The 144,179-nt window shown below is 35.1% G+C and overlaps 3 protein-coding genes and 1 pseudogene across 6 annotated transcripts; all 4 read left to right on the plus strand.

The window, feature by feature from the left end:
* The first annotated feature begins 3,332 nt into the window (after nucleotides 1–3,332).
* On the plus strand, nucleotides 3,333–73,529 carry LOC150096346 (EF-hand calcium-binding domain-containing protein 4B-like). 2 transcript variants are annotated; one of them, XM_090408991.1, is made up of 20 exons: nucleotides 3,333–3,488; nucleotides 4,741–4,790; nucleotides 5,384–5,988; nucleotides 6,969–7,149; nucleotides 9,396–9,542; nucleotides 12,675–12,765; nucleotides 20,361–20,456; nucleotides 32,324–32,395; nucleotides 32,794–32,909; nucleotides 36,719–36,790; nucleotides 36,947–37,010; nucleotides 37,427–37,530; nucleotides 38,608–38,838; nucleotides 40,503–40,602; nucleotides 42,893–43,019; nucleotides 46,717–46,798; nucleotides 53,166–53,280; nucleotides 56,654–56,764; nucleotides 70,413–70,489; nucleotides 73,341–73,529. In XM_090408991.1, exons 3-20 carry the CDS (start codon nucleotides 5,727–5,729, stop codon nucleotides 73,423–73,425), a joined length of 2,133 nt encoding a protein of 710 aa, XP_090265117.1. In that variant the 5' UTR covers nucleotides 3,333–3,488; nucleotides 4,741–4,790; nucleotides 5,384–5,726; the 3' UTR covers nucleotides 73,426–73,529. The 2 variants fall into 2 exon arrangements, with proteins under 2 accessions (XP_090265117.1, XP_090265119.1); XM_090408993.1 differs by having other exon boundaries at nucleotides 5,702–5,988.
* Nucleotides 73,530–89,234: 15,705 nt separating this feature from the next.
* LOC150096347 (cytochrome P450 3A31-like) lies at nucleotides 89,235–91,933 on the plus strand. Its single transcript, XM_090409667.1, has 2 exons — nucleotides 89,235–89,331; nucleotides 89,816–91,933. Exon 2 carries the CDS (start codon nucleotides 89,831–89,833, stop codon nucleotides 91,373–91,375), a length of 1,545 nt encoding a protein of 514 aa, XP_090265793.1. The 5' UTR covers nucleotides 89,235–89,331; nucleotides 89,816–89,830; the 3' UTR covers nucleotides 91,376–91,933.
* Nucleotides 91,934–112,319: 20,386 nt separating this feature from the next.
* LOC150096348 (cytochrome P450 3A28-like) lies at nucleotides 112,320–113,867 on the plus strand. Its single transcript, XM_090409037.1, has one exon. It carries the CDS (start codon nucleotides 112,320–112,322, stop codon nucleotides 113,865–113,867), a length of 1,548 nt encoding a protein of 515 aa, XP_090265163.1.
* A 15,205-nt stretch (nucleotides 113,868–129,072) lies between these two features.
* Nucleotides 129,073–139,250, plus strand: LOC150096349 (cytochrome P450 3A24 pseudogene; annotated as a pseudogene). Of its 2 annotated transcripts, none has more exons than XR_016549887.1 (2): nucleotides 129,073–129,387; nucleotides 136,081–139,250. The product of XR_016549887.1 is annotated as a cytochrome P450 3A24 pseudogene, transcript variant X1 (transcript). The 2 variants fall into 2 exon arrangements; XR_016549888.1 differs by having other exon boundaries at nucleotides 136,114–139,250.
* The last annotated feature ends 4,929 nt before the right edge of the window (nucleotides 139,251–144,179 follow it).

Below are 144,179 nucleotides of genomic sequence, written 5' to 3' on the forward strand. Positions count from 1 at the left end.
AAAATATAAATCCGTCTCTGGTAAGGAAGGCTAAAAAGTTTATGTTTCATATCATCATGATATTCAAAATAAAGAAAAAAACAAAACGTAAAGGGTGGGGGGGGGCACTGAACCACCCCTAGAGTAGAGTTTCCAGCAGTTCCGAAGCGTTGTATTCGCGAGCGGTGCCTTCGCTGTGTCCTAAGAGAGTCGTGGAGCAAATTTTTTATATTAGTATTAAATACCAATTATAATAACTGTAATAAAAAAATAAATAAATAAAAATCAACTAAGTTAACCTGTTGGACTCTGGCAACTACAGATCTCACTTCACACACCTATGTAAACCTTCAACGACCTAACAAAATTCGCACCATGTACTAAACAACACTTTGAGACCAACGATATTTGCTAAAAAAAAGCTAAGAATGTGTAATATTTTAGGAAAACATTATTGTTTATGGAAGTGAAGCATGAATAATGAGCAAGGTCATAATATCATTACAGAAATGTACTGAGATTTCAAATAAGGGCGTTCAGAGCTTGTACTGTATGTCGCATTCTTCCACCCCCTTTTGCACAATCTCAGCAGCTGTTAATTTACTTCACGATTTCTATAAAGAATTTTGTCAGTTGTATGTTGTATTTTGAGTAAAATTGAGCAGAGGCAACAAAATGTCACGTGATGTAAACATACACTAAACCACTCATTGTCAGTGCTACGCAATCGTCACTGTTCTGATCCGACAATAATATTATATTATTCTTTTTTTATTTATTCGTATGGGTTTCTTCCCCCCCACTTCCTTGGGACTGCTTGAGTCCTCCTACTGAGGGATTAAGTACTTATTTTATGACTATAAATCCATGTGTGTTCATAGGCCAGTTTGTTTGTTCTGAGGGACGAAAAACCCGAGTTTCCGGGTGAAAAACCCTCTACCTCTGTATGAGACCGGCTAATTCACTTTTAGTCGAAAGAGACCAGATAAAGGTTCCTCACATCATAGACGGGAATCGAACCTAGGTCTTTACGACCAATTCAGTATACGCTTCGTGTATACTGACTCAGCTAATGATCATAATGAAAATTATCATTAAGCGATGCTTTGGGCCGAAATGATATCTTCCAACTGAAACAGACTAGATTTGTTACGCCAATAAGCTGAATAGCAAGAAGTTAGGATTAAATTATAATATACTCTATATGCGTAGTACATAAGTTCCTGATAATTGATCCTAGCAATCCGAGCCAAAGGGAAATTGTAGTAGCCACACAGTACTACAGTTCACGGTACTATATTAATGACATGCATAAATCTCAACAGACTTCTGCTGATTTGAAAATATTTAGTTCTTCGCCTCACCCCACCCATTTTCCGAAATCACTTTTTAACCAATAGTGAGATAGCCGTTCTAATAACAACGGGGTAGAGTAGCAGGGTTTTGCCACGAGGCTCGGATTTTTCATTTCTCCAAACAGGCAAGCCAGCCAGAGAATATACAGTTAACAGATGTAAACTGGCCTCATAGCGTTAGTCAGTGGTGAGCTATGGAAATTTTAACAAAGGGCTCGCATCGTCGAGCAAAAAAAAAAAAAAAAAAAAAGTAACTTAACCCTTATATTGCGACTTTGTAGAGCTTCTGGCAGATATCATAATTCCTGCAGGATATCAATCATTAATGTTAGATCTTTTAAAAATTTCAAATTAAGATGTCGGTTTAAAAAGCCCTTATATTTATAATTCGATGCTAAATGCTTGCATGAAGCTTCTAAACACACGCCCGATCTTTAAAATTTCGATACCAAGGTCTTTTGCAATCGTATTTAATTCTCGTTGATTTTTTGGTGATTGATGCATATAATTTATCCATAAATATTTCAAAATGATTTATTTCTTTAATGTTTTTTTTTATCGAATCGTCTAATGCTAATTGTAAACGATGAGCAACGCAATGCTGGGAATCACAATGTTGGGAAATTTTTGTAGAAGTTTGATTACAACACCTGATTTATCTCCTAACATTACACTAGCTCCATCAGAACAAAATACAACGAGATGATTTTTTAAATAGTTACCAGAAAATCCATATGAATTTAAAGTAGCAATTATAGTATTCCACGGTGGTATTTTCTAGTTCTACAAGGCTATTAAACAAGAAGAACAAGGGGCTCGCAAATTTGAGAAATATTTAACAAAGGGCTCGCGCGAGCCCCTTAGAGCTCACCACTGGACTTAGTTATATTATGTGACACCTTCAAGGTATTCAAGGACTCATCGCGGATAGGCACTCTACTCTACTTCATTCTAAACCTGGCCGAGGTGGCTAATACGAAGCCAAGATTCCAGTCAGTTAAATTTTTGACAATACTGAAGAAATTACTCGATTTCACCAAGCTCTTCTTCGTCATCATCAAGCCCACCCCAAATGATTGCCACATGAAAATTTTTCTTACGCAAGAATATAAAATATGGAGCCTCCGTAGTTCAGTCAGTATAGGCGAAACTCTTTGATCGGAAAGATCTGGGTTCGATTCCCGTGACGCGAGGAACCTTTCTTTGATCTCTTTCGACGTTTTTGAGTTAGGCGGGCTCATGCAGGGGTAGGGTTTTTCACCTGGAAACAGGTTTTTCGTCCCCTCGTGAACACACTCATCTACAGACATAGGACACACCGGGAGGCATCCTCAAGACGGTCGCGAAGTCCAGAGCTAAGAACCTTAAGGATTCGAGAAAGCTTGAGACAAGATAAGAATATAAAAAATAACAACAGTAAATTAATCAAATTAATTTAATATAATAATAAATAATTTAATAATAATGACACCTGCTGCCGAGATTAACCTGCGTATCCTCATTTTCAGAAAGGCGGTGGCCTGCTGAAAACAAAAAGAAAAAAAAAAGAGCATAACCTCGAAACCAAATAAATAGTGGATAAGTGAACTCGAGTATTCTCATCAGTAATAGTATTTACGGATAAGAATGGTTATCTACTAGCTCAGTTTGCTTCAGTTAAGTTAGTAGTCGATTTTCATCGTAAAAGGCGCCTATTCAAGTATCCTTGTAAAAATGATATCACTCTCCCTCCCAGAATCTTCTTTTAGTTTTCAGGTCGCCTCCTCTTTTGTCCTACAAATCTAATAACCTAGTGAAAAAATAAAATTATAAAGTATACCTGTTAATGTAGTGAACAAAACGATGTCGTCAGGGACAACAGATGTTGCACACCCATGATACAGCTACTTCATCCCCCCTCCCCCCATCTCCTCCACGTGATCGTCCTTGTCCATAGACACTACAACACTTGCAGCAGGTGTCAGTATGAATCATGCGACAAGATTTGCGTTCCGTTTGGTAGGTACGTGCATATGTTAGCACGCTACGAAGTCCTATTTCCGTGTCAGAGGTTTGTGGGTGCCTCTCCCAGGAAATGAGAAGACGCAAAAGTTGATAACTATATCAGCTTGCTAAGAAGATTACTTGATGTATCGCAATACGGGAAAAAAATAGGTGAGTTATTTGAAAAATAATTTTTTTTTTATTCACAGTATGAACAGTTAGTTCAAGTTTCGGAAATTAGAATTTATGAAACTTTTGTAAATTTCATTCCAAGATGTATTCCAATACCACTAAGCGCGGCTACGTGTCCATGCGATCATTCTCAATTGTGCTGAGGCACACAAAAACATCACCTACCGCTAGAGATGTAAATCTGCACACGATCATCCAGTACGGCACAAAAATAGCATGACACAGCCATTCTGGATGTTCATAGTCTGATTATATATATATATACAGCTTATTTAGCCAAAAGTTTCGCTAGTCCATCTTCTAAACATATGGTAATTCACAACAGCAGCTCCTTAACAACCATATGGTAGCATACGGTTGTTCACGAAACAAAATGTCTTAATTTACACTTTTATAGGGTATGAAAAATTTGCGAATCTAAGCAATATGTCCCAATAACCTCTAAACTTTGATAAACTGATGGGACGTCATACTATTTAATTTATAGTTAAAGATCTTGGCATTATCCTCTAGAAAGGATCTATTATCTACTTTAAATTCTGGTTTTTATATATTTATGATAATTATTATCATAAAAACTATTTTATTATCGACGGTTCCAGCGGTCAAAAGTAGTTCACCATACATCTCTTAATATTGTTGTTAAAAAAAATAACCGATTCGCAGAACACGTCCATATAGAGAGGAAGAGAGATGAAGGTGATATGACGTCACCAGATATGTACAAACAAATGCTTCAATGAATGTACTTTCCTAGAAATATTCGTGTGATGTTATTTGCGAAAGATCCTCACCTGCTTTCCTATACGGTATTCTCATTACGACAATGTAGAAGTAGGTGATATGTTAATATACAATTTTCAGATGAGTGCACTTCATTTTTTGACGTAGCACAAATATTCAAAGGACTGATTCAAATATATTTGTCCGTTAGTAAACATTATGACTCAATAATAATGAAATACGTAACGAAATTGAAATCAAGCAATCGCCATTATGATTTTGATTATGTTTTAGACTAAATTGAAATGTAAAGTAAAAATTTACATTTCAATTTAGATCGCTTCTTGCAAAAATAAATAAACGAATAAAGATGGTATACGAGAATGTGGGCAGTGTTTCTTAGAATACTTAATTGTTTAATTTTATTTATGAGGACTTTTTATTTATTTATTTTATATTACAATTTTCACTGAATATATGATAATGAATTTCATTTCTATTACTCTAGATGGCAGCAATGTCAAGAACCAGAAGTAAAGAATCGGAGTTGATATTTAGGTAATAAACTTTTCCTTTACTATGTAAACTAAATAATTAAATTGAAAATATGTTCCAGGATAATAATCACATTTTAAAACTTATTTTTGACATAATATAATGAAATAAATTTAACTTTATTCGTAATGAAAAAGTATATTTAAGGAAACTATATATTCCATTTATATTAACAGTGGCAAATCCAAAACATTTCGCTGTGAGTGGAAAACAAAATAAATCATCATATTCCCTTGGACATGCTGCTGTATTGATATAATCGCAGGGCTGGTCAAAAAATATCCAGGACTGATTTTTTTTTAGGAAAATTCAAGCATATATGCTCGATTTATTTCCTTCAAAATTTCATTTTGAAGGAAATTTCGATTTCTCAATGCAAAGGACGAAAAAAATATGCTCTCTAGGGAGCACATTTTCCGGTAGATGACGCCAGAAGGTGTTACCAATATCCTTTACGATGTTTCGATATTGTTGGTGGTTTTCCCACTTTCTGTCCCGGAAATTTTCGATCAGCTCGTGTATTCAAAGTATATATTGCAAGTTAAATTTGGATCATTTACAAATAAAAATAAAATCTTTTATTCCGGTAATTTTAGGAACGCAACATGGAAGAGGATATCGAAATACGTTTATATAAACTGAAAAGGATTACTTCGTAGTTGTTTGTGTGTGTGTGTGTGTGTGTGTGCGCGCGCGCGCACCCGCGCACTTTAAATCATTTTCATGGATATCGATCAAGTCTAAAGGATCACTTTTCATTCTTTTATTCAGTGTTATTAAGATGTGCTTTCGAACCAAGTTATTATGGAGAAAAACTGGTATTGAAAAGTGAATTAGCAGACTCTTTAAACATGAAAAATGTAAATATTTATATTTTTAAAGCCGAAAACAAATAAGATTAATAACTTCCGCAGAGATCGTAATTGAAACAAGTCGACAATGGAGAGCAACATGAGGTCGTCATCATTGGAGGCTTTGCAAAGTGTTCCACAAAAAGAACTTCGACAGATCTTATTGCAGAAAGCAAAGACGTTGTTTGCAATGTGTGACAAGGAGGATAAAGGAGTGATAGTGAAATCTGACATGCATCGCTTGACTGGTGAACTTTCCTTAACATCAGAGCAATTGGAAGAAGTTTTTGATACTTTAGATGTCGATGGAAATGGATGTCTTACATTTGAAGAATTTACAGACGGATTCGGTAAGAATTCACTTTTTTTAAAATCTTTTTCTTCATTACAATTTCTTGACAATATTTTTCGTACTAAATTGTCCATAAGTACTTTACCTCAGATAAGTTTCCATTAACCCGCTCAAAAAAAAAGTTTTTTCTGACCCGTGCAATCCGATCTCATGTGATCAGAATGTCAAGATAGCATTTTAATCACAAAAAGACAAATACTACTAATGGAAAGGCAATTCATATGGAAAGATCATCACTTAATAATAAAGCACACCGAAGTGCTTTATTATTAAGTGATGATCCTTCCATATGAATCGCCTTCCCATTAGTAGTATTCGTCTGTAAAATTGCGTGTGTGTTCTATGGCTGATATGCCTGTATGAGGGATGAAAAACAAGAGTTTTTCTAGATAAAACAAATTCGCAGAATTGAAAAATTTGCATAAAAACAGACGAATCTATCAAACTAATCACTTCATGAAAAAAGTATGAAATAATAGTGTAAACCACTAAAAACCTGGCAAAGGCAAGAAACGTAAACCAATAAATTTCTAATGAAATCTTTGAGCCACTGTGTGAGTTAGTCTTGATAATAGTTCTAACCTTAAACCGCACGATTTTGTTTTTTCTCCTTTGAAGTTCACAGAATTTATCCCCACCAAACTATCTTTCACGATACTCCTTGTTATATCTTCCCTCCTTATAGGAGGGAATATATAGCAATACAGTATATTTTTCGCATTCTTTTGTGGAAGCCATTACCATTCTTAACTATACATTTTTTTCTTTCTTTTCCCTTACACCATTTTTTCTGTAATGTCACACATGAGATAAACCAAACAAAACACAAGCAATTACCAGTCACGATTTACAATTATCTTAACTATTCTTGCACGATCTAAACAAACCCATCATTTTCGTACTATCACATCTCACTCAATTTATTATGCATCAACCCTAGCAATGTTTCTTAGTACAAATGTTGATTGATTTTTCTAGGAATGTTTCTTGGAATTCAGACCAATTTTCGAGGCAGAGGACTCTCCATAGCTGCAGATGACACGCCATCGCACAGTGAAAGTAATGAATACCATTCTGATGATTCGGAATCAGAAAACGAAGAGGATGATGAATTTCACAACCTTTTAGAAAACTTGGGGGCCCAGAAAATGTTCAAGGAGTAAGTAAAAGCAAAAATACAAATCCTTAAAAGTCATACTTCGCTTAATAATCGAGTACTTGCCTAATGTTCTTCTTTTATCGAAGGCAATTCATAAACTTGTACTCTTTAAAATTATCGTCAAAACGAATTTGAATCCGACAGTATCTCAATTCAATTCAGTGACCTGAGCTACAGGTAATCCTAATAACAGATACATGATTAAAAACCTACAGACTTCATGTAATCGAATGATATGAAGCCGAACTTAATACGTTTTGTTGTAACTGTGTCTTAAACACAAAACAAAAAAAAAAAAAATACGAGACATTATCAGGCTGCATTATGATGTAAATAAAAAAAAAGAAATTCTGGCTAACTTTCGACAAATGAACGAAACTATTTATTCCAGGCTTGGCCATTGAGTCATTAATAAACTAGTAAGGAAGCCAGTGTTAAATTGACACTGTTTTTGTGAAAAATAATTGATTACTCTTGTAGTTCATATCCTAAATATTCAATTGCAGCAGACTTGGCTCATTGCTGTTAATGTCAAAAGAGAGCGTGGAAACTGGAAAAGTTTCAAGAAAAGTGAAACCTACAACAAATATCTGAATTGTGTGGATCTGTTACGCACTTCGTTTTTTTTTTTTTTTAATTTCTAATCAACGAAACAAACGATGAAGTACTTAATTCATCTTTCTAGCAATGAGATTTAAGAGATAAAAGAGCACAAGCTACACAAACACGGTTGCTCTACATGACAAAAATAGCACATCAGGAGAAGTTAAAAAGGAAATGTACTGTGATTACTTTAATACTCACCCTAGTCAAGAAGGGATGCTATTTATTATCACAATGTCGCTGAAAGAGGCTGTAGAAATTGCGTGGTTATTTTTCATCCCTTCTTAATGCATATGTCAGTGGTATTATCAGACAGCTGTCGAGCTAGTGCAACCTAATTTCAGCACTAGTAAAAAAGGCAAACATACGGGCTCCTGGGCAGAGTTCGTGTCTTTTAAGTAGTGCCGATGATAAAGGTGGAATTCTCATAAGCTCTAGTAAATTTCGAAACTTTTTTTTTTATATATTTGTCAATAAAATATCGATGTATCCATGACATCTTATATTTTAATGTCTTACTTATGTCATATTGAAGATTTTCGATGAATATCGTTGCTTTAGTTTTTTTTTTTTTTTTTTTCAGATGGAGGTTAAAATCATTTTTAAAACGATCTTCAACTGACCAGAAAAAAGGAAGGCTTTTTCTGATTGATCCAGTAAAACATAATACGCAACACATTTTGCGGGCGTGTCCTTCACCAACCTACAGATTGTGCATTTCATTCTCACACTAGCTTGGATGTTTGTGAATGTCTTCAGATAAGAGTCACCCCTTGTTTATTAAGAGACCTAAAGGGCTTGAAAAAAAAAAAGAAGTGCTTCTCTAGATGTTCTCATCTTTAGTGCACCCATGGTGCTAATATATGCTATAAGTTTCCAACTAGTCATGGTTGAGATTCACATTTAAAAAAAAAATCGAGAGCTTACTGATGGGATGTTGATGTTTCTGTTGCGTTTATTGTTCAGAGAGGAAGCCAATGATGATTCCTTCCTCAGGCGCAAGATATTCAAAGATTACTGTTGTCTATATGAAAGATAATTTTGTCTCAGTGTCTGGTGGCATTAACTTAAGGTCAATTGCTATAAGAATGGCGCATGTCTACTGATAACGCACTTTTATCTCCGAGACGATACTATTTTAGAAGAAAACCCTTTTGTACTATGCTTATTCTCAATCTGTCACATCTAATATATTAGCTGTATTTGAAAAGGCTAAGGATGTCTTAGAAAATTTCTAACTTCATTATCAGTGTGCTGCTTTATAAGACAGTTTCAAAGATAACACTTCAGCTTGTCCTCGATTTAAAGTTTGGCCATTTTAGTGTTTTATCACTCGAGGGCAGGCTTTGTCCTTACGAAACGAAGTCTTAGTGAGTGCAACGATTTTGCCCTGATTCAGAAATTCCTAATTTCTATCACAATACCAGACAACGACTGGTATTAATTAAGATATTTAATTAGTATAATGTAAAAAATAATAAAATAAAAACAGCTCGCGTACGGTATTAATATACAATAGAATTACAACCGTTCTCGGGTGGAAGTCCCATAAAAATACTATTTAGATTATATAAAATATTTTTCCATGTAAGAAATCTATTAAGCAAATCATGTGTTCTACTTTCCTTTATTGCCTTCTTTAGTGAAGACTACATCCATAAAGTGTGGCATCACTTAAAGAAAGATGACCCAGAGATGTTGGCAGGATTCGAAAAATTTCTTAGCAAGATAACTAATGATCTCAAGCAGTCAGAAACGGAGTATTGCAATATGGAGACGACACTGAAAACGTAAGTTGCCCAAGTATTATTTTATACGTGAGAGAAAGTGGGAATGATATTCGACTAGGGATAAGAAAATATGGAGCTATTCATTTGATCTCATATTATGCTGACACAGTTTTTATTTTCATTTGTATAAGTTGAAAATGAAAAGGTGTATAAGCATGAAAAATCTGTGGATATGTTTTTTATAATAAGTGAATGTAATCTAAAAGTCAAAGAAGCACTTTGTAGCGCCACTACTCGAATTTAATTATTTTTTTTTTTTTTTTAATTTGTGGTTCTGTAACTGTTGAATTCAATCTGCTGAAATCTTATGTAACCTGAGTAGATGGAGCCACCGTTTCTCTCAGGAATTTATTAACCAATCAAGATCAGCAGAACACATGCACGTACTTGCTTCTTTCAAATCGAGGATGTCGATCTGAATAAATGTTGATTGTGATCTAGCATAAAATAAGAGTCTTAAGACATTTATAACTCAAAAATGCTATATTGTTCTGTGGTTATTTTAATATAATCAATGACGTACAGAACGTTTCTTTATAACCTGAATTATAAGGTAAGCAACGCCTATTATTAATGAAACACTCATGTAAACACGATAATGCCTTGAATGAATGATGGGTCTTCATTCTTAGAGTGAAATTACTTCGCATACCAAATATGCATTGTCCTTGCATATTCTTGTATCCTCCCTTTAAATAAAGACATTATTTTAAGACGAATGTGTTTATTAGAACTGATATAATACAGTTTGAATTTCAGAGTTGAGTATTCAGTTGATATTTTCGTTCATTTTTGAAGACCAAAATGATGTCTGGACAAATTTCACGATATTCGTTTGAATAAAAATTGATTAGTGTGACAAATGTTATAACGCTGTTGATAAAACACATTGACCCATTTTTAGGCGCGTTTCGCAAGATGCGTATGCACCTGCGGGTTGCCATTCTGTCCCTGAGATTGTAAATTACAGCTGGATTTAGCCGTACACACAGGAAGAAATGTTCTCTCTGCTTTGTATATTAATAAATCATAATTATTACTAATATTATCAAGTGACATCTCCAAGGACTCATCGAGGGAGGGCGTTCTCATGTCCACAATTTAATCCACCAATTCGAAAGAAATGGATTCATTTCATAGACATAAAATAGGCCCCACAATTATCATTTCTATTTAAAAAAAACCCACAAAAATTAGTTTGATTATTATAAATACAATTAATGGAATCAAATGTAACTGCCATGTTTATTGAAAGCTTGTTACAAATTGCAACATAACATTGCAAAAGCACGCGAAATGCTGAAGTTTATATAGGGAGGAGGGTAGGCTAATTTCACTGTAATAGTCTTCATGTGGGTGTTCGGATTCTTCATAGCCTCTTGAAGTCACCTGTCAAAAATTCTCGCTTAATCGAAAAATAAAAACAACGTCGGAGTTTCCGAAGGTGTGATCGTGTGGTCTATTGCCTAAGAAGTTCAAGCTTATTTTAAAATTCCCTCTTTAAAAAAGAATAATAAAAATGATTAGTTTAGTTTGGCTTATGTGAGCCATTGATCTGAAATTCTATGTAAAGAATATATTCAAGTTGTTCTAATATGCAAAAGATGATAATCACAATTTTAATTCCAGCTTATCTTTCGAAGAACCATTCATTATTAGGACATCTCCGTTAAGTCGAATACACTCATCTGACGTTCTTACTGGGATTAGGATACCTATATCCTAATCCCGGTAAGTGTAAATGATTAAAATACATTTTATGTTGTAATTATTCAAATTTATTATTCATTATATTGTTTTAAAAATGTTTTAAACTTCAAAATATGTTGTTTTGAAAATAAAACTTTGAATATAGAAATCATTCACGGTAGGAGAAGATTAATTACAAAATAAATCACATGGATTCCACCCCAAATGGTGTAGTAACCTAATTGTCCCATTTTTTGCCCAATCTGGATAGTAAAATGTTGTTAGATAGCTGAAATGCAGAGTATTGGTTGCTGATTGATTGTGGAACCTTCTTCTTTAATTATTGGAGTGTAACTGAATAATATTCATTAGGCAAATAACAAAATGCTTCCGTGAGAAATCTAAACCAGTGTATTATTTAAAGGTGGTTCACTAACGTAGCTGAAGAATACATACCACTTGGTTGAAAAGAAAACGGAGTTGAGTCCCCCCCACCTCCTCTCGCTAGGAACTTTTTCTAGATACTGTGAACGGACAGTTGATTTGCTGGTGTTTGACAGTAGCTGTAGGAGACCAGCAAATCATTTTGCTGGTCTTCGATGCAATGCAATCCACAATGTAAATTAGTGAACTGGACATCAAAGCCTCAAGCACCTTAGCCGCTAAAAAGCTTGGTATTCTTGGAAAAGTTCTAAACATTACTTCTCTTCCTTTCAATTCCTAATACATTATAAGTCTTAGATCCGACCAACTTTGGAGTACTGTTCCAACATTTGGGATGGAGCACTCAAAACCTCTCTAAGAATTCTTGATGTTATTCAGAAGAGGACAATCCGCTTAATAGATGACCCTTCATTCACAGAACTCCCTTCAGCGCTGTGCCTATTCTAGAGGTACTTTCAAGGCATTGCTCCTCTGAATTAGCTGCTACCATTTCTTCACTTTCTTCTATGTAAGAACTACAGCAGTCACTGGCCAACACCATACAGTATCGAGCTTCGAACACACCGAACTAACTTCTCATCAGCTTCCTTCATTCCATCCACCTCTATTTTTTGGAAGGATTTCCCCAGTACTGTTTTACCCAATGAGCAAAGCCCCCCCCCCCACTCTTTAAGAAACGTATCAGCAGGCTACATTTCTCCTTAATCAATTGCCCACACATGGTACTGTAGTCTTAAAAGTTTTGTGACCTTTAATGTGTGGAGTCATCATAAAAATAAAATAAAAACACGAGTGCTTCCTTTATTCTCGTGTAATTTAAAAGAATGTTCAAACAACCATGTATAAATAATAATACTTTTAGATTTTTTATATACATCAGTATACCTTGAATTCTGTTCTTTATAACTATTAACGCAGTATAGTTTTCTGTAGAAAAAGCATTTATAAAGTAAAAAGCAATGAGAAGGCTGTTAGTTATAATCTTCTTTTATTCTACAGCCGTGCTACTGAGCACGACGCTCAGGTCAAAGAACTGTACGAAGAAATGGAGGAGCAGCTGAAGACCGAAAAAGAACAGCTACTTGCTGAGGTGAGACTGAATACTTTGTACCTAGTGGTTTTCTTCCCCCCCCCTCACATGACACAACGGAAAGTAATACAAGGATTTAGAATAAGTTCCTGTAAATACGTTTGGTACAGTTTCCTTAATTCGTGTGTTCGCAAACCCTTTAAATATCTTTATTTATGCAAGAATTAAAGAAGAATTTAAAAGAAACTCAAATGTACTCAGCTGGCTTTATTATAAATTCAAAAAAATATAAAAACAATACTTTTTTTTATTATCCCATGATATTATTACACCAGATCATAGAGGTCAAATTCGTGTATTTTATACAGCAGCTTTCTGGGTGTTATAAAGTTCACATTTGGAAATATTCATAAAATTTAGTAAATGTATTAGCGATGCTTCTTCGATGTTACAGATTTTGCAGATGGGGAAGACTTTTATGCCATTTTAAACTTGATTGGTCTTGTGTGACCGGTCTTGAGACGAGAGATCATGGTAGTGGCACAGCCATTAAACTTGGAGTTGATGGTAGCTCCTGGATTTTCTGCTGAATACCAGTGATGAGTCATGTCCTGGAGAATCGTTCTTTTTATTTAAGTTGAGGGATATTACATTCCATATTGTTTCTTAGCCGAATAAGAAACTCAAAGAGTTTCATGCCGATAGAAACTATATAAAGTTCGGCGATTCCAAGCGTAAGCAAATACCTGGATAGTGCAACACCTGACCCATTTGGTAGTGCAACACTGGGGCAACTCATAGTAAGGATGGAGCAAGCTCCGATCACTATTCTTGGTATTTACCCATAATGTGAACTTAGCTCCTAGGAGCTGTATTACTGTTCTACATTATGAGAGAAGGTCACTACCCAGACCGGTTTCAACCTTTATTGAGGTCTCATCAGTGAGTAGGTAGACCTAGTTAATACCAAGTTTATAGCGAACAGAACTTACATCCCTTCTATGAGAATTGCCAGGAAGGTGTCCTAATAAATTACTAATTTATGTGGCAACTCTCATAGAAGGGATGTAAGTTCTGTTCGTTACAAACTTGGTATTAACTAGGTCTACCTACTCACTGATGAGATCTCAATAAAGGTTGAAACCGGTCTGGGTAGTGACTTTCTCTCATAATGTAGAACAGTAATACAGCTCCTAGGAGCTAAGGTCACATTATGGGGAAATACCAAGAATAGTGATCGGAGCTTGCTCAACTCTTACTATGAGTTTCCCCAGTGTTGCACTACCAAATGGGTCAGGTGTTGCACTATCCAGGTATTTGATTACGCTTGGAATCGCCGAACTTTATATAGTTTCTATATTCGGCTATGAAACAATATGGGATGTAATATCCCTTAACTTAAATAAGTTCATGTCGCCGAATTGAAGCCTTTGGCTCTTCATATAATTAATTCTTTTTATGTTTCTTTTTGAGTGGTTTTAAAAAGATCGAAATCTGTGGTCTCACTTGATGGTGCAGCTAATTTTAATACTTCATCTGCAGTTCATTTCCCTTTAATCCCACATGGGATGGAATCCATTGGAAAATTATTTCGGAATCCTTATGTAGTTTGTTTATGTTTTTTGCTATGTCTCTAAGTATTTCTTGATGGCTAGTGTAGCAGTTCTTAATAGCTTGAATGGCTGCTAAGGAATCCGTGAAAAATATAAATTTCTTTGGGTTTTGTTTATCCAAATGTTGCAGTGCTTTGTTAGTGGCTATTTATTCTGCATGGTATGAGTTGCATCCAACACTGTTAATTGTTTTTAGTTCTATATTTTGAGAGCCATAGATGAGTACGACACTCCCAGAATTATCATTTGGATTTTTGGAACCATCTGTGTAGATCCTTATTGAGTCAGGTCCGTATTCCATTATTTTTGAAAGGGCTAAATGATCTCAAGATTTCAGGGTTTTCTAGGCTTTTTTCCCCCCATGTTTCCCTATTTCCAAATTAATAACTATTTTTTTCCTCTCTTGATTTGGAGGAAATTCCGGGTAGTTAGTTGTCTATTTTATTTGGACAATCCAAGGGAATTTTAATTTCCATGATTTCATGCATTGTTGATTTTTTTTCTTTATTCTATTTGCCAATTTTTAAAAAGTTCACTTGTTCTTTGATGTGCAAGGCTGGCTCTTTTTTCTACAAATTTAGTAAGATTTTCTTTCTTCCTAATTTTTAAAGGAACAAGGTTGGATTTGAATTCTGTTATTTTTCCAGGAGTTGTATTCCTTAGTCACATATGATTCTAGCTGCATTTTTCTGAATGTTTATAAGCTTGTTTAAACTGGTTTGTGATGTTTGCATCCAGATAGGCCAAGCATATTCCATGATGGGTCGGATAATAGAGGTGCATGTGACTTTAAGGTTTTAGCATGGGCTCCCACTCTCTACCAGAGATACTTTTCATGATATTTAGTCTTGTTTTTGCTATGACTGCAACAGTGTTGATATGTTTTTTGAAGCATAGTGATGGATCCAGAGTAACTCCAAGATATTTGGGGTTTTCATTAAATGCAATTAGTTGACCGTTTAGCTTAATATTTGGTCTCCACTTTCTGAGGTGGTTATTAATGGCAAATACACAAATTTTTGATTTAATAGGGTTAATTTTGATTTTTTTGGTTTTCCCAGTATGTAGTAGATAAACTTTCAATGGCTTTGTTTATGTGATCTTCTGCTGTTTCTAGGTTGTTGTGAGCTGAGAATAGGACCAAATCTTCAGCAAACATAGCTTTCTTTGTTTCTTTATTTATATTTTTATCTAAGTCGTTTAAGTAGATGAAAAAAAAGGAGTGAGCTCAAAATGCTGCTTTGAGGGAGTCCCTATCTTATTTTCACTTTCTTGGAAAATGTATTATTTATTCTAACTCGAATTGTTTTATTTCTTAGAATGTCATGAATCCAGTTTAGAACTTTCCCTTCTATTCCAATATGACAAACTTTGGAAAACAGTGTTTGCCTCCACACCTTGTCAAAGGCATTGCTAAAATCTATAAAAGCTTCAATGGTGGATTCGGTAAATTTGGTCTGGAAGTTTTCTTGAATTGTCTGGGTTAAGTAGAAAAGTTGTCTAAAGGCAGCCTGAAAATGTGGTAGTATACTATTTTGTTTAGATAGTAATTCAAACGTTGGAGTATAATTTTTCCCATCAACTTGCTTGGAATTTAAGCCAGTGAAATTGATCTATAACTTCCTGGTTGGTCTTGAGGTTTGGTAGGCTTTAAGACTGGTATGATTGTGGTTGTCCTCCAGTCTTTTTGAGCTTTTTCTTGTTTTAGGCTATTGTTGTATAGGCGAAGTAGCCAATATAGGGCTAGGGAAGGAAGATGTTTGATCATAATTCCTTGTATATTATCTAGTCCACATGATTTATTTATATTTAGTCTCTCTAAGGCATCTCTCAATACAGAGATTGTAAATGGATCCCAGAATAATTGGTTTTTATATTTTGGGGAATTTGCAGCGTTTTTCTGCTGTCAAGTCTGTTTTGATATTTGATGGTCTTTCCTGGTATTCATCTCTAGTTTGCTTATATTTTGAAAATGAAAGGCCAAGGTATTTGAGATCTCCCTATCTCCAATTTTGATATTTCCATCTGGATCTTTTAGCGTGTTAGTCTCACTTGCCTTTGGTAGGTCTCTGTAAACTAGCAGTCAGTTTCCAAAGTTTGGTATCTGAAGTGTTGGATTAAAGTTGTGGCAAAATTCTTGCCACCTAGTTCTTTGTAATATATTATATTTTTATTTAATTTAAGCATTTATCTTGTTGTACTCGATCCTGGTTTCTGGAGAGCTTCCAATTTTTAAGATGTTAAATAATTCATTTCCTTTAGTTATTTTACTGGAAAGTTCCTGGTGAACCTTTGTGTAGTTTGAAATAACTTTTCTCCTGTAGCCTTTTGGGATACTTTTCTTTGCTGCATTTAGGACAGTATTCTTTCAAGTTATATAGTCTTTGTCTAAGTCATCATGGTATGTGTGATCTTTCAGCATTTTACTTACTTCATCCTTGTATTTCTCCCAATTTTCTGGAAGTTCCAATGATTTTTTCTTTTTCGGGTGGGGCCAGTCAGTTTTGGGTTCAGATTGATTAATATTGGAGTATGGTCGCTTCCTACTGGTTCCAAAACAGACCAAAGAGCTTTGTCGTGAAGATCTGGAAACACCGCAGTAATATCTAGGGACCATAAGAATGAGACAGATAAGTGGTTTCTCCACTGTTGAGAGTTATTATTCATCTAAGAAATTACTCAGGTTTTCTCCTCTTGGGTTTATTTCCTCAGAACCCCATAACAGGTGTTTGCTATTCATATCTCCTAAAATAATGGAGTTTTCTTCATTGAGATGGGATAGGCTGGGAAGATTTGGTCCAGGTTTGTCATGAGGATAATAACAATTGAATATGTTTAATGGCTTTTTACTTGGTTCCAGTATTTGGAATCATTGTATTTAAGTTCCTTCTGCTACTATGTCTAGCTTAACAACTTTATATGAAGTTTCGGATTAGTGTCAGAAGCCCTCCTCCATTTTGGCCAGTAGACCTATCTTGTCGTATGATATCATGGTTTTTAATGTTTAGTATGCTGGTTTGTCGAAGTTTGGTTTCCTGGATGCAGATAATATCAGCATCATGTTTATCAGCTAGTAGTAATAGTTCATTTAGTTTTTCTTTGCTTGTTGGAGTAACGATACCATTTAAATTACATTGGATGATATAATATTTCTTGTAATGGGTGGAATGATTTGCTCATTTCTCAACTCTGACATCATTTTCAAATCAAGAGTCGCGTCGGCTGCCCCGTACGCGGTAGCATAAGTATAATCACTGAAATTTGTCTCCATGGCGAAAAAAAAGAAATGCTGCTGTCGTTAGATCATCCAGAGGGCACCACGAGGAGGTGACAGTCAGACTTTGCCCTCCGCAATACTAAATAATGAAAATAAGTTAATACTAGTTTACTTTTTTATATTAAGATTAATAACTGACCACATTATGATCTAGATTAACATAATCCTCATACCTGTCAAGTTAGAAACTATGCAATTTCATTGTAATCACATCGAAACGACTTTTGGTTTCCTTGGAATTGTCCAGATTTTATCTTCTGGATTTCTGGGATTCAAAAAAATCCAAACAGGAAACTTTTCTAGTCCTTAAAACAGATAAATCATCTTAAGAATGATACAACTGATAGACATTGAACCCCGCTAATGTTTATACAAAAACCGTCTTTTGAAAAAACTGCTTTTTGAATTTTTACAAAAAATATATATAATTAAAACAGTTAAAAAATTATACTTATTCAAATTAAGTGGATATTGATTCCAACATTATTTCAAAGCCGAATAGAGAAACTACAAGAGTTTCGTGCCAAATATAGGAACTAAAATATTTCGGCGGATCCAAGCGTAAGCAAACCTTTCATGATAGGGGCAACTCGTAGTAAAGGTGGAGTAAGCTCTGATCGTTATCCTTAGTATTTCCCATAATGTAAAACACATTTCCTAGTGGACATATATGATGTTATACATTATGGGGGGGGTCACTACCCAGACCGGTTTCGACCTTTGTTGAGGTCTGAGACCTCAACAAAGGTCGAAAGTGAGTAGGCAGACTCGAAAAGCAAATACTCAGGTTGTAGTGATACAGAGGTTATACTTTACAAAGAGGTGTCACATCATAAAAGGCACCAAGAATTACTGAAATAGAGAACCAAAAGGCTTCACTTCGGCGATGCAAAATTATTCAAATTAAGTTTAATTAATTTTGATTTGAATAAATTTGATGCAAAATTATTCAAATTAATTAAACTTAATTTGAATAATTTTGCATCGCTGAAGTGAAGCCTTTGGGCTCTCTATTTCAGTATTTATACTTATTTAAAATTTTTTCAGTTTATTTAATATTTATGGAACTACAAAAATATAACAAAAGAAAATATACTCCATACAAAACCAAATAAAAAAATAACTAAAATCTGTACAAAATATAAATTATAAATTTCTATATCATTTAGTATGTTTCTTCAGGAAATATGATTTCAAAAACCATAAAATGTTCATTGAACGATTACTTAATCTTGTTCTTATTCTAGATACAAAATTGCCTGAAATGGAAAATACTCTCTCGCTGGCGACTGAACTTGGTTTTATCATTTTCAGGGCATCAAATAATAAATCTAAATTCTTTGTTGTTTTATTGGTTGCTTCAAATACTGAAAATTCGGCCTTCAGTTTCTTCGGATTTGATATTATTTCTTCAAAAACCTATGAATTGATTTTCCATGGCTTATTTTAGAGCAAAGCATGGCGACTAGAGGAAATTTTTCTAAGCCTTTTTTCGACCGGTTCCCGAGTTAGTCGATCTCTGGCACGGGCAAGCAGGTTTTTCCTCCCGGAAACTCGGGTTTTTCGTCCTGTAAACTCAAGAAAATCGACCGTAGAACCCACATTATTTCAGACATTAAATATATTGTGTTAGGGTTAGGGACCACGAGATGGCGGCACATTTTTGAGCCGTCTCTCTTCACTGAGTACCGCTTAATTAGTGATAGCCTTGGGTCATCTATCTCTGATTGGTACCAGTGGAGATTGAACTGCCCACTCAGTCTCCAAAAGGTTAGATAGGGCTAAATGGCCTCGCCTACTCCCGTATACGGGAATAAAAAGGCGTTAGCTGATTTTTTTTTATTTTTTTTATTTTAGAGCAATGCCCTGATTAATAGTTTCTCCCTCTCCGATAGATTCATCATCGGAATCTATTTTCGTACAAGAATTTGGATATGTTCTGGACAACAACGTTCTAGTGGAAATACACTAGATTACTTTGTGAAATGTTTTGTGGATTTTAAAATATAGCAAAAGGGTTACCGATCCAACTTGTCTTCTTTCTTGAATTCGTACTTCTAAAGTATTTAATAATTCGGAACTAATTTCAGTCTTTAAATTTTTTAGTTCATTTAACAGAAATTCAAATATGCCTTCCCTAGACGCACTGGTCCCAGCTTTAAGAAGCTCCGTGATTTTAAGATATTGAGCTTCATTCCACATATGAGAAGCCCCAATATCATTCAAAGCTAAAACAACACATTCTTTTAATGTTAAAAATCTTTCAATCTTGGTCTCTAAACAATTCCATCTCTTTCAAGAATCAGACTTAATTCCTTTTTCTTCTTTTTACATAATTCTGAAGGATGCTGTCTCTTACGGGAGATTTTCTAAAAAAAATGTAGAAAGTTTTCTGATTCGGAAAATTGATTGTTTGTAATTGTCAGACAATAAAGGGAATCCATAGTCATTATCTAGATCAAGAGAATTTAAAAAAATCCTTGCCGTAGCCATCTTCCTATTCCTCACTTGTAACATATACATCGGTTTCAAGTCAAAATGTTAACGTTTTTAATTAAATAATTAATTAATTTTTACATATTAATTCTAATATCTAAAACCGGTTTTTTAAATTTAAAAACCTGTTTTTAAATTTTACACATTTATCCAAAAAACCGGTTTTTAAAAACGAGAAATCCTACTTCCCGCCATCTTGATTACGTTTGCATTAATTAAAACCAATCACAATTCCTTTCATTCATAATTTGTTTACTTGTTTCTTGCAGGAAAAAATCAGAGAAAGGAGAGCGCGTGAAGAATTAGAAGAAGAATTGTGTGCAAAGGATAAGCATCTGCAAGCCTGTGTCTTACAGCATTCACGGGTAAGTAATCTTGGGAAGAATATATCGGTTTTGTATTGCGTTAGCAGCGACAGTATTCCAAGTTAAGGATGATTAGCTTGGAATAACGACACAAGTAACTGAGTGTGCTATGGCATGTGTTCTTGTGGACAGTTTCTCTGTTCCTTTGCCACTTCCATACTTCTAACCTCCCCGTCATTTAAAAAGATCGTAATAAAGGTTTGTCCCCCTAAATGGGATTTGAATGCAGATCTTTCCTATGGTATCCAAAGTATTGTAGTTTAAAACAACTAAAACAAGGGATGGTCTTTGAAAGTTTGAATTTTTTTTTCTTTAAGATGCTCTGAATTCCGCATGTGCAAAAAATATATCCCTGCCCAAAGTGGCATGCATGTGTACAAAGTATTATTATTATGTAATGCAAAGCACTTTAGAATTTTCCGTCATTTCACTCGATCTCGTGGGAGTGTGATGTGGCGCCATCTATTGGATAAATAACGAAGTAGGCTAATTATTCTTTTTTAACTAACCTATTATTGTTCAACATACAAATATAATTTTATTAATTTTGTATCATAAAAGGAGTAACATGAGGAATCTTCCCAGAAATAATACCTATACAAATATAAAAATTTAAGCGCTATCTATGAGTCATCTGCTAAACATTCATATATTCTTGTATGGGTAAAATGATCGCAGGCAGATCAATAGGTTACACAACCATGCATGCAACTTCGCTGCTTTTATTCGTGTACAAAACTAAATAAATAAATTAAAGTTGTGGGAGCGAAGGTATAAATGTCAACGGAATAATAAATGCAATTAAAAAAAAAGAGGAAAAGCAGTACAGAAGGAAATAATTGAAAGTTAATGATAAACCGAAGCATCAGCGATAGAAATTCCCAATTTCTTTTGCCCACGTGTAACTATGATTCTTAATTATATCGCTTGTTTATTGAACTTGTTTATATGTTTACAAAAAAATATTCAGCGCCCAAAAAAAAAAAAAAAAAAAAACTCTTCCAATGCATGAAATATCGATTCTCCTTTAGTGTCAGTTAGAAAATGTTTAGCAAATAATGAGTCTTCAACATCCTGGGCCATTTCATTAATTGTTCGTTGCACTGTAATTACTCAAAGGAATTTTCTTGATAATATCAGAGGCTGACTTGTGCAATACAGTGCGTATGATCTCACTAACAGTTGGTAGGATTAGTTCTACCGCGCAACCCATCATCATCATCTAGATTGGATGCTGCTGATAACATATCTGCCAATGTTGGTTGTTTCAAACAATTTTCTTCACGTGCTTGAAAATACCTTTAAATCCTTATCTTTTTTTTTTTTTTTATCAGCATGAACTTTTGTCAAATGTTCTTCTAATTTTGAAGGCTTCATAGATTCATTTGAAAAAACCTTTTTGGCAAATCAGCCATATTGATAATTTTGTTTGTAGGCGACTAAATAAATTGGTTGGAACAACAATAATTTGCTGTGCGTGTAATCTGTGTAAGTTATCGAATATGCACTAAATCAAATTGCTAACTGCTTGTCATACAATTCAGAAACAATCAAAACCTGATTTCATACGTCTCACGTATTTATAGTAAACAAGTATACAGTGAACAAGTCATAACATGCACATGTTTCTGCGATGCGTACTGGACCTGTAAAATCCCATTCACTTGAAAGTGCGCTCCCACAAACACCTTGTTTGTTAAGACCTGTCGTCGGACTTCAACGCTGATCGGCTGTAACGTTCATTTTGTACCTTTCCTTGGAAAATAAAGCAACCATTACGACCTTTACTTACGTTACATAAGAGTTATACCATCATCAAATATCAACAGTTATACAGTATATCATACGCTCTTGTTAAAATGATTACTAGTGTAGAATTAAAGTATTAATTGTTGAAATTATCTTCTTCTCTTCTTCCATCATCTATGCGGATGATGATGAGGCCGAATGACCTCTTTCCACTGCTGTCTGTCCAGCGAGAGTCCGAACAATTCTGTCCAGTTTGGTGTCGCTTGTTGTGATTTGGTTTTCAGGTCCTCTTTTATTTTGTCTGTCCATCTAATTCTGAGCCATCCTTTGGATCTTTTACCTTCCATCGTTGTATTCAGGGGGGCTTTAGATGGTAGTCTTTCTGTTCCCATTCTGGTCACATGGCCAAACCATCGCAGTCTTCTTTCTTGGATTTTGTCTATTATTGTTATTTCTTGTTTTAGTCGTTTCCTTATTTCTTCGTTTCTTAGTCGATCCAGCAGAGATTCTCCAAGTAATCTTCTTAGCCAACCCATTTCAGTAACTAATAATTTTTTCTCTTCAGCCTTTTTGAGATTCAAGCATTCATTTCCATAGAGGAGTATTGGGAGGACCATTGTTTCATAGATTCTTACTTTTCTTGTTTGATGTCTCTTGATTTCCATATTTTATTAAGTCGTCCAAAAGTTTGGGATGCTTGACTGATTCCTCTGTTTATATCTTTTATAATTTCAGCATTGTACTCAATAACTCCTCCAAGGTAGGTGAAATTTTCTGCCTGCTCTAGATTCTTACTGTCAATTTCAATTTTCAGATTGGTGCTTCTTTTTCCTATTTGCATAATATTTGTTTTGTCTATATTTATGCTTAATCCAGATTTTATACACTCCTCCTTTATTTTATCAGAAATTATAAAAGATATAAACAGAGGAATCAGACGACATTGCATTACTTGCAAGCACATGTTTTTTCTGTGCTTGCAAGTAATGCAATGTCGTCTGCAAATTTTAAATTTGTCAGATTTATCCCATATATTTTGATTCCGTAGTCTTCATTCTTTAATATCTTACTGGTGTAAGATTAAACAGGTCTGGTGACAGATTGCACCTCTGTCTTACTCCGCTCTCTGTGTGGAACCAGTTGGTTAATGTGTCCTCCATTCGTACTGCACTTTCAGATTTCTCATATAGATTCTTTATTATTCTTATGGTTTTGTTGGGAATTCTAAATTCTTCCATAGTTTTCCATAGTTCTCTTCTGCGGATTGAATCAAATGCCTGACGAAAGTCTATGAAATTTGTGTAGTAACTTTGATTATACTCTAGTGTATTTTCTATTAGCTGTCTTCAGGTAAATAGTTGATCGTTTGTGCTTCGCCCTGGTCTGAAACCGGCTTGTTCTTCTTCTAGTGCCAGTCCTATATATGGCTTAATTTGTTTTTGGAGTACTTTCGTAAAATCCTTACTGGGAATACCAAGGCGGCTAATGCCTCTGTAATTATTGCATTCTGTTTTATCTCCTTTTTTTTGTATATAGGAGTTATGACTGATTTGGTCCAATCAGTAGGCACTGCTTCGTTTTTGTAGATCCTTTCAAATAATGTTTTTAATGGTTAAAAAAGTTGTTCCTTTCCTGCTTTTAAAAATTCTGCATGTATTTGAGCAATGCTAGGTGCTTTCTTAGTTTTGAGTTTTTCTATGCTGTGTGCTATTATTTCTTTGGTAAAGATATTTGTTTCCTCTTCCATTTTAGTGGCTGAAATCATAATATCCTGGGAGCTGTTTTTATTATATAAATCTTTGAAGTATTCTTCCTATCTGGCCATTCTTTTTGTTTTACTTTCAATTAGTTGTCCCACTTTGTTTTTGATCATTATAATTTTTGTTGTCTGTGTCTTACTAATTTGATCTATTTGTTTACATAATCCATGAAGGTTATTTTCTTTTGATAGCTTTTCTGCCATTTTGCATTTTTCTTCTAACCCGTTATTCTTGTCTCTTTTAGCTAGTTTTCTTATTTCTCTGGTTAATCTATTATATTGTTTTCTGTTATAGTTCTGTTTTAGTTTCATGCCTTTCCTTTGATCGCTTAACCCTTTTACTTAATTCGAGATCCAGTCCTTTTTATTTTCTTTTTCTGCCGAATTTAATATTATTTCCTTTAATTTGCACCAATGTTCTTCGAAGTTTATATTCTGTTTTGGTAGTTCCTTCAGGTTTTTATCTAGTTCTAGTTGATATTTTCTTAGAATATTGTTGTCTTGTAGTTTTTTTACATTAAGTCTCCTCTTGACTCTAAAAGTGCTTCCAGATTTTAACTTTATTCTTAGGTTTGCTAATACTAGCTTATGGTCTGATCCACAATCTGCAGAGAAGGATCTGCAGTTTAGGATACTTGATTTCCATCTTTGGTTTACAATAATATAATCTACCATATTCTTGGTTTGTCTGTCTGGTGATATCCATGTACATTTTCGTTGGGGTTTTGGATGTTTAAAGAGAGTGGTGATTATTGTTAGTCTATTATTTGACCAGACGTTTAGCAGTCTTTCGCCACGTTCATTGCTTTCTCCATACCATAACTCTTCAATTACTCTTGGCCCGGTATCCTAGTCTTTGCCTACTTTTGCGTTTAAGTCCCCCATTACAATTAGGAGATCTTGACTTGAGGGCTTCTGTACTGCAAATCTGCAAATTTTTGCAAATCTATATAGAACTCCTCAATGTCTTCTGATGATGTCGAAGTTAGTGAGTATACTTGAATAATAGTTAGTGATCCGATTGTTGTTTTTAAACATCAATCGGATCACTAACTATTATTCAAGTATTCTGCAAAACCAGATGGACTGATTTTGCAGAGTCCAATCACTTCCCATCGGTAGTTGTCTAATTCATGCAGTAGTATGAATTAGACAACTAGAATTAGTGGTATGAATGTGAGAACTCCTTCCTGGTGATGAGATCTTACATTCCATTCCATGTTCCTATGCTTGTTATGTTTTTCCTGTCTATTAGGTGATGTTTTGTTCCAATAGCATATTTTTGCCTTCACTATCTTGGTTCACTAATAGTGGGCGCGACCTTTGTTTGACCGGGCGACGGTCGAGCCGGCATGTATCTTTAGGTTGGTTAGAGTTCATTCGGTTTCAATGGTTAAGTTTTTGTCAAGTGTCAACCACCACTCCCTGACCTGAATTCAGTTGCTTTTTAGTAGATGGTGGAAACTACAGTTTGAGAGGAAAGAGTCGCCCTCAAGTTGCTCTAATAGAACTGGGGGGGGGGGAGTAAGAAGTAAGAGAGAGTAGAGGAAAGAAGAGTAGAAGACCAGTCTCCAGATATGATATACGAAGTGTATATTGTAGGAAGTAAGATCAGGTCTAGCTCGAGTTTGTCATGCCCATACTCACCAATGTGAGCCACTGAGAACAATTAAATTATTCAATAAACTAATGATGCAATAAATTAAAAAAAACCCAGCTAACGCCTTTTTATTCCCGTATATGGGGAGTAGGCGAGGCCATTTAGCCCTATCTAACTTTTGGAGACTGAGTGGGCAGTTCAATCTCCACTGGTACCCAATCAGAGATAGCTGGTCCAAGGCTATTACCAATTAAGTGGCACGCAGTGAAGAGAGACGGCTCAAATGTGCCGCCATCTCGTGGTCCCTAACCCTAACACAATATATTTAATATCTGAAATAATGTGGGTTCTACGGTCGATTTTCTTGAGTTTACGGAATGAAAAACCCGAGTTTCCAGGAGGAAAAATCCACTTGGGAACCGGTCGAAAAACGGCTTGGAAAAATTTCCTCCAGTCGCCGACTAGACTCGAAACCAAATCTTCCTTCGTGCGGCCAAGCGCCGTGGTGTTCAAACGCCACATCCACTGAGCCACACAGGCTCCACAATAAATTATATAAATAAATTAAAAAATTAATATAAATAAATAATTAATATATATATATATATATATATATATATATATATATATATATATATATATATATATATATATATATATATATATATATATATATATATATATATATATATATATATATTTAATATATATTATATATATTTAATATATATTATATATATTTAATATATATATTAATTATATTAATTATATTAATTATATATATTATATATATAATATATATTATATAATATATCAAAAAATCACCTAACGCCTTTTATTCCCTAATAGGGAATAGGTGAGGCCTTTATACCCTATCTAGCTTTTGGAGACTGAGTGGGCTGTTCAATCTCCACTGGTAGCCAATCAGAGATAGCTGGCCCATGTCTATCACTAATTATAGCAGCCACCGATGAAGAGGCTGGCAAACAAGTGCTGCCATCTCTAGGTACCTAACCCTAACAAGATATGTCACTGTCTGAAATAATGTGAGTACTACGGTCGATTTTCTTGAGTTTCTGAGAGGAAAAACCCGCTTGTCTGTGCCAGAGATCGACTAATTCGGGAATATATATATATATATATATATATATATATAGTTGTAATTAGGATTGACTCGGGATGTATACATTTATAAGAATAAAATTTAACTGACTAGAACCAGAGAAAGTATAACAAAAACCTTTCATAAATCACGACTAGTTTCATCCGTATTCCGACTTCTTCAGGTGAGTAAGAAATAACATAAGACTTATAAAAATAACAAGGTAAAAAACATGGACTTTCCAGCTTAATAAAAAGAAGCAGAATAGTAACAGTCATATCTGAATAGGTGACCGCGTGCTACTGTTGGCATGAATAGAATGTGTGTGACAGCTAATTTTAGAGCGCCAGTACTCGATTACTGCGGAAAGGGTAGCTCAGATTGTTGTTCAAGTGTGAAGGGTCCAGAACTATTTCTTTTGATTCTATAATTCGTCTTTCAAATTCATCCTTGCATATATATAAATTTGTTGTGCGGTCCCAATCAACTTTGTGCGGCCGTTCTTCGAGGTTAGAGTTTGCGGAGAAGAGCATATGAACACCTTATTAAATAATGGATATTCTTCTCGTAACATCACTAAACGTTTGAGACCACGCCAACAACTTCGACAGGAAGATGAATCCAACTCTATCACTCATATACAGTTACCATTTATCAGCTCTCTTACCCCAAAACTATCTAGGATTATGAAGAAATTCAACATAAAGACCGACTATACTACTCAGCCAAAACTTCGTTCTTTGCTGAGTCCACCAAAACCAAAACACAACCAACAGCATTTTCCTGGTGTTTATAAAGTTATGTGCGACTGTGATCGACCTTATTTTGGCCAGACAGATAAATCTGTTTCACTTCGTCTTGAGGAACATAGGCGGGACATCTCCTACAATAGAACACGAGCGAGCGTCCTTTCCAGTCATGTGCTTTAACCTCGATGAACGGCTACACCAAGTTGATTGGGACCGCACAACAAATTTATATATATGCAAGGATGAATTTGAAAGACGAATTATAGAATCAAAAGAAATAGTTCTGGACCCTTCACACTTGAACAACAATCTGAGCTACAATTTGTCTGATTTCTATAGCGCAGTAATCCAGTACTGGCGCTCTAAAGTTAGCTGTCACACACATTCTACTCATGCCAACAGTAGCACGCGGTCACCTATTCAAATATGACTGTTATTATTCTGCTTCTTTTTATTAAGCTGGAAAGTCCATGTTTTTAACCTTGTTATTTTTATGTCTTGTGTTATTTCTTACTCACCTGAAGAAGTCAGAATACGGATGAAACTAGTCGTGATTTATTAAAGATTTTTGTTATACTTTCTAGGGTTCTAGTCAGTTAAATTTTATTCTTATAAATGTATACATCCCGAGTCAATCCTAATTACAACTATATATGTCTACCTTCTGACGAGGTTAATGTACATCAGCGCTTCCCAAACTGTGGGCCGCGACTCCCTTGGGGGCCGTAGGTTTTGTTGAGGGGTGCCGTGAAATAATGAAAACAAATTTAAAATGCTTTCAGAATAAGTAGATTATTAGTAAATATTGCTTATTCATATGTTTCATTTCAAAGCAGTGGTTAATTGTATTTACTCCGAAAGCTCCAGGGAAGCTCCAAATCTTCCTGTCCCTTTCATCACGTGTTCTAATCAGGGACTGTTGATATTGACTTTATATACATATTAAAACTTGTTTTATATTATCACTGTCATCCGAGCTAGTTTTCTGTTACCAATAAAAGTTTCGCATATACTTCACACATGAAAAAAACCTTAAACAAGTTCATGTGGGGAGATAGTAACTCGCTTGCAGTGGTAAACAACAACACCCCTCCCTAACAACGACTATACTGCAGAGGCAATAAAAACAAGTACTTTTATAGTTCGCCCACCGTGAGGTCCCTCGACACTTCTACGCATCTCAGAAAAAGAAGAATCCATTCCGATAATAGGGTAATCAGTCCGTATAGTGGGATGAGTTGTTTATTATTACCGGTCGGAAAATTAACTTCTCTTTTATGATTATTGTAGTTAACTATGTTGCTTGTATAACAATTGGAAAATTTTACCTATAAAGCAGTGATTTCGCGTGTTGGCGACCAATTCGGACGTCCTTCATTTTTTTCTCCTCTTCAGCATGAATCGACTATGCTTGGAAAGACGCGAAGCAGGGACCTGGAAACGGTGGGCAAACTATATTATGCCAGTGAATAAGGTATAAGGAGTCTGTGTAATATATTTCTCAGCAAATAGTGCAATTAGAGACAACTGGGATAAAAACACACTAATTAATGAATCACATGTCCCCTCATACAGAAACTATGCTTTGTAGACTGAAACAAAACCATATGTGGCATGGGCAAACACAGTATCTAACTAAAAACTATTGTTATTAATTAGATGAGTGTGAGTTCGATTTCCCAAGGCAGCAATAAAATTCAACCGAACGTGTTAAAATTCGTAAAAAGTGTTAAAACTAAGTAATATATATATATATAATGAATGTTATGGCAGTTTCACATATGGAATTCGGTTGAAGAGAGTTAGCATTTCAACTCAATTGTCAGCTATGCTTTTATCTTTCGGTTGCGCGATCTTTTGTTAATATCGCACCAATCATATGCATGCTTTAATAACTTGCCTTTGCTGTCTGTTTCGCGTTAGCCTTAATTACCGTAAAGAGAGAAAAGTCACAAAAGAGCAAAATGTTCCTGGTCTGGGAATTCCCTTATTCAGGTAATATTCACTAATTTCATGTTGTCAGTCTGTGGTGTGCCAGTATCGGTAAGTGGTGATATTATTTGATCTATTTTACGTTAAAAAATTTAATCCTAGGATGGATAAGTGGCTGATAAAAAATAAAAAAAATCCTGCGAACAATCAGAAGAAGCAGAAACAGACTAAAAAAAAGGACAGTATTTCATATTTTACCAGAACAGTCCGCATCGTCTTCAGAACCAAACGGTAAGAGGCAAAAAATATAATATATGCATTTGATTTTTGCAATATTCGTTGTGTATGGTTTGTATTGAATATAAATACAATAAATATTATAATAATATATCTCTCTATTACGATTTTTGTTTGAGGGGGCCGTGAAATATTTTAATTTTGCAAAGGGGGCCCTGACATCCAAAAGTTTGGGAAGCACTGATGTAGATCATGTCAAGGATTATGAAAAAACTCTGGTAAAAATTGGACTTTTTATTAATAGTTTAGTTTTTCTGAAAAGATGCAAATTTCACTCTGTCATCCCAAAGTTTTTAGAGTTTAAAGAATCGATTCGCACTAAACGTGCTTATAATATCTACCGCAAGGCTAAACTTGATTTATTAAATGAAAGAATCGCAGATACCAAATCCATGTTAGCTTCTTTGTTCTGTAAAAGAGATTCTTTTGAAAATATCTTAAGTTCATTTTAGATAACAGTTCCTGGATTGATATTAAAAGCATGAGCTCTCTCCTTGCTTCTTGATCGCAACTCTCCAACAAATTAATTCTTATCAGAAAATTCAATCAACTCAAACAGGAACAAACTCGCCAACCTCATATCAATTCACAAATTTTAAAAATGTTGTGATTAACAAATCCTCTCACACACTGTCTCGTGCAGAACTTAGTGTGCTCTCAAAAGGTTTTAACTTCGTTCCTTCTCCGACCTCAATTCCTAAAGAACTCTTTCTTACAAAAGTTGAAAAGGCAGCCGTGCAGTTACTAAAACAAACTGCAAATCTACTTAGGATCGATGCCATCTTTACCATAAACAACAGTCGTCATCCTACAGATAATCTATCTCCGACAGAAAGAAAAGCAATCCAGCAGCTTCGTAACAACAATGGCATTGTTATCTTACCTGCTGATAAAGGGAATGCAACTCTAATCTTAGACAAATCTGACTATCGTTCAAAGATTAACAACTTATTAAGTTCTGATATCTATTCTATTCTAGAAAGTGATCCCACAAGAGAACTTCATAACCGTACAAACAATCTTCTAAAATCTACTTCTGAACTTCCTAGACACACACAAGACTACCTCTCCGCTCTCTCCAGATCCACAAGGCTGACACTCCTCTGAGACCTATTGTGGAAGGTATTGACTCACCCACGTACAATCTGTCTAAATATCTTGCAGCTTCTTTAAAACATTTAGTTGTCAATTCCTCCTCCTTCATCAAAAATTCTGAAGATTTCATCGCAAAAATTAAAAATTTAAATCTCGTAGACTCTGACAGAATGGTGAGTTTTGACATCGTGTCTCGTTTTACGAATGTACCTACAGATGAAGTTCTAACTGTTCTTAAGGACAAGGTTTCTAAGAAAATATTTGCTCTTCTAACTCACTGCATCAATTCCGGCTATTTCTGCTATGAGGATAAAATATATAAACAAACTAGCGGGTTAGCTATGGGCAGCCCTCTATCCCCAGTCTTAGCTAACATTTGTTTAGAAGATATTGAAGAGAGAGCTATTTCTATAGCTACTTTAAAACCTAAACTGTGGTTATGCTACATTGATGATGTCTTCCTTATCTGGGAACATGGTTTAGAGGAACTTGAAACCTAAACCATTTAAATAATCAACATCAGAACATTAAATTCACTTCAGAACTAGAGATCAACGGTGTTCTTCCCTTCTTGGATCTAAAGATCCGTAAATCACCTGACTGTCTCAAATTTTCGGAAAACCACCCACACTGATAGATATTTGCATTGCTCTTCTCATCACTTCCCTCCTCAGAAACTGGGAATCATCTCCGCCCTTGCCCATCGAACAAGATGTCTCACGTCCACAGAAAAGACCTTCAAACAGAGCGTAACTTCTTGAAAAACACCTTAAATAATGGATATTCTTCTCATAACATCACTAAACGTTTGAGACCACGCCAACGACTTCGACAAGACAAGAAGATGAATCCAACACTATCGCTCATATACAGTTACCATTTATCAGCTCTCTTACCCCAAAACTATCTAGGATTATGAAGAAATTCAACATAAAGACCGACTATACTACTCTGCCAAAACTTCTTTCTTTGCTGAGTCCACCAAAACACAACCAACTGCATTTTCCTGATGTTTATAAAGTTATGTGCGACTGTGTTTGACCTTATTTTGGCCAGACAGATAAATCTGTTTCACTTCGTCTTGAGGAACATAGACGTAACATCTCCTACAGACACGAGCGAGCGCCCTTTCCAGTCATGTTCTCTTCTCCGCAAACTCTAACCTCGAAGAACGGCCACACCAAGTTGATTGGGACCGCACAACAAATTTATATATATGCAAGGATGAATTTGAAAGACGAATTATAGAATCAAAAGAAATAGTTCTGACCCTTCCCACTTGAACAACAATCTAAGCTACAATTTGCCTGATTCCCATAGCACAGTAATCGAGTACTGGCGCTCTAAAATTAGCTGTCACACATTCTATTCATGCCAACAGTAGCACGCGGTCACCTATTCAAATATGACTGTTACTATTCTTCTTCTTTTTATTAAGCTGGAAAGTCCATGTTTTTTACCTGTTTTTTACTATATATATATATATATATATATATATATAACATAAAAACAAATATAAATAAATTAAATTATGCAATAAACTAATTAATAATCTACTGTTTTTTTTTTTTTTTTCTGTTTTAGATGGAGAATGAGTTAGCAAAATTAAACAGTGTAGAAGCAGCGACGAAACACCAAAACATAAAACTCCAGAAGGTAAGAAAATCTAACAGTGAGAAATAGAAGAGCAGAAAATTCATGAAATTGTCATTCATAGCGAAATATTCCATCATTTATAATAATTTTCGACTATGAACCGGTTTCAAAAAACAAGATAATGAGTACCCGTATATGAAAGACTATTTTAACATTATATATATGGAGCGTAAATTGACTTTGCTATTATAACGTACGTATACGGGAATAAAATGACGTTAGCTGATTCTTTTTTTTTTTTTTTTTGCTTAATGGAATATGCGCACTAGACACATTTAAATAACTTTTACGGCTTACACATGTAACAACGATTGTATATTATTTATATTCTATAACGTGAATTCATATAACAGAAATGATCAGAATGCTTCTTTTTTTTTTTTTTTTTTTTTTTTCAGGAACGAGATAGTTTGGAGCGCCAACTGGCAGAATCGGAAAGAATGATGAGTGAGATGAAGGCTCACATAGAAAATCTCAAGAAGCAGAGTTTGGAAGAAAAAAGGCGGCGTGCTAAGTACGAATTAGAATAATAAAACAGCGACAAAATTAACGATTATAAATGGCAACCTTTCTTAAAGACATGTCGATATTATTATTATTATTATTATTATTATTATTATTATTATTATTATTATTATTATTATTATTATTATTATTTTTATTATTATTATTATTATTATTAAATGACCTTACTCCAAGCAGACTTAAATACCTGTCATATCATTCCTCGAATGCATTCACAGAAAATCCCAATCGTAACCCATTTCACACTCTCATTATTCACCAGAAACGAATCCGAACTCATGCCATCTATTCACAACCATAGCTAGTTTTCAGGGATGTTCTCGAAGTCTGCCTGTACCAACCAAAAGTAGCAGACATACATTACTATGCGTTAGCCTCACTAAGTTGTATGTTTCTATCATTCGTCTATTTCTCAAACTTTGAAGACGAGATTCCCTCAATTATGTGTAATTCCATATGCCGGTTATGATCATGGTCAACCGCCTCTGGATCTTTTAAACTATTTACCCATCTGCTCGGAATCCAGGTGTTCATATTTGGCACATTAAACCAGATGTGGTCTTATCAAAGCCTTATGAAGTGAGAGAATAAACTACCTTTTTTCCCTCTACTACTTAAGGTGCTCTTCAACAGTGTGCAGTTATCCGATGCATTTGTTACCTTATTTGTCTGTGCAATATGGTCCCTAAACTTTAACACTTTCATTGCCAAGCTGAATATTGGAATTTCGTGTGGTGGCCAAATTTTTTTCATTTTTTTATTTAGTTAGCGACGTCAACGCGATAACGCGTGATCGGCCGTTTGGTGAGAACTCGCACCGCGCGATATCGCGTGATTGGCAATGAACGTGTTAACACACTATCCTCTATAACCTCTAAGTGTCTAGCTTAATTAATTACAGAATCTCCGTCAAACATTAACCTGATTCACACACGCATTAGTACTTCACCACAGAATTAGTCTGTTCAAGTAAGCCTACAAGGGCAGTCTACAGGGCTTCTGTATAAGATATTTCCATTATCGCTGCTACAACTTAGCATCATCAACAAATAGCTGGATAGTCCCCATCTAGTCCTTCCTCAATACCATTAATATATATGTTAAATAACAATCACCCATGCAGGGAACCCGCAATAGACCACTGGAGTCAGCTTCATTCTCTTAGATTCAATAGCCTCACAACCCTTTATGAATACCTGTCAGCCAACTACTCTTCTGTTCATGTTACAAGCTTATTTGCGTACACATCTCTTTGAGTTTGTATAACGACCTCACATGTGGAATTCTGTCAAATGTCTTAGCAGGAGAAGTATTACAGCATATCTTCCCTAAAGTAACTTTACTGTCTACTCACCCTCTTCTAAACCTTGATGCTAACAACAGAAATACTGATTGATCTGTAATTCGTTACATTACCTGTAGATCCACTCTTGTATAATGGTTTAAAACCTCTTCTACCACTATTTTCCTTCTACTTTCCCTTTGACAAACAAACAGCTAATGGATCTGCTCGGAATGTAGTGAACACTTAAGAAATCAGTTATCAGTGGATCTGTTACTTTCCTTCCATCTGCATTCAGGATGTACTTCCATGATCATTATTGCGATTATCTGCTACACGGCGATAAAATTCTCTTGGCCTTCTTTTGACTTATTTAACTAACTTTTATAACTTGTGGCCTTTCTCTCTTTCTCATCATGGCTGTCACTTTATCCTGACTTGCTCTCTGTAATGGTCCCAATCTTTAGTGCGGCTCTTGTTTTAAATTATTATTCATCCATTTAACATCCATGTGATTCATTTTTCTAACTCTGAGAATACAATAAAATACATCTTCTTTCAAACATCCCTTTTAACGACTTCCCATGCTCTCCTGATTTCTCTACCATGCAATTTATCATGTCGAGGTTGCTTGAAGCGGTCTTCGCAGTTTATTGTGATCATCTGTTTCATAATTCCATACACGCCTTTTTTGATTTTGGGTAAAGAGCAAAGATTGTGAGCATCAATATACTCACAATCTTGACTTTTTCTACTAACACAATCGCATCATTCACTTGTTCTGCTTGCTTACATATTCTTCATCACATTGCAAATCTTTGCGCCCTCAAGTAATCAACAGTAAGATCGTTTATGCATAACGATTCGTCTGTAGTCTTCCAGTGTCATCAGTTTTCTTCGTGATTATTAAAGATGCGGATAAGTACATTACAAACAGCCTGCTACTAAACAGGATAAGGTAGCATCCTCCACAGTCGATTATGTTTCTTGTGTGTTCATGGAAGTTTTGCTCATTTTTTGGGAGAAAAACGAGAATTATTTGGAGAAAGAACTTGGTCGTCCATGCTTCTAAGGCACTTGTAACTTAATCAATCCACCTAGACCCTGGTCATCTTCTGGCGCTCTTTCCTGCCATCTTGGCATCAAACACCTGTTTTGCCAACCTTTCCTAACCCATTCTATTTAAGTGGCCTAATCACCTTAAATTAGCTCTGCTGACATTCCTTTCTAATATCTTCATTTTTAATATGATTCTGAAATTAATGCCGTTGATTTAGTCTTTGATCAAGTGCTTTATATCTAACTGAAATCTCAGATCCACAACCTTAAAACTGGTTTTAACACCGTCTTGTATACTGCTAGTATAGTGTATTGACTAATTTCTCTCTTATTCCATATAAATGTATTCAGTTGACTTCTTACCATACCAACTTTGCTTATTCTGTTGTATATTTCCAGATTTAATTTTCCATTTTCACTAAAAACTGTGACTAAATAACTGAAATATTGTACTCGTTCTATAGGTTCTTCATTCAGAATTCAGCTAAAGTTCTGTGTTCTTGTCTAGTTTCATAGTTTGACATAGTCTTTTCATTGATGATTTTCATGTCCAATTCGTTACAGCTGTTATTCAATTTAGTCAGAAAATCCCGGAGACTCGCACTAGATGTGTTTAAGAGCACAACATCATCTGCATAAAGCAAAGAGCTAAGGTTGACAATTCTATATATCAGGGGTAATGCCACTTTCTTTCATAACGTGATCCACATAGATGATGATTAAGAGTGTTGATAATGTGCATTGATGTCTTACCCCTGATTTTGCATCAATGACCTTTCTGTGTTCACTTCAGTTCTAACTGCTGAACTGGCAGATTAAATATAGACTATGTATTGCTCTGTATAATGTCCCATTCATCCCATATAATTGTAGTGTTTGGAAAAGCTTTTCTCTGGGCAAATTATCGTATGCTTTTTCCAGATCTGCAAAACTTAAGTACAGATCCTTGTCACATTCCCACGATTGCTAAACTATTTGTCTTCCATTATTTGTGCAAGTATACTTTTCAAGTATACTTGCACAAATAAAGTTTTTCATATTATAGAAATCCATTTATAGAAGAAAATTGATCGCTTTTCAAGTGATATGGCAAAACCACTTAGCTATGCTAACGTCGTGCTCTTTCCGATCTCTATAGAACAACGAAGTCCTTTATATCACCTGATTTTGAATAATTCCCAATGTTATTTAACTTCAAGAGTCAAAATGACATATTGAATAACAATATGTTATTCCGATTACAAACATGAACAGCCACGAAATTAAACTGAAACTAAATCACACGAAGCAACGAGAGAATCCGATGGGCACACATCCTTTTCTTATTGTTGTAGATTAAAACAAATCTTGTTGTTGTGCGCTATTAAAACAATCGTGATACGTGCATGTTCATGTGATAATTTCTTCTTCCTTTTTTTTTTTTGTTTTTTAATTTATTTTCCGTTTCTTTTAATTAGGGCTGCACTTCAGGTCTCTGAAGGAATTGCCTTAGAACGTGAAGGCCTAGTAAAACAACTGGACTTATTAAGGTAAGTTCGAATATCTGTTCTAAATTAAGTTCTTCCAGATATTGTCATGTCTTCATTTTATTATTTTATATTCCGTTTACTTAAAAAAATACACATTGCAATGACGCTTTATTTCTTAGATAATGTTTTCTAAAGTATGGAATTATTTTTTTACAGGACTGTCAACCGCAAACTGCTGGACGAAAAAGATGAAAGAACAGCAGTGCTATCGAATTCGCTAGTGAGTATATTATTTATATTTGTTTTTTTTCCGTATTATAATTTTTTTTTATAAGTATAGTTTCCCTAACGAAAAATGCTATGTTAATTATCTTAATTAGGTGCACAGATGCTTTTGAACGTTTTAGGTGCTAATTGATTTTCACCGCCCAATGCGACTTTACTCGAGGCCTGAAGAGGCTTCAAAAATTCAGCAGGGTTTTACAATCTTTAATAATAATCTTCAGCAGGGTTTGACAATCTTTAATAATAATCTTTCGTGACCAAGAATGTTATTAAACAACTCTACTAATATTTTCCAATAATGTTTGTCTCCATGTAGCGAATTCTTTTTTAGCTTCTGAAAAAATAATGTGCGAGCATAGATACGAACATATAATGCTTTACATTATTATTATTTATTTCTTTCTTTCTTAGAATCCTTCCATTATCGAAGAGCCACTGGTAAAGAATAACATTGAAGTCTTGGAAAGGCTTACTCCTGTTGAAAGACTTATTCCTATCGAAACGGACTTTACCAGGTAGGAGAAAGAATTTATTTTACTCTGCGTGTACTATTCAAATACCTTAAAGTACTTAACTTGCTATTTGATAAGCGAACAGGATTCTCATAGCATCATTTAATATGTATGATTTATATAAAGAATTGAATAAGTGCAGTTATCGTTAAAAAACCGAAGTTAATTGTCCTAATTCCCACTAGAAGAAGAACTGAATAATGTATTTTTAATAAGTGATCGTACAGTGGAGATTATAAACCTGTTTCACTGATCTGCCATTATATTCCTATAAAATGTGGCTATAAAATTTGGTGTTTTTAATTAATAATAAATGTCGAATATTTCAAAATCTGCTTTCTCCTTAAATATCAAAAATGTCAGTTTGGGGAAGTCTTCAAATACATTCAACATAATAGTTGAATGAATTTAAGTTGGCCTGATTGTAGGGGAGCCCTAATATTCCAAGTTCTGATCATTAAATAGTTGCTGAGTCTGAATCTGGATCCAGTTTTTCCATTATTTTTTTTGTCAGTGATAGTGGTGATTGTAGTGCCAGTCGCTAACTTCTCATTGCCACCCCTGGAGCTGCTACCAAATGGCAACGCGGACCTTGTTGAACCGGGCGACGTCCGAGTCGGCATGGTGTGCTGTGTAAAACCCTTTGCCATGAATGTCTAATGGGCAGTAAATTAAGGCAGATGGTGCCAATCTCCTCTTCTGTCTTCGCCTGCTAGCATTTAGATGGGCATAGTGGGATGGACTTCACGCCTTGGGAGGCCCTTTTGAAAAGTATATTTTTTAAGTATACTTGCCCAAATAAAGTTTTTCACATTATAGAAATCCATTTATAGAAGAAAATTAAACTTGATCGCTTTTCCCGATCCACAGAAGTTTAGTATTCTGATTTTCTACAAATAATTGAGCTATCTTATTATTATTATTATTATTATTATTGTTATTTTTTTTCAATCGATTCATTTGCTGGGAAAGAGGGAACCAAATAAACTAATACATTGTTTATAAATTAATTTTCTTATTTGATTAGCCTTTAGGGGAAGTTCTGTGATAATTATGTGCTGTGTTCTCTTATGCTCACAGTAAAATAGTTGAGCCAACGTCCAACCTGTGGATCGAAGAAGACTGTGAAGTGGATGATAGGTATTTTCTAACAACAAATGTTTCACCTACATTCCTGGAACACAAAAATGACCTCAGTTTGCACCACAAGAAAAAAGTAAACGTTGACAAGATATCCCAGGGTTTTCTTGAAGATGAATCTATCACTTTCGTAAATAATAATAATTATCGGCATTACCATCCCAATGGAAAGTAAGTACGATTGATTCGAACATTCTTACTATTTCTTTTTACATTCATAATTCCATTTATTTCAGTGGTAACATTTCTGGTTCCATAATGCTAAACCGGTAGAAGAAAGAATAGGTTCGATTCCAGTCGCCACCAAAGTTGTTTTTATTTTCTTTTATCGGTTCTCCAGTTATTCGATCTCTGGGAGATTTTCCTCTCAGAAACCAGATTTTAATTCCACAACGCTGTCTGATGGCCGAAAGTCGATAGCAATGAGCTCACTGTCAGTGATGGCTACCCCCTGATTTCCATAATCAGTTAGGATTAAGAGTTCAGTTAAAATGTTTTCCAAAAGTAGTATAAAAGTCTGAAGATTTCTTTTATTTACATTATTTACACTGTTTTAATTACAGCATTAGGTAGGGCAAAACTTTGTCTATAGTAAAGTTCTTGTACTATATTGGAAATATTCGTAAATTGTCCAAATTATTTAAGTACACCATTTATGGAAATAATGGTACGAAATAATATACAGACAGTATTGGAATCAGAAAAACTACTGAATGTGACACTTCAAACACTTACAGTTCGCTTCTAAGTGTGCTGATTATTATTTTAACTGAAAATAATAATGGCTTTCCAGTTTCATGAATTTACTCGCTTCGTAATATCCCATATAAATCTGTATTTAACACGGTACCCGATAATATCACCACTTCACAGTCTCATTGGTTTGTATATCTTGTTTTGATTTACCTCCCTTCGAAGATTTTTTATTTCTTAATGATAATCATCTTTCCTGTATTTAATATAATAATAAAGCTTTGATTCATCGAAGTAATTATCCTGTGTCGCTCACTGGAAGATTCGTTTACGTCCTGTGCGCTAGGCTGTACGAAGAAAGATCTACGTTCTAATCTACTCGCCGACTAAAAAAATGTTTTTCTAAGTCTTTCCTCGACCAGTTCCCGAGTTAGTCGATCTCGATGGGTCAGCGAGCTTTGGTCCCGGAAACTCGGATTTTTCGTCCGTAAACGCAAGGAAATCGACCGAAGAACTCACACTTTTCAGGAAGTAACACGGTAGGATTGATACCACGAGATGGCGACACTCGTGGAATGCCGCTTATAATTAGTGACTGCCTTGAGCTAGTTATTTGTGATTGGCTACCGGTGGAGATTGAACTACTCACTCAGCCTCCAAAAGTAAGATAAGGAAATAAAAGATATGAGAATAAAAAGACGTTAGCTGATTTTTTTTCTATCGAATTATTAGAAATACTTCGATAAATGAAGACCGGTCGAGGAGCGATGAGTTAACTAGAGAAGAAAAAAAAATCTAACAAGCATAATATCTATGATTGCTTAAATTACGACATTATAACAGAGAAGTAAAAATACTATTATAATACAATCATAGAAATAACAGAGTTTATTCATTTTTGTTCTGTTTGGAAAGGCTGTATTGAAGTGAAAGAAAAAAGACCTGAGGCATTTAAACAGTCTATTATGATTAATCTTTGAATTAATCTAAGTGAACTTTCCAATTGGGTCTTATAATATTGTTCCTTCTTAACACATACAATCAGATTCAAGAACAATGTTCGAAATTATTATGTAGAACTGCTTAATATTATCTTAATGTAAAGTTCTTAGAAGCAATAACCCCCTTTTTTTCTAATGCAGAAGTTCTTCCGAAACTAATCAGCTTCACACAAAGTTAGAGGACAACCATCAAACCATACATCCAGGTTCTCACGAAAAAAGAGAAGGATTATCCAAAAGGGTAAGTATCACGTAAGCATTGGTTTACAGTCTTTACAGTCCTCGAGTTCCTTAGATATACTTTTCTTAGATATTGACCCATTGTTTCTAAATAAATCTAGAAAATAAGTTGCAAGGTCATCGTTGGAATTATTTGTCCATAGCAAAATAAGTAACGGTGGTAACTCTACGACCCTAGGATCAATACTTGCAAGAAAATTCGCCATGGACTGTTATAATATCGTTCAACGATATTGTTCAACAATAAAACATGACGTTTCACTCTGATTACATACGATTTCTTCAGTGTAAACACGACTATTAGACAAACATCAAAGACTAACAAAGGTGATAAGCATGTAGTTATACATGAGTCTAGCGTTTGTGCGTTGCATTGTTGATCACGTTGTGCGTATTTAACATTCGCATACACGCGATTAGTTAATGATGGATGTATTCCTCCAAGCTGATACTTGGGTTTATATTAGATGTTTAGGATCTGATGCTATTTCCACTGATTCCCAATTTTTTATTTATATATTTTTTCTCAGCTATGTCATGGCAACAGAGTAATAGTTCTGATTTATCCAACACTTGATGTCTCATTGCCGAAGCGTCTTTTGGGCCAGCTGAAGAGAGTACATGATAAAGCTAAGACCTCACTTCTTTGGTTTCCAATATCTCATATGTGTTTCTTCAATGCGTTGGTCGATAGTTTTTTTCTGTCTGTCCAGATGATTTGCATTCACACTATAGCCGGTAGACACCTGGATATTAAAGTGTGTCATGTCGAGATTTTCTGGATCGGAGTAGTGATCTCATCTTGATAAAGCGAGTCTGGAGACAATGAGTTCGTTAGCTGGGTCTATATATAAAACATACAATGTATTCATTGTCGTGATATCGTACTACTTAAAAGACATGATCTCCCATAGATTTATTATCATATTCCACTCATTCAACATGCTCCTTGCAAAAAAATCCACGTTTCACTTTCTTACTCTCATTACCTTTGTAGAGTTTCCAGGAGTGACTTTTCCTACTACTTATTGTCGTATGCGATAATTCCTCAATCACATCACCTTCTTTTCTCCTATTCACTAAGCTCTGCCCAGCACATTTCTTAAAATAAGGAACCTACGATACTAGTAATAATTAATGTACTACATGTTTACTATCTTTTGTGGGCGCGATCTGCATTATATATACAGTTGACCCTTAAACAACGCGAAGGTAAGGGGCCGACTCCCCAGCGTTGTTTGAAAATTCGCGTAAAACTTTGGACTCCCCAAAAACTTAACTACTAATAGCCTACTGTTGACCGGAAGTCTTACCGGTAACATAAATAGTCGATTAACACATATTTTGTATGATGTGTATGTATTATATACTATATTCTTACAATAAAGTAAACTAGAGAAAATATTATTAAGAAAATCATAAGGTAGTGAAAATACATTTACAGTACTATACTGTATTTATGGATACCGTACGTTTACTTCGTCTGTTTACAAGATGAATCGTATGTCTGTCCGTACCTATATCAGTATTGTATTCATAGATACAAAACACTGTAGATGTTATATGTGTTATTAATATTAGACATCCAAAATGAAAAGTAGTGAGAAAAAGAAATTATTCATATTTATTTACAGGTATAACGATTCATGCATTGATAACGAAAAAGCAACACTTTTGCTTTATGGTAGGCTAGTACAATCGATACTATTGTTTCGTGGTAGCCTAGCCTATACAATAATGAATGAATGGTTATAAAATTTTTATTTTATGTTAATTATAACTGATTAATAATAGTTAATTTTATGTAGTTATGATTAAAAACTTCATCTACGATGAAGTTTTTAATCATAAAAATCACGTCCAAGAAATATAGTAAACCTGCAGTGCGTTAGACCGAGCATTTTATGCGTATTGATAATAATAGAACAGTTAATAAGTTGCTATATGCCAGATCAGAAAGTAAAGGAAAATTAGAAGACCTAAAATGAGATGGGGAAGATGGGGTGATCTAATATATTAAGTCTTTAGGAGTGAAAAACTGCAGGGAATTTAGCAATTAAGGCTGGCAGAAGTTTCTGAAAGAAGGAAATGGTGTACTCTATTGGGAGCACATTATCCAAGTGCTGAGGGCGGGGGAAATAGGAAAATAATCAAAAGATGGTAAGGTTTTCATCATGGATCTACCAAGAATACTGTATACTTGTATTTCTTTCTAATATAAATAATCGCTTTATTATCTTAAATCTTATTCTGATTTTTTTTTTTTAATTTTAATTTTTTTTTTTTTTAAGCTGTCAATTGCAACTCCGGAGAGATTGTTTAAAGTCGTCTTTCTTGGAGACTCGGGAGTGGGCAAAAGCAGTTTTATCCATCGATTTTGTCATAATCAATTCCGTTCCAATTTCAGTGCCACTATTGGTAAGCTTACATTTCTTTTTTGCTTTATTTTTTAGCAAATTAAAAAAAAAAAAAGAATTAATTAGCGAACTATATTCTGGCGCCATCTATCTGTAATTTTCTATACTAATAAATTATTTATCATTGAAATTTATAAGGAGGGTTTTAGATAGATGAGCATTTAGAAGTATATGCGACTCCACATATCTGCGCGAAATTAAACATGCTTCTAAAAATTGTAACAGTTCCATGGCTGTGGCCATACCAATAGAAATTATCATCCTCTACCAATCTAAAAAAATTGCTTTCCACTGGATTTTTATTTTATTTACCAAAAACGGTTCTAGTGGTTCTAGAACCTTTTTGGGTTTTTTTTTTTTTTTTTTGTTTTGTTTTGTCTGGCTCCCTCTTTCAACTATTTGTATGGCCTGGCGCCCCCTGCTCAATTTCACTCTACGTTAATGACTCGATAAGATAATTATAATATATTATTAGACAAACTTAAATTACCATCAACATATTTGAAGTGATATTTAATTAAAAATTAATGACTTTGATGCAAATTAATTTTTACTCGAAAAAGACGTAAACTTACTTTATTTAACAAGCCGATCATTAGTGGCTACTCCGAGCCCTGATGAGATCCTAGTTTTTCAATACTAGGTTCATATATTCGACAAACGAAGTCTCAAGTCTCCTCTCTGACTTATTTGCAATCTATTTCGCTGCTTAGCTAACAATTGCAACATGACGCTGAATCCTTTCTCGACCAAATATGAAGAAGAAAAAGCAATGAGCAGTAATTACCGTATATTTCTTGCTAAAGCTGAACGGTACTTGCATTGTATGTTTGGCTAGAATCTTTCATACCCACGCTGTTGAAATTATACTTGAGCTTCAAAATCATTTTTAAGTCAATAAATTCTTCACACAAATTTGGATGAATAGAAGTACCATCAGAAAGAAATGGATTTTTCACCCAATCCAGTATTTTAAGGCTCATCAAAGTCTTTGAATCTGATCATCAAGTCGTCTTTCAGCATCAGAAGATGGGAACGATAACAATCCGAATCTGTATCTAATATTAAATCATCATCTATTATTTGTAGACTTGGAACTTCAGAAACTCCCGTCTTGCAATGCTCTGCTTGTAGAATTTAATTTGCCGATAAAAGCATTTATAATTCCCTTTGTTTTAATAAGATTCATGTTACTTCCATGCAATTTGATGTTAATCTCATTTCAGCGATAATATCGGAAAGATATGCGATGTCAACCTTTTCCTTTTTTTAGAACATTACACAAGTTCTCATCACGTGAATTAAGAATATCCAAAACAGTATTGTAGAGATCTTTAAGGCATCGTAGACAGTTTCCATTTGAGAGCCATCTGTCTTCAGTGTGAAGCAAAAGACGCTCAAATTCTTCATTTTCATGGCAAAGTTCTCGAAAAATACGGGTATTCAATGACTGGGCTTTTATTTTTTTTCAATTCTTTAATAAATTTATCCAAAGTCTTATATAGTCTACCGCTAAGATGTTTTGCAGCTAAGTGCTGTCTATGAAGAATGCAGTGAATTGTAAAAATATTTGGAACGGCTTCTTTTAAATGTGCGAATAAATCCACGGTGACGACCACTCATAGTTGGTGCTCCATCAGTTTCACACGCAATAATTTTTGTGAGAGAAATGTTTTTAGCATTAAAAGAAGTCTTTAACAACCTTAAAAATCGTAGACCCTTTTGGGTCAATTTTCAATTGTTCAGCAAATAGAAACTCTTCAATAATTTCTTCATAAGTATTGATATAACGCACGCAGGTCGTTAACAAAGCTTCGTTGTCACGTAAAGTGGTCTCATCGAGTTGAAAAGGAACATCTATGGTTTTTAAATCACCAGAAAGTTTTTTTGTTTCCAATGTCCTTTGCCATTTCGTCAATTCTTGTTGATACCGAACTATTGTTGAGAGGAAATTGACGACGTCATGTTACTTTTACCCGGGCCAATGATCTAATCTAAAACTTCATTTATAGCCGGTAAGACATTTTTCGCCAATAGTATGTGGCTTTCCACATTTGACAATTAATTTTGAAAGTTTGTAAGACACAAGTCTCTTCTCTTGTTGGTTAACTTTGTTTTGCAATCAACCCTTTAAGTCGAAAACGATTTTTAAATTTAGTCTTGAATTCGCTAATGTACTCACATTCTTTTTTACTTTATTTGGATGCTTTGTTCTTGAAGGCTTCGTTTGAGAAAGTTTTTCACATACTAAGCACATTTTAAATATTCACTTGCATATTGACGACACTTTCTTTTTTCACTCATTTTAATGGGTTACGGTGCCACATAATATTGACGAAGTGCGCCATACGATAGCACGGGCTACGCTAGATGTATTTATTTTCAATGTACAAAATTCCGACCAAAAAGTAGCCCAATTATTTACCTTTCAACGTAAAAATTTTTTAAAATATTTAAATGAGTTCAGCGTGTTTTAAAATCAAAAGTGCTCTTTCTTAGAGGTCAGTAGTCGATGCGTCTTAGTTGGAAAGAATTGAGTTCGAATACTGAGGAAGCGATGAAAAGATTTTCATCTGAAGAGAATTTAGTTAGTTTCGTACGAAAGTGGCGGTGTTTCTATTCTGGAAACTAAGATTTTTATTCCTACAAAAGCACATAAATATGCCTGTGAATACAGACGTTTACCAAACATGATCCACTCCTCTCATTGGTTCTCATTGCCTACTGGAATTCCAACAGTTCTTTTAAACTACCGTCATCTATGAGCTATCTTATATGTGGAACATAAAATATTTTTTGTATCACTGATAAGGTCGAAGATATCTCATAACATCAAAAACGTGAGCAAGGTATAGCAGAAAACTCCCGTCATTCCATGTCACTAATCTTAAATAGTATTGCGTGAAACTGTTATGTAATATGTGCTAGGGTTTTCTGAGTCATGAGATTCAAAAACTCGTTTCAGGGGTCAGGGAGAAAGAATTTAATGCCAAGATAACAGCCATTATAATGGCATTACCTGTTCTAAACAAAGACATAATAATTGACATAAGCTAATAATAATAATTTCTCAGCTTAGTTTCCGCAAATGTGATCCTTGATACTTGTGCGTATAATGTAACATCTATTAAGTTCAAATGCAAAATGAAATGGTTCTAGCAGACTTCAATGTTGAAATGAATCTTAAGAAAATAACATTGTCATAAGTGTAATTCCTATGACTTGTTTGTGTTTTAGTCCTTTCTACATCAGAGATTTCGATTTTGCAAGCGCGCTTTAACATTACTAATGTTATTGTACAGTATTTGGTATCCTTTCTTGCAATAATGTTGAATTAAAAACAATGACAGCATACGTTTTTGGGTGAATTTATTCTAGAGGTGATTGGACAGCTGATTTGGGTATTTGGGTGGTACATAGCCTCCTTCGAGGACTTCTTGACTCTCTGGAAGTTTCTGATGATGATAATGATAGTAATAATAATAATAACAATACTTTAACAATAAAAACAAATTTTTATTTCGTCCCACAGGGACTGTCACTTTGATTTCTTAGCACAGTTAGACGAGAGCCAAATTAAAAATGATAAACAAAGAACTAAACGATCAAGTTTCTATTAGTAAGTGATATTTATACAATTTATGTAATGCGCTTGATTATATATGAATATATGTGTTTAATTCAGTTTAATTTTACAGGAGTTGATTTTCAAGTCAAATCAGTGAATGTCGATGGACGAATGATAGTGCTACAATTGTGGGACACAGCAGGACAGGAAAGGTTAGATGGTTTAAACATTCATTCATATATTTGGTTCTTTAGGCAGTACTTATTTTGAATATATTTTGAAAAGCAGTCGATATTCACGTGAAAGGGGAAGTGCGATTAAGGGTTTTTGATTCCGGCAGCAAGTTAAAATTGAAACGGTTCCTAAAAAAAACTAAAAATCAACAAACAAAATGTATACCAGTAGTCTCAACTCTTTCATATAAGTCACTATACGTTGCTTGTTACACATTGTTCCATTCGGGGATGAAATTAGTGTTTGGGCACGTGTTTGTTCCTCGTACACGGAGCTAGTCCCTTATATTTAAATATGTGTAGCGAGTACTATACTTCTAAATATTTACAACAAAAATTTATGATTTCACTGATTTATTTTCACTTTCTAATAAGACATTATCCTTGCAAATGTAGCGATTTCATAATGGTTTGATAATATTTATCTCCAGTACTTATCGCAGCCAATAAAATTGACTCATTTGATATAACAGTTTTATGGTTTGGTGCAACGCATTTAGGCTTAGACGATAACAAAGAACCAAATGATCAAGTGAAATATCAAAGTTTCAGCAATTCGTTGCTAAGAAAGCGAATTGTTTAGGGTAGGGACTAACCACAGCTACATTTATACTTTTTGAGATCCTACGCGCAACATCATAATGAAACCCCAAAAGAACAAGTCTTTTTTTTTTTTTTTTTTTTAGTTTACTGAAAATAAAAGTCGATATTTCCATAATAACGCATTTCAATGAACTAAAAATAACACAACATTGGTATACATGTATTTGCATTTAAAAAAATATACATATAAAAATAAATCAGTTCAAATTTAAATAAAAAAATTAATAACTAAAAGTAAATATATCTAAACTGATATCATAATTAATCGAGTCTATTACATCTGATTCAATGGATAATAAGGACAGCTCACTTGTTTTATTTTGGTGCAAGTTGTTTCTTAAATAGTTTTTTATTCGTTTCAACATTGAAAATGAGCGTTCAGCACTTGCATTTGAAATAGGCATCCTCAAAAATATTTTTAAAATTGTTTCTACGTTCGGAAAAGTAAACCTTAACCCATCGTTTATAAATTTGTACATATTTTAATTGAAAAATTTTCTTCCTTTATCATTATTAAAATTTGCTTAACTTCTCCAATAATTTTTTTTGAATCAATATCAGCCCCATAGGTTTGTAAAATTTTGTTAATACTAGTCTTGTACTTGTCTTGATCTATATCTTCCTTCAAAAAAAATGTCAAACGTATCTCTTTAAAGATATGTTTGGCATATATAAAATAGCATTTTGCTCTTTCATTAATTTCCAAAATTAGTTTATCGCAAAGACATTAAAAGTATTAACAATGAAATTTTCTTTCCCATGTAATATACGAGTAATCTCATCGTCAGATCGTGAAATTTCGTGAGACATTTTTTTTTGTTTGTTTTTTCACTCTTTCCTTCTCATCTTTAAATTTTGTCTGATCTGCTAATAAATTCGCTTCTTCATTTACAGCAGCAAAACTATTTCTTATCACTAAAATAAAACCAGCTAAAGAGTGTAACAAATTATTAGCTAAAACAAATCCATATCGGGAGCTTGTAGAGTAGAGTTATGGATAATTCAAGTAATGTCTCTTTAATTTCTTTATATCCACGGTTTCAAAGTAATACTCTTGGGGACCACCTCGTTTCACTTAATCTTTTAACTGTTAAAGATTGTTTTTTTTTTTTTTTCTAAATGTTTAAGGAGTGTACTCCATCTTCTTGTTGAAGATGAAAAGTAATTATATACGTTTTGAATAAAACAAAAATACTGCACTGCTTCCGGACAAGATTCCGCGGCATAGTTGCCAATCCAATTTTAATGGATCAAAATTTCACCCCCATTCTATTTTTAATCATGCAATTACCCCCTTCGCTGTTAATCCCTAAACGGCGATTGTAGAGCCGTTAACCGATTAACTGTGGTGATACAACCTTTGACTTTACGTGTACTGTGTTACTTGGAATTTCCTTTTACGGTCCTACGATATTTGATTCCCCCCCCCCGCCACCCTTTGCACAATTATTGTGTCTCTTACCAAAAATAAATGAATTTCAGAGGTGCTAAAATAATCCTAATCCGAAATGACCAGAGATCAGACTTTGCAATGAATCCATTTAGTAATAGTAAATTTGCTGCCCTTTTATTCTTCAAATCTGTGTCACGGAACAAGACAACTTTATGTTCTTTCACTTTACTGACAATATAGAAGACTTTTTTTTTGCGCGAATTTTCAAATATTTGTTTCATTTAAAATATCGTGTCAAATATTTAGATTTTTTAAATAACATTTATTGAAATAAATATGACATTTTGCTTTCTTTCCTTGCAAAATACCGTTATAAAAAAAAATCAGCTAACGCCTTTTTATTCCCGTATACGGGGAGTAGGCGAGGCCATTTAGCCCTATCTAACTTTTTGGAGACTGAGTGGGCAGTTCAATCTCCACTTGTACCAATCAGAGATAGATGGCCCAAGGCTATCACTAATTAAGCGGTACTCGGTGAAGAGAGACGGCTCAAATGTGCAGCCATCTCGTGGTCCCTAACCCTAACACAATATATTTAATGTCTGAAATAATGTGGGTTCTACGGTCGATTTTCTTGAGTTTACAGGACGAAAAACCCCGAGTTTCCGAGAGGAAAAACCTGCTTTCCCGTGCCAGAGATCGACTAACTCGGGAACCGGTCGAAAAAGGCTTAGAAAAATTTCCTCTAGTCGCCGACTAGACTCGAAACCAAGTCTTCCGTCGTGCGGCCAAGCGCCGTGGTTGGCAAACGCCACATCCACTGAGCTACACAGGCTCTTATACCGTTATATGGATTGTAACATTTCAATTTTAGGAACGATTTGTTTTTATTTTATTTTATTATTATTATTTTTTTTTTTTTTTGTGAACAACAAATGATGTTAAATTGCATTACTCTGGGTTTCTGATTGTAAGTATTTCTAATATCAAAAATTTATATCCAATGGTATTTTATCAGCGACTCTTCGCCTTTGTCTTTTGCTTAAAACTGCAACATATTTATTATTATTATTATTTTTTTTTTTAAGGATCCGCATTACTATAATATCCAGTGTAACCACTGTGGATATGCTGAAAGTATAACATGAAGGATATCCTATACGAACTAATTCAAAATGTGTCATTTTGAAGATTTTCTACTGCACCTACCTCCCTTCTCCTCTCCTGGAACTCAATTACATAACTGCTTTAAATTTCTACTACTTTGAAAGCTTTCAGACAGTATTCAAATTCTGTTACTTCGGTTTTTCGTTTTGATAAAAAAATAAAATAAAGCAATAATATTGTTCTGCCGTCGAAGCTTCTAATTCTGTACTATTTCTTTGCAATCTGAAATTTCAGCGGTCTGCTGAAATTGTAAGGAAAATATCGCTACTTCAAAACTGCTGCATAATATCAAAATTAGCCGAAAATATGTACACAACAATTGACTTCATAACTGCCGTTTATTTCGATTTGTAGGGATTTTGATTGTCGGAAACCAAGAAAGATGAAATGCAAAAACCTACAGATTAAGTTTATAAAAATTATGCGTTACATGAGATGATTCTCTACAAAACAAAATTTAAAAGTGCGAATCTTCGCGCAATCTGTGAACTAACCTTCGAACTAAGATTATGAATAAAAAAGAAAAGTTAATTTGGAACAGATGGAGGCTGTATTCAAACGTTAACGTGAACGTTAACGGGGTGCGAGCCGTTTCGATCGACTGACCAACCTTAAAATAAACCTAAATGCCCTAAAATATATATATAATTTTTTGAGTAAAAATAGCCAATATATTTAAAATAAGGGACACTCCTAAACAAAAACAGGCTAAAATAGCCATAATAATAATAATAGAGTTTAAGAGGAGTAGCATGGGAATTTTCCCAGAAACAATACCTATAGTCAAGTGTTATTTTCAACGTGAAAGATTATTGCCCCTTCTAATAAACATGATAGTTAAACTGCGCTTCTTATCCATGTTCCTTCAACAGGTGGGCAGAGTATTATCCAGGTTTGCTAGACATGTATAGACGTCCAGCAGAGAAATGGTACGCTTACATACATGAATTGTATGGAATGTAGGAGTTCCTGTTAGTTTTATATTCTAAAGAAAGAATAATGTATTTCAAATGGAAGCGGGAGGCCTTACAAATTTTTCAGCGGCCTCTAGTTTTTATATTATGAATTTAATATTTAAAAATAAGTATTTTATTTTGCAACTATAACTGTGCTTTATTTTATTGTTCTTTGCGAGGAGTAAGGTTTTAAAATGTGGCCCCCTCATAGAAGGTGAGGCCCTCAGCTTGCGACTAATGGTAAATGCGGCCCCCTCATAGAAGGTGAGGCCCTCAGCTTGCGACTAATGGTAAATGCGGCCCTGGGACTAACGTAGGATGTAGTGGAGAGGATGATCATTACTAGACGAACGAGATGAGCATGACCACCTATACGACTCTTCAGACAACCTTTAGAACTTTTATTAGTTATATATGAATATATGTGTGCTAAATACTACGTGTACTAAATGATAATCAAAGGTATCAAAAATCAAAGTTTTGGATTAAATTAGGCAAACGTCTCTCAGAAACTTGTGAAATTTAAAGCAAGCATTGACGATAATCCTCCCTCACACCAAATCTTTGCTTTGTCACTTAACCATATTTGTCATATTCGCTAGCTTTAGATACTATGAAGGCTTACTAATAAACGCGAGGAGCGACACCACACGTCTTTCTTAATAATCATTTTTCTGTTCCCACTGTTTGAAGAAGAAGCTGGCTTTAGAAGAACATGTCAACAATTGATCATATCAATACCCTTCATAGTCTGGTTGAAACTGCATGGGACAAGGGAACCTTTATTGCTGTTTTGGGGGATTTTAAACAAGCATTTGATTCTGTCAGCAGAGGAAAATTTATTCAAATATTAACAAAGAAAAACATTGACTATGAAATACTAAGATTTGCTTCAAGCTACTATCAGCATACAAGTACAGTAGTTCAATATAAGAATATCACAAAAAAACCCGAAATCAAACGAGGAGTTATGCAAGGATGATCACTGTTCCCATGCCATTTTAACATTTCCATCCAGATCGTATTCTTCAACAAAAGGAGTCAAAGTCAATGGAAAACCAATCGTACATATCACATGCGCAGATGATGTAGTAATTATAACAGATAATAAATCAAATCTCTAATACCAGCTTGTCCAGAAATACCAGAAAGTCTTTAGAATTGCATTGGACTTTCAAAGCTGTTGGCATATAAAAGAGCTTTGGACAGAGAAAGGTGGCTCTTATCCGTGTGGGACTCAACCCGTCTTGTGGACGGAAGGGAATAATAATAAGAAGAAAGCATAATAAAATGTATGGTGTCAGCTTTCCTCATAAGGAAAACCCAATTCCCCCCCCCCCTCCTCCCAACTATTGCACAGCATCAATATTATTATTATTATTATTATTATTATTATTATTATTAATACTTCCAGGGAGTCCAATGACTCATGGTGGGAGGGCACACTACTCTACTTCGCTAAATACATCTCATCCTCTCCACTACTACTTAATTCTCCAACTACATCAACGCCATCTATCGCTCATCATCACCAACAACAGTATATTTTTGTCTGTAAATTGTGTTTGTTCTGAAGGCCGATTTGTCTGCACGCGGGATGAAAAACCCGAATTTCCGGGAGATAAAACCCTGCTGCCACCGTATGAGATCGGTTAATTCACCTTGAACTGAAAAAGCCCATATAAGGATTCCCCTCGTCCAGGGCGTTGTACTTTTGACATTACGATATCTCACAAAAAAGCCGTAAACCTTCCAAACAACAATAATCTAATATTAAACCCATTGACTTGAAAGGATTGAAGTTAACCATGCGATCTTGTATTATTGAGAGGTTTTTGGGTTAGGTTACATAATACTGCAGATAATTTATTAACTGTTGCATTTGTTTTTGAACCATTTTGCAGCCGAAAATAAGAAATCTAATAGATACTTAAGCATTTGTTGAACTGGATTTGACAAAGTCACACATCTCTCGTTTAACTGTTTCGTATATTTCTCATGAGTGAAATATGTGTAGTGGGTTAATTATATTTCAATATTGAGGTTTAACAGCATAAGAATGATGTATGAACTCTTGAGTTTAATAATATGGTTTCGAGCTCTGGCGAGCACGTGTATGTGTGATAGTTTTTATTAGCTTGAGTTCAGTTCGCAAATATAGTAAATATTTCAGTTGTAGTATATCAACCGGGAGTTTTGAAGTCTACATTTTTTTTATTTTGTTCAGGTTCCGAAGTATTACCAAACAGTATTTTAGAAAAGCAGACGGGATAGTTATTGTATATGATGTGACTTCAGAAATCTCCTTCAAAAATGTACGAAATTGGATCTCCCATGTTAAGGTAAGCGTATCAGTTAAACATTACTTGGAAAATGTATAAGAACGAAAGATGATTATTTCCTGAATAATATCAAGTTCACTACAATACATGATTTGCACTTGTATCGATCTTGTAATGTTAATTCCAAACTATTGCAACTTACTTCTGTCCTTTTGTGTGGCGCCTTGTCAGTGCATTCGCGACATATGTCGTTCGGAATTCGATTCCCGTCTAGAACACAGGATATTCTTTTCAGTTGAAGTTGCATTTCCAGTCTTCTGCGGAGGAAGAAGTATCTTCTCTACCGGCAAACTTCGGTTTTTCATTCCGCAAAACAGGCGAAGAGTGGGAGAATATGAATACATGTTGTGAACAGACATTGTACATTTTCTTCGTAGTATTCTTGTTTCGGGTGCAATTCCATCCAACCCAACCTTTGCATAGGATTATCTCTACGACAATTTCTTGCTTTTGAATTTTCTCATCCTCATTACAATCAAAACTGAGAAACATTTACCATTAACTAAAGCACCTAACCTTCCGTGAAAATAAAAAAAAGCCCTTCATGTGTGACAAATAATTTGAATATGATGAAACATTCCTGATTTAGTAACACAATCACTCCTGGTGAAAATCCAGCATAAACTCAATACAGTCCAATTACTGGACACACGCACAACCTCGTTGTGTTTCCAGAGTGTAAAATATTAAAATTTTTTCACCATACAAAAAATTCAGATATTATTAACTTTTTAACTCTTCATCTACAGGCTTTGAAGAGATTATTCTTTCCAAATTCATTAAAGTCAATGCCGATATTCTGTCTCACGTACTAAGCTGTTATCTGTTTCTCCTTCCTCTTTGTAGATTAGCTTGAAAAGCTGTTAAAATTTTGTGAGCTAATCTACAACAGAAATATCATTTACCAAACATCGCACAATATGCTAAATTATAAAAAAAAAAACATATTTTATAGCCAGTTAATGTTGTAGTCGTTGATATTTCATATAATAAATTACACTACTGTGGATTCAGAGTAGTGTAATTAAAAAAATCGACTCTTAATTTTTTTTTTAACAGGACTACGTGAGAACAATTTGAAACGCTATAAAATTATATGTGTATGTGCAGTTTACTTTTGAGTTTGTTATTTCTAGGCAAAGAAGCTAAAACAAGAAGACAGATACGACACCCTATGATTAGGTATTATGATTATTCTCATTCAGACAATCTGAATCAGTATCATATTGCACAACGATTAGGTTTTTTAGGGAAGTTTCATGAAAACGTCATGTTACAGTTACCATAGGAGGGTATCACTAGAATGGTGTTTTTAGTTTTCCTCTTAGCAACTGGTCCTTATCTTTATATTATTTAACCATTACAACATGGGCACTGTACATGTGCTGTCATCAAAGGGAAACTTAAATTACACATTTAAAAACCAAAAGACTATTTCTGTTTTCCAGCTGTTACGCAAATAAAATATGCATTTTGGAAACTATGGGGTATTGAATGTGACCGACTTAAAACCTGCATCAGGGGCGAATTCTCCATGATTGCTATGCTTGCTGCGCAAGCTCATTAATTGAGAAAGAAGTACTATTTATTTGTTAATAAATGCACGCATTTATAAGCATTCCATTTAGGTTTTTATTTTTGTAGACAGAAGACGTCTCAAGCTTAAGCGGCAATAATTGAGCTTTGCGTTGTGTATCGAAGGCCGATGCTTGCTCGTCTAGTCAAAGACGATGCTTGCTCGTCTAGTCAAAGCTGCGCATGAAATCACAGCACTGTGATTTCATGCGCACGCATAGCCATTTCACGTCGTCTCACTCTGTTGCTTGAACACAGGCCATACGCAGTCAACGTTGCTCTAGCCAGTGAGCTTCATCCAGCCTTTACAAGTGTGCGTGTTGCTTAGGAAAATTAAGTTACAACCAACTTTTTATGACGATGTTATTGACCAGTTCATAAAGAAGAACAATAGGGTAGAATTTGTATTCAACTAGCTAAATTGGAAAAGACAGAATATCATTTGTAAAATAAATGTTGTATTTGTTTGATTAAATGTACATAAATTTCTAAATGTATAGTTTTAAATGGTCAGTAATTCATTATTCAACTAATTAGACTTTAATCACACCTCTCACTCCCTGAATAATAATAGCAAAAGAGCAAGCGTGAATTTCAAGACCAGCAGTCGCCCCTGCTATCCATAGTTTAGTTGGTATAGATGAGCCCTTTGGATGGAAATATCCTGATTTGAACCCGTCTTTTCAATCAAATAGTGAGTTAATTGGTCTTATACGGAGGTAAAAGTTTTTCTGTTCCCTTAGAACAGGCAAATCGGTCCCTTGAACACGCAGATCTAACTTATCTTTTTGGGGAAAACCAGCAGAGCGTAAAATATTTTCAGCCAGCCTAATTAAAAGGCAGAAATTTATGATTCTTCAAAAACGTGTAGGCATTCTAAGTTTCATTTATTTCACGTCACATAAATATACAATTTTGTTCTCTGTTTTTGTCTGTATTTCCTCTTTTCCCCCCCTATTGGCTCTGTAAGTACATCTTTCTTTTCTGATAATATCTAATCTCCAGATTAAAAACTCTTAAAGACTCCCTTGCAGTTTTTATCTCAGATCGATAGTATCTTTATGAGTAACCTAACTGTTGAGCAAGCCAAACAGATATTACAATTTTATTGTTTTAAACAGAATAACAAAAAGGACGAAAACAAAACTTCTGACTCTTCGGGATAGTGTCTTTTAAATCGGTCAAGTTCAAAACTCATGTTCATAATTCTTCATAACTATCCTTTTCAAAAACATGGTCTTCTTAGCGCAAACGTTATTCACCTGATTGGTAGGAAATATCATGTTCATTTCCCTCTTGTACTTTTATCTTCTTTTTTTGTAGTGTGATTCTGTATATTGACTTCTGTTGCTTGGTTTAGTAAGCAAGTTAGTTTATTATTCTTTCAATCCATGTCTGAAATATTGCCTGTTTTAACTACAATGATAATTTGCTACGCAGGATCCTGTGACTATTAGATTGTAGTGGATGTTATTACTTCCAGCATACATGTTATATTATTATTTACACGTGATGAAGCCATAAAATTGAAAGGGCTTTATTTCAGGCAAAATAATTATAGTGCAGATTTAGATTCTAATATGTGATATTTAACATTTTAATATTCCCCAATAATCACAGCATGTTCTTCGTTTTCTGACATGAAAGATTCCAGTGAAATAATTAAAACTTGAACACAAATGAAGCAACATTTTTGCTTGATTTGTTTCTTATGATTATCAATTTTGTTTATGAAACCCGTAAAATATGCAAATATGGTTTGCTGCAATATAATGTATTATTCTTATTTTCTCTGAAGGAAGGAACCGATGACTCTGTAGTGTTGGTGCTGATCGGAAACAAAACGGACCTCTGCAAAAGTGATGAGGACAGGGTGGTGAAAAAGAAAGACGGAAGTTGGTTAGCGGATGTAAGTATGCATTTTCTATTGTTTTGACGAAATTCTTAATTCGCTGTTTTTTTTTTTTTTTAAATCGATCGGAATAGAACGATGACAACTGGGAAAAGAACTTGCCATCTTGTTTATGGTGTGTCATTCATTTATTGTTTAAATAATATCCAGTGAAAGTTTTCCCATCAAAATTGCTGTCAATCATTCTAAAGTACTCGTGTACTTGAAGCACAACACGCAACTTTTATCAGCGAAGCCGCCAGCAGAAGGTGAAAAAAAAAAACGATCAAGGTACCAGAGATGTGTGTTAATCGTGATAAGAGAACGAGGACACCTGTCCGCAGTCATGAGATAATTTGGTGTCATCAACACGTCGAGATAGTGTGCGTTTAGGAACGCAATTGTAAACCAAAAAATCCCAGCTTTTGGTGTCCTCATGGAATGATGTGCACAGTTAGTAAACTTGAAAGTTTAATAAAAAGAAAGGCTAATAATAATTGAAAAGTAGAATTTTCTTTCCTTTCTAGCGGGAGAACATTCGTTCAAACCATTATATTGTTCAAAACATTTCTTCAAAACATTGTTCAGAACATTTGTTCAAACGATTGAGAGCAAACATATGTTTGCTCTCAATCGTAATGAATTCTAGAAAATTACTTTTCTGTTATTTTAGTGTGATTTGTTCACTAAACCGCTTATAGTAGCCTTCAACACGTTTTTGAGTGGAATAGTTGTATAAAACCATTCAAGTATTTTACGTATATTATTCTTTCTTAATATACCATCCTCAATTTATTCTGTGTTTAATAATCTTTCAACAAGCAAGTTAAATGAGTGTCTTTCACCCCTACCGGCCATGGTGGATAAATAGTGACACCAAATTCCACTTCTCATCCATGTTATTCAATAGGCGTTTCAGAATCGTATCCAGATTTAGCTGGGGAGTTGAAATGCACTAAGTACTTAAATGATTTAACTTGTTCTAGATTGTTTCCTTCCGTTTCCAACTTAATTTCTTCTTTGTATTATTGCCATTGTTTCATTCCTAAAATTCAATCTATAACAAATTTACGTTTTCATCGGAAATGATGTGGGAAAAAATCTTCATGGCTGCTTTATAGAATTTAAGCGGTATTTACCTCAATAAGCAGAAATAAACTATTTAAAATATATATATGTATAGTATATGTATAATATATGTATAGACGAAGCCGTTTGGTCGGAAAGACCTGGGTTCGATTCCCGTCTATCACGTGAGGAACCTTTATCTGGTCTCTCTGGAATAAATGTGAGTTAACCGGTCTCATACGGAAGTAGAGGTTTTTTTTCTCCCGGAAATTCGGGTTTTTTCTTCCCTCAGAACAGGCAAACCGGCCCTTGAACACACAAGGATCTACAGTAAAAAAAATAATAAAAAAAACATACTTAAAATTTGTTATTGGAGGGCAAAACCTCAACTGCTCCTAAGGGGGGACGGATGAGGAAAATTGGGGGAACTCCACACGCAATCAAACATATTATACATCCGGTACTATACAAATACCACTGAAAATAATGAAATTTTGAGCATAAACTTATGAAATAGCAGTTGAGACCTCAAGTCATGGAAGATTTGTTTATCCCATGCCTGGAGAAAATTGTGACTCCATGGAGATGCCGGTATTATTATAATAATAATAATAACTAGTAAAACAGTCCGTCTTAGAAAAGGTGTAAACATTTGTAAATGGATAAAAGTTATATCACATAAAATACGCAAATAACATTGTATCATTTACAGATAAGGAAGTAATCTTAAAAATATAAGACCTGAAAGCCATAATAACTACGAGGCCCTGTGCAATGAAAATAAATGTTAGCAAAACAATGTGAATAGATAGAAACCGAAAACGTAAGTGGAAGGATTGAACAAGTTAAAATATTATTATTTATGGGCCTTAATCATGGAATAAATTTATCCCATGGAAAAATTTATACTGGAAAAATACATTCTCTCTCTCTCTCTCTCTCTCTCTCTCAAAAAAAAAAATCCTTTGATATAGATAACTCAATCGGCATCGACGATGTTTTTTGTTTAGAAAAATCTGGGTTCGAATCTCATCAAACACAAGAAGACTCTTTATAATGACTTATAAAGAGTCTTCTTGATAGAAGAAGAGAACAAGTCCATTTTTCTTGTTCTCTTCCATTTTTGAGAATTGCTAGTCTCTCAGTAAACATTGCGTACACTTGTGTGCTCAGAAGGAAATTGAAAGAAAAAAATCAGGAGGAGCATAAGTGGATTAAAGTTCTACAGAAATCTAAATAAGTTGGTTGCAGATAGATTGGACTCGAAAGTTTGCTCTTCATGTCTTGGCCTACCGCACGCGGATGATAATGATGATGAACATATTGCTTGAATACCCTTAGTTCATTCGGTCGTATAGGGTATGCTTTCTTTAGAGCTTTTAACTAATGCATTAGTTATTGGCCCTGATCCGTGCCTACCCTTGATTCTTATACATACAACATCGGTCTCTAGCTGGACCGATGTTATATAGCTGTATGCTGGACCGTTTGCATAGATTTTCTGATTACCGTTTACCTCAGTGCTGAAATATTGAAGATTTCAAGAAATTTTACAAGAGCAGTCTTTAAATCTTATACAGTTCATACCAATATATTTAAGGTATGAAGATATAAGGTAAATTTAAGGTATAAAGATATGACGGAGGGATGCTTAAGGGTCAAAGCTGTATAAGTGAGAGGAGACCTCCGCATAGCCTTTAAAGGAATGTGGAGAACCGACCAGGGCTTCTGACGTAATCTCCAATCCTCACCTCGTTGTACACCCTGTTGGGTATCTACCTGGATACTGAACGAACGAGAATGGGCTGGCAATTTGGGATTTAGCCGACCAAATTGTATTCTTATTGGCTTAGACCAATATATTGTATATTAACTTGTATATTAACCAGTTAAACGAGTCCCCCGTTGTTCTTGCCAGGGAACCAGTGCGAACAGCGAAACGTCAGCTACTGGAACAAATCCTAAAACACACCCCAACTCAATATCATAAGAATTGAAGATCGGTACTATCAACATAAGAAGCCCGAATGGCAAAGAAATGGAGCTAGCTGAGGAATTATATAAGTACCAGATCGACATAATAGGAGTGACTGAAACAAAAAAGACAAAAACTGGTGAGATCTTTCTGAGCAATAAATAGAAAATGTTATATTCAGGCAATGACAATCAAGGAAAAGAAGGAGTAGCCATAGTATTCAACACAAAATACGAGGCTAATCTTCTTGAATGGCAGGCAGTCTCAAGTAGAGTGATGTGGGGGCAAATATCAGAATGGGGAACTGGACAATGAGACTTATTTGTGCCTATGGTCCCACAGAAGGTTCTCCTAAGGTAGAAGTGGAGGAATTTTTTGATGCTTTAGAGAAAGCAACTGACACAATGAAAAATGAAAAGTCGATCCTTGTTGGCGATCTAAATAGCAGAGTAGGAAATGATTGTCAGACATACAAAAATATTTTAGGAAAATTTGGAGAAAAGAGCAAAGCTAATAATAATGGCAAATACCTGTTGGATTTCTGCTCAGGACATGGACTGGTTATTACTAACACCATGTTCCAACATAAAAATGTGCACAAATTCACATGGAGAGAAGAGGCAAGGAATAAGAAAAGTCTCATTGACTATGTTATTGTTGATAGTGATGTTTTCTCCCTGGTGCAGGACACCAGAGTGTACAGAGGATTTGAAATTGGAAGTGATCACTATTTAGTCTTGAGCAGGATAAAATTGAATTTCATATTGAAAAGAATAACATGTAAGAAAGTTTTAAAGCGAATAAAAGTTGAGCAGCTCTCAGATGTGAACTGTAGACTAAAATACACAAAGATTATTGAAGGAAAAATGAAAGAGTTTGAGAACAGGAAACAAGCCTTGGAGATTCAGTGGCAAGCCTTGAAGAAAACCATGATTGATTCTGCCAGAGAGGCATCTGATGAGGTTGTCTGCAAGGATAGAAAAATCAGAACTTCCTGGTGGACACAGGAAGTTAAAGAGACAGTGAAGGAAAAGAAGAAAGCATATCAATAGTTCCTGGCAAATAAGTCAGCTTTTGCTCTTAGAGAATACAGAGACAAATGTAAGAAAACTAAACAGTGTGTAAAACTAGCTAAACAAAAGTCATTGGAAGACTTTGGTAAGAACATATAAAATAAATATCACGAAGGTGGCAAGATATTCTGGAGGTTGTTGGGGAAGCTTAGAAATGGAAGAAAGAGTGTTGTAAAAGGAGTTACAGGTGATATGAAAACTGGAGAAAAAGATATCATTGAAGTATGGAATAATTAATTTGAAAAATTGCTAAATGAAACTAGCAGTGATGACAGCACAGTGATGGAAAACACTGACCAGGCATGCAATTAGGAATCCATATCCATACTTAAAGTAGAAAAAGCCATAAAAAGTCTGAAATGTGGAAAGGCAGCTGGAGTAGATGATATTAGACCAGAAATGCTCAAGTATGGAGGTATAAACGTTTTACAGTGGATACACTGCATAGTTCAGAGGGCCTGCACAGAAGGACGAATGCTAGATGATTGGAGTAGAGCTCTCATTGTGCCCATATATTAAAAGGGAAATAAAACAGAATGTGAGAATTACAGAGATATTTCTCTACTAAGTGTTCCTGGTAAGATTCACGCCAGTGTACTCGAGAAAGGGTTGAGAAGGATTGTGGAAGAGAAGCCTGGTGAGGAACAAGCTGAATTCAGGCCAAATAGAGGCTGTCATTATCAGATATTCACTTTACGACAAATAGTTGAGAAGTCATGGGAATATAACAAAGATCTGTATTTAAGTTTTGTAGGTCTGGAAAAAACATATGAAAAGGAGGTGCCAAGAGAGAAGTTATTCAAAACGCTACAGTTCTATGATGTCAGTCGATCATTATAACAAGCAATACGTAGTCTTTATTTGAGTTGTAAGTCAGCAGTTAGAATAGAAGGAAGCACGGGGAGATGGTTTAATGTAAATCTGGTGTCAGACAAGGATGTACATTATCACCTGTGTTATTCATTATCTATATGGATTACATTATTATTATTATTATTATTATTATTATTATTATTATTATTATTATTATTATTATTACGGGCAACTCCAATGAGTCGACAGACTCATCGAGGAAGGCCCTAACATCATGTCAAAAACCACTATTCTACATTCACACAGTATCCATCATACCTTACCTTGAACTTATTCACGGTCGTATCACCCACAACAGACTCTGGCAGCTTATTCCACTCATTCACCACTCTCCAAGTAAAAAACCTAGCTCTAACACCCTTGTTAACCACATTCTTGTCCAGCTTCCATGCATGGTCCCTAGTCCTCCCACCACCAGTCCTATTTTCAAAAATATCTTCTGGATTAATCTTATAGAAACCCTTCAGTAATTTGAGTGTCTCAATCATATAACCCCTTTCCCGCCTATCGACCAATTTTTGCAACCCACAAATTTTCAACCTATTCTCATAAGGTTCATTCCAGAGACCTGCTATCATCTTGGTCACTCGTCTCTGGATCCTCTCCACTTACTCCCCATCACGAAGAAACGCTGGTGCCCATAACTGGGCAGAGTAGTCCAGATGGGGTCTTATCAAGGCTCAATACAGAGGAACAACAACTTGTTTGTCTCTGCATGTTAAAGTATTTTTCAGAAGATAAGTGATTTGATGAACTGATTTAGTCACTTTTGCAATGTGCCCCCTAAACTTCAATTCCCTATCCACCAACACTCCCAAATCTCTGGCCTCATCAATCTCCTGGAGTACGGTTCCACCAATGTGATATACTGCTACTATTCTTTTCACCCCAAAATGCATAACCTTACACTTTGTCACATTAAATTGACATCCATTTTTCCTAACCCAGTCCTCCAAACTATCCAAATCATCCTGTAAAATTTTGACATCCTGTGCACTCACAATTCCTCTACCCAACTTTACATTATCAGCAAACAAGTGAACACTTCCTCTCAGATACTTTCCTATATCATTGATGAACAAATTGAAAAGCTGTGGTCCAAGAACAGAGCCCTGCGGCACACCACTAGTCACAAGCCGTCTTTTAGACTCCACTCCTGAATAAACCACTCTCTGGTATCTCTCCATCAACCACCCTCCTATCCATCTCACCAACCCTATATCCATCCCCATCTGCTCCAGTTTACTGATTAGAGTTCCATGTGGTATCCTGTCAAAGGCCTTGGCAAGGTCCAGTAGAATCACTGTAAACCCATTACCCTTATCCAGTTCAGCCGTCACTGTGTTATAAAACGTGAGCAAGTTACTGAGGCATGTTCTACCCTTCACAAAACCATGTTGTCCCCGATACAATATCCCATTTTCATCTATCCAATCCTGTATTCTTTTCTTGACTAATTTTTCTAAGACCTTGATAACGATTCCTGATATGCTAATCGGTCGGAAATTTACAACAGCAGTCTTGGAACCACCTTTATGCAGTGTAACTATTTTCTCCTCTTTCCACCCCCTCGGGATTAACCCAGATCCGAGACTCAAATTAAAGAAAATGGTCAAGGGTACTGACAATTCTTTAGCCGCTTCTCGTACGACACGAGCTGGTATACCATCCAATCCCACAGATGTATTGATATTGAGGTTATGCAATAGACTACTCACCTCCACTTCATTCACCACAATTACCGTATAATCTACTGGTTCATTCATTTCTGCAATGTCATCACCTGGATGATATATTCTTGCAAAGTGCTCACTCAGTAACTCAACTGCATCAACTGATTCAGTTATCACCCTACCATCGGCATTCTTTAAAATCATTCTGCCATATACATTTTTTCTTTTACTTGCAACATATCGAAAAAACTGTTTAGGATTCTCTTTAGCCTGCATGGCCAATGTTCTTTCGTAATCCTTTTTTGCTTTTCTTACCACACTTCTGGCCTGCGCTTTATACCGTTCATATGCCTGCCGGTCACCTTTCTCCTTAAATTCCTTCCATAGTTGTTTCTTTTTTTGAAGCTCAAGCTTAATGGTGTTATTCATCCATTTAACCCCTACTTGATTTATTATTCGGACTCTAGCTATACAGTCAGCCATTGCTTCATGCAAACACTTCTTAACTGCCTCCCATGCACTATCAACTTTTAGTCCTTGCAGTTGTACATGCCATGGCACTGAACCAATCAAACTCCTAAGCTTGTCATACTTTCCAGCCCGATAATTCCACATGTACACTGTCTTAATTGTAAATTCCACATCCTTAGCCACCTCCCAAGCCAAGACCCTATGATCACTCTCACCAATTAGTGGCAATTTGGTCATATTTGTTACAGCCAAATCCTCAGATGTAATTACTAGGTCAAGCACTCTCTGACCCCTAGTATTTTCCATTATATGCTGTCGCAGATAGTTATCCCTTAATAACCGCATAAAATCCAATTCCTTCCTCCCGTGTGTCCTCTCCTCACTCCAATCAATGCGACCATAGTTGAAATCTCCCATAATAGTTACCCTCTTTCCACTCATTTCTTCTATTTGCTTGTGCATACTGTCTTCACCATCTTTTCCATCACCTGGTCTATAGCTGCACCCAATTGTATATTTTGTTCTGCTAGCCACAATCTCACACCAAATGGCCTCAAATGTGCTCTTTTCTCTATCCTGCAATTCAACGTCTATTCTCCTTGGCTGCAGCTCATCAGCTATCATCAACAATACTCCTCCCCCCATTTTATTCTCCCTGTCATTCCTGAACACACTATACCCGTCACATTCAATCCCACTAGCTATATCATCTACAGTCAGCCATGATTCACTAATACCAATAACCTGTGGTGTGGTCTGGAAGTACCAACCATGGCCAGAAACTCTTCCTTCTTGTTCCTAATACTCCTAGCATTAGTGTACACGAATTTAAAAACCTCATTAGCCCCATCCCTACCTTGATGCCTTATAATAACTATCCCATTCTGATTTGTTGTCCGTATTCCCTCGGGCATATTATACTCATTCATACATTCAACTGCCTCCCTAAGGTCTGTATATCTACTCCCCCCCCCTTAATAAATCTAGTTTCCCTAATTTTGCACATCCACTACATTCAGCAACACTTTCTCAAGTCTTCTTACACCGTATCCATTCAAATGCAAGCCATCCATCTTATATAGATCCTTTCGCTCATCGAACTCACTCCACACGTCCACAAATTCCACACCACTTGTCATACATAACCCACGCATAAAGTCATTTGCAATTATGGCCCTCCTTTTAAACACTTTAATATCATACCGCGGAAAAAGACTAATCATCCTAACTCTCTCACTCTTTTCTTTTGCTACCTCAAACAATTCATTCAGGTCCTCTATCATTTCCATTTTATCTCCTTTCAAATCATTCGTACCTGCCACAACAATCATTTCTTTCACCCTTTCCTTTTGCTCTCTAATAGACTCAGTTACATCCTTTATGGTAGCACCAGGTTGGTACGATTTTGTCAAATCCTCTACTAACACACCTCGTACTAACGAGTCTCCATACAGCACTCTCTCTCCTTCATTTTGTTTACGTTCACACTCATACGCTTATTATTCCTATCATACTTTTTATTATTGGCTGGTACACTCAGTCGACTTTTGTTCATACGCTCTAGCTGCCGCTTTGCCCTTTGTATCGCTCAAAGGGTATCGCGCTACATTATGAAGGAAAGTGGTATTAAGCCTGATATAAAAATTGGAGATGTTAATGTCAGCTCCTTGCTTTATGCGGGGATGATGTTATACTTCTAAATAAATCCGCTACAAGTCTGCAAGGTTCCCTGAATAAACTCAATAACTGTTGTGATAGCAGCAATAACAAGACAAAGATAGTAGAAATAGGCAGAAGCATTGAAAATATCAGCTGCATTGTGAATGGAGAACCTATAGAACAAGTAAAACATTTCAGCTACTTAGGCACGATTTTTAGTGAAGATGGTAAATTAAATATGGAAATAGACAACAGAATCAACAAAGCGGTATGGTAGGAAGTCAATTGAATAAATTCATATGGAATAAGAGAGAAATTAGGCAAAACACTAAATTAGCTGTATACAAGACAGTATTCAAGCCAATTTTTAATTATGGATCTGGGTCAGAAGTAAAACACTTGACCAAAGACTAGAGTCCGCAGACATGAGAGTTCTGAGAAAGATTAGGGGCGTGAACAGAGGGCATCAATGGCAGTATCATATTAAAAACGAAGATATTAGGAAAGAACTTGACATTGTCAGCATCCAGGAATGCGTTAGCAGAGCTAATCTCAGGTGGTATGGTCACTTAAACAGAATGGGTGAAGAAAGATTAGCAAAACAAGTGTTCTCTGCAAGGTTGGCAGGGAAAAAGACCCAGAGGGAGACCTACATATAGGTGGATTGATACGGTACAAAGTGTCTTAGATGATAGAAGTATAAGATCTGACAATGTAGCTTTGACAGCTAACAGACTGATTTGGCGGAAAATTGTAGGTAGGAAGTTAGTAATGATGTAAATTTTTCATGTAGTACTCTCATATCCTATACACCCCCTTGAGGGTAAATATCAGGAATTTGATGATGATGATGATGAGATATGATGGAAATGCTATCATTGACAAATCAATGATTAGGTAATCTGCGGCACACAAAGCTAGCTGGAATACCACTTAAAATATGTAAAGATATTAAATTTTGTCTGAGGAATATATTAAACCTAAGTTATGAATGGTGCAATAATGACAAATCTGTACACTGTGATTCGTGATAAACTTTAAAGGGATATTCTATACCTCAAAACTAACGAAAAGATTCAAATAAAGATGGGTTCCGAAAACCTCGCATTCCCGAGATAACAGCAGTTTGTAATATCAGAATATATACCAACAACACAACCAGAAACGTCATGAAATAAGCATACATCCCGTAGTAATTGTAAAACAAACACTGCATGATGAACGAATTTTAGAGCAAGTCTCCATAATGATGGCAGTTGTCTGAGACATCTCATAGCCTCCTTCTGCGTTCCAATGTTCCTGGCTGGTATCTCATGGCAGTACATACAGTATATGTTGAATACGTTCTTGCAACTCATCAAAATTCCCCACTAGTGTAGAATACGCCAATAATTTCAAATGGTCCCACAAACAAACAATCCACAGAGCTTGGGTCACGTGACCAAGAAAATCATGTAATTCCTCCACCTCCACCATTACATCTTGCAGGATACTCTTGATCGACATACCCTCGGACACAACGGCTAACTCTGGTGGAATTTCGTTATGCACCAACTGCATTTCTCTTCCACGCCAAAGAAACGTCATCAAGCAAGTCATGGGAGTTATTCTCTATCACGTTATGAAGAAGTCATGCTACAAAGGTTCTATAAGTCTATTTTGCTAAGCAGTCTTACAGAACCTCTTAATCTGTCTTCATAAATACCTGCTCATATATAATGGAAATTCTGCTGACTGAATAATTGCATGAGAGAGAGAAATCGTTGGTTTTTCATTATGTTTAGAACGAGGCATTTTATCCACTTCACCTCCTCCCTTCTTAGAAACGTAAGAAGGGAGATCTTGGATCTTGTCTTACAGAGATGTACCGTTATTAGCATAGGCACATTTAATATAAACTGTATCCACAAGTATTGCTCTAAACGTATAAAATACGAATCGAACTTGGTCAATATCCATACACAATCCAACTTCAAACTTGATAAGTGCTTTATCTTATTTGTTTCATATCCTAAAACCCTATATTTTGGAGTACCATTTTTCCAATTTTCACCAAAGATTTTAGTTTGTCAAAAAAAAAAAAAAATGCGTGATGCGTTTGGAAAAGAGAACATAGAAGCAAGGGATCAAAGTAAATGCAGCATACAACTTGCGTTTTCTGTTATGCACATTACTAAAATTCCCTTTTGAAGTTAGAAAAGCACACAGACCAGCAACAGTTATCAATGGAACTAAAGATGACCTTACTGGCCTGAATACATTGTATTCATCCAACCCCATCAGAATACAATCAACTGTTGTGAAGGTAGATTGATCAATTGATGCTCACAAATACAATGGAAAAGTACCGGAAAAACATAGCCATAAACACAAGATAGGGAGATAGTGTATCTGAGAACCTTCGAGATATCGGAAAATCATGAATAATTTAAGTGAAGGCTTGTTTACAAGCGTCGAAGGATAACTGCCATTTTACAATACCTTCTGCGATCAGCAATAAAACAAGAGTGGTCAGGTTGCCAATGTAACCTTTGCCGCATATGTCTTATGCAGTTATTTTGCAGTAAAAGTCTGATAATGCTAATTGCAAAACGTTTTCATAACAAGCGATAAGATGTAATAGCTTGAAATTAACTGTGAAATTGAAAGTAATTAAAACATTTGTAAGATATAAATATTAAAAAAAAATCCGTATCATGTATATAATGGGTCTTGTTGCATACTTCGAAGTTTTTGAAGTTCATATTTGGGTCATAGTTGCAAGCGTTAAAAACATCTTTACCGTAAGTTCTCCTATGGTGTGTGTGTGTGTGTGTGTGTGTGTGTGTGTGTGTGTGTGTGTGTGTGTGTGTGTGTGTGTGCGCGTGCGTGCGTGCGTGCGTGCGTGCAACACTTCGTAACGCAAAGCTGTTTCACGTGAACATTTCTGAATAACGCTAGTAGAGCGTTTTTCAGAAATGTGAGTACTCCTCTGGCTGGAGCCACGATTTTAAAAAGCGGAAGTGACTGAATTCTCGAAAGGCGAGATATTCTGGGTGTTTAATCAGTGGAAAAATAACCCTCTTTGTTTGCTTATATAAGAGGCGTAGCTGCGATCCTAAGTCTGTTAGGGATGCGATCAGTCATCTGCGAAGACTTGTATACAGACAAACAGAACTTCCTGAGTGCATCAGTTGATCGAAGCATTTGATGAAGGCTGTTCCCGAACTACATCTCACCGAACTATGCGCACGGAATTGAAGAGGATTAGCACTGGCAGTCGCATGCCTATACGGAAACTGAAAATATACAAAACGTTTCTGATTTAGTGGCTGGTATGCGTAACTATTATCACCCCTTCGCTTTCCTCTGATCACAACAGTAGCTGATCAACATTCTCCTTAATCACTTGCCTACACATGGTAAATTATAGGGTTGATCTTTCGTATGCAGGGCTTTGACTTTGAGATATTGTGTCTTTCAAGACATTATAGCGATACATTGAATGGAGACATTGTTTGAATCCTATATTACTTCGATCTGTAAGGGTTTTCCCTTGCATAAGATGTCTTGGAGTCTCATGCCTTTAATTTTTATGTATTATTATGCCATCTATATTTCAAAGTTAGAGGACGGAAACTAAAATAAGTGTCTAAAGCTATTACAAGGAGAATAATGAGCCTCATATTTCCGGTGTGGAGAGGAAGTCATCGCTGTTGTTTTGACTTTACCTTAAATTGATCTAGATTGATTCTAGAAGCATTAATCTCACACTGCAAATGACATTTAATTAACCTAAATAAATGTAAGTTGTAACAGAGGAAATATCTCAATTGACGTCATTAATAAACGCATACTTCTTTTCACATGACGATAATCTCCGAGATTTACTTTTAAAGATGTTGAAGAAACCACGTATATCCATCACTTTTAAGGGAGATGCTAAGCACAGATATATCTTGCATAATGAGAAAATAATGCCAGGAGTTTTATGGATTTAAGGAGATATTATAGTACTTTAAAACCGGTCTGCATATTACCCTGCATACTATTAATACACTTGTAGTATCAGCATTATCAGAGGTTAAATGGCGTCAATATAAATACAAATATGTCATGTTTGCCTAAATCATCCCTGATAATCCTTAAATAAAAACCACAAGGACAACAGTAGCACAGACACTGAGAAATGATGCTGTTGAACTGAAGACATATGTTGATGTTCTATTAATATATTCCGTTTGCTATCAAATAAAAAAAATCCGTTTTCACATAAACAAGTTATCTTTAGCTATTCCTTTAAAGCAGGCATGACTTACGATTCGGGATGTTTTATGTTCATATTTTCTTCGTTCTCTGTATTATGAGTTGCTGAACTAAGCGATCCATGTAAAGTCTAGTAATCTGTTTTTCGATTTAATCCGCCATCAATGTTGCCTCATGCGTGAGTATCATCCTGTCATTATAGTATAAAAACACTTAGGAGACTGAACAAATGTTTTTAAGACAGGCAAGATAATAAATAAAATAAGCCAGGCACAAGTGGACCGAGAACAAAACCGTATACAGAATGCATGAGTAAACTCAGTATTGGACTGCTTCCACCTTTATAGGAACAGAAGTTTTGGAAATATGCCGAAAATAGAAAATGCGAGATCTTTCGTATCCTATTACAATTTTTGTTTCGTTTTTGATTATTCTATTGAAAGCATTCAAGACAATTAGTAAACCAACAATTAGAACGATCTTAAGTGGTTTCATATAATGTAGATAAATTTTACGTAGATGCCAAAATAAAATCTTTATTTATATTTTAATATTTAAAGAGTTGAATGATTTACGCAAACTTACATTAAACTTATTTTAAAAAATATATTTCACCTTTTTTTCTGCAGGAATTTGGTGCGTTGTTCCATGAAACTAGTGCCAAAACAGGGGCAAGTGTGATTGAAGCAATAAAATCAATGGCCAGGTCAGTAATTTCAATGTCCTTCCTATCTTAATAGACTTGCTTAATAATTAACTGTCAAATCCTATAAAAAATCTTAAGGATAGATGAGAAGAATCTAACTGGCTTCATTTGGAATATAAAAAATAATTAGAAGAAATATAATACATATCCAGCATTGTTTTAGCTAAGGAGTAAACCAATATTTGCTTTTGAAATTTGAAACGTTTTTAAAGTGACCGAGGGTGGAATTAGATAAAGCAGGTTCTGCATGCACTTGCACGCACGTAATCTCTCCCCCCCCCCTTTCCCCCACAATTGCGCACTCTTCTCACTCACTCACTCAGAATTGCATTTTGAGAAATAAGTAATGCCAAAAAAAAGCTATTATTATTGCGGGGGGAGTGGAACTCCCCTCTTATCCTTATCCGACTAAGAAGAAATTTATAGTCTGAGAGGATAATGTTTCTCTTAAGACACGTACAAGCACACACAAAACAGCCTACAGTATACTATAGTAGTCCCTTATAATCTTGATTGGCATAAATACAGAGTTCTCATTGTTGAAAGCTGTTGCTGTAATTTGAAACTGGGATCAAAACAATTCAGGTATTAGGGCAGTGTTTTTGTCTTATTGATTGTGTTCTCAGGTTGGTTTTATGGGGGAGAAAATTCCTACTTTCTGAATGGTAAAACCATACTACCTCTTCATATGAGCCCACTCACCTTCGTATGTAAAGTACTTCTCACCATTTACAGGGGAATTGAAACCTAGGTTTTCAAACCCAAGAGTGTTTTCGATACAAACTGAGATACCAAGACTGAAATAACTTCATGGTTGGAGTCATTTCACACGAAGCTTTACATGAAAATTTTTGCCATCATGCTGTTGTGATAAGGAGCCGAAACTATCTACAATCATTCCAATTTTCATATCTTTTATATATGCACTTATACATATACAGGGTGTTCGGGATAAATTTGACAGTTTCGTAAGGAAAAAGAAAATCTTCTTTGTATCTATTAAATTTAATGAATTGACAAAAAAACATTACAGGCAGAGTTAATTACAATACTATCAACAGGATTTACTCAAAATAACCACCATTAGCATCGATCACAGCTTCAATTCTGCTTCGGAACCTCGAACAAGCTGATGCTACAGTCTCCCTGGGAAGGGCCGCAAAAACTGTTTTAATTTTATCCATTAACTGGGCTTTTGTATTACTGGAAGTGCGATTGGTGTCTTTTTCAACTGCGCCCCATACAAAATAATCCATGGGGTTAAGGTCTGGGGAGTTTGGAGGCCAAACATTTGGACTGGTGAAGTCGTAGAAATTTTCAGACAACCATTTTTGACTTTTCCCAGAGGTGTGGCAAGGGGCCGAATCCTGCTGCCATACATACGGCCTACCATTGGCTACCCTTGTTATCCAGGGCTTGACTACAGTTAGCAACTCCACGAACAAAGCCCGAATTCTAATGCCAGGGTTCTTCAACACCTGTTCCTGCAGATTTGCGAGGAATTCTGCTGTACGAACGCAATCAGATCGTCTGCTACGGATCTTTCTTCTTGCTACATCCTCGTAGTCACCATTGCAAGTCTCTAGTTCATGCCTGATTGTTTTTACTGTATTCAGGGAGCATTGGGCAGCAGTCGTAATATCCTTATTTTGATGGCGGGCACGAATCATCATGATACAAGTTATTCTCTTCCATGATTCAGGTGGGTTCCAGCTATCCATCCTTTCTGACATCTTGTATGTGAATGAAGAAGGGTCCAAACTTTTAAATGAAGAGAAGTGTGTGTTAATACATGTAACTTACGGAAAAATATAATTAATTATAAATATGTCAAATTTATCCCGAACACCCTGTATATACTTTTTATATATATATCGTTTTGTTAAAGGAGATATAAAGTATAAAAAACAAATAGAAAAACGCTAATGCAAGTTGTGATTTATTCATTTTTATGGAAGAGATTTTCCAAAATCCATTACATAGAAGATATCTATTTTATTTCCAAAAATTGAGAGATAAAATGCATAGATCAGCTTCCTCTAATAAAACATAAGGCAATATAAATTATGAACTCGAGGTGAGTGAGGTAGATTGGAGGAATACAATACAGGAAGATACGTGTTCACTTTTCTATTTAAAGTCACCAGCTTAATGCCATGAGCTTTTGTTTAAACAATTTAAATCTATCTTTATCGATATTTTAAAGAGCATTTGTAAAGAAAAGGAGATCGTCTTAGCTATGCGAAATGATATTCTTATCTGCAATAGATACTGTTTTTTTTTCCCTACAAGAATCAGTAGTCCAAGTATTTCAAATGCTATTATCACACATTTGCCTTACCATTGGCTTTATTAAATAAAAACTTGGAAAAGATAAACGATGACAAACACGTTTTTCAGAAAGATTTCGTTTCAAGTTTTGTATTTTCAAACACAAACATCATTATAAACTGAATTACTTTATATGTTAAAAAATAATAGCAGTTTCCCGTTAACTGTTAATGCAGTTTGTAGAGATTCACATTTGAACAATCAAGAGTCCAGGAAAAGAGAGAGTTGCGTCAATAATGTTAAAATACCGTCAACAATTACAAAGAGTGATGACGTATGTAAGAAATAGAACTCTGAAATGCCAATTCCACCCTATCCTTTCATTGATTATATAATGCTTAAATATTGGAAAATGCAATTGAAATAATAAATAGGTTAAAAAAATTAATGTCAGCCTTATATTAAGACACACATATTTACGTAAGGGGTGTACTTATATGACCTTTCGAATTTCAGTTCACCAGTAGTTTTACAGATTGCTTATTGAGCTAATCTTCGCTTCTTTTCATTTTTTTAACAGTTTACTTCAAGAAAAGGAAGACGAAGAAATGGAAAGGGTACTAAAGCTACATCAAGAAGAAGCAAAGAAAAAGAAATGTTGTTAATAGTTAGATATCTGAAGCAGTTTCTCATTGGGACAATATTAAGATGATCATCCACCTCAATGTATAGCAATACCACCTCACTGAATTAAAGGAATATTTTTTCAGTTGTGTTCAATGATTATTTAAACATTCGGAACACTTGCTGCTGCCAGAAACAAAATGAACAAAACAATAAAGCTTCCTTAACACATCACAACCAGCCACAACATAGAAACCATAACAGAATAGCTTCATAAAAATTCACTTTCACATCCTCTTTACTAAAAATCCGTGCTAATAACATAAACACAAATGGCGTCCACCATCACTTGCAGTCTTCCAGACATCTTATTTGTGGTAAAAACCCAGATCGTCTACTGTCCACCTCCAGTGTCCAATCTACACCTATCATCATTCTTTTCACCACAAGGTGGCACCTCTGCCTTTGTAAAATGTGACATAGCCTGCCACGGAATGGCTAATTTAGAATTCCCTACTTTTGACTTTCTCTGGCTCAAGATTTCCTTGCACTATTTAGAACATTTTTTTGTTGCATTTACCAGTCTCCAAACTAATAACCACTCAGATCTCTTTACATTCCTTTCCACGGAACTTGACCATCTGAAATCCAGCTATTCAAATAGTGAGGTCATCTTCTTGGCTCAATATCCACAATTCCACGGCTCCCTACTCTAACACCAACAACCAAGATGAGAAGCAGAAGTCTTTGTCATAAGTAACGACTTAACACAGACTGTACATTACCCACTAGAATTCCTGATAACAGTCTCCACTCTCCAAATACACTGTATATCTTTTTCTTGACCAGTTATCCTTCCAGATACACTGGAGGGGTCTCCTCTTCTCTCGGTAATTCAGGTCACAATCTCGTAAGTCTCTTCTTTCACAAAACGCCCATTCTCCAACCACTCATGACTTTGCATCCTCTTGCACTACAAAGGAGCTAGTTGGGATAACCTCTGGAATTTCCATTTCTTTCCTTGGTCTGACTATTACTTCCACTCATCTGATCCTAACACCTACTATGAACGAATTACAGAAATTATCCTCACTGGTATGAAGGCCTTCATTCCCCATTCAATCCATAATCTACATCCACTTTCCAAGTCCTGATTGAATTGAATGTCAAATCAATCAAAGAGAAAATTCAGCTTACCGCGCGTGATCGTATCATACTCTGCCTTATACCAAAACATGCAGCATATGCCAATCAGTCATCAGTGGATCCAAATCCGATTTCATAAAGGACGCCAGCAGAAAACTCGCCTCCTAAGTCCAAATAGAAGCCGTGCCTTTTGGTCGTTTGCTAAAGCTGTTGGACGCAACTTCTGCTCTTCTATCCTCCCATTCTTATTTCATCCTGATGGCACCACTGTTACTTCACCGAAAGATAAAGCTGACCTCTTGCATCACCTGTCATACACCGTCTCTATAATTTATTATAAATATCTGGTGCTTATCCCGATGCATGGAAGCAATGTTATATCTATCCTATTCCAAAAAAAGGGTGATAGAAATCTACCGTCAAAGTACCAATCAATTGCCATCACCTGAATCCTCTCCAAAATAATGGAGAAATTCATCAATAGCTAACTCCTCCATTACTCGAGGCCCGATATAATCAGCGACCACCTGTACCGATTCCACAATTCAAGATCTACAGCTGACCGAGTACCGCTGGACACGAAAAGGTTCGGAGAAACTTGTTCTGTAGTCCTTGACATTTCCAAAGCTTTCGACCGTGTGTGGAATCAAGGCCTACTAAACAAATTGCCATCCTTCGGTCAATCTCTCACTTGCCATAATTGGGTAGTCACCTTTATCTCTGGTCATTCTCTGCGAGTCATGGTAGATGGCTTCCTGTCTCTTTGACTTTTACCACCAATGCTGAAGTGCCACAAGGCTCTGTCCTATCACCTACTCTCTTTCTTCTGTACATAAATGACCTATTCAAAATAATCATTAATCCCATTCACAGCTTTGCAAGATGATAGTACTCTATACTCATTTGACAAACCATGAAGTATCCCAGGCTACAAGATCATCTACAACTAGTTCCTTAAACATTGATCTGCATACTATTCTTCAACGAGGCGAGGACCACCTTATTATGTTTAATGCCACAAAAATACAGTCTTGCCTTTTCTCGTCTTGCCTTTTCTCGCTCAAAAGAGAACCCAACTCACCTACAATTACTCTCAGTAATATACAATCGCCAGACAAGACCAGATCTCTTTGATTGGAACTAACTTTTACCTCCAGTCTTTCCTGGCATAAAGACATCAAATCAATAACCTCCTCAGCTTCCAAGAAACGTAGTGTTTTCTTTCGTTCAAGAGCCTATTTTACACCCAATCAACTCCTAACCATATACAAATCCAAAACTCTTCCATGTTTAGAATACTGCTTACATGTTTGGAGTGGTGCACCTAAAACTTCAAACTTAAAATCCTTCACGCCAGCCAAGGTTTGCAATTAGGTTCATAGATGATCCCTCTCTTACAGACTTACAGGTGCTTCCATGTCACTGTTCCAGTGAATTGGCAACCATCATTCCTCCACTTTCGGTTGCACATATTAATACAAGAGCTGCCCAACATCCCTTTATTGTGCAACTGAAAACGCACAGAACATGCTTATATTCATCATTTTCCCCCGTCCATCTCTGCCATCACATGTCATCAAAACAACTACATCCTGCAGCTCTTAAAAAAATCATAAACTTCTACTTTAGTCCTCATCTGAACCCAACACATAGCACTGATATGCCTATAGGTCCCTCAACATATCGTGTATGTATAAAAATAGGTCCCTCAACATATCGTGTATGTATAAAAATAGGTCCCTCAACATATCGTGTATGTATAAAAACATCAAAACTAGATACCACTAATAGTGACAATCAAAACAAGGCATAAACTAACCAAACCAAAATTTTTAGGGCTCCATCGAGCAGGACACAGACATTCATAAAATGTGCTATTTGGCGAATCGATGTATGGGTATGGATAGTCTCTATTGTTTATAGAGGAATGACTCACTAATTATAAGGACATAAATCTATGAGTAGACAGCGTACGTTATTCTTCTTTTTTTAAAAAAAAAAACGCGATAAACGTTAGTGGAACTAACATTTTTATTATTACGGAGCTTGCAGTTATAAATTTTCATCACAAAAATACGAAGTTAAATTTGTTCATTTTAACCACTAACAACTGTTTTCGTTTTAGGAAAGCATTAATAGCAATTTAAAATTGCAGCTGTAAAACTACAATAACAGATTTATTCCTTTTGTAGACATTTACAGTATGTGTTCGGGGAATTGACAGTTATTTAAAGAGTAACACACCCATAACAACAACAAAAAAAAAGAATTAAAAGATGCATTTTAGTGGTGTACCGTTGTTGGAGAAGTTATTTATTTATTTTTTTATTTCTAATAAAAACATTCTATTTTGTTCATTCTGCAGATACTCGCCACCCAACAAAATCTACTTGCCACCATCGAATAGGCATGCGTATTTATCAAGTCCTGTATATAAATGTTATGGTTTTACTAAAAGTACACAGCCGAAAGGTTTCAAAGTAACACATTAAAATGAAGTATACTATGAATCCAGCTATATTTTATATCCGAACATAGAAAGAAATGTAAAGTTTCGAATATTTACCAAATAACTTATGAGAATGTAACCCACAGCATTGGAGTTGCCTTGTATGCACTGCTTAAAAAGGCAATGAGATCTGACATAAGAATTATGACACTGAGAAAGCTTTTGCTTTCTATGTTTCTACCGTTTCTGATGAGAGCCAACAGTTCGAAATATCAGGAACGTAATTTAAGCACTAATAAAAGGCGCCATACTCCTGGGAATAGTTCGTTGTCTTTTAATTAATGTATACCGAGGCAACTCTAATGCGAAGATTATGCTTTTATTTTATTATTTTTTGCTTTGTTTATTGACATTTGTTTTTGTCAGGCTATTGCAATTCTGGTTTCATTTAAATGGTCAAATTGTAAAAGTACACCGAGAATTTGGACTTGATTGTTATAACAGTTAGAACAATAAAACCCAGATTCTTGGAGTAATTCAACAATTCGTGGTTCTCATTGTTGTGTTTTATATACCTAAACAAGAGTGTTCTGTGTAGAGCTGATATTTGTTAGTACAGTTTGTGGATGTGATTATATTGTTCCTAATATGGCATCCGTACCAAACGCGACTCCTTCCCAAAATACTGGGTGAGTATTTTTGAGATTAACTATATATCTTGAATGAAGCCGTTTTTGTTTATAATGTTTATTATATCAGTAATATAATACTTCCTTTCAGAAGTATTGTTGGGGAGACTTCCTTTCAGAAGTCTCCCCAACAAAGATGAAAAGTCTTTGTAGCATTTTGTTAAAAAATTAGCTAAAAGATGTAAATATAAAACTCAATGGCATTAAGGTTTTGCATATCTAAAGTTGAATCATTGTGGAATGGGCTGTTCTTTTTAAATTGAATAATGGAGTATTTAGCCTCAGCAAGCTAATATCGCATGGAGATAATAAAGGTCGAAGAAAGACAGTGCAATGGATGTCCACGTGATTTCAGATTCAATCCTCATCTAGTTGTATAGGGATCTGGTTGATCGAGTGGAGATTGTACCCGATCTCCAAACAACAGATTGTTTCGGAGGTTACTTTGAGCATCGATGTTTGCGAATGTCTTGAGATCAGGGTCAGGGATTATATAACCCTTAGCCCAATTCAACTGATTCAGTTTGTTTACAGCTCTTCGGTGCTATTCACATTAATAAAAGAAAAGAGTAAATTATCAAAATGAAACGAAGTTTAATTGTATTAAAATTTTAAAATAAAATAAAAAGATTTGATTTAAACGGTGCAATAATAATATTGTTGTTTATTTTCTTAGGCCACAACCGCAAGTCCATCTTACACTTGGGAATTATTTCATATATCTTCGTTTCGTCTCTGAGGACAGATCAAAAGTAGCTCAGCATGTCCTCTGGCTGCTGTTTTGGATCGGGTTGCTAAAATACGTAGCATTTGAAATCGCATGGTTTTGCGTCTATTGGTACATACTCATTCTTCCATTCTCGGTATTCTGGGAAAAGACTTTAATTGTGACTAATATCCTTCAGAAAGGAATGCAACTTCCTTATTACTGTGTCTACAACATAGTCCATCATCAACAGCTCTTCAACATTCGGAACTCTCTATATTCACCTACAGACAACTGACAAAAAGGAACGTACTTAAATGAAGAAAAAAATAAACTTCTTTCGCTGTATCAAAATTATTTGACGTTTTAATAAGTATTTTTTTAACTTATTAGGATATCTGTTTTAGAAAGTTATACTCAAATTTGCATTCTGTTGTATATTTTAATTGAATAATAAAGCATATATCTGAACGAAATTAAACTATTATTTTCTTTCATTGCACTTCTGAGTATAAGTTAAGTTCGTCACTGCCGATTTTCGTGTCAGAAAACATACTTTGATGAAAATATATTTCTCGAAAACTTAGCATATTATATAAAATATGGTAGATATATTAAATTGTTAATAAAATATTTTTATTTGCATGTTACAATTATTATATGAAAGCTATAGAATTTTAGCTTGAAAATATGCTCGTAAAAAGAGCCTGTGTAGCTCAGTGGATGTGGCGTTTGCACACCACCGCGCTAGGCCGCACGAAGGAAGTCTTGGTTTCGAGTCTAGTCGGCGACTAGAGGAAATTTTTCTAAGCCTTTTTTCGACCGGTTCCCGAGTTAGTCGATCTCTGGCACGGGCAAGCAGGTTTTTCCTCCCGGAAACTCGGGTTTTTCGTCCTGTAAATTCAAGAAAATCGACCGTAGAACCCACATTATTTCAGACATTAAATATATTGTGTTAGGGTTAGAGACCACGAGATGGCGGCACATTTGAGCCGTCTCTCTTCACTGCGTACCGCTTAATTAGTGATAGCCTTGGGCCATCTGTCTCTGATTGGGTACCAGTGGAGATTGAACTGCCCACTCAGTCTCCAAAAAGTTAGATAGGGCTAAATGGCCTCGCCTACTCCCGTATATACGGGAATAAAAAGGCGTTAGCTGATTTTTTTTTTTTTTTTTTTATATGCTCGTAAATTATGACAGGAATGTTGATTACCGTTTTCTGGAATTTCTATTTCAAAAAATGATTTATTAAGACATCAGAGAGAAGAAACATTAGTGGTTTATTAATATGTGCTGTCATATATTAGATGTGTTAACTGCTGGCGCTCGTATCACACGTGATTCCGTCAGTTCATTGGGCATCATCAGAGGCGAATGGTCACTCATTTCCGTATCACACGTACTTACTTAAAATAACTGGTTCGTGATCAATTAAGCGAAACTGAGGGGTACGAAAGGGACAATGGAGAAGAAACCACTTTGTCAGAAATAAATAGAGAAAGATACGCCCGTTTATGGTTTTAAAAAAGGAGGGAACTTAGAAGTATAATGATGATGTTGTTTTTTACTGCGATGGAAATAGCTTGTAGTCTGTTTTCCGATAAGCATACGGTAGCGATTATGGGAATTTTGGCCCATTTTTCCTGTAGGCAAATAATCGGGTCCTGGACTGTTGTGGATCGGAGGTTCCTTGACCTCACTGGAAGCTCCAGTTCATTCCACAGATGTTCAATAGAATTGAAATCAGGGCAGTTTGGAGGCCAGTCAAGTATGGTGACGTGCATTTCTACAAACTACAGAGTTACAGCAGTAGCCTTATGACACGGTACATTGCCTTGCTGAAAGAGACAATGGTCAGTTCCTAAAAGCCTCCACATAGTAGGAAGCATTATAAATTGTCCAGAATGTTCAGATACCTCTCAGAGCTATGTAGTCATGTGGGGCTTGCATATTGCGGTCCTACCATGGAAACCCATGGTAGGACCGCAGTCGATGACCAGAACTCCGCATTCAACGTATCGGATGACGAATGATGGTTTTTACATATTATCCTTCGTAGCACCCTAAGGTTACGTTCGGTGAGTGTGGTAGGTCGTCCACTGCGGTTAGCACTTGCATTTGACTTCCTGCACTTCCATCTCTGTAAGGTATTGCTGATTACTGACCTGGGATGGCCCAATTTGTCAACAATTTGCCGAACAGATAGTTCTGCAACATGGCATCCTATCGCAACACCTCTTTCAAACTCCATGAGTTTCCTTTTGGCAGCCATTTCACCCATACAGTTAAACTGACTTGGGATCATCATATTCCTCCAATTTATAATGGCTTCAAAGATGTGACTTGTTACATGTTACCATTTACCTTGCCTATGGGAATTCTTTACAAGCAGTGTATTATTCTAGTAAGACCTTTCACTTACTCCTTAATTTCTTATTTCACTCCCTTCACTTTCCAAGATGGCCCCCTCTAGTTCTTTCTCGTATCCATTTAATAAATATCTGTCAACAGCCTTTAAACGTCTCAATCATATTATCTCTTCGCCTTCTATCTGTGAATCTCAGTAGATTATATGACGTCAATCTATACTCGTAGCTAACATTCCAGAGTCCTGAAATAATTTTTGTCAACGTCCTCTACACCCTCTTCAAAGTATCTTTATACCCTCTAAACTCTGGAGATCAGATTTGTTTACTGTAGCCCAGATGTGGCACGATCCGGGCGTTATACGATGCGATCGTTCAGTTGGTAAAATCTTGAAAGGATAGGTATCTAAATTTGTTCAGGGGCATTAGATTCTTTGTTTAGGTTTAGTTTAATTTAGCGACTTATGGCTAAAAGTGCCACAAAATTGTATTTTATTTTGTTAAATAAGAAATACAAATTCAGAAAAAAAAAAAAAAACACCACCACAAATCCCCTTAAAAAGTTAGGGGGATTTGTGGTGGTGTTAAATGCTGTAAATTGCGCGCGCGCGCGCGCGCGTGTGTGTGTGTGTGTGCATGCTTAGCTACCGGTCTCATTACGAAACATGTCAGTGCTAAGTTTTTTGAGTTACATATTTTGGAAAAGTTTATGGTTGTTTTGGCTTGTTAATTTTTTTATTTACTTAACAAAAATCAACAAAGAAGTCGCGATTTTTTTTTTTTTTTTGTCTTGAGCTTCTAAAGAAAATTTAATCCATTATTTCATGATTATTAACTTTGAGCACCTCCGTAAGCACCTTTGAGCGCCTCCTTTGAGCCGGCCTAGTTGGCAGAGTGGTTAACGTATCCGCTCTCCAGCCAAAAGGCTGCGGGCTCGAATCCTACCATGGGCATGGATATTTGTGATTGTCTGTGGAAATACTAGTGATGGTGATGGGTGGTAGATGGCGTTGGTAGGTGATGAGGTTCGCTGTAGTGTAGCTGGTGGAGTCGGAGAGTTGTAGAGTAGGTGCCCTCCCTCGATGAGTCTTTAGACTCCCTAGAGGTGTCAGGTAATAATAATAATATAAAAGACGAATATTGCAAACACACAAACCTGGAAGAATTAGTCGTCTGTCCGAGTATTTCAATATAATTGCCCGATTTTTTAAAGCCATCATTTGAGTACTTTCCATAAGAAGTTCCTAATTGGTTGGTACAACCCTAAATTGTGTGAATAGTTTCGGAAATAGTTATACAGTTCATTAGAATTCGTAAATTTCTTCATCAGTTTATATTCTTTAAAATTGCATTAGTTTAAATATTCGTGAATCTCTTTGGTTGACCAAACATTTTCCAAGTTCGTGTTAACACAACGGGAGGAGTCCATTGCAATACTTTTTTCATTTTAAATGTGTTTCCTGATGTAGGATAGTCTGATAATAATAATAAAAAGAAAAAGAAGATAAAATGACAAGAGAGAGCAAAACGTTGTTCTTCTGACCTCAATCCTCCTCCTAAATAAATTAGGGCAATACAAATGACTTAAGAGAATTAAACGTTGAAAATCTGCGTGCATTGTAGTCGACCTTCATATACAATTTTGCTTGAGATATTTGACATTAAATTTCCTACAATTAAATTATCATTAAGTTAATTCTCATTACATGATTGTTATGACCAAAGTTTGCTTATTCGTTTCTATGATGTAGTCTCAACATTATATGAAGTTTCGAGTTTGAGCAACACTTAATCATACTTAAATATGATAATTAAATGGTTGACACTCATCATCCTAGTATAACAAATGGAGTTCGCTAAGTTTTAGTATGAGGGGCTTTCTAATGTCCACGGGTATGCAGCCTTTACGGTGTGACTATGCTTGAAATGTCTTGTTTTATTCCTTCATCCTGCCTCTACATCATCATTAATGACCGATTGGACGAAGTAGGCTGCCAAAACTGAACCAAATCAGAGAACTTAGCTGCAGTAATGAGGGAATGTTGGATGTCGCGTCAGTTGACTGGTGAAATAAACAGATGTGATTGGAGGGTGACTGTCTTTTGGGATAAAAAAAAGTGACATTTTTGGCACCACAAAGATATCATTCACCAAGAGGATAAATTCCTAAGAAAGTTGATACAAAGAATTGTGTTGGTTTTTTTCCCAACATTGGTCTAGACTCCATCGGACGTCTAGATGTTTCTGGAATTCAAGACACATTTCAAGAGTATCCATTTTGAAAGATGGCGAACAGGTAAGAAAACTATTTTCGAAAATAACCTGAAGAATTTTACTATAATGGTTTTGAAAAACTTGTTACGTGGCGTAAAAAGGTTTTGAAAGGAAGGGTAAATTTTATTGAGAAATAGTGTACGAAAGTAAATAGAACTTCGAACTATCTTTTGATTTTTATTTCACTGATATCTCCTTTGGATAGAGAGTTGGACATTTAGTTTCTCCCTGAATTCATCGGTGATTCTGAAGCCAGAAAGCTTCCTTTACTTATATATATTATCACTATGGAAAGTGGACGTTGTTTATATACAGGGGAAAAAATGAATGCAGGAGTCGCATTAACCTTTTTCACCACACACTAGTTTTAACGTCCGGAGAATTAGAAATAACAATAGATCCAAAATGGAATAGGAGGTAGAGGAAGCGGTCATTTTTCTTTAAAATTTCTGAAACATAAAGAATGCATCCAAAAGTCTGATTTTTTATTTTTTTTAAAGTCCAATTTGCCGGCCTGGTTAGCTGAGTGGTCAATGTACCAGCTTTAACAAGCAGGCTGCGTGTTTGAACTGTAGACATGGCATTTTTTTGGGACTGTGTTTAAAGTAAGGGGGGGGGGGATCATTGCATTGTCCGGTGTGAGACCATCGCCCCACTTATTAGAGGCCTGAAATAGCTTGAAAAAGATCGACGTATGGTCTCTAAGAGCAGTGTTTATGGACTGCATAATATATATATATATAATATAAATAATTTTTAAATGGATAAATGCCGTGCCAAGATTACTTTTGAACACGTACTACTCGTTTTTTTTCTCTACATTATAAAGAAGGTGTTCGAGTTGAGTACTTCCCAATATAGGTATTTAAAATTGCACTATTTTACTATTCGTGAACTCTTTGTTTAGAAATCATAGTATAATTGTCACCTGATCTGCATGTAATGTCTGAATAAGGCCTAGTGGATTAAGATACCAGATAAGAGCTTCCGTAATTAAATTTTTGCTTGGTAACAACAGGACATAATTTCTATTTCAGCGCCATTCACTTGTTTTTCATATTGATTAAGAGATACTGTACGTGAATGCCATCATAAGATTCTTGCGGCAAATAAAAATAAATAAATTAAAAGTGGATTAACCAGTCTCATATGAGGTAGAAAGATTTTTCATCCCACAAACCAGGAAAACCGGACAGAAGAACACGCAATCAACATCATCATCAACAACAACCCACAAGCACACCTACGTTCCCATAATATTCTTTGGTATTCTTATTACTATCAATGTATACTAAAGAGTGATTTCAATTATTCTAATCACTTTAGGTTGCAGTAATTTATTTATTTGGCGTTCGAAAAAGGAGATATAACTTAATCATAACACTTTTTATTAATTCTGCGATCGCAAGTTCTTCTGCAGTAGTTCTTATTTATTATTTGCAATTGTCTTATTTTTTTCCTAAAATCATCGTTTTATTTTTGTATTTAAACTATAAAACTCGCTAAAAACAGAGCTATGTTAACCACAGAATGAATCCTCTGGTGTAATTCAGTCATACTTCCTTCTGAAAAAAGATGATGGCCGGAACTGGTTGGTTATTGTTTACATGTTATGGAATGCCAACTAATTATATTTCTTTTTATTTCCCGCTTTTTTTACGTATAAAAACATTTAATTGTCCTTCGTTACATTTATCTTCATTAAGTAACTATTTAAAAATACGAATACTATTAACATTATCAAAAATGATGTATATATTGGTAATACTAAGTATAACTATTTCTATATATACTGACATTTTGAAAACAACGTTTATAATATGTGGTGCTTGAAATACTCTTCTGATTATACTATATTAATACTATAATATATACGGTATTAACACAACAGCCACTCCTTCCTTATCCTGATCATTATTGTGTGCATGTAACGTCCTGTATTCTGTAACAACTTCATACAAGGCAAGCCTAGAAACTTCTAAAGTTGGCGCTTCAAACTTCAAATTTCAATTTTTATTTAAATAAAACGAATAATACTATATGACAGAATACCGTTTATACATTTATTTAAATAAATAAATAAAAACAAATTAGTTGATATGCGTTTAAAAATTCACCACTTTGTAAACAAATTAATAATCTTTCGGATAATCAAACCCATATACAAAATATATTTATTAATTAAATATTAATAAATAGATAACATGGATCATAACCGCAAACTGTTGATCAACAACGCTACTAAGGAACAAATGTTCGAGTCAGTGACGGTTATTGTGTACATCAGCAATTAATGCATCGTATTAAATAGAAGAATTATTGGTAAACCTGACATATTTAGAGATATGTAAATTTGTATCTGTTTTAATATTCTATTGATGATGCATTTTCCTTCTAATTGTTGAATAAATTCCGACTCGTAGAAATATTGAAGAAGTGAGCATAAACTGCTGTTATTTGCTATCCTTAAGATAAATGTTTGGAGTTACGGATACAGATGTCTTTGTTTTAAAATTTAAAGTTACTATAGCTTAAAATATCAAAGAAAATTTGTATTTGTTTTTATATTCTTAAGATTAAAAGCCAAAAACTTTACTTGATAGGGAATGTTTTGGATTTCAGTAAATCATTATAATAAATTTATATTTGAATTACAGTTCTAGTAATGGAAAAGGCCACATCAGTTAGTTTGGAAAGGGAAATTTGTCATCGAGAATCTCGAATGATGTACGAACGAAATCCTTGTCATACAAAATTTATAAGGTAACAGTGTCTGTGTGGGAAAGTGGCTAAGAAGAAGGAATCTATTGACAAGTTTATTGAAAAATGTAAGGGTGGAATTCGCTGTGAGAAATAATATTTGGGAAAAAGGGTTCAAAGAACAGAGATAGAAAATCAAACGTTAGTTCGACCAGTTGATGGCCAGCGGCTGTTCGTATTCTTATATGATTTAGAGGAAAGTGCCTATCAAAAAAGAATAATGCAGAAATAGAATGTCCATGAGAACGTAACTGGGAGGAGTCTGCTAGAAAGGGATCACCAATTAGGCGGATTGCCCTCTTCTGTATACAATCAAGAATTCTTAGGGAGCTTTAAGGTACATCTCCCAATTGTAAGAACAATGTTCTAAGGTCGGTAGGATTTGATATTTATAAAGCGTTAGGAGTTGAACAAGAGAGTAATATCGTGAAGGGATGGATTGAGAAATAACAAACGAAGCAAACAGATAACTCATTCCATGTGTTTAGTTCACAATTACTGACATAGTTACAAATATTAAAAGAAAGAACATTTACAAGCAAATACACACGGCAATTCTTACTGAGGTGTGACAACACTGTGAGATAAAGCTTTATGTTGTATCAACAGGTACAAGAGAGTGCAATTTCAGGTCATGAAGACATTAACTGGAAAAGTCATCGAACACTTTATATTTATAAAAAGCAGTTTAGTGAAACGATCTGAACTACACTCTTTACTAATTAAAATTTCATTTCAGACTTAAGAGTATTATTACATTCATAATAAAAAAAAAACAGATATCAGAAATCAGAAATACCATATGTGCATTCTCAAAGATCCGTAGTATGTAATATTTACATACGTAATATTACATACTACGGATATTACATATTACATACTAAATATTATCTGGAAAAAAGTATTATATTTCGCAGTTTAATTGAATAAATATTCAAAATGCAGCTGTCAGCTCAGATACAAGTAGACTTCGGTTAGTTATGCAAAGTTGAAACTTCAGAAGAGCTACAGAATAAATAAATAGTGAACATTGCACGTCAAAACGTTTTTGAATTAGCTCGTCTCTATGTCCAAATTGTGTTTATGGACCATAATATGCATGTAATCCCACCACCACTCAATCTAGGAAAGCGAAATCAGTGATGCGAAACCTTTCCCCTAAAAAGAAATGTAGCAAGGGAGCGGTGCATGCATCAACCAAATGGCACAGTTCCAACTCGTATACCCATTGTGTCCAGGTTAAATAGCTCATCTACTGATAAGAGTAAGGATAAAATCCTTCACTGTGTATGTAATGTTTCCTAAAATGTCATTCGCAGGATATGAAGAAAATTTCAGGCACATTAATCCTTTGTGTGTGTGTGTGTGTGTCATTTGTATAATGCTTGCCTTTTCATTACCAACATTCTTCTGTATTGGATTGAGCACTCTTCGTAGTGAAAATCATCGCAAATATTTCTCGACATCAGCAGGTGCATTGCTATTAGAAAATCCGTACAGAATATTAACTGCATGTTTACAATTACTTTAAGTAATCATGCGATAATGATAATACAGAACATATTATTTCCCTCTTGACTAGCTGAAGTGCTAGCCAACAGTGAAATGATTCTTGCAATAGAACATTCTAGACTTAATGAAAAGTAAAAGTAATAAGCGAGGAATATTACCTTGTAGACTATCGCTATACCGTACCAGACTACGGTTTTCCATTTTTTAAATTGCATTTTTAATTTTCAGTAAAGCATTCTGTAATCAGCAATGTATGTAAGTTTTCCAGACACAAATTTATTATAACTGTGGTATTTTCATACGAAAATCTTCAGATAATTTGATAATCTTTATTGAAAACTCGTGTTTTTCATCCATCTAAACAGAAAACATTTAGCAAACATAATATATTGGCCTCATAGTAACCATAATTGCATTAAACCCAGCGTTTATTCTGGATGAATCTTGAAGACCATGATAAACCATGAGCAGAAAACAGAAGTCAAGGAGAGAGTTCATTGAATACTCAGGAAATATTTTCCTTTGAAGTTTATTGGATTCAATTGAAATACATGAAAAATTTCAAACGAGAATGGATTTTATAATTTGGTGAACTCTTGGGGAATCAAACAGGATTAATTTTATGCAATCCTAAGTTTATGTTCCCCACCTGGATTCCATATAACAAAATTTTACTTGAAAATACAAAGAAGAAAAATCGATATGAATTTTGTTTTATTATAACAAAATGGTAAATCTGTGAAGTTAGAACTCCTCTATGACGAAGAGTCTAATTTAGCTAATGCTCTCAACTACACGAAGTTCGAGTACTGAAAACCTGCCATGAAGTGAGCGATTATCTGTGAATAGTATTTATTCTTTTCCAGTCGTCGAATTCTAAGGATACATATTTAAGGATTGAGGGGGGGAGTATGATAAAAATAAAAAAATACAATAAAATGAAATAAATATTCATGCATTATTAGTGAAAAGCTAAAAACAAACGAAACATGGATGAAACGAAAGAAAACCAAATGATATTTATCAAGAGACAGGTATCCACCTCTGGAACAGTGCGTATATATGGTCCATATTTTGCTCTATATATATTAACCATAGGATGGGAAAATGTACAGTCCTGACTGGTTAGGGTCTGATCTTACTTCATCAATAACTATATGAGCAGTACAAACAGGAATGCGGCATTCGTATACATTTTAATTAATTTATTTATATTTCAACCAGAGCTCTAAATAGCATTCTGTATAAAGCAACTTCTATAATTGAGATAAGGTCCAAGAACAATTTTCAGTACATAAAAATGCTTCACCTTCATATGAATTGAAGTAGGTTATTTTTTTCTAGTATCCCTCACAGTATTATATGAATTATAATAGTAAAGCCAATAATTTAATAGGCGTGTTTGCATTATATTTGTTTAACCTCAAAACTTTAAATGTTTATTAAGAACCAGTAGAACAACGGACCATGAAAAGACGTAATAATTGTCCTTTTATGAATAAACAAGATAAACTGATGAACAAAGATATCACTAATGACGCGAAACGCCTTTATGCACGCACAGAAATCGGAAACATCTCACAGCATACTGGATGGAAACGATAATCAACAGTGAATTGATTCCTAAGGGTAACGTGACATTAAAACTGTGTGGATGACGTTCAAAGTGAAGTTAGAGATCACCATAGAAACCTAAACACATTACATCATTTACCTGTTTGCAAGCAATAGAAAAAGATAGTGAATCAGATAAAATAGGCGGGTTCAATTTACTCCAGTACGATTTGAATCATATTCCTGATTGATATTATTAGATATTATCAGCGGCTCTCTCTTCTGTGATTTGTTCTTTCGATGTTTAAGTAGTTCTGATCGCGCATGCACAGAATGTTTTAAAGATTAATATATTAATAAATTCGGCATGTCCAATACTACATAACTTTAGCAACTGTTTGAGAACTTAACTTTATAATGAACTAAAATAAACCAAGAATTGTACTTTATATACAAACTGAAAGAGTGTTTTTAGCAGAACGAATTTAGCAGTAAGTATAGATGTCGATTATTTAAAATTTTAAAACGTGTGAAAATAAACAGCGATAGTATTAGTGTACATTAAAATAGCATTGTTATATGAAGGATATGAATGATGAGAACTAGATTGTGTGTTAGGTTTAGATAACTTAATTTTCTATTAATGTTTTGCCAAATATATCGCCTTAACACTACTAAAGTTTACAAAGGGGAAATGTCACAGATACTCGGCTATTAAAATTCTTGATTGTATTTTAAATTCATAGAAGAAGTATGTTTATTTAATTGTGTTTACATTTTTATTTAATTACAACTAAATATAAATAAATGGAAATAAAAATGATTCAATGCCTCAGTTCAAAAAATCATTTACGAATAGAAACTAGATACAATGAGTAGACTTCGATTTATATTCAGTTTTATATGTTTTTTATATGTAATATTTCTGAATCAACACTTCAGTGATACGATGTAACAAAAAAAATTTTTTTTCAGGTTCCTGTGCCAAATATGGATATTTTATCATATTGGAAGGAAGGTGTAAATTTCTACTTGATTGTGGCCATTCTGCTGTTTCTCTTGATCTCGTATGTAATATTTTGGATACATAGCCGATATCAAAAGCTTCAAATTTTTAAACGTCATGGAATTCCAGGGCCGAAACCAAATTTTTTTTCGGGTAATCTTTATCAACTGCGTGCTTTCGAAACTCCAAGTCATGCCATGAGTGAGTGGCGAAAGAAATATGGAAATGTTTTTGGATATTATATAGGAGGTATACCCCGTCTTTATGTGAATGATTTAGATATAATAAAAAATGTAATGATCAAAGATGCTCACAAGTTTATCAATAGGGACCAGCCATCGGTAACTTTAGAGCCGATTTCCAAGTCCTTGATCTTCCTCAGAAACAAACGATGGAAAGATGTAAGAAGAATTCTAACTCCAACCTTCAGTAGTGGTAAGATCAAATATATGACGCATATTATTAATAAAAAGGTGGACTTATTTCTTGAAATCATAACAAAGAATGCTAAAGACAACAAGATGTTTGATATCAGTGAATGTTTTCAGGCGTTAACACTCGATGTTATCGGCAACTGCGCTTTAGCTATGAAATTGAAGTGCCAAAAAGATAAGAACGATCCTTTTCTAATAGCAGTCAAAGACTTTTTTTTAAGCTGCAATAATCCTATTTTGGATATAGCGAACATGTTTCCATCACTAGGCAAAATTATGGAGTTCATAAATGATTATTTCAAACTTGGAAAAATGATAACCATGATTGCGTCAAATCTGGAAAACGTTATCGATGTTAGAAAACTACATCCCGAAGAAAGAGGGATAGACTTTCTTCAGTTACTTATGGATTCAGCAAAAGACGATGGTGATTCTGAATGCTCAGGTGAGTCCAAGCAATCGTTAACAAAAGAAGAAATAATTGGAAATGCTTGTCTTTTTTTGTTAGCAGGATACGAGACCACATCCACATGCCTAGCATTCACGGCGTATCTGCTAATCAAACATCTCGACATTCAAGAAAAACTTTATCAAGAAGTATTTGATTCCCTGAAGGATAAAGTGATTCCAACATACGACGACATACAGAATCTTCAGTATCTTGACCAAGTCATAAACGAATCTTTACGGTTATATCCTCCAGTGATCACCTTCGTTGAACGAGAATGTGCTGAAACGTCTGTTATTAACGGACAAATAATTCCCAAAGGAGTAGTGATACAAGCTGCTGTGTGGGATATTCATCATGATCCTGATTTATGGCCTGATCCGTGGAAATTCATTCCTGATAGATTTTCACTAGAAAATAAGGAACACGTAAATAAATTAGCGTTTATGCCTTTTGGAATGGGTCCACGTAATTGTATTGGAATGAGATTTGCTCTACTAGAAGCCAAGTTAGCACTTGCAAGACTTATTAAGAACTACAAACTGGAACCATGTGAAAAAACGGATGATCCGCTTCATTTAGTGTGTCGATCAGTTATAATCAACCCAGCTAAAGGTATATATCTAAAAGCTGTGCCTAGGAATTGATATTATATACGTTCTGATGTGAATGTGTGCGATGTCCCTTTTCGTGGAGAATGGAACCATCTCTTTGCTCTGATCATAAAGGAAGAAAAGTCAAAATGTATGGGATTCATGTGTAATCGAAGTGTTCGCAATGAGGTTAAAAGTGAAGTTAGACACACAAAAAAACAGACTGAATAGCTGCCATAAGGATGTCATCGTCAAACTATACATAAAACCGAACAAAGGTTAGAAGAATCTTTTATGTATCATTGTCGCTTCAAAGTTACTATCAGAAAGAACATTTTGTGTAACTACTTCGAATAATTTATTTAAATGCTAAGCTGCTGTTCTGTTATGACACTGTTAAGTACACCTATAAACAATCAACTGTAATTTATAATATTCTTCATGTTTATTCACAAAAATGTAAACATAGGTTTCATAAGTATGTTGTTCGCCTAGTACTCTTGTAAAAATGTACATGTCAATGTTTTATAAAATCTAGATGTTGTTAATAACTTTGCTATGCATTATTCCATTACAGACACTAATTATAATTTTATATTTAACCAAGTCAAAATTTTCAACCTCCTTTTAAACAGCAAAATTCTGTATTGCATTTATTTGAAATAAAGAAATGAATACATCTATCGGATAAATATTTTTTATTTGTAACGTTCAACTTTAAATCTGTGGAAAAACACAGTAATATCACGATTCAACACTGCAATGAATTTTCAGATCGCACGAACTGTACAGATATTATACCAGAAGAATAGAAAACTGTTATATATTAGAATATAAAATCATTATTCAGATATAAAGAATAGAAATTGAAAATTATGATCTGTTAGTGCTAAAATCGATAAACATTGCATTCATAATCAGGACGTTATCTGGCGGACATTTGTGTATCTCAACTATCCTACTCAGGAAAAAAATTCAATAATATATCACACCTCATATAGAACGAACAAAATGTTCTGCTGTTTACGAAGCAGATAACAAGCATTATTAAATACAATCCCCATCAAGAAAGCACTGCAGATAGTGCAATACAGCAGTAAGGGAGGCCGCATACATGCACAGTATTATCAAATATTCCAACATCATCGTTTCAGCTTTCGTAACGGTTTGTTTGCCATCGACTGCCTGGCTAAGAAATATGAATTATTATCTTTCTTTACTAAATAGCTTACCTCAGAATGATAATTCCTTTCAGTGTCCATACATCGTAGAATATTTTCTTTTCACATCCATTATGCCATCGTTATTTTCTGGGATGATGTCATCAAGTATCAGTAAACCTTGTTAACTAAAATTCCTTAGCGATGGAAATCTCATAATATTCCTGCCTGCCTTGTTAATCGAGTGATGGTTTTCCTGTAATGTGCAAACTACCGCTGTAACTTTCCATGACTGTGAAATACTACAAATAACTAATTTCACGTCTGATCATTGGTTAAAAATAATTAGGCAATGTATAAGAAAAATCTGAAAGGATGAATGAAACCGGAGACTGCAGAGTATAAGATGGCATCGCAGAATTCGATGAGGAATAAATAACTCATCTTTTCGTATATTCTTGGAATTATTAACCAATTGTGAGGTATGTGGTATTTGCATTTCTGAATCCGATATTTCAAAATTATACTCAGCATCCTATTAATTCTCTTATAAATGACTTCGTCAATGTAATTGCAACTTTTAATCAAAATTTAGTCACGATGAAACATATTAAAGAAGGAATAAGACTAAGCAAACTTGACAAAAAGTTAAGAGTTTTAGGCAGGGTGAACTAGGCTAGTGATAAGAAAAAATTATCGCCGATATTTATCATAACAAAGCCGCATAAAGGAGGAGCTACTAACAATCAATAAGCCGCTAGGAGACACAATAGCAATTCTCTCGTAATATTGTAACCAATTGATATTTCACCAAATAGTATGTATTTTAGTAAAGAAATAAACTCATAGAGGAATGAAGTGAACAGCACTCATTCACGAGTAGAAGCTTCACAGTTCAATTACTAAAGGTCTCTGAATTATTGCAATAGGAATGGCACAGAGTGAGGAGACGACGTTAGTCTGCGCTGTTATAAATGTTGTTGTTGTTTCAAATTTACGTTGGATCAGTTATTAATTTAACCTTTTTCCCCTTTTCTTTTCTTTCTAAACTAATGATTTTTTAATGTTATCTATTCCAATGTTATATTTTAATGTTACTTATTACAGTGTTATTATTTTTAATGCTATTTATTCTTATGTTACTTTTTTCTAAATAAATACTTTTTTGAATTTTATTAATTAATTTTTTCTATTAAATATAAGACGTTACTTTAGAATGCATCTGAAAAAAATCCCATATTTTTACACATTTCACTCACTAACTAGAATATGGTCGACAGTAATGATGTGGGATTTATAAAATAGTTTTTTTTTTTTTTTAATCAAATGGCTTTTGATCTCCAGCCAAAGGGCCGGGGGGAGTTCGAATCCCGCTATGGGCATGGATGTTTCTGATTGCCTTTGGAAATACTAGTGGTGGTGGTGGTCGGCGGTAGATGGCGTTGGTGTAGTTGCGTCAGTTGGTTGATTGATTGGCGTAGACAGTTGTAGAGCATGGGTCCTCCCTCGATGAGTCTTTAGACTCCCTGGAGGTGTCTAATAATAATAATAATAATAATAATAATAATAATAATAATAATAATAATAATAAGGCATTTAATTGATACGAACAAATGCTTGAGTTTCACAAACGGTTTTTCGCATTGTATTTATTATAACCGACAGTCAGAAGGAAACAGGTTAACAAAATACTGCTTTATCCTTTCTAACCAATTGGTGCGTGTTTCAGATGGTCGTACTCATAACACGATATTAACGAGCCATGTTGAGGAGTATTAAGTGGAAAGTTTCCAAGTAGTTTAGACTTTATTAAAATAAATTTAAAAGTGTGGGCAAATGTGATTGCAAGGCAAAGAGGGTATGCATTCCGATACTAAGTGAGAGTATAATAAAAGAAAAAGTGAGCATGGATTGCAACAAGCTCTTTTTATTTATTTATGCGAAAGCCACCAACGAAAGGTTATAAACCTCTACTACATTAAGTATCATTGAAGTGTTATGGGTCAGATAAACAGGATACTCTGTTCTAGATACAAAGCAAGGAATGTTTTTCAAGCTATTTCAAGAATTTAATAAGCAGATTAGCAGTCTCAGTAGACGAAGAAACTTGTATAGCACATTAAGAGTTTCATAGCATCCTACGGACGTGGAATTCGAAGTCACAGCTTCTTCGCTTAAAATCAGGTACACGATCCAGTGGACAAACCAGGCAGATATTGCATCGTACGAAAGGTGGACAACGATCTTTAAAATTAAACATCCATTACAGATAATTTATTTAAATACTATTTAACTATCTTTTTTAGTTCAGAATAAGTTTATGGAAGCAGATTAGATCAGAGATCCCACGATGATGTGAAACAACTGGGGTAGTACAACATCTTGTGCGACTGGCATAACTTTAAACTGCAAATTATCAGTTCTTCCCCTGCCAAAGATGTTGCAAATATTTTTTGAGTGGCCAGTTATATCCATACTAGCCATGCAATAATTGCAAAAATTGCAAACTAAGTTTTATTTCAAGACTAAATAAACATGTAACCAAGTAATGCTCAGCTAGAATGATCAGTTCGTTTCGTTTGCATCAATTACCCTGATGACATGACTGCACAAAGAGTTACAAATTAATTACAGAGGTTACAAATGTCTGTGACGTTATTTTTGAGAATAATCGCTTGCATACATAAGTATATCAAGTACTGAGATCGTCTTTCATGCATGACAGAAAAGAGGCACGTGGACTTTTAAAGAGATGTTCATAGGATGCCACATAACCTCCTGTCAGCACGTGACATTACTCCAAAAAAGGGCATCGCCCAAAATCAATCCAGTCACTGTAGCTAAGTCGGTATCGATGATTCCCTTTAGTCGAAAATATCCAGGTTAGAAAAGTATGGTATACCAGCCAGAAACACAAGCAGTTTATAGATGTAATACACTTAGATGTCTAATCTACCTGATTTTATATTATGACATGAGTTTCAGTTTGCATTTTAGGCCGAAGCCACAAAAAACTGTGAAGCCACTTATGTCTTTTAACTGTGATGTTCTCCGACAGGTTTAATTGTTTTCAGAGATAACTTAGTTAACAAAAACTAAAAGTATCACCTCTGTATGAGGTTCTCTAATTCGTTTAGTTGAAAAATGTATGTAAAGGTTATCTGTATCCTAGGTGGGATGCGAATGCAGGTCTTTCCTCAGCCTAATGGCAAATGTCAAGACGTCCTCGTGAATCCCAGAACACGAATTCTCAGATTATAGTGGGAAAGATACTAACATCTCTTTTCTTGCAATTATTGCCTCCATGAATCGGTAAACATATAAGACATTTGAAGATGTATACGCAGGCATAAATAAAAAATAATATATTTTAATTTTGCCTGTTTAATTCGATAAAACAAGTCTTTATCTATAGCTAAAATATTAATATTTGATGTATTGATAAAACAGTGAATCTATATTTAGATAAAGTGGTCTTTAATTTAAAATAGATTCACTTGTTTTATCAATACATCAAATATTAATATTTTAGTTACAGATAAAGACTTGTTTTATCCGAGAATTAACCAGACAAAATTAAAATATATTATTTTTATTTATGCCTGCGTACACACATTTAAAAATATTTTTAAATGCAACAAATTATTTACAAGTTTTAAATTTAAATTGCGTCTTTTCTGGTTTTCCGGCCTTGACTAATATCAAGTATGGTGATAGTGTTCTGGTTATTGGCTTTTTTTAGAGTGCACGTATACTAGATTCTTAATCAGTATACTCGGTCGACTGAACAAATATTTTATCAGGAAAAAGGGGTAAGCGATAAGTTTCATTAGGATAAGAAACACTGATTCGTTTTGAGTGATAGGTAACTCGAGGTCATATTCATAACAAGCTTCTTCCTCGTTCAAGTGCATTTTTTATATCGAATATCGAAACAGTGAAGGAAGACGGTGGTGACATAATTTTCTATCTCATTTTTACAAAACAAGGGGAAATGAAAATTCAGGTTCGCTGATTTCACTTTCATCGCATAGGGCATTCATCTGGTAAGTAAACGTTTTCGATAAAATAAACAAGTTTGCATATATTAAATATAGAGTAAGGCAGTCGACGTCTGATGACGTCATGAATTGTATAGCTCTAACTTAACGGATTTGAAAAGAAACTAGACATATGGTAAAGAATCGATTTCTTCGGAAAATAGTGTCTAACTATTTCGGCAGTAGATTATTAATAAATAATTGAGAAACATTCAAATCAGCTAACTCTCTTTCAGATGTATAAAAACATTTGAACGCAAAACATACAAATTGCCATTCTTCTGTCACATAAAACAAAAGATTTTTTATAAATGATTTCCATAAAAATAACGCCGATATTTTAAGCACAAGTCTACCATCTTTTTATATTAAACTATTGATAATTACCTAGCTTATGATTCGCCTAAAGTTTGTTCAGACAATACATTAGTAGTTTTCAAGATGGCGACAACACAAATCAATGAATCAATCAATCAATAAATAAATAATAATAATAATAATTCAGTGTGTTTTATGATACTAAAAACTATTAGGTGAATGTATTGGGATAATTCATTCACCTAATAGTTATCAACAATAGCAAAGTACTAAAAAATGTGTAATTTGCATGTGGTTCTTAAAGCGATAGATAAACCTGGTTTTTGACTTCGCTAGGAAATAATATTAGAATCGTTTTATTAGAAGCATTGCGCATTTCAGAGAATGCAAGTAAGTTTAATTGCTAAATTTGGAGGTCTAAATTTGCCTTACCGATATCAAAACTCTGAAAGAGATTTTCCCTCTGAGTCAATGCATAACGTACACTTATGAAGAAAGAAGTGTTCTTTCTTCCTAAGTGTTCATCTTGTGTATTAAACAGTATTTCTGGATATGGAAAATTCTCTATTGTACAATTTGAGGATGGTCCTGATATCGTTTTCTATATATGTGGGCCATCCCAGCTGTTGGAAACACTCCAAAAAAATCTGGAGACCCTTTTCCCGTGAGGACAGTTGTGCAAAACAGGATCGATTTCCTTGCTACTTTGTTTTCTTAATTTTTAATACTTTAGTTTTATTTTCAGTGCAATTACGAAATGGATAAAGGACATATATGATACACTGTAGTTACAGTTATTCAGAAAATCTCAAATGCACGTAACAAGAACTGAGATATGGGTTCAAAGTTATATCGAACTACACATGAAACTTCCTCTGAGTTTATTCACTTCAAATAAAATTCTTTTCTCAAACTGTCATTCACAATGCTTATTACTTCAAAGTCGAAGACAAGACATGACAATACAGAAATCTGCGAAAGAAAATGGTTCCCTTCTAAACATTAATTAAAGATTCGAAGGGAGATTTCTGATGATCCAGACCAAAAGCGACAAGAAAAAAATTTAACATTAGGTAGATTTGGAATTGATGCAATACGATGTAGCCTTCAAGTAGACGAATTTGAATTTAGTGAGAGATCATTTAATCCGAAAAGACGAAATCTTTCACTATAAGCCATCCAGTAAATAGCCAGAGAGGTAACTCGCTACCCAATGGCAAAGGATAGAAGGCAGGCCTTAACATGTTATCTTGATAAGGAAGGTCATATTATAGGCTCTCAAATGCAATTGAAATATTCAAGCGATTTACTATCCCCATTGTTTTAGGGAGAACCAATATGAAAACATTTAATGGAAGGATAGTTTGATGGCCGAGTTTATTTCCATTTTTGGGGGAAAGGCTTAATGTAGTCTTGTTTATATTCCGTACAATAGATATCAGTAGATCACATACCACATATGATAGGAATGCAGATTTTGAGCACACCTGTTATTTATTTTACCAGCTGTGATCAATTAGTATTTCATTAGAACATGGAGATTTATCAGTATCAACACTACTGCTGATTATTGCTTATCATACAGACTATGGAGAAAGATCAAAGCAGTCATGCAATAACTTCGGGATGTAGTGAGAGATGATGTTCCTTGGGTGACCATACAAGAGTTGCAGAGGACTGATTTCAAGAGTTCAGTTTATCATTACGTGATGGGTTATAACATTACCAAATCTGGAAGCTAGAAAGGTGGAGTCATGGAATGGCCCAGTCGCCTTCGCATAGGACCAGACATCTCGAATCTCGTTTGAGTAGGAGGTAAGTTTTCTGCATTGGGCCTTTCCAAAGTTTGATATGGTAATGGATTTCTTTACATTTAATGCTGGTTATAATACGACGTAATGTAAACTGAGTGAAACATCAGCGTCTTTGACTCAAACCATTTGACATATCCTGAACTTTTATCTTGGGCTGCTTTGACAAACTGGTTGAGCGAACCCAGGTTTGGACAGCGTTAGTAGACTTGGCGAGGAGTGCTGGATGGAGGTCTTCGTTCGGTCAGGATGGTGTTCGAGTCAGGAAAGCAGAAAGAATTGAGATCATAGGGAACAGGTATGGAAATCACGGAGGGGTTAATCGATTTTATATTGTCTAGTCATTATATACCGAGTTGACATTGGTTGAGTGTTAATCCGTATTAAAAAAAATGGACAAATGCATTGTTGGAACTGTCAAGAGAGAAGAGCTGGTGTCTACATTATATTTGAAATGAGTGTTGGTTTTAAAAAAAAAAAGATCCATGGTGTTTTGAAGATGATGAGGATTATTTAATATTCTAATTCTAATTGGTACATGAATACTTTGTTAGTGATTACCAGCAACAAATATTCACAGTTTCTTCCAGCTTAATCTATGACGTTAGAAAAAGGAAGTCAGTTTGATGTACATTGAAGTTCCTAAGGAAGATATCCAAGTCTAGGGATATTTATCTAACGTGTCACACGATGTTAAATGTTAGATCAATATTCCTAGGCCGCTGTGGGACTCAACTTTATTGCCGGGAGTCCGAAAGCGCTAACCATCCGGCCAATCTTCCGTGCACAATCTGCCATTTGCGTTTTAATAGATTTATAGAGCAATGTAGGAATAATAATAGTTGACTGTTCAGAAAAACAGAGTACATAGAAGTACCTATAAAAATCATACAATAGACAAATACTAACTGCATAGTATAGTTGAGATCCTGCAAGAAAAGGGCGACCCACAATAAGAATTACATTTACAAGAATTGCAAGCACAGAGTAGTATTGCGCTAGCACAATTACTGTAATATTTTACAGTAATTCTGCTTTATATTCTACTTTTCAATACTCGCGATCTCTTTTGTTTTTAAATTTTTCTTGATTTATCATACTGTTGGTTTATCAAACATTCATGTATCATGGTTTCTTACTGAATTATTCAAACTATTAGATTTCTATTTTATTTTGTATTCTCTTCCTATAGAACCTCCTTATCTCTTGCATTTTAGTTCGTAAATATTACTCCTTTAGACGTCTGGAATTTCCCAAAGAATGATATCTATATATAAAGCGCTGCACAGACCAAATGAAAGAATTTCGCTATATACAATACAAGAAATGGAGGTGTGAAGGGTGGTGAAGCGCAATATATATAGCCTCTTCTACCAAAATAACCTCACATACTCGTGGTCCATCCTGTTCTAAAAGGTACAAATGCTATTAGAACTGCCTGTCCAGAGGCGTTAGGTAGCAACTCTATCACTGGACATACCCAGCAAAAGGCTAATAACCTCTCCTGGGTGAGTGTGACACACTTGCAGGTATCAGCCCAAAAAAAAGCCAGACGGGCTATCAGGGAAGCTACCATGATTCGGGAAAAAGGTAAACGAAATTGGAAGAAGGCACATATAATGAAAATTGCAACTTAGAATGAAAGGAGCTTGGCACACAAAGAAGAGGAACTTGATGAACAACTAAACCAAACCATGTGAAGATATGTGTAGTAACAGAAACAAAGAAGCAAAAAAAGGTACTAAATTAACAATTAACTATATGCAAAAAAAGTATATAGCGGAGTAAAGAAAAAAAAACGAGCATCAGCAGGATTAATGATAATGATACCTAAATCTATAAAGAACAATATTGTATATTATAACTACTGGACTGAAAGACTAATAGAAATTCGACTCAAAACATTAAAAGGTCACATAACAATAATCGGGATATATTTCTCCAGAAGAGGGAAAAGAAGATTATAAAACTTTTTACAAAGAAAAGCAGTTATTCATAGATAAAAGAAATGAAACAGACTGTAAATAGTCTGTTTCATTTCTTTTATCTATGAATACAAGGAGTGGATTTAAATGGCAGAGTAGGAAACAGGAAATACAAAACAAACATAGGGAGATTTGGTGAAGATGCATGTAATCAAAATAGACACAAACTGCGAGATTTTTTCGTTAATAATAATATGAGAATAATGAACTCAGTACAGTATTACAAGAGGAATGGGAAAATCTGAAGCAAATCCTGACAAAAGCAGCAACAAAAAGCTTAGAAATAAAGAGTAAATGGAATAGAAAAAGGGGTCTACGAAACTTGGAAAAAGAAATAGAAAATATAACATAAAGAGTTACCAGAAATAGCTAAGTTCCAAGACAGTAGAAGCAATAATAGAGTACAAAAGAAACAGTGCAATTGCAACGAGAAGTAAGGAGAGAAAAGAATTGAGGATGTAAGTAAGATACAACCAAAAACTTATAAAATAATAATATACATGAACAAAGAAATAAAATAAAGATAAAAATGCAAACAACACTTTTAGAAAAATGGGTAACTTATTTTCAAAATCTCTGGACTCATCATAATAAAGAAGTAAAGTTTTATACAACAAAGAATGACCTAACAGAAAATATTACAATGTCAGAACTAAAACTACAATAAATAAAATGAAAGATAGGGAAACATCCTGAGAACATGATAAACATGATACTGTACAAAACGCATGGAAAATTTTAATGAAAGATTCCTGAAATTTTTTAATATAGTCGATGTTTGGAAAAACTCCGAACTCTTGGGGGAAAAAGCACTGGTTATCCTAATTTATTAAAAAAAGAAATAAAATTGATTGGAATAAAGGAAATAACTGTAGTGGAATTAGTCTGCTAAATGCAGGAATATTAAAAGAAAAACTTTATTATTGTAGAGAACAAATTACTAGAAGAACAGAATGGATTACGAAAAAGCCGAACTTGCAGAGACTCAACTTTTACTCTCTAAAATTATTAATTGAAAAAGAAGAGAATATCAAAAAGAAACACACCGTCGCTTTCGTTGATTATGTAAAGACCTTTGATAAGATTAACAGACAAAAATTATTTAAAACATTAACCGATCTAAATATAAAACAGCTCTTACAGTCTATTCAAGAAATATACACAGGAAATAAAAAAATACCCCCCCCCCCACACACACACAGGAAATAAAACATTCTGATATTATATCAGACATTATATATATATAGGGTGTTCGGGATAAATTTGACAGTTTCGTAAGGAAAAAGAAAATCTTCTTTGTATCTATTAAATTTAATGAATTGACAAAACAACATTACAGGCAGAGTTAATTACAATACTATCAACAAGATTTACTCAAAATAACCACCATTAGCATCGATCACAGCTTCAATTCTGCTTCGGAACCTCGAACAAGCTGATGCTACAGTCTCCCTGGGAAGGGCCGCAAAAACTGTTTTAATTTTATCCATTAACTGGGCTTTTGTATTACTGGAAGTGCGATTGGTGTCTTTTTCAACTGCGCCCCATACAAAATAATCCATGGGGTTAAGGTCTGGGGAGTTTGGAAGCCAAACATTTGGACTGGTGAAGTCGTAGAAATTTTCAGACAACCATTTTTGACTTTTCCCAGAGGTGTGGCAAGGGGCCGAATCCTGCTGCCATACATACGGCCTACCATTGGCTACCCTTGTTATCCAGGGCTTGACTACAGTTAGCAACTCCACGAACAAAGCCCGAATTCCAATGCCAGGGTTCTTCAACACCTGTTCCTGCAGATTTGCGAGGAATCCTGCTGTACGAACGCAATCAGATCGTCTGCTAGGGATCTTTCTTCTTGCTACATCCTCGTAGTCACCATTGCAAGTCTCTAGTTCATGCCTGATTGTTTTTACTGTATTCAGAGAGCATTGGGCAGCAGTCGTAATATCCTTATTGTGATGGCGGGCACGAATCATCATGATACAAGTTATTCTCTTCCATGATTCAGGTGGGTTCCAGCTATCCATCCTTTCTGACATCTTGTATATGAATGAAGAAGGGTCCAAACTTTTAAATGAAGAGAAGTGTGTGTTAATACATGTAACTTACGGAAAAATATAATTAATTATAAATATGTCAAATTTATCCCGAACACCGTGTATATACTGTATGTATATAATCACAACGATCTGAAATAGCATAACCGATTAGGTATACAAATAAACTCATAAATAAGGATACACTATTATTTGCAGGTGATAAAATTGTATTAGCTATATCTGAAAATGATCTACAGACATCAGTGAAATCACAAAATGAAATTTCGAAACAATATAATAGAGAATATCAAACGTGAACACAAAATAATAGCTTTCAATGAAGAAAACCCAAAAAGAGAAATAGAGTTATATAATAAAATATTATAGCAAGTAAATATTTTAGCCATTAAAATATCAAATTTTGTTCAAGTAAATGTAATAAATAACATAGTTTAAGCCATCCGCTGTACAATAAAACACCAGAATCAGACTATACAACGTTGTGTCTAAACTAAATTTATTACATGAAAGTGAAAAATATGGGCCATAAAAAAGAAGAATTAAAAATGGATTCCAACAGCAGAAATGACATTTCTCAGAAAAACAGCTGGATATACCAAGTGGGACCATAAAACAAATGAAGAAGTTTTACAATCCTTAAATATAAAACCAATTAAGAATTATAAATAGAAATGGTTAGAACATCTAAATCAATTGACAATAGCAGACTGCCAAAAATACTAAACAGATATAAAACAAATGGAAAAAGAAGAATTGTAAGATGGAATGAGACCCGACTTGGCCTAAAATCCATGATAGGAAGAAGACAATACAAGAAATATATATTCAGTGATCAATTCAAATTGCTCTGCATCATTTACTTCTGCTAATGCTAAAGTGAAGGACCCTGCATTTATTTCAGTACGGCGAAAACTGGGAATCTGTGATGGATTTAAATAATAACAGTAATGTATTATGTAAACTATGCGGAATTCTCCACCCCCTCCTTGAACTTTACTGTTCCTTTTAAATCTATTTATCAACTATGCAAATTAAGCTCCCACTTCAGTGCTAACATTTTCATAAAAATACTATTGGTTGATATTTAGTAATTAAGAAAAGTAAAATATTTCAGTGATTATGAAGATTGACTGATTACAGAATCTCAGCCAAAGTTTCTTTTTTTAGTTCACTTCCCACAGGTTTGAGAAAAATTCCGACACGATAAACAACTGATAATTACATCTCCTCCTACTTAAATTAGTTTTGATATTCAGTCAAATATCAAAGTTCATTAAAAAAAATCACAATGCTCTTTAACGAGATTATACTAGAGTAATCTCCACTCTTGTGATCGATATAATTTGACTTTAATCCTTTGTGCTTTGTTATTCTATTGGAAATGTATTATTAGATATCAGTTAGCAACCAATCAATGTCTAGATAACCTACAGCGTGGATCTTATATTTAACACAGAAGGGAATGGGAATTCAGATAACTCAATCTGTAAAAAATTATATACTTCAGTTTTACTGTTGGTTTCGTTACTGCTAAGGTGAGTTTACTTCATGAACATACTCTTAATGAAAGTTGCAGGTTGACTGCGCGATGCATCAGAGTTCATTGTTGCTAGTAAAATGCATCTATGTAAACTGTTTTGTTTCAAATAATGAATCATTAGATTTCCTAAAATTATTAGAGTACATATTATTAATTAATAATATATACAACTTTCCTGTTCATCTTCAGTGTTACACTCAAAAGACCATTAACTTGGCTTTTTCTTAAATTTCATTTAGATGAAAGAACAACTTCTGTTATTTGTTATTGTTAATACGTGTGTTCTCAGAACAGCTCATTTTGATGTATGAGACTGGCTAGCTCACCTTTAATGCAAAAACACTTATAATGGTTCCACTGATAGGATTCGTCCTCCTAAGCAACAGAGAAGTTGTTAGGAGCACTGACGCAAGTAACATAACAAATATAACTGATATAAACATGCTCTTTTTTATGCTTTTTAAACATACTCGATTAATTAGATTTGCGTAACCTAAATTATAAACTAGGTTTATAATTTCAAGTTTTAATATTTCTGACAGGTGTGCTGTTTATTTAAAATACTGTTTACCATAATAATACCAATGTTAAAAGTAACGATCTTTTTAGAAATAAATTGAAATTGTTCACAGATTAATTTGTTTTACTTTGTTATTCTGGGGGGGAGGGGAAGGAGTTCTGAACTTGAGTTATTCAAGTGCAAAAGTACGTGCTAATAAACAGCGTAAAGTCTCGTTTATTATTATTTTTTTCATTTTGTAATCGGGCACTTGCATTTTAATACAAACGTTCTGGGACGTGAGTGTTATCAACAGCTCACAATAATTGTGTTGAAGCTGATAAAGCTCGGGTTTGATCAGAAGGACGCAGCAAAATTTTTGCGCTAGCTCATAGATGAGACCATGGTTACAGGTATTCATCCATGATTGACAGCTTATTTTAATTGCGTATTGTGAGAGTTACTCCTTATCAACCTCGCTTTTGATCTAGTGATCCCTTTAATGATTTACCCAGCAGACTTGTTTGCCATAAAGTTCCATGTAGAGGAAATATTACCAATGACAAACCATAGATTAATAGTTGTTAGTAAAGAAACGCTGAAATAAAGAACAGAAGCTGTGTGAGTTTGTATGAAAGAATTTTTTTAATGAACACTGTCGTGTTTTGTATTGATTATTTACATTCCATGTTCGTTTGGAACTGCCAATGTTAACTATAATGAAGCCTCAAAAAAGGCTGAAACTGGTCTGGGTAGTGACCTCCCTCCATAATGTAATAACAGCATACATTTCCTAGGAAATGTGTTTTTACATTATGGAAAATACCTAAGAATACCGATCTGAACTTCCCCCACCTTTGCAACGAGTTGTCCGGTAGTGTACTACGTACTAGGATCACTTGCATTGGCTAACGCTAATGTCGCCGATACTTTATAGTTTACTATATTCGGCAAGAAACTCTCTGATTCCAATCTTTGTGTTTCTTATTCGGTTTTAAAACTATGTGGGATTTAATATCCCCTTAATTTAAGTAATGTTTTCATTGCCGAAATGAAGCTTATTAGCTCTTTATACTTAAGTAACTTAATGGTTGCACCTGTTTGGAAAACTCGTTCGCAGAGTACATAAGTTCTTTTCGCTATACACTTTGGTATTAGGTCTAGCTACTCGCTGATGAAGCCTCAAAAAAGGCTGAAACCGGTGGGGGCTATTATGAGTTCGCTCTCTTAAGGTTTTTTGCCTTAAGGGAGCAATTTGAGTCTCCGGGGAAAGTGTTCTCTGGCACGGCCCGCTGAGGGGCTTTGTCGGTGAACGATTTTCTTCGGAATTTGAGTGGTTCTGCTCGGTGGTGGCGTGTGGGTGGAAGGCCATCACTGAGTGGAGCCAACGCTGAGATGGACGGTCTTTCGCCCACGATTGAGTGGCCTAGGGATCGTCCGAATTTTTAGAGACCGCTTTACTTACTCATAAGGCTGAAACCGGTGGGGGCTATTATGAGTTCGCTCCCTTGGGGTTTTTGCCGTAAGTGAGCAATTTGAGTCTCCGGGGAAAGTGTTCTCCGGCACGGCCCGCTGAGGGGCTTTGTCGGTGAATGATTTTCTTCGGAATTTGAGCGGTTCTGTTCGGTGATGGCGTCTGGGTGGAAGGCCATCACTGAGTGGAGCCAACGCTGAGATGGACGGTCTTTCGCCCACGATTGAGTGGCCTAGGGATCGTCCGAATTTTTAGAGACGGCTTTACTTACTCATAAGGCTGAAACCGGTCTGGGTAGTGACCTCCCTCCATAATGTAATAACAGCATACATTTCCTAGGAAATGTGTTTTTACATTATGGAAAATACCTAAGAATAGCGATCTGAACTTCCCCCACCTTTGCAACGAGTTGTCCGGTATTGTACTACGTATTAGGATCACTTGCATTGGCTAACGCTAGTGTCGCCGATACTTTATAGTTTACTATATTCGGCAAGAAACTCTCTGATTCCAATCTTTGAGTTTCTTATTCGGTTTTAAAACTATGTGGGATTTAGTGTCCCCTTAATTTAAGTAATGTTAACTATTATACTGCAAAACCAGTATAATAAGGCGACAGTCAAGACCTAAGCAACTAGAGCCGGTCGAAACCACAAGCCTGAAGAATTGTAACGGACTCAAACAAAGCAAATAGATTGTAAAGGAATAAAAGATTTTCTCGCAGGAAGGGGGGGAGAGCAGGATCTCAACCTATAATGTCGCAGGACATTATAGGCTGAGATTCTTCCAGGCCAATCGAACCAACTGGAATTATGAATAACGAAAGATGATCACATCATGAATGACAGCGTAATTCTTAATCTAATTGGTTGGATACTTTTAATTTTACCCATTTTCAATTAAAATATTCATATTTAAAATACACCGTTCGTTGGACCACCAATTAAAAAAAAACGCGATGATTATTGGTGGTTATTTTTACAGCTTAATTTTGTTATTGTGAGTTGATAATGAATAAATTCACCAATAAAGACACCGTTCAAATTTCAAACTATTACACATCGATCACTAAACAAAAGCTTGTATATGGTAAAAAAAATTCAGACTGTATTTGAATTGTATTGAAGAGACGGAAGTTATTCGCTTTACTGATTTTAGAAAAAAATGCGATAACATATCATTCCAGGAATGTTGTTGTTTTAGGTTTAGGTTTACTTAAAATATTTTTAATGGTGATCCTTAATATTATCTAAACAATGGATATTCTGTCTACACTCACTCGTCTTCTTGTCATTATTATTGTATAACATCTCCATTGAGACCGATGGCTGATCACATGAGGAGGCCACTCTACCCATCATGAAACGATACGCAATCCACCTTCCAGACTACATCATGTACCATCTATTCATCCATCACATAGTATTTTGGCCTGTTTATTGAACGTGTTTTCTTGCGATTTTCTGATTTTGTTTGGCGAAAAAAGTTTCTGCAAAAAAACCCTGCTACCGCCATATGACATCGACCAAGTCGCTTTTATTGAAAAAGCCCTTATCAATTTGGTTTCTAGGCTACTATATAGAGCAAGGCCCGTTTGTTACACGCCCTTCTAAGATAGTGATAGTTTGAAAAAAATTACTGAATATTTTCTTAGATTTATTAGTGTACTAGTACATTCTTGTGGCATTTTAATGTCCTCATTGTAAAAGGTGTATTAACTAATCTGTTTGCGTTCATATATGCCAAGTTGAGTAGAACAATGCTTCCCAAACTTATGGATGTTAAGGCTCCCTTGGAAAAATTAAAATATTTCACGGCTCCCATCGAGAAAAAAATCGTACTACAGACATATATTATTATAATATTTATTGTATTTATATTCAATACAAAACATACACAGCGAATATCGCAAAAATCAAATGCAAATATTACATTTTCAGCATCTTACATACACATTTGACATACATGGCACACACTTAGTCTTAAAATATTTAAAATTTCTTTTCATTATTTCACGGGCCCCCTCAACAAAACTAACGTCCCACAGTTTGGGACGCGCTGGTGTAGAAGAAATTGGTATGTTTTTGGATGTGTTTAGTGAAATTTATAGTAGAATACGAGTAGATTGCATTTTCTAGATGGTCTACATGTTCTTTTTTTGGGGGGGGGGGCGTTGACTATATTTTAGAGAGGAATAACCTCCGAAATTTGGAATTTACCTTTACCTGACAACCTTATAAGGCTTCCTCCTACCATATGAGAGGTAGCTTCTAAGTAGTATGGGAGCCACTAGTGACATGATGAAGATCAAGATAAGATAAGGAATTGTGATGTGATTGGTTATTCAGATGATGACGTCATTGTGTGTGACGTCTTGGGATTGGAATGTTTGGAATTTGTCTGGGGAACATCTGTGTGTGTGTGTGTGTGTGATGTCACAAGGTGACATCACACACACACACACACACACACAAGTGGAATTTCTGGGGACCATATGTGTCAGTGATGTCACGTTGTTTGTTTTGTTCGCATATAGTATTGTGGGTATGTTTAGTGATAAAGAATCGTGTCGTGATTGGAGGGACACTCTGAACCAAATAGTGGTAGCGACATCAGTGTCCTGGATGTGTTGTTATCATATGAAGATAAGTGACGTCATTTGTTAGTTGCAAATAAGTGACATTATAGATTTGAATGGAAAAGGAAGATATATTAGTGGATAAGGATTCGTGCCATGATAGGTGGGACACTTTAAACCAAATAGGGGTAGGATGAATGGGGAAAGAGATGTCAGTGTCATGGATGTGTGCTGTTATGAGTTATAGATAAGCAAATGGTTTGCATATGGCATTATGATGAATAGTGATAAGATAGAGTGTGGAATATTTGGAATTTCACTCGGGACTCCCATTCTCTCAGGGTAAGGGACATCACGGAGTGTGCTTGGTTCGCGTATGGCATTGTGGGTATTGTTTACAGATAAGGAATCATGATGTTATGTGTTTGGAAATTTCTCGGGAACAAATGTCTCTGTGATATCACGTGGTGTTTTGGTTTGGCTATGGAATTGTGGGCGATGTTTAGAGATAAGATATTTTGGAATTTCACAGGGTGACACACATCCGTCATTGTCGTCAAGTTTTGTTTTTGGTTGCCTATAGATGGCAGTACTAATTTTCCAATGTAGTTTGGGGTATTTCTTTCCTGTTATGGGAATTCTTAGAGTAGAGTCGAAATGGCGGCAGCATTTTGACCTTTCTGAATAATGAATCATATGCTGGTGTCCCATCAAACACACTTTTTTCCATAACTCATCCATATTTTATGATTTATTCATATTCTAATTCTAATTTATATTTTACTCAAAACTCATCCGAATATTTTGATTTGTCTACATTTAAGATATTAAACTTCATTACTTTTTCTAATTAACGTTATCTTTTTTTACAAAATGTTTGGCTATTGGTATTTTTAGTTTACAGTCAAGAGAAAAACCAAACAGCATTTTAAAAAATAAATTAAAATAAACAGAGGCTTAATTGGATTACAACAAATTTTGTATGTAGTCTACATAATTTAAATTACTTACAATTTTTCCACAATGGCTCTTCTTAATGCGAATAGATACTCCAAAACTGTTGATTTTATATCCACTGCACAATACACACAAAAAACATATAAGTTGAAAGAACGATATTTCTGTAAATAACTAGGAAATCCAGTTGACTACATCCTATGGATTTCCGTCCATTTGGGACTTTCGTTAATTCCTTCGCACAGTGCCTCTTGCTATGTTTTCCAATGCTTTCTGTCCAAAATGACATCATAGAGTTCAGGCTAGGTGTGACTTCCTGTTTTTGGAATTCTGGTAGATTTGGTACTAGGATTCGTAATTTTTGTTTCTCTATTTTACTTTTTTAGCTAGAATAACTCACCAATAAATAAATGAATGTGTGTGAATTTTTTTTCCGAAGCTGTTGATTTTTTCATTAGTCTTTCTTGAAGATTATTCATTAATTTCCGGTCTTAGTTTTCAGTCCTCTTTCAGTCTATGGGAACTTTAGTTAGTCATTTTGTAAATAACTAATCACATCTTGTATTAGATGATTTGCAATATTGTTCAAAAGCTATCATTTCCTATGGCTGCTTGTTCCCACAGACTTATACTAAGTGATATTAGCATTCACATTATTGTGATGACAAATATCCTAATCTTATTCATTCTGGATTAAGGATTTTATACACTTATTGTTTTCAAGTAGATGGCGTATTTGTTTACATTTTGTGTAGCTAGGAAGGTGGAATTTAATTGAGTAAAGTTTCACTGTGGAAAACACAACAACAACACACATCTTTGTTCATTTAAGTTACAAATGCATATTTTTTATTGCTGAAATATTAATTCATGAAATCCTTACAGTTGCACTTTAATTCGAAAGGATGAACAAATATACTAGTGTGATGGAGACATCTACAGATATTGTCACTATTTATTTCATTTGTACTTTATTCATTTCAAAAGCAATTACATTATTAGCTATCACATCTGTCTTATTTTTTTCATTCTCCTAATGAAACAGTATGTGTTGTCAAGGTTTGAAAAAAGTTTCGATTGCCAGTCATATGTTTTTAAAATTTTATCATGTACAAATGTTTGTAAAGAAAAGAAAAATGTACCTTCTCTTTATTTTTGAAACAGCATAAAAGTTTTTAAGACACAATTATATTATTAGCTATTGCATCTGTCTTTTTTTCATTCCCCTGATGGAATAGTATGTGTTAAGTTATGAAAAAAAGTTTCGACTGCCAGTCACATGTTTTTAAACTTTTATCATGTACAAATATTTGGAAAGAAAAAAAATGTACCTTCTTTTCTACACCAAACTTTTTAAGAGTTTTACTAATGTGATGGGTTAAAATTTTTACTGTCTCTCTGTAAAATAACTAAATTCTAACAGTCCTGCTGTTAGAATTTAGTACGAGTGTTTTCTTTAAGTCTGGTGAAATAAATAAATAAATAAATTGTGTGTGAATTCGCTGACTTAAAAAAAAATATATATATATATATATATATGTATACATACATACATTAGGGTTACCAAGTAATTTTATAAGCTTGGTTATTTAACTCCTAATCCCAAGTAAGCAAACAGTTAAGTTTGCACCTTAAACATAGTTCAAGCCTAAAGATGGTACAACACCAGGGCAACTCACTGTAAAGGTGGGTAAAGCTCTGATCACTATTCTTAGTATTTCCCATAATGTAAAGCACATCTCAGTAAAAGATGTATACTGCAATACATTATGGGTGGGGTCACTACCCAGACTGGTTTCAACCTTTTTTGAGGTCTCCTCAGTGAGCAGCTAGACCCTAAATACTAAGGTTTTAGTAATACAGAGCCTTATCAATTTTACCTATACAAGTTGCTACAAGGTGTTTTTATTTTTAATAAAAATCTCTCCTCAGAGATTCTTATTAAAGTTGAATCGACTTGAATTAAAACTAGTGTTATTTAACAGACAGAGCCAATTCAACATATAAAGTGGTTTTCTTCTTCTCCTCCCTTCTACGTGTTAGGCCTACTGGCCTATTACAGAGCTATCTTAAGCCCTTGTTAGTCGTACCCATTCTGAGGACAAGATGACTAGCCCTATGCCACCCGGTTTATTCTATGTGTGTAGCTGCGTGTGTTAACGGGGCCATTTTGCCAACTTGAAGGAGGAAAAAATCCCAGATAAACTGGGCAGAAAAACTCTGTTGTCCAAGACCGGCTAACTTCGTTATGGCAAAAAAAAATCCTTAGGCTCCTCACATCGGCGCCAGGAATCGAACGCAGGACACTCCTTCCCCATGCATATGTTTGCGAATCGCATAGACACTATACTAACCAAGTGGACCTGAATATACTGATATTGTATTTTAATAAATAATTACACTTATTTATTAAAATATAGCTTACTCCATTCGATTGCATTCCTATGAGGTATTGTCCAGTTATCTGATAAATAAAAGTATTCCTTATTTGTTCACGGTAAACGTCTATTTTATTATTTAACAAATGTACAAAAATTAACTTTTTTTGTGTTTTTATTTGCAGACTGCTACTAAAGATGGATTCAACTGCAGTGAATGTGCAGGAAGTCGTGTCCAGTTATCTCACAACCATATTGCTGTTTGTAACAACAACATTTGTAATACTTTGGATCTTCCAACGAAAGCGAGATCTGCAACTCTTCAAACACTTTGAAATTCCTGGACCTGAGCCAAATTTTTTGGCTGGTAATCTATTTCATTTGCAAACAGCCGAAACTCCAAATCACGTCATGAGCCAGTGGCAAAAGAAATATGGAGATGTCTACGGTTTTTATCTTGGCGCTCATCCACGTCTTTACGTAAAAGATTTGTCCATATTAAAGACAGCACTGATCAAAGAGTCTCAGAATTTCATTAATCGACCAAATTTATTTGGTGTGATAAGTCTATTCTCGCATAGTGTGGTATTCCTTAGAGACCAGAGATGGAAAGATGTACGAAAAGCCATAACACCCGCATTCAGCAGTGGCAAAATTAAACACATGACACAGATTATTAACGAAAAAGTAAATTTGTTTATCAAAGGTATTGAGAAGCATTCTGAAAGAAACGAAATGTTTGACGTTTGTTTGTCCTTTCAAGCACTAAGCCTAGATGTGATTGCTAAGTGTGCTTTAGCGATGAAGATATCCTGCCAAGAAAATAAATACGATATTTTCTTAAAGGCTGTCAAAGACTTTTTTCAGTATGCCAATAACATTGTTGTGAAGAATGCCATTATGTTTCCAATACTTATTAAATTGATGGGATTCATCACTGAGTACATGACAAGTGGAAAAATGACTTCAATGGTAGTATCGAACGTGAAGCATGTTATAAAATTTCGAAGAGAAAATCCTACGCAACGTGCAACTGATTTGCTCCAGTTATTAATGGATGCATCAGAAGATGGTATTAATTATCATGGTAATAATGAGAAGAGTTCCTATCTCACCGACGAAGAAATCGTGTCAAATGCATACGTTTTATTGCTAGCTGCTTTTGAAACTACATCCACATCTCTTGCCTTCACGTCGTATCTTTTAATTAAGCATCCTGATGTCCAGGAAAAACTCTACCAAGAATTAGCAAGCAATCTCCAAGATGAAAAACATCTTACATATGAGGATATACAGAACCTTGAGTACCTTGATCAAGTTATTAAGGAATCATTGCGAATGTTTCCACCACTGGCCAATTTCGTAGAACGTGAATGTAAAGAAGATATGACCATCAATGGCCAAATGATTCCCAAAGGAGTATCTATAGTCGCTCCAATCTGGGACATCCATCATGACCCGGAGTTGTGGCCAGATCCATGGACTTTTAATCCTGAAAGATTTGCTCCAGAAAACAAGAATAAAATTGATCCCATGACTTTTATACCTTTTGGAATTGGTTCACGCAACTGCCTTGGAATGAGATTCGCACTTTTGGAGTCTAAGTTAGCTGTTGCTAGACTTGTGCTAAATTTCGAGTTGCTGCCCTGTGAGAAAACCGATGATCCCATTCATCTGTGTTGTCCGACAACCATTGTAAACCCAGCCAGAGGTGTATTTATAACTGCTGTACCGAGAAAAAAATGATAGCATTATCGCTTTATGAGGTGATAAGAAACGTAATAGATTCTAAGAAACACATGCGTGAATTTAAATATTTATTTATTTTTATTTTTTTAAACGAAAAACAAGGCTTCAAGTACACGAAGTACCAATATCATATATGTATGATAAAAAGGCGTGTTTAGCCTTAACTGTAGTTTATATACAAGCCAACATTAAAATTGAAAATTGGTACGAAATATCTTCAGTCTGTCCATCACAACAACCCTGATGTATATGCCTAAGTGTATAGTATCATTAATTGGCAGGCCACAGCACCAAACGAAGAATCAAAGCCTTTGGTAAACGAACCCATAAATAAAAATATACTATATAAGAAAACCGACATAACAACAATAGAATATCTGATAATAAGGAGTTATTCCTAAATGCAATACAAAATTGCATGTATTTGTAGAATAGAGATTATTACGTCGTATTTTTTCGATAGACTGCGTTCACTTTAAATGGTGGAATATTTATACCCTCTGATAATCGTATGAACCATATAACATCTGTTTTTTTTGGAAACAGACTATTCAGTGAAATAAATGAATAACCCCTTTTAATTTTAACATATAATTTCCCTCTCATCCGGTGACATCTACATAAGAAACACAATTAAAAAGTTCGGAATATTGTGCTGAAAAACGAAGGGTCTGCATCGCTAACGTGTTTTGGAAATTCACTTACTATTTATACATAGATAGCAAATTAACTTTTTTGAAAAGAATCGTATCTTAATATATTTATCCCTGAGTTTAAGAGAGGTAGAAAAAATGATTGTGTGTGTGTGTGTGTGTGTGTGTGTGTGTGTGTGTGTGTGTGTGTGTGTGTGTGTGTGTGTGTGTGTGTGTGTGTGTGTGTGTGTGTGTGTGTGTGTGTGTGTGTGTGTGTGTGTGTGTGTGTGTGTGTGTGAAGACATTGATCTTCGTTATCAGATCCTGATATGTACCAAATGGCGAAGAAATAGAAGGCTGTAATATGTGTTTACTAATGTCAGAACCATCAGAGAATTGCATCAATTTGTGGAAATATAGGTTTTACAAAGTAATCCATGCACAGTTTGTAAATGGGTCTCGTGGAGTGAAAGTGTTGGAATTGTCAAGAACATACGAACTATGTGGGAAACTTCGGTTAACAAAGAGTATGTGTCGAAATACTTGTGTATGTGTAGAAACTAAAGACCAGCAAAGCATGAGAAAAGGCATTTGCAAAAAGCAAGCTCTGATTTATTGTGGATTGTATAGGCAGTCCCACATATAAAATATCAAGATTCCTGTCTAACATTCTTTGTTCCCTCATTGGCTACTCAAACTCGTTGATAAAAACACATTTAACTAGCAGACATGTTAGTAAGCTTTGACATTGTCTTTCTTTCTTTACTAATATTCCTCACAAAAAAACAACATAATTGTTAACCTAAAACTTTCCACCGGACATAGTGGAATTATTCAAATTTGCAGTCACATCAGGTTACTTCACATGGAAAGTTAAAATGTATAAACAACAGGAAGGTACAGCAATGGGCTCACCCTTATCACCTAACTTAGCCAACTTTTTTCTTGAACTCCTAGAAGATAGAATTTTCACCCTTGATCCAAAACTAACAATATAGCTACGCTACGTCGATGATGTCTTTGCAGTTTGGAGTCACACAGAACCTGAACTCTACTAATTTCTACAAAATATCAACACCCCATCCTCGTGTCAAGTTCACAGTAGAAAAGAAAACTTTAACACTAGAAAAGGAATCATCAGTAGGTATTTCCTTTCTTGATGCATACATTCAGTGTAAACGAGATGGATTCATTTCCGCTTCCGTCTACCGAAACCAACTTTTACAGGTCGTTATATCCACAATACATCAACTTGCCATCCATCTCAAAAATATGGCATCATAAAATCTTTAGTATCCAGAGCAGATAAAATTTGTTTTTCTGAATAATCCCTAAATCAAGAATTGGAAATTATCAAAGAAACAGGCTTACTAAAAGAATATAATCTGATAACAACCAAAGCAAACTAATTAACCACTCTCCTACAAATCAACCCAGACAAGAACGAGCCTACATGATTCCTATTCCATATATTAAAGATCTCTGAACGTGTTGCAAAAATTGATAGGTTTGCTACCTACAAACCTATCAATGAAATTCCTAACTTGCTTCCTTCTCCAAAAGACAAACTCTCACCAACGATGCTACTTAGCGTAACTTGTCTTGCTATAGATAAACGGGAAGATCTATAAATATACGTATCTCTGACATCCGCCTTATCAAACCTCGCAAATTGCCTTGCACAACATGGAATTGTAAAATCGTGCATAGAAGGATTTTTACTCAAAAATACCTTATATACCGATTTTTCTGGTAGTCGAAATTCTATTCAATATACTTGTGATTATTTAGCAAAACTGTTTATAATTTATTAATATAGAAATAAATTTTTGTGAATTGTTAAAGAGTGTAACCGCTAAAATTTTGTAAACGAACAAAGAAAGTTAAATGTGAAATAATTTGTGTCAAAAGAAAGTTTTAGACAAAGATATTTCCAGATGGATTATCTTATTAACTTATGAACAAGGGCAATTACAATCACGAAGGTCAAATATGTACGGGGGGGATTTCCTGCCTTAATTCAACGATGGAAAAAGGTGGCGGGTGCATACCCATGACATTCCCAAGGGATTTAAAACGTAGCAGAACACAAGGTCAAAAGACGAAGATAAAAGGAGGTTACGACACGACGAGACCGGGGTTGCTGAGACACGATGAGTTACGGTGAGGCAGGTTGCACAGTTACAATTTAAGTTACGAGGGTTACGACAACGGAGGTCAGAAGTTACAGAGTCGCAACGTAGTTTTGCTAATCGTCTTCAGGCGGAAGGCCGTGCAGAAGGAGAGGCAAATTCGATGTGTATGGCGGAATAAGTTCGTCTTGGTTCTGTTTTGGATCCAGGTTCGGGAAGGCTGTCCCGACTCAAGGTCGGAGTCCTGCGTTCCAGCCGATAGATGCCAGAAGTGCGAAACAACTAATTCGAGTTGGGTTTGAAGAAGGTTATTACCGGATTTTCATGCCGCCAAGTTCCTGACGTTCGCAAAGTAAGAAATGATCTCACAACTCCCGGAAAAAGGTACCCGTGTACATAGCCAAGATCGGAAAGTAACAGAAGAAAGATAATTCAAGAATCTATGGGAGAAGACTAGACTACTATTTCAAAGTAAGGTTTTTACTTTGTAATAGTAGTTTGAAATAGCTTTATATTGTTTTTACTAGAGACCGAATTGTGACGGTGATTTGTCTGAACTCTTCTTTGTAATAATAATTGAGGACTATGGGCATTAAGCTAATCTTTGAATTATCTTGTTTATTTGTATGAGAGAAAACTTATCATACTTTAAGGTGAAATGATATGTGCTTAATATTGTTGTTATTAGCTAAGTCTGGTTTTGTTTAGAAAGGAAGAATTGCTCTGTGTGTGATTGTGTTAACTAAAGAAATATCATACACACGTTGTTTTACTAGGATTGTTTACCTAAGAGGTTTAATTATATTTGTATTCATGAGTTGCTCCTGAGGTATAGAGCCGGAGAATTAACTTGTAAATTTAGTATTAACCTTTTTGTACTTTCTTTGATTATGAATAAATTGTTTCCTTGTTTAAATAATTTGCCTGATTCTTGCACTGCTCAAAAAATCGAACCTATATGATCTAAGGTGATAGTTTGCCACGACAGTAGTAGTAGTAGTATAGAAGTTTTACGTTGCTGGATTTAGTATTAAGTAAGAGAGAAAGGTTCCGCGTTTTACTGAGTGTTTTTCTTTGGAAGAATATTCATTCCCTATCCACGAATTTTGGTGGCGCAGCTAGAAATCAAATAAATTTCCAAAATTCAATTTAGAAAAACGCCAGTTGTTCAGACAAAGAGATTGGCTCCAGCCAGAGGCAATTTCTGATCTGAGGTTTTGCACACGTGAACAATAATATTTGCGGATTCGATAATTAAGTTTAGTGAGAGAATTCAAGGTTACGAGATTAAACCAAGCAACGGATTATATGCTCGGAAATACGACTGTATAAGTTTAAGAGAGATTTTGAAGATAAGTTTTGAATAGTATAATATCGTAGATTTTGCCAAGGCGCAGCAGACAAAAGATTTAATAAGATAAGATTTAATTAATCCCCATAAATTAACAAAATCGAAAATGCTAACCACAGGATCCAATGGCAAAACGTCAAGTTACTGCATAGATCCACATATGAAATGAACGTTCATATAAAGAAAGTGCTGAAGCCTTCATTCATAGACCCAATCTTAATCGAAATGACTGTCTCATTTTTCCAGAAAGTTCGGGAAATTGTTATTCTCAATTGTATTCTATAATTTGTCTGCTATATATTAATATAATTTAAGTAATTTTAATTTCAGCCCAGTAGTTTTTAATCAATGAACACGCGACTGTACACGTATTGAGATTCCAGTTTAAGCATGCGCGCTACTGTTTTTTGAATTCCATTCGTATTTTTGTTCGTTAATTGTACTGATGATGTCTTTCGATACATAAGACGAAATATTTACATAACAAAAAGTTATTTGCCGTGGCACATGTGTTTTTATACAGTTATCGATACTCGACAGGTTTCACCATATACAGAGTGTCCCAGAATTAGTTATCTATTTCAGTGAAATGGGACGAATTCTTTAAAAACTCATGTTTATTGATGCTCATCATTAATGTGTGTTATAAATGTAGAAATTTCTAAATTATTTCATAATTTTATTTTCATCTCCTTTCCTAACTTTAATAACATATTATTATTACTACATGATACCTTCAGGGAGTTTACAGACTCATCGAGGGAGGTCACGTACTCTACGGCTCTCTGTCTCCATCACAATGTACCAACTACAATTGACCGCAAATACATCAACGCCATCTACTGTCCTCCACCACCATTAGTATTTCCACAGGCAATCACAAACATCCATGCACACGGCAGGATTCGAACCCGCAGCCTTTTGGCTGGAGAGTGGATACGCAAACCACTTGGCTAACCAGGCCGGCAAGTCCAAGACAACAGTTCATAGAATCTCGCGTTCGACACTGATGAACAAGTCTTATCACATTCAGGTACTGCATGCCCTAAATGAAGAGGTTATCCAAATCAAGCAGCAAGGTGTGCAGAATTTTTGGATCAGATCGAAAACTGAGGTTTATTGGCTAACATCTTATTCAGTGATGAAGCGACTTTCCATACGAGTGGTAAAGTCAATCGACACAATTGTCGTATTTGGTCCAATGAAAAACCACCTGAAGAAGTCATACAATGGCAAAAAGACTCTCCAAAAGAAGTTAACCTGTGGCTTGGAATGACTAATTCCAAAATTTAAAGCCAATTCTTCTCTCGGGAAGCATCTGCAACAGGTACTGTCTGACATGATATGCTTCAACAGTTTCTCAAACCACAGCTTCTTGACGATGGCATTCTTGATAATCCTGTGTTTCAACAACATCATCAAGTTGTTAAAAAAGGTCGTCTGGTTGCAGAAATTGAAGCAACAGAAATACTTTGTTGAGTTATAAGGAAACTGTTTTGAGGAAATAACAAATGAAATGAAATATTTAACTAGGTCTCATTTAAATATTTAACTAAAAATTTCCCAGATTTTTGGCATGGAGAGTCCATCTTTAACGATGAAATTTGGGCGATGCTTCGGAATTTTTTTTTTAAAAAAAACTCTCATGTTCATGGGGACAACATTGTAGTAATTTGGAGTCATTCCAAAGAATTCCGTGATTAGTATTTGTAATCGTGTGTTCTGCTAAACCGGATTTATTCCAGTTCTTCGAGGAAATGTATGATTGGTATTCAAACAGGCGTATAGAAGCATGTCTTTTGAAAATTTATGGGAAGAAACACGTGAATCTCGGGGAGGAAAAAATCCTGCTACCACTGTAAGAAATCGGCTAACTAACTTTCAACCAGAAATTTTAATCAGACTTACATCATATACGGCATACAAAACTTATAAAAAATTCTGGGAAGAATAATTACACATGATAACCTTTTCACGAACGTCAACAGTATTGCAACATGTAAAAGAGTGAGAAAAAAACGTTGAATTAAATGATACGTAATCTTTCGAACAAAGCAAGTTGTTGCTGCCACGTCCTGAGCGCAATGTGTGCGTGACATACCACAGATTCGCGGTTGTTAGAATTTTAATAAATGTGGACCAAAATTAGTGTAGGATTAAACCTTGGTTTTGTTACAATGTGTGGGGATCCGCAGCATCTCAGAGGCTTCATTGAACTTTATTGTAAAACAATTATAATCAATATATATAGCACTTTAAATTATTATTTTTTTCTTGGCGGCCAGCACTAATCGTGTGAAAGGCCAATCTTGATCTAGGTTTCCTTCTCAAGGTTCTATACATTTCCTGACATGCGGATCAATGGATGTAAGAATCTAGAAATCTTGTACATTGATATAAAAGTTACTTTAACGTTGTAATTACGAAGCATCGCTGCACCTTTGTCCTTAACATTTTTGAAGCAGACTAAACCGATGCATTTTTTGAAATCTTGTTTATTAGAAGGAATTGTCAGAGTTCTGCATAAAATGTTCATTTCGTCATTGAGGGAGAGAGTATGCCTAAGTAATGAAGATCTTCATTTTTTTGTCGTACTAGAGATACTGTACACTGTCATGTAACGTAATTCAGATTTCGTAGTATAATAACTTCTTTATCTCTGCTTATTAGTGAGTTCTTCAATAACACAGAGTAATATCGTGAGATACCTAGTCCACCTTAGCAATATGCCCTCTAAGATTTAGCTCTCTATCTACCACCACTCGCAAATCGCTAGTTTCTTCAATTTTTTGGAGTGCAGTTCCCTCAATATGAAACATGACTTATAATATTTTAGCGTCAAAATACAAAACTTTACACTTTCCCACATTAAACGGACATCCGTTATATTTGTTCATTCTGTCAGCCTATTTAAATGATCCCACAAGGATCAGCAATTAAGATATGGGACAATTTAACGCTGATATGATGGATATGATGTTGGTTATATAAATGCCACTGATGGATTTTTTTATTGAAATAGTTTGAATTTGAAGGTATAGTTTTGAATTCACCAAAGATAGTCGTAGATAAAATTCAAATAACGCGTTTATATTTTGGATTGACAATGGCAATCCCCGATTATACCAACGAATTATCATTATTGTAACTCTCTCTGTCTCTCTAAAAAAAGTTTAAAAAATACGTCATATATATATATATATATAAAATGGTTTCTATGTTTGTTTTTTTTTTGGTTTTTATACTCATGGTTTTTATACTCATACATTGGGTATAAAAGCATATGCACAACAGTCTTATATTTTACACGGATAAATGTCATTGGCAATTCCCGATTATACCAATGAATTATCATTATTATAACTCTCTCTGTCTCTCTAAAAATCTTCAGAATCAGTGAAATCGCTAAATATACATCATCAAAGACTTAATGTTTCACCAATAAACTTTTAAAACAAATGCTTCGAACGAAGAATGTAGAGTATTAGTTAATTCTGCAGATTTTTCCTATTACCTAAGTTTAATTTTGTTTTCCATAAAAACAAATGTCTCCCAATGTTTGTATTTATAAAAGTAAATTTATCGAAACTCTGGAAACTAGTTTTGGATTGTTTTCAATAGATGGCACTAAAGCTGGAAGCAGAATGTTTTTAATATCCAAGTGCTGCCATCTGATAGCAATTATATTATTTATCGGTGACTCCGATCATATTATATTATTATTAGAATATAATATAATATAATTGTAATATATAATTAGCAATTATATTATTTAGAGGTGACTCCGATCTAACCAGTCTCCCAATATAGTGCTTAATTCCTACTACCCTCTTCTGTACTAAAAAGAACAGATTTTACACTATTTTCTCATACCAATATGGCTACAATAAATCCCACCGAACATCAGTGGCGAATTCTCCATGCTTGCTACGCTTGCTGCGCACTCATTAATTGAGAAAGAAGTAATATTTATTTGTTAATAAATGCATGCATTTATAAGCATTCCATTTAGGCTTTTATTTTATGTAGACAGACGTTTTAAGCTTGCGCGGCAATAATTGAGCTTTGCGTTGTGTATCGAAGGCCGACGTTAGTCAAGCTACCTTGGCTTGCTCTGTTGTGGGAGCATCCAGGTCCTCATTTCAGCACTGTGATTTCATGCGCGCGCATAGCCATTTACGCTCCCTTCACGTCATCTCACCCTGTTGCTTAAAGAGGGGCCAATGCAATCAAAGTAGCTCTAGCCAGTGAGCTTCAGCCAGCCTTTACAAGCGTGCGTATTGCTTGGGAAAATTAAGTTACAACCAACCTTTTATGACGATGTTATTGACCAGTTCATAAAGAAGAACAATACGGTAGAATTTGTATTCAAGTAGCTAAATTGATAAAGATAGTATATCATTTGTAAAATAAATGTTATATTTGTATGATTAAATATACATACATTTCAAAACACAGTACATAGTTTTAAATGGTCAGTAATTCATTATTCAGCTAATCAGACTTCAATCACACCTCTCACTCCCTGAATGATAACAAGAGCAAGACCAGCATTCGCCCCTGCCGAACATACGAGTATCTTGTACTCAACTGGAAAACGGTAATTGTGTCGTATCCGAATCTTTAACACCCCAAACGGCCAGGACGTCTATAGACGTCAAGCTTAATCTGGATACGATTCTGTACCACCTCTTGAATAACATGGATAAGAAGTGCAATTTGGTCTCACTATTTCAACCACCTCGGCTTGTAGGGAGGTTAAATAATAGGATAGATAACTTTTGTACAAATTCTGCACTCACATTACACACAAACATAAGACGCATAAAGAAATACTGGTTTACACTACTAACTCTGCTCAACAACCTCCCGACATATATCGATGTTCTAATCTTGATCGAAGTTTCTGTATGTGATACGCAAGCATCTGCGTATAGCATTAACAATTACCAACTCTACACATCATGTAGACCACAAAGAAGAGGAGGCGGCATAATCGCATTTGTAATCACAGTGCGACAGAAACCATAAACACTTTCGAACAGTTGCGACCGGTGAAAATTTTAAGTGGAGGTGCTGCAAAAAAAAATAAAAAAAAATAATAATAAATAAATAAATAAAAAATTTACTAATCAGTAATTAATTTATTAATAAATAAATTTACATATTAAAAAAATTGCTTTATTAATAATATTTCATCCTCACCACGAACAAACACCAATAATAAAAGTTTCATGTCAATAGCAATGACAAGTGCAAACGAATATCGGCGTTAGATCGCAGTGCATTTGTTTCGTGTAACGATAATTGAAAAAATATTATTCTTTTAATTATATTTTTAATATAATAAAGAAATATAATTAATTTTAATATAATTAAGAAAAAAATTATATAATATAATTATTTTCAACAGTGACACTCGTCATAATTCAGCCTTGTATCTATAATAAATAAATAATTATATGTTATTTTAACGAAATAAAATAAGATTGACAAAAAATAATTCACCACGCACACACACCAATAATAAAAGTTTCATATTTCACAGAAAAAACGCGCGTAAGCATACTAAAGATACACTGCCGTTTGAGCAGGGTAGGAATGACGTAACGTGCAATGACAAGCGCAAACGAATATCGGCGTTAGATCGCAGTGCATTTGTTTCGTAATCTAAAGCGTTAATCGAACAATTCCAATTAACTATTCAATCAATGTCGAAATATAAGCTGTAACCTTTAACATGTTGTACTGCATTTATATAATGTTGTAAGCATTGTTATTATCTATAAACACAAACAAAAGTTAATTTTTTTCATTTTTTCCTCGGGGGTGTTGCAGTGTCGCAGTGCTTATGTACGGGCCGCCACTGCTTTCGAATATGCAGAAACATTACATTTGGAAATTATGACTAACTACAATAATAAATGCATGATAAACACAATACATAGACCTTCTCAGATAGAAACCCTCTCAGCTTCCTACAAGAATTAGAAACATGGTTAATGACATCAAAAATGATACAACAGATAGAATTCTTCTAATAGATGATATTAACATCAGCACCCTCAACCGTGGCTCTCCAACCACTAATGCATATCTTGACATATTAAGCCAGTATTACGTTAACCCAACTATAATCTCTCTAACAAGAGAAGAAATTCTATACCACCCAACAACACAATCATGCATTGAGTACATAAACATACAGGCTCTAACACGTATATACGTTATAAGTAATCACCACTAAATTAACTGACCATTACTTTATCGCAACTTCATTCACAAAACCCCATTATATTCCCCCACATGCAATAAATCCCCATCAGATAAACAGCACTCTACTGTCACAGTAAGAATCGCTGATAACCTTATAAAAGACAAATAGGAACCAGTTACTTACTAGAAATGATCCAATAACTTTATAAAACAGCCTCAAATTTTTGTTTACAGAAATATACAGAGAAGCACGCGACGCCACTGATATATATATATATATATGTTAAAAATACCAAGTTATTTTAAATATAAACCTGGTTTTATTTACTCCATTTCCCAAGTAAGCAAACAGACAAGTCAGTCAAGTTTGCGCCTGCAAGTGTTGCAAGTCTAGCTGATCCTGCACGTAGTGCAAGAGCAAGGCAACTCGTGGTAAAGGTGGTATAAGCTCTGATCACTGTTCTTAATATTTACCCTTAATGCAAAGCACATCTCCTGGAGGAGATGTATGATGCTATGTATTAAAGGCAAGGGGCCACTACCCAGACCGGTTTCGACCTTTACTGAGGTCTCATCGAATGAATGAATGATTTCCTTTTTCATCCACGGATGGTAGGGGCAGCAATGCTACCATATTAGGGAAGTGACTATGAGCAAGGTGGTTTCCCGTTACCTTCCTTGCCGTGCTACATCCTATTACTGTATCCTGTATGTTCACGGGGCCGGTTTGCCTGCTTGCAAAATAAAAAAATCAGATAAACTGGTGGAAAGAAAACCTGCTGTCCACGCCCAAGACCGACTAACTTGGCTATGTCTGAGGACGATTCTTAAGCTCCTCACGACGCCGAAGGGGAATCAAACCTAGGACACTCCTTCCCCAGGTAAAAGAGTAAAACAATTCTTATTTCAAATCTTTTAATTGTCGTTTACATCACTAACACAATCTTAAGCATATATTCTTGCCATTTGGTCATTAAGACTTGCTTTTAACTGTACTGGCGTATGCATCGAATAATAGCGATGGCGTTGTGGCATTTTCCATTCGGTTTTAAAGATGAATAAGAGTGTTCTATAGTTTTCTATATTTTGTTGTTTCGTTCCTAAGTTTCAAAGTCGTTAAACTAACTCTCAAGATTGTTATCAATCAAAATTGAAATTTCAGCCACATAGAATCCAGACTTATAAAAAGAAAAAAATAGTTAAACGAAGTCACTATAAGTTGAGTAAAATTTATCGTATAGTAATCGGCCATATATAAAACAGCAAAACCGACAGCTAATTGGTTAGATTAGACTATAAAATCAAACGAATTATTCTGGATTTTTCCGCAACTGTAAATTACATCGTATGCAACGCAATGTCTTTTAAATCTGATATCCCTTCTATACGAAAATCTAGCAAACGTCGTGTATTTTTTATAGAAAGACAATTATAAAAAAAGGAAGTATTTTTAAAAAAAACAATAAGGCTGTTTTTTGGTCTCTTTTTTTTTTAGAGAGAAAAGAAAGAAAAAGGATTCATAATTTGTAACTGTACTTTACACGTAAAGGGAACAAACCACACATGTGGTTTGTTCACAGATTAATAAATATATAGTGAATAATTTGTTTTAATAACGAATTAGATGATTTGAATTAGACCAACAGTACGAATAAAACATCCCTCCCCCTTAATTCTGAGGAGGTCGAACTCGAAAATAATTGGAGCGTAGGTCACGTGTATCTGAGAGATATATTTATTACATGTATCTGTGCTAAAATGCAATAAAATTTAAAGAAAATACACTGCAAATATAATACATGATGGTTTTGTTTATTCTTAGTTAATATCTGGAAATTGTGAACAAAGAAACAAAGGAAAAAAAAAAAACTAAACCAATACTATACTGACATCGGATGTAGCGTTATCTCTCAGATACAATTTACTCTCAAATATCACTTTCACTTTCGGACTCGAGATGTTGAAGAAATTCGCTGAATTTCTTCAACATCTGGTGGATTATCCTTTAGATATATTTTTCCAGTCATTTTCAACGGTAAATAATAATAATAAATAAATAAATAAAATTATACCAATACTATCCAGACATCAGAGGACGCGGTATCTCTCAGATACAATTTACTATGAAATATCACACACCTTTACATAACATGTGTTAAATCAAAACTGAACGCAGAAACAGTGTGGAATATCACTCGTAATATATGCATGCGCAGCTACTCATGACCTCCAAGCTGGATATGTGTAAGAATATTTATATAAACAATTTGCATGTATCTGTCAGATCACCTGCAACCTCCGCAGTGTTAATCCTCTAAGAGGGAGAGATGTGAGAAAACTCACATCTCCTCCCCTTAGAGGCAATGAAGTTGACGAGGATATGCTTTCCCCACTGAGATATAGCTAGGAGATCTGAATTCAGGTGCCTCGTCATGGTAGATCTTGAGGATTCTAATACCTGATCACTATAAGATTTATCGAATGAAAATGAGGAAAGGTGTGTACTATCACTCGGAACGCTATGGATAGGATTGTAAATCTGTGACAGCAGGTCTTTTACATACAAGAGGAGGAGAATGGGGAGAAATAACAGAACCTTGGGGTACCTTCCTGCAGAGGTCGGGAAATCTGAACAGAGAAAACAGTCTACCATGACAAGTAGGTTCCTGTTCCAAACACGATCAAATGCCTTTGAAATATTGAGAGCAACCTGATGAGTTTCTCCAATTTTTACGATGGTTTGAGCTGGTCGCTGATTAGTTGGTATCTATCTAGGAATTCAAGATTTGGTTATTGATAAACTTCTCCATAAGTTTAGAGAGAACATAAGTGAGAGCAATTGGACGGTTTTCGCTGGTTGACTGTTAACAGTTTTCTTTCGAATGGGCTGGATGGGAACCTGTTTCCATGTTGTAGGGGAGATGCTAGCTGAAGTGGCGATATAAGATAGCTGCTGGTTCTGAGGCGAATGTTTTAACACAATGGTATCAGATGCCTTGTTTGTGTTCAGTTATTCAGGATTCTTCGGATTTCTTTTTCACGGAAGACTACGGGCGACATGAAGAGAGCCAATCTTGGTGGAGTCGAGGGAATATGTTCTGGATATCAATGAAGGAATTGGGAGAGAAGTGTGATGCCACTAAGTTGGCGTTCTATTTAGATGAGTTAACTACAGTACCATCCAGATGTGAGAGTGGAAAGCTGGATAGACAGAAGTTGTCCGGTGGCCTTGGTAGAAGACCACAAAGAGTTATTGCCATTTGAGCTGGAGGCGAGTTTGTAGCATTTGGCCATTTCAAAGTCTGACTTGGACTTGGTGGTTATTCTTTTATAACTGTTGTAGCTACAGGAGAGGCAATGTTAGCAGCTGGAGTTTTGGTCTTGAGCCATTCGTGAAAGGCAGTATTTTTCTTTTATAGCATTGGTACTTTTCTGAGAGCCAAGGCTTGTGGACGCATTCCTTTTCCTGTAATCAACGTGGTATTCAGTAAATTTAGATACTATATAATAAAAGATAGGAAAACAGTTATACAATCCTGTAGTTTTTCTATTGCTTTTTGGAATTTGGAAGAATTTGTTAGGGTAATACGTGGCAAAGTTACCTGTAGAGAATGTATGTCATCATTCGTTGCAATTTAGTATTTCTGATTGACACGTCATACTTGAAAACTATATTTACATATCAGTCAGCTGCACTAATCTAGAGAATGAATCAAAAGTGGGCTATTTAAGATGATTGGTGTTTGCAGTATTTCACCGATCATAAAATTCATTGTGCAGTATTACCTCCAGTATAAACTTCAGAAAATAGAAATTAACTATATTTAAAAGTATTTCAATGAAACCTCTGTTGTTGAAAACTCTCTAATAATTTTTCTATTCTTGCGTCAGTTGAGTTACTCAATGCTAATCGCATGCAGGAGTCTATTCGGAGTCGATTTCGTTGTTTAGTTTTATACTTACCATTGTGGAAAATCCCTTTTCACACAAATATGTAGAAACAAAAGACAATATGTTTTGAATGGCAATGGCAAACAGGTGCGGATGTTTCCTCCGAATATCTATCCAAATTGGACCAAGCTTTTCTTCTTTACGAAGATTTAAATAATGATTTATTTCTAACAGGTATTGCATTCATGAAAAACTTCTAGGTTTTCAATTTATCCTTTTTTTCTTATTAAAAAAAAACTCTCTGGATAATCCTTATATTGCTGATGCTTCGTTTCTAAATGTCTTCTTAATTTATTTTTTTTTCAGATATTCATTTGAGAGGACTATACCGCAAACAACATATTGTGGTTTTTGAATTTCATCCATTTCTACACTAATAAATCCCAATTTCACATACCTCGTATCGTATTTCCTTGGTTTACTTTTACTTATTTTTATTACATTTACGACTGCATTATTTTCTGTCCCACACGCATTTACATCATCCCTGGAATTATCACTAGTTTCAGGTGTTTTTCATGAACTTTCAGGTGTGTTTACGAAATCAAATAATGTTCTTTGTTTGCTCATTTTATAAAGCGGCCAAATTTTAAGAAATAACAAATCAGTCTTACAGCACTGAAAGTTTCGAAAAGTTATTGCACTCAAGTAGCACTTAACAACGTTAAGTTCTATGCATTCGTGTTTAAAACTTTAGATAATCACTTCCAACATACGCTAACAAGTCCAGCAGGTAGATGTCGCAACTGGCGTGTTGCCAGCCGCGAAAAGTCGACTTGTGGCGCCACCACAAAAGAAACTACTGCAATAAAAACTGCATAATTCAGATCGCTAATACAAAACGATACGAATTTATAACAAAGTCAAATAAAAGCAAAAAATAGTTATTTTAAGAGATTTCAAAATTTTAAAAACTAGAAATGTTCTATAAGTTTTCTTCGTCCCCCAGTACAGTTATTGGCTGTACTCAATAATTTGAGACGCGATCAAGGGTCAAGGTCGCTTTACGAAACTAGGATGATTGCTGTGGAAATGTCGAGTTCAGTCACGTAGAATAAAACCTTGATAAAAGAGCTAGCTATACGAAGTCATTTGTAAAACAGGACGGTAAACAGTTAGTAGCTCAGCTATATAAGCGAAATAATCCTTCTGGACGTCTATGCAACCTTCTAATTAAACCTTACAAATCGTTTAGTATTATTTGTTTGACGCAAGTGACAAGGAAGCACTCGAAGGTAAGCAATTCGTTACATAGGTTTCATTCTGCGATTATTTAATCTAAAATCCGTTATTTTATATGAATATAAAAAATAAAAAATAAAAGCAAATTTTAAAGATCATTGCTGGTGGTTTGTGTGGAATATTTTCAGGACGAAAACATAGAATGATTCATACGCTGAACATGAGTAGTTAAGATTATTTTTGCAGTATTAAAAAATCTTGTGAAAGTGTAATTTAGTAGTATATCCCCCCCCCCAGTGTACACATATTTTTCACTGAATTAGAAACCTTTATACAGATTTAGGTAACCATCATTTACGCAGCGTATATGAAAAATAATTGGTCACGTGCCACCCGCTTGTCCTAGGCTATTATTTAAGAATGCTGCTGGTCAGTAATTGCTAATAGCGTTCATCACAACAGGAAAAGCAAAGGATCTTTCGCAGTCCGATACAAGGCTTATTGTGAGGGTCTAGCTTTCAAAAAAAAGCAGAGCTGACTGGTATCTTAATTTATGAGATATCGTAGGTGTTTAATCAGTAGAATTAAAAACATACATTACTTGTATAAGATGGGTAACTGTAGTCCGAAGACAGTCTGTCAGGAACTAAATCGCTTGTACGGACGAACATAAGTTCATGTGTGCAGCAATTGACCGCAGCGTTTAATGAAGGTTGTTCCCCACCCATAACTCACCGAACTACGGGCAGGGATTTGAGGCGGACCGTACATTCTTATGACTATACGAAAACCACTGATTTCTGCGAATTTTATAAATCAGAGTCTGTGAGTGTGTACTATAATTAGAATATTTTAGAATGTTTTCGTAGTCGTGCTTACTACGAAAAATAAATAAACCAACCCATTGATAAGACTAAAAAATGTATGAAGTTAACGTTTCAATAATAATAATTATTATTATTGAAAATAATAATAATTATTATTATTGGAGTCGCCCGAAATAATAATAATAATTATTACGGGCAACTCCATGAAGTCCTTAGACTCATCGAGGGAGGCCCTAAACATCATGTCCACACAACTATACGACATTCTCACAATATCTATCATACCTTGCCTTGAACTCACTCACTGTCATAGCACCCACAACACACTCTTGTAGTTTATTCCACTCATTTACCACTTTAAAACTAAAGAACCCAGCTCTAACACCCTTGCTAATCACACTCTTTCCCAGCTTCCATAGGTGTCCCCTAGTTCTCCCACCACCAGTCCTGATCTCAAAAATATCCTCTGAATTAATCCAATAGAAACCCTTTAGCAATTTGAATGTCTCGATCATATCTCACCTTTCCCGCCTATCAACCAATTTCTTCAACCAACAAATCTTCAACATGTTCGCATAAAGTTCATTCCATAGACCTTCTATCATATTGGTCACTCGCCTCTGGATTCTCTCCACCACCTCCCCATCAAGAAGAAACCTGGTGACCAAATCTGGGCACAGTAGTCAAGATGAGGTCTTATCAAGGCTCAGTACAGGGGCACCATAACTTGCTTGTCAAAGTATTTTTCAACAACCAAGTGAGATGATGAGCTGATTTAGCCACTTGTGCAATGTGCGTCCTAAACTTCATGTCCCTATCCACCAACACTCCCATGTCCCTAGCCACATCAATCTGCTGGCATACCGTTCCACCAAAGTGGTATATAGCTGCTAATCTTTTCACCCCAAAATGCATTACCTTACATTTTGTCACATTAAATTGACATCACTTCAATCTTTCCAAATCATCCAGCAAGATTTTGACATCTTCTGCATTCACTATTGCCCTACTCAACTTTGCATCATCAGCAAACAAATGAACTGTCCTTGACCACTCCTGATACGCTGATCGGTCGGTAATTTGCAAACAGTAGGCTTGGATCCTCCTTTATGTAGTGGAACTATTTTCCCCTCTTTCACACCTTCGGAACTAAACCAGACCCAAGACTCAGATTAAACAACATGGTCAAGGGCACTGATAATTCTTTAGCCACTTCACGTAAGATCCGTGCCGGTATACCATCCAATCCCACAGATGTATTCACATTAAGTTTCTGTAATAGACTATTCACCTCGACTTCATTCATCACAATTGTCGTATAAACTGATGGTTCCTTCATTCTTTCAATGCACCACCTGGATGATATACTCTTGCAAAGTGCTTGCTCAGTAATTCCACTATATCGACTGTTTCAGTGACCTCCTTACTATCGGAATTGCTTAGAATCCTTCTGCTATGTAGATTTTTTTTGTTTGCAGCATATTGAAAGAACTATTTGGGATTCTCTTTAGCTTGCACAGCTAGTTTGCTTTCATAATCTTCTTTTGCTGTTTTTACCACACTCGTTACCCTTCTGGCCTGCACTTTATACCGTTCATGTGCCTGCAGGTCACCTTTCTCTTTAAATTACCTCCACCGTTGTTTATATTTTTGCAGCTCAAGCTTAATGGTGTTATTCATCCATTTAACCCCTACTTGTTTTACTATTCAGACCATAGGTATACAATCAGCCATAACCACCTATGAATGCTCCTTGACCACTTCCCATGCTCCATCGACATCCAGCACTCGCAGTTTTACATGCCATGGCCCTAAACCAAGCAATCTCCTAAGCTTGTCAAACTAACCAGCACGGTAATTCCACATATACCCTGTCTCAACCGAAAATTCCACACATTTAGCCACCTCCCCGGTCAAGACCTTATGATCACTCTCACCAATAGGTGACATGGTGATCTCACCAACATGGTGATATTCATTACAGTCAAATTCTCAGATGCTATTACCGGGTCAAGCACTCTAATACCCCTTGTACTTTCAATTAAGTGCTGTCTCAGATAGTTATCCCTTAATAATTGAATAAAATCCATTTCCTTCTTCACATAGGTCCTCTCCTCTGTCCAATCACTGATACTATAGTTGAAATTCCCCATAATAATTACCCACCTTCCACTCATTTCATCAATTTGTTTATGCATACTATCTCCACCATCTTATCCATCACCTGGTCTATAGCAGGATACGACTGTATATTTTATTCTTCCAGTCTTAATCTCACACCAAATAGCCTCAAATGTGCTCTTTTCACTATCCTGCAATACAACGTCAATTCTCTTTGGCTGCAGTTCATCAGCTATCATCAGTAACACTCCTCCCCTATTTTATTCACTCTGTCTCTCCAAAACACACTATAACCTACACATTCTATACAACTAACTATATCATCTTCCTTCAGCCATGTTTCACTAATGCCAATAACCTATGGCCAGGAAGAGACAACCAAGGCCAAACATTCTTCCTTCTTGTTCCTAATACTGCTGGCATCAGTATATATGAAATGCAGAGATCCCTTTGTCCCACCCCTATCTTGGTGCGTTATTCTAACTATCCCATTCCGATTATTTGTCCTTAGTACTGGCTCGGGTACATTATATACATTCTTACACTCAAATTGTCTCACTGATGTCCGCATATCTACTTCCCACCTTTCTTGGTAGTTTTATTCTCCCTGGTTGTGCACATTCATTTTCACTTCATTCAGCAACACTTTTTCCAGTCTCCGCACACCAAATCCATTCAAATGCAGGCCATCCATCTTGTATAAATCCTTTCGCCCATCAAACTCAGTCCACACGTTCACGAATTCCAAACCACACAGTCTGCATAACCTGCGCATAAAGTCATTTGCGATTATGATCGTCCTTCTAAATTCCTCTCTGCCGTACCGCGGCAACAGACTCACCATCCTAACTCTGTCACTCTTTTCTTTCGCTACCTTTAACAATACTTTCAAGTCCTCTCTCATAAAAAAATTATCTCCGTTCAATTCATTCGTACCGCCACAACTATCAATTCTTTCACCCTCTGTTTTTGCGCTCTAATGTTCTCACTTACATCCTAAATAATGAATAATATGACTTGAATTTGACCAAGAAGTCGAATGTCAATCTCCCCTCTTCACATGTTTTGGAAGAGGGGGAGAATAAATAAGTATTATTATGATTAATAATAATAGCTCTAGTATTTTTAAAATAATACCGAAAATTATATATGTCTCCTATTCAAATATATTCTATAGCAAATCAGAAAGGGTACTAGAGTAGGGAAAGATTAAAACATGGAAGGTGTGAAGAATAAAGAGTTAGACATAATGAAAAAGACAGCGTGTTTTTACTGTGTAGTTCATAAGACGAAGACGAAGCTGGAGACACGGCATAAACGCTTGATGAGTAGTATTGCGCAGCAAAGGAAGAAAAATGAGTAGCAACGAAGAGAAAGAAATGTACATCTAAGAGAGAGAGAGAGAGAGAGAGAGAGAGAGAGAAGGGTTGGATTCACAGACGGAGATCCCGTGATGAGAGGATTGCTTTGCGAGGGAACGAAGAAATCATGTTTCCCAGATGCAAAGATTAATGCGGTTCGTAAGGCTATGAGGATGTAGAAAGGGAAAGTGGAAGACTTCATTATTTTAGGAGTAGAAATGAACTGAAAGGTGAAAAGTATGGTATGACAGAAGACATGAAATCGACACGAGGAAAAGTGAGGAGATAGAGTGTAAAGATCGTGAGTCGGTTGCTGCGGTATGAGAAAGATATGTGACTTTCCTTCACAAACGAGTTGCGAAAGAAGGTCATAAAAAGCGCTGCTGACTGCACTAGGATTGCGTATGCAAAACTGTGTTGCTAGGGAGAAAGGAGGCAGAGGTGCGTGCAATCAGCAATAAGACAAATGAATGTGTGATTGGACAAAAAATGCTGACTTTGTTTCCTGAAATAGAAAATAGAAAGTGGGTATAGCGACTACAAAAGTAAGGTTAGTAATGAGCATATCTGGATCACAGCATTTACGTATGCTAATGGCGGGAATTATAATTATTAGTAGAATACGAAAGTTGCAGTAGTTTTACGACAGCAAATAGGATGGGGGTGGGAAGCTGGATATGAGTGATGACTGCAGATGAATTGAAGCCTAAAAGAGAGAACAACAGGAGGTCAGAAAGATGTGAACACAGTGAATTTCACGCGAAGATAAACATGTGGAAATTTCCGTAAAGAGGAATTATATGTGGGATTATACAGCTGAAAACGAGAAAGATTGCTTGGAACGGAACCAATACATACAGGACATACTTCAGAAGAAAGATGTTAGTAGCATGAAAAGGGGTAAAAGAATGCTTGAAGTCAAGTTACTGATTGCTTACCTTAGAGTTAACATAAAAAATAAATTAAGAATTAAATTATTATTGTTATTATTATCATTATTACGGACAACTCCAAGGAATCCTTAGACTGATCGTGGGAGGCCCTGTACATAATTTCATTCACTACCCAACATTTGCGCAGTATCTACCATAGTAACACCCTTGTTAACTACACTTGTAATCAGTTTCCAAGGATGGCCCCTAATTACTCCACCACCAAACCTGTTCTGGTGGAGGTGGTGGTGGAAGAAATAGGAGAATAGAAGAATAATAATCAATCAATAATTAATTATTAATTAACGATTGAAGGTAAGTGAGTACGATGCAAAACTAAATAAATATCACGTAAATAAAAATTATAAAAAAGTAAGAAAGACAAGATGGAATCTACCAAGAAAGAAACAAAGTATGTTCTAGGAGCAGAGGTTAGGAAAATTCTTCGTGTACTCCTACAAAAATTGTACTAAATGTATTTTCTTACGTCTTTAATCATAAGACTGTTTCTTTAAAGTTATTATGAAAATCAAAAGGCTTCGTTATGCAGTGTTAGAAGAACTGATTTACTCTTGCACTACATTTTAAAAAATTCAAGAGGTTTGTCTTTTAAATTAAACAAAATGTGTTACATGCAGTGTTGCTTTGTCCTCTTAGATTCTTATTAATAATGACTAATTTTCTGGCAGTAAACAATAAATTCGTATATAATAGCGTATAACTCAGAATTCCTCTTGAGCTGGCTCTACAGCCATTCCAATATCCATTGAATTTTAAATTTCGATTGACTTCATCACTGATCATATGCTTCTTCACTTCTAGTGCACATCCATATACACAGTAGGAAGACTCCCTTCACTAATCTTTTTCACTGTTAACTTATTTTTAAGATATTATTGTAGAATGGTCCGCGCCGTTAGCCTAGTGGCCGTGCGCTTCGCAATCATATGCCTGGGGAAGGAATGTCCAGGTTCGATTCCCGTCAGCGGCGTGAGGCGCTTAAGGATCTTGCTCAGTCATAGCCAAGTTAGCCCCGTCTTGAGGGTGGACAGCAGGGTTTTTTCCACTAGTTTATCTAGGGTTTTTCATCCCGCTAGTAGGCAAACTGGACCTGTGAACATACAGGATACTGTCATAGGATATATTACAGCAAGGAAGGCAACGGCAAACCACGTTGCTCATAGTCACTTCTCTAGTTTGGTTGCATTGCTGTCCCTGCAATCTGTATGAATGTAAAAGGAAATCATTGATTGATTCATTCATTATAGAATGCATTACGTACATATCCCATTTTAATCCTCCAAGGTTTCACATCTTCAAAGTAAAATTTAATAGATTACAGAAAAAACGAAAAATTTAATTAATAATGAAAGAGGTAAATGTATTATTTTTTCCTAAACGTATATATCAATCTTAAATATCTCAATTAGCATAGCGCAGATATTAACAATTTACTCATCAATGATTTGTACGTCTTCCTAATAAATGTATTTTATTACTTGCAGATTAACTGAAGAATGGATTTTATTTCATTCCAGGAAAGTGTCTCAACGAATCGATCCTACTGGATAGGAATCGTCTTATTCTCTGCTCTGCTCACTTGCATACTAAAGTGGCTATTCAATAGGCATCGGATTCTGCAAATCTTTAAAAACTATGGAATTCCTGGGCCAGAACCAAATTTCATTTTAGGAAATATTCATGAACTGCATAAAGCCGAGACACCGAATCATGCGATGTCCGAGTGGCATAGGAAGTATGGAAATATTTTTGGTTTCTACATAGGAGCTAACCCTCGTCTATACATAAAGGATCCAGATATTTTAAAAAACGTTTTCATTACAGACACTCATAATTTCATCAACAGGCCGAATGTTCTTCCACTGAGTAAAGACTGGGCACATTTTGTTGCTTTCCTTCGGAATCAGCAATGGAAAAATATCCGAAAAGCTTTATCTCCTGCATTTACTACTAACAAAATCAAACACGTGTGTCCAATTATGAATAAAAAAATCGATATTTTTATGAATCGTATTAAGGAGAAGTCAGACAGTAATGAGATGTTTGATATTCACTTTACGTATCAAACCTTAACACTAGACATAATTGCTGAAACTATCTTGGCAATGAACGTAAAATGCCAAGAAAATATAAACGATTCCTTTTTTACTGGAATGAGCGATTTTATGAATTCGTGTAATTCGCTTATTCTGGACGTTGCTAGTATGTTTCCTATTATCATAAAAATTCTGATGGTGGTACAAAAGTTCACGAAAAATGGAAAATTAATGGCGAAGATATTGTCTAATCTCAAGCAAGTCATTCAGTACAGGCGAAATAATTCTTCACAGCAACGAATCGACCTTCTTCAGTTAATGTTAGATTCGGTTACAAAAAGTGATCTTTCAGATAATTCTGTGGGAAACGAGTACACTCTCAGCGATGAAGATATTATTTCTAACGCGTTCGGTTTTCTTGTAGCAGGATACGAAACAACGTCAAATCTTCTTGCATTCACGTCATATATGTTGATTAAGCACCCAGATATTCAAGAAAAACTTTATGAAGAATTAACTAAGAACCTTCCTGGTGAAGCCACCCCAACGTACGATGATGTGCAGAGATTACAATATATGGATCAGGTTCTTAATGAAACGCTCAGGCTTTATCCACCCCTGGCAAGTGGGGTTGAGCGTGAATGCGCAGAAGATATTACTATCCACGGACAAATAATTCCCAAAGGAGTGTCCATAGTTGCAGCAGTATGGGATATTCATCACGATCCAAATATTTGGCCGGATCCCTGGATCTTCAATCCTGACAGGTTCTCACCAGAAAACAAAGCTAAAATCAATCCGATAGCATTTATGCCTTTTGGTGTTGGTTCGCGTAACTGTATCGGAAGAAGATTTGCTCTGTTAGAAGCTAAGATAATTTTATCGAGGCTTGTACGAAGCTTCAAATTAATTGCATGCGAAAAAACCGATGATCCCATTGATTTAACTTGCTTGATTGTGGCTGTTGTTACTCCTGCTAATGGTGTATACGTAAAAGTGGTTCCCAGAGTATAATAATAATAACATTTCGATGCTGTTTGAAATCAAAGATCCAAAGAAAATCTAAGTATAATCTGAAGATTAATAGAGAAGTAATAGCTGAACAGAGAAATAAAATTTCTTCAAAAATTTAATAAATAAAAATAATATTAGAAAGTCTAGCTGATCAGTCGCTACTTCTTTTGTCGCTAAGATACTTTTGTAAAAAAAATTTATAGCTTATGTTACATTATGAAAAATTATAGCTCCGGGATTAATATTTAAATCATGATGGTTGTAGCTTAAAATATATTAAAACATTGTTACTGCCGCTTGTAGTTTGAAGTTTTTATAAACTACTGGAACTTAATCCCCAGTAAGTTTTTAAATGTTAATCCATCAGTGATATGTGTAATCCCGCATTACTTCAGTAGTATTACCGGAAAACGACTTAAGCATTCAACTGGGTTGATTTGGAACACATGTAGAGTACCGAAAACCATTTATGAAAACAGCCATGAAATTACACTTTAATATATGCAAGATGCTGTCAAGTGACTGCTATATTATTAGAGGATAACAGAGGGTGCAAAAATATTCATCTTTAACTTTAAACATTCTTGGCAGATAAGACAACCTGATGATGATACACAATTTTTCACTGTGACAGAAATATTTAATAGATGTAATACAAATATACTTTTCTCTGCACCTGCAAAGCAATTATTTTCTTTTATAATTAGGGACTGGAGCACAGCGTTTCCATCCTTCGGTACTTCGAACAAAAATGTTTTATGTAAATTGTATTATAATATTCAATGTAAAAAGATTGTAGTGTGATTGTACCATTGTAGTGTGATTGTACCTCAATGGGTAAATATTTCTCTCGTAATAAAGAAATATCTAACCAGTGAATATTGACAGACACACACACACACAGACATGTATATAAATACTCGTGTATATAAATAATTTTACTTATACGTGTACAGTGTGTGTGTGTGGGGGGGGTGATGTCCCTGGGCACGTGCTATTAAAATTTTAAAAGAAACTTCTGCTGTTGCACATGACATTTCAAAACGATTTGATACAGTTTTACGTGGAGAACCTCTGCAAATTTTGGAATTTCTTCGCTGAATAAAAACAAAACAAAACAGAGAGCGCACATCGGAGATGTAAAGTAGGTTGAAAGTTTATTATAAACTGCGTCTGCTGTGTGGCAAAACGATTTTTTTTATTCTCTCACCATTTAGGTTGAATCAATAATGTAGATCTAAAACTTATCAATACGAAAATAATGGACATAAGAGCACGTCTTTCAAACAAGTTTCGGTAGATCGAGTACTTATTTCTAATGTTTTTTGATCTTTTGCTGCTTTTCACATTGTTTAAGTGAGCTATGATTGATATACACATTGACGAAATGATTAGCAGAAAATTCGCATTATCAAGACAATGAAAGATCGAAAAAGAAAAAAAAAATGTTAGAAACAAACCACTACGCAATGAAGAAAATGGAAACGAATACGTAAAATTGGAAAACAAAATACAATGAATGCATGCCATTCTTTAACTGGAGTCATTGACAATATGAAGAGCAGATTGCTGTATATAATAATTTCATCCACTGAATAAACACATTTAGAAAACCATTATTCGAACAACGTTTCCGAATTACGGATGTGTTAGAAATCGATGACTTCTCAGCTGATATAATGTTAGGAGTTGAAGTTGCTGTGCAAACGATTCAAACTGGAAGAGGAATGAATAGTCTGATAAGGTGGTGACAATACGAACAGTGAACGAGTTTAACGAATGGTGTGATAGATTTTGTGTTGTCGAACATGAGGCTCACACGATGAGCCCTGAGACTCCATGGTGGTCCCGAAGAATATCTATCGTTATATTACAAGGTTTATTAAACTTACTACATGCATATTCAAAAGAATATCCTTATAAAAAAGTTGGAAAAATCAGAATGAACACATTTCTAATAGAAAATCACGACAGCTACTCAAACATGAGCTACTCAAAGCCGTATCGATGTTATGTGTTATTATATTGAATCTTAAAGTCGAAGGTGTGCACATGCAACGAGGTCATGTCTATATTAATCCTACACACAACAGATTAAAACATATCGGGCACATCAGTGCAAATCAGTGGATAGATGCCTATTTGATCTCAATTCGTGGGAGTTGGTTTCGAAGAACAGATTTTCATTCATTCTTCAAGAAATCTTTTTTTTTTTTTTTAATTTAAAGTTTACGTCTTTTGTATGTTTTTTTCTCTAATTTTCGTCCCTGATCTTACTTTCTCCCTTTTTTTGTCTCACCCTCCATTACCTCTTATAGTTTCAATTTTATTCCATTTCGTTTTTGAAATCTTCATTTTAAATATTCGGCTTTCCCGTTTTGTAAATGTGGGTTTTGAAGTTTAATTCTAAAGTATTTCAGCATAATCCCATCGAAGCGTCGTCTTAAAGCGCTAGGCAATCACACTTTATTGTTAGCTACGATTCACGAAATGCAAAAACATCTCTTATACACATTCGTTTCTAATAGTAAAAGCTATTCCTGGACTCTAGCTACCATATTTCAACAGACATAAAATACTATTGAACAAAGAAGGGAACGTGAAACCATCTTCTTCTCTAATATCCCCTAGTTCTGTAGCAGTAATACGCCACCAACAATTGGGTTGAGAGCGAAAAAAAACACACTCAGTCGATGCAGATTAGTGTTTTGTGAAATAGATATATATGCAAACACATAATCAAAATATACACTGCTTGGAAAGGACACCATAGTGTGATGAACAAACAGCCACGGCTCTGACCTTAATAATATGTAGGGCCTCCTTTCGCTACAACGACTGCAGCAATCGTGCGAAAGCGATCAGTTATGGTCACGTTCATGTCCACAAAGCACGCAGTTACAACAGCAGCCTTATGACACGGTGAATTCTCTTGCTGAAAGAGATAATGGTTAATTCCGTAGAAACGCCACCACGTAGAAAGCACTGCATTCTCCAGAATGTTCAGATACCTCTCGGAGTTCAATGTTCGAGGCACCATAAACAGAAGACATTAGGGTATTAATATAAAAATACCCGTCTACTACATCTACTACTATCAGTTGAATTAAAAGTTTAGTTTATACCGTGTTGGACCTTTTTAGCCAGAATGAGAGCAAATATGCGCCTTGATATTGGTTCAACAGTACGTTGGATTTCCTCTACATGTACAACATAATCGGTATTCAACAGACAGGTCTTTAACTGGCTCATTTTTTATGGAAGAGGACTTTGCTCTAGGATCGATTTTTCTGACATGCCCCCATACATTCCACATGTGGTTCAAATCCGGGCTTTGTGTTGTTCAAGTAAGATGGTGGATGTCGCTGTTATGCTTAATGAGAAATTCGTGCGCGAAGCACAGTGGCATTGTTATCCATGAAACATCCGTAACCTGCTGAATAAAAAGACAACACTGCAGAATGAATTTGATTCGCCAACAATATTCAGATATTCCTTGTAGGACACACGACCTTTCAACAATATCAGGGGATCCCACTCGTAACACCAGAACATTCCACAAACCATGACTCCCCCCCCCCCCCAAAGATCCTTACATTATATTTACAAATTAATAATTTATTAATTATTTCGGGTTTTTTGTTTCACGTGACTCCATTCAAACTCTCTGTCTATGCCGTGAATCGACGAACTATATGGCTTTTTTTGCTAGTGTCCAGCCACGGCGTTCCTGACTGCACTGTAGACGAACTTTCCAGTTCTGTGCAGAAGCCACTAGTTTCCGGATATATATACGACTGTCAATACCGATCGTCTTTATTTCTGCGGATAGTTCGGTGAGATATGGGGTAAGAACCGCTTTCATAAATGTTTCGGTCAATTGTTCCACACGGAAAGTTCTGTTTGTCCGCACAAGTCTGTTTAGACGACAACGATCTCGTTCCTGACAGACTGTCCTAGGACCACAGTTATGTCTCTTAGACAAACAGGTGTGCATTATATTTCCACTGATTAAGCACCGGAATATCTCGCGTTCGGAGAAACCAATCAACTCTGCTATTTTCAAATTTATGGCTCCTCCAAGCAGACGGACTCCCACAATAAGCCCCTTATCGAACTTCGAAAGATCCTTTGATTTTCCCATTGTGATCAACACTATTTACGATTATTGACCAACAGCTTTCTTAATTAGTTTCATGGAACACGAGATGACGTCCGTGATCAAGTATTGTGCATATGCAATATGAGTACAGGTATAAGTCATTATACGGAATGTGTGTAAGTCACTATAAATTCTGGCAGATGTCAGTGATATTTATATTATAAGAATGACAAAAGTAGCAATCAAAGAAATTTATTAGTGCGGAAAAGGCAGTAAAAAATTCATCTGCAGATAAACGAGTGGCAGAGTGGTTAGCGCATCCGCTCTTCAGCCAATCGGCGGCTGGTTTGAATCCTGCCGTAGGAATCGATGTTTGGATAGCATTTATGCACACTCTTTAAAGATGAATAGGATGAAGATGGGAGAAGTAAAACCATCCCTTCCTCATTTAGAAGAGGAAGAGTCTTTCCTCAGCAAGAAAAGAGATTATTGATAAAGAGCAAAGTTTTTCAAACGTTAACCGTAAAAATGACATCAGGGCTGAGACAATGATGAAAGTTTCTCACAGTTTGTGGGATTTGCATCCTTATCTGCTTCAATATCTGAGATACTACTTAAATTTATTTGCTGTGCCACACTGACTACAACGTTGGGCAATTTATCTAATTACCTACCACTCTGTCTGAAAAAATAATAAATAAAATATATAAATATATACATAATCGCACTCACGATCAATTATTCATTTTCTTGGAAGTCTGTCTTTCTCCTCTCACTTCTAAGAAATGATACTGTTTATCTTTTTGATGGGATATTTTGATTTTTTGATGCAGACAGACGTTTTTGCCACACATTGGATTCAAAGCTTGTTGGAGAATGGTGTGTAACTTAAATGAAATATGGGAGGCCTACACAAAGGATCACAAAGACTGGGAACTACGTTATGTCAGATATTACATAGCACAGAACAACAAACAATCACTTATACGACTCCTTATCATGATATGAACCTCAGTTTAACGAGAATTGAATCAACATTAGTTTATACATTATATAAATTATACATTATACACCCTGCTGTTTGTTTACAAATTAAAAATACCATTCTTCCCGATGAAGAACGTCGTACAGAGTAAGAAACCAGTAGATTAAAACGATTTTGACTTCGAATCTCTTAACTGTAGTTTACACCCGAGAAAATTCATGAAACAATACGAACCACAGAATCCTCATGTAAGGTTATAAATTTGAATTTTTATAAACTAGTCATGATGAGCGTGTAATGTTTGAGTTATTTATCATTTACAAAACGCAGTAGTATCATTTGCGTTTTCCCTAAAACACACATAAACAAACAAAGAAACAATCGTATGCATCTATCATTGCATTAGGTCATTAATACTCGCTAATAATAACTAAATGAATAATTATGGACTATTATCCACTTCTATACTGCTTCCTGGAAACAATTCTATAGAATATATAGAATATTCTATATATTGTCATGCCAGTAGAATAACATGTGATCAAATTATTGATTCTTTAGCTTACAGTTAAATGTAACTCAGCGTGTCTTGTATATTGACGTATGCTCCGGATGATGATCTTGGTGTGAAGATCGAAACGTCGGGATAATTAAAAAGGTTTTTAACACGGTTGTGAATTCCATAAATTTTAAAAATAATTTATTCTCATTTATTATACATGTACAGAAAGTATCGAAGGCAAAGGTGGATTTTACAACAGAATTATTGTGTAGTGAGTAACGCAAAATCACAGAAAAGTAGCCTAAACCTAGGCTAAGACTTAGCATTAAATGCGCTAAGCAAAATGTATCAACTATTAGATCGGTTTTAATCATCCGTCTGTACGCGTGTAGCAACTCTACAAATGTTTTAATAAAGTTTGTTTAGCACCCACGATATCAAACTTTATTTTAAAAACTATAAAAATTATGAAAGAAATTATTTTAAAATTTACAAAAATGTATTCAGCAATTTTACTTTTGATTTTAAGTTCGAAAATGATACAACATCATATCCGCACTATTGAATTATATAGTATTTAATGAGCTTTCCTATTATGTGAACTCTACGTAAATATGTTTATATCTCTCTCTTTCTTTCTCTCTTTCTCTCGAAAAATTGTTTCATGGAAAATTACACAGATGTATGTCAAGATGCCTAAAAATATCAAATAACAAAAATATCTCGCATTATTCGCTTTTATGTATAAAAACACTCACTAAGTGCAAAGTCTAGTTCTTTTTGATTTCCATACTCCTCTTCTTAGATACCATAGGCATTTTGTTATGGTTATTCCGTACAATACCCAAATAAACACAATCTTTCTAAACGATGCCTCGGTGATGAGAATTAAAAATAATTGTTATACAGGATCTCTTACTGAATTATTATTATTTTAACCCTCC

Source organism: Typopeltis vanoorti, chromosome 19 (assembly GCF_054136105.1).
Source record: "Typopeltis vanoorti isolate ZY-2024b chromosome 19, IOZ_Tvanoo_1.0, whole genome shotgun sequence".
Taxonomy (NCBI): Eukaryota; Metazoa; Arthropoda; class Arachnida; order Uropygi; family Thelyphonidae; genus Typopeltis; species Typopeltis vanoorti.

What these genes read in the sequence shown, in the direction of transcription:
- LOC150096346 (XM_090408991.1), top strand. Translation starts at nt 5,727, where the DNA reads ATGGAGAGCAACATGAGGTCGTCATCATTGGAGGCTTTGCAAAGTGTT. An exon ending in GAGAAGGATTATCCAAAAGG is followed by an intron (nt 40,603 to 42,892) that starts GTAAGTATCACG and finishes TTTTTTTTTAAG; the next exon opens with CTGTCAATTGCAACTCCGGA. An exon ending in GCAATAAAATCAATGGCCAG is followed by an intron (nt 70,490 to 73,340) that starts GTCAGTAATTTC and finishes TTTTTTTAACAG; the next exon opens with TTTACTTCAAGAAAAGGAAG.
- LOC150096347 (XM_090409667.1), top strand. Translation starts at nt 89,831, where the DNA reads ATGGATATTTTATCATATTGGAAGGAAGGTGTAAATTTCTACTTGATT.
- LOC150096348 (XM_090409037.1), top strand. Translation starts at nt 112,320, where the DNA reads ATGGATTCAACTGCAGTGAATGTGCAGGAAGTCGTGTCCAGTTATCTC.